The 142,039-nt window shown below is 48.3% G+C and overlaps 4 protein-coding genes across 12 annotated transcripts; all 4 read right to left on the bottom strand.

Moving 5' to 3' along the window:
- Positions 1 to 15: 15 nt before the first annotated feature.
- LOC138848169 (zinc transporter ZIP10-like) lies at positions 16 to 4,374 on the bottom strand. The gene is made up of 3 exons (XM_070067737.1): positions 3,387 to 4,374; positions 1,744 to 1,857; positions 16 to 215 (listed from the first exon to the last, which is right to left on the bottom strand). Exons 1-3 carry the CDS (start codon positions 3,625 to 3,627, stop codon positions 55 to 57), a joined length of 516 nt encoding a protein of 171 aa, XP_069923838.1. The 5' UTR covers positions 3,628 to 4,374; the 3' UTR covers positions 16 to 54.
- Positions 4,375 to 4,768: 394 nt separating this feature from the next.
- On the bottom strand, positions 4,769 to 9,271 carry LOC138848170 (zinc transporter ZIP10-like). The gene is made up of 3 exons (XM_070067738.1): positions 8,286 to 9,271; positions 6,655 to 6,756; positions 4,769 to 5,125 (listed from the first exon to the last, which is right to left on the bottom strand). Exons 1-3 carry the CDS (start codon positions 8,530 to 8,532, stop codon positions 4,965 to 4,967), a joined length of 510 nt encoding a protein of 169 aa, XP_069923839.1. The 5' UTR covers positions 8,533 to 9,271; the 3' UTR covers positions 4,769 to 4,964.
- A 5,327-nt stretch (positions 9,272 to 14,598) lies between these two features.
- On the bottom strand, positions 14,599 to 16,791 carry LOC138848172 (zinc transporter ZIP10-like). The gene is made up of 2 exons (XM_070067748.1): positions 16,469 to 16,791; positions 14,599 to 14,939 (listed from the first exon to the last, which is right to left on the bottom strand). Exons 1-2 carry the CDS (start codon positions 16,713 to 16,715, stop codon positions 14,773 to 14,775), a joined length of 414 nt encoding a protein of 137 aa, XP_069923849.1. The 5' UTR covers positions 16,716 to 16,791; the 3' UTR covers positions 14,599 to 14,772.
- Positions 16,792 to 30,963: 14,172 nt separating this feature from the next.
- On the bottom strand, positions 30,964 to 90,940 carry LOC138848171 (rho GTPase-activating protein 20-like). Of its 9 annotated transcripts, none has more exons than XM_070067744.1 (21): positions 87,109 to 90,940; positions 85,770 to 85,922; positions 83,827 to 84,021; positions 81,733 to 81,825; positions 79,470 to 79,518; positions 77,641 to 77,739; positions 73,601 to 73,765; positions 69,758 to 69,901; positions 67,256 to 67,297; positions 65,992 to 66,076; positions 59,494 to 59,571; positions 57,283 to 57,349; positions 51,886 to 52,065; positions 47,953 to 48,089; positions 46,569 to 46,730; positions 42,714 to 42,820; positions 41,728 to 41,923; positions 41,237 to 41,387; positions 34,422 to 34,505; positions 32,779 to 32,892; positions 30,964 to 31,249 (listed from the first exon to the last, which is right to left on the bottom strand). In XM_070067744.1, exons 8-21 carry the CDS (start codon positions 69,781 to 69,783, stop codon positions 31,089 to 31,091), a joined length of 1,590 nt encoding a protein of 529 aa, XP_069923845.1. In that variant the 5' UTR covers positions 69,784 to 69,901; positions 73,601 to 73,765; positions 77,641 to 77,739; positions 79,470 to 79,518; positions 81,733 to 81,825; positions 83,827 to 84,021; positions 85,770 to 85,922; positions 87,109 to 90,940; the 3' UTR covers positions 30,964 to 31,088. The 9 variants fall into 9 exon arrangements, with proteins under 9 accessions (XP_069923845.1, XP_069923847.1, XP_069923846.1 ...); XM_070067746.1 differs by lacking the exon at positions 77,641 to 77,739 and adding an exon at positions 76,494 to 76,544; XM_070067745.1 differs by lacking the exon at positions 77,641 to 77,739 and having other exon boundaries at positions 79,414 to 79,518.
- Between the last annotated feature and the right edge of the window lie 51,099 nt (positions 90,941 to 142,039).

Raw genomic sequence — 142,039 nt, 5'->3', positions numbered from 1 at the left:
ATCGCATGGCGACACCTTCCCGGTCCCGGAGGCAATAGGAAAGCCCGTTCTCGCTCAAGGAGCCCCGGCAGCCCAGCGGGCTCCCAGGGGCAGAGGACACAAGGCACACGGGCCCCTACCGTGGTCGTGGTCGTGGTCGTGGTCAGCCTCGGTGCTGGGAGTCATGGTTGGGAGCGGCACGTCCGGAACAGGTTCCCGGGTGCCGGGCTCGGCGTCTGCGGAAGAAGAAGAGACATCACACACTTGGCCTGAGTGAGGGTCTTTGCCGACAACACACCTGCCTCCGCCTAGGAAACCAGGCAGAGAAATGTTCTCCCGGCCCCACACCTCCCGACGCCTCATGTGGGTGGGTGCCTAGGTCAGTGCGGAGACAGCATGGGCGCCTGCCTGCCTAGGCCACAAAGAATCCCGACCAAGGGAAACTGGTGGCACCGGGGCCAGGGCGAGGGCCCGCAGTCCCCCCTTGTGCGTTGGGCCGCGCAAGGCCTTGGTGCCACCCCACCCTCCAAGTGGGTTCCCCTCCTTGGCCAGGGCTGGCGGGCTAAGAGCGGCCCTTCCCTTCCACACGGCAAAGCGACGAGGAAGGGGAAGTGAAAGGATCCAGGAACCAGGCAAGGGCCACCTCCGGGTTCCAGGGGCAGCCAAGAAAGAGCCTGACAGCACCCAGCCAGCCCCCTGTCTAGGGGAGGGGCCTGGTGGGCACACCTCGAGCAATCCTCTGGGCCCTCCAGGACGGCAACTGAGCACCGTGTCCGGCACGGGCTCAGTCCAGCCAGGCCCCGCTGGACGGCTCCCCGCACGGGGGCGAGAGGGGAGAAAAGCGGACGGAGCAACCGCGCCCTCTCTCATCTGCGCCCACTCAGGGCACGGAGGACAGACGGGCCCGCGTGGCTGGCTCCACACACCAGCCCGGGTCCGGTCTGGGCCACGAGCGCACGACTGGGAACTGGCCCATCCAGGACACTGGGTCAGATTCTCCTGGTGGCCCGCCGGACTACACGGCAGACAACTCCCCAGCTGCCTGGGGGCACGGCACGGGTCCAGAACACGCTCGTGCCAGCGTCAGAGGGCACATCGAGGACTTGTCCTCAGGCAGCGGCCACGCCTCCTGGACGCTGTCCCGGGAGCTCGGAGACCAGCCAACGCCAAGAGGAAGGCAAGGACGTCTCAGGAGAGGCAGAGGCACAGAGCACCACCCTCGCGGAGCCCAGCGTGCCCGCGCCTAAGTCCGCTGCGCACACTGGGCCACCAGGGGCAGTGGGGCACTCCACGCCGGGTCCCATGAGGCTTCTGCACTCGCAGCCTCCGTGGCAACGCCAGGCATGCGGGCTGGGCGTGCTGCACCAGACCCCCGGGGTCATGGCGGGAGCAGACGTGGGGGGCGGGGAAGCCTACGCCCCTCCCGCACGGCTTAGCAGACCACCACGCAGAGAAACGGACAACCTGCGCACAGGCCCAGGCAGCGTGCAGCCAACCAGAGCACCCGGGAGGACACACGGCCCCGTCTCGGAGCGCCTGACTCGCACCGCGGCCCCTCTCTCCCCAGGGAGCACATCCTTCCCGGGCAGAGCCCCGAGGACGTCCCCGCAGCTCCAGAGCACAGGCCAGCGTTTCGGGACAAGGAATCGCATGGCGACACCTTCCCGGTCCCGGAGGCAATAGGAAAGCCCGTTCTCGCTCAAGGAGCCCCGGCAGCCCAGCGGGCTCCCAGGGGCAGAGGACACAAGGCACACGGGCCCCTACCGTGGTCGTGGTCGTGGTCGTGGTCGTGGTCGTGGTCGTGGTCAGCCTCGGTGCTGGGAGTCATGGTTGGGAGCGGCACGTCCGGAACAGGTTCCCGGGTGCCGGGCTCGGCGTCTGCGGAAGAAGAAGAGACATCACACACTTGGCCTGAGTGAGGGTCTTTGCCGACAACACACCTGCCTCCGCCTAGGAAACCAGGCAGAGAAATGTTCTCCCGGCCCCACACCTCCCGACGCCTCATGTGGGTGGGTGCCTAGGTCAGTGCGGAGACAGCATGGGCGCCTGCCTGCCTAGGCCACAAAGAATCCCGACCAAGGGAAACTGGTGGCACCGGGGCCAGGGCGAGGGCCCGCAGTCCCCCCTTGTGCGTTGGGCCGCGCAAGGCCTTGGTGCCACCCCACCCTCCAAGTGGGTTCCCCTCCTTGGCCAGGGCTGGCGGGCTAAGAGCGGCCCTTCCCTTCCACACGGCAAGGCGACGAGGAAGGGGAAGTGAAAGGATCCAGGAACCAGGCAAGGGCCACCTCCGGGTTCCAGGGGCAGCCAAGAAAGAGCCTGACGGCACCCAGCCAGCCCCCTGTCTCAGGGGAGGGGCCTGGTGGGCACACCTCGAGCAATCCTCTGGGCCCTCCAGGACGTCAACTGAGCACCATTTCCGGCACGGGCTCAGTCCAGCCAGGCCCCGCTGGACGGCTCCCCGCACGGGGGCGAGAGGGGAGAAAAGCGGACGGAGCAACCGCGCCCTCTCTCATCTGCGCCCACTCAGGGCACGGAGGACAGACGGGCCCGCGTGGCTGGCTCCACACACCAGCCCGGGTCCGGTCTGGGCCACGAGCGCACGACTGGGAACTGGCCCATCCAGGACACTGGGTCAGATTCTCCTGGTGGCCCGCCGGACTACACGGCAGACAACTCCCCAGCTGCCTGGGGGCACGGCACGGGTCCAGAACACGCTCGTGCCAGCGTCAGAGGGCACATCGAGGACTTGTCCTCAGGCAGCGGCCACGCCTCCTGGACGCTGTCCCGGGAGCTCGGAGACCAGCCAACGCCAAGAGGAAGGCAAGGACGTCTCAGGAGAGGCAGAGGCACAGAGCACCACCCTCGCGGAGCCCAGCGTGCCCGCGCCTAAGTCCGCTGCGCACACTGGGCCACCAGGGGCAGTGGGGCACTCCACGCCGGGTCCCATGAGGCTTCTGCACTCGCAGCCTCCGTGGCAACGCCAGGCATGCGGGCTGGGCGTGCTGCACCAGACCCCCGGGGTCATGGCGGGAGCAGACGTGGGGGGCGGGGAAGCCTACGCCCCTCCCGCACGGCTTAGCAGACCACCACGCAGAGAAACGGACAACCTGCGGACAGGCCCAGGCAGCGTGCAGCCAACCAGAGCACCCGGGAGGACACACGGCCCCGTCTCGGAGCGCCTGACTCGCACCGCGGCCCCTCTCTCCCCAGGGAGCACATCCTTCCCGGGCAGAGCCCCGAGGACGTCCCCGCAGCTCCAGAGCACAGGCCAGCGTTTCGGGACAAGGAATCGCATGGCGACACCTTCCCGGTCCCGGAGGCAATAGGAAAGCCCGTTCTCGCTCAAGGAGCCCCGGCAGCCCAGCGGGCTCCCAGGGGCAGAGGACACAAGGCACACGGGCCCCTACCGTGGTCGTGGTCGTGGTCGTGGTCGTGGTCGTGGTCGTGGTCAGCCTCGGTGCTGGGAGTCATGGTTGGGAGCGGCACGTCCGGAACAGGTTCCCGGGTGCCGGGCTCGGCGTCTGCGGAAGAAGAAGAGACATCACACACTTGGCCTGAGTGAGGGTCTTTGCCGACAACACACCTGCCTCCGCCTAGGAAACCAGGCAGAGAAATGTTCTCCCGGCCCCACACCTCCCGACGCCTCATGTGGGTGGGTGCCTAGGTCAGTGCGGAGACAGCATGGGCGCCTGCCTGCCTAGGCCACAAAGAATCCCGACCAAGGGAAACTGGTGGCACCGGGGCCAGGGCGAGGCCGCGCCGTCCCCCCTTGTGCGTTGGGCCGCGCAAGGCCTTGGTGCCACCCCACCCTCCAAGTGGGTTCCCCTCCTTGGCCAGGGCTGGCGGGCTAAGAGCGGCCCTTCCCTTCCACACGGCAAGGCGACGAGGAAGGGGAAGTGAAAGGATCCAGGAACCAGGCAAGGGCCACCTCCGGGTTCCAGGGGCAGCCAAGAAAGAGCCTGACGGCACCCAGCCAGCCCCCTGTCTCAGGGGAGGGGCCTGGTGGGCACACCTCGAGCAATCCTCTGGGCCCTCCAGGACGGCAACTGAGCACCGTGTCCGGCACGGGCTCAGTCCAGCCAGGCCCCGCTGGACGGCTCCCCGCACGGGGGCGAGAGGGGAGAAAAGCGGACGGAGCAACCGCGCCCTCTCTCATCTGCGCCCACTCAGGGCACGGAGGACAGACGGGCCCGCGTGGCTGGCTCCACACACCAGCCCGGGTCTGGTCTGGGCCACGAGCGCACGACTGGGAACTGGCCCATCCAGGACACTGGGTCAGATTCTCCTGGTGGCCCGCCGGACTACACGGCAGACAACTCCCCAGCTGCCTGGGGGCACGGCACGGGTCCAGAACACGCTCGTGCCAGCGTCAGAGGGCACATCGAGGACTTGTCCTCAGGCAGCGGCCACGCCTCCTGGACGCTGTCCCGGGAGCTCGGAGACCAGCCAACGCCAAGAGGAAGGCAAGGACGTCTCAGGAGAGGCAGAGGCACAGAGCACCACCCTCGCGGAGCCCAGCGTGCCCGCGCCTAAGTCCGCTGCGCACACTGGGCCACCAGGGGCAGTGGGGCACTCCACGCCGGGTCCCATGAGGCTTCTGCACTCGCAGCCTCCGTGGCAACGCCAGGCATGCGGGCTGGGCGTGCTGCACCAGACCCCCGGGGTCATGGCGGGAGCAGACGTGGGGGGCGGGGAAGCCTACGCCCCTCCCGCACAGCTTAGCAGACCACCACGCAGAGAAACGGACAACCTGCGCACAGGCCCAGGCAGCGTGCAGCCAACCAGAGCACCCGGGAGGACACACGGCCCCGTCTCGGAGCGCCTGACTCGCACCGCGGCCCCTCTCTCCCCAGGGAGCACATCCTTCCCGGGCAGAGCCCCGAGGACGTCCCCGCAGCTCCAGAGCACAGGCCAGCGTTTCGGGACAAGGAATCGCATGGCGACACCTTCCCGGTCCCGGAGGCAATAGGAAAGCCCGTTCTCGCTCAAGGAGCCCCGGCAGCCCAGCGGGCTCCCAGGGGCAGAGGACACAAGGCACACGGGCCCCTACCGTGGTCGTGGTCGTGGTCGTGGTCAGCCTCGGTGCTGGGAGTCATGGTTGGGAGCGGCACGTCCGGAACAGGTTCCCGGGTGCCGGGCTCGGCGTCTGCGGAAGAAGAAGAGACATCACACACTTGGCCTGAGTGAGGGTCTTTGCCGACAACACACCTGCCTCCGCCTAGGAAACCAGGCAGAGAAATGTTCTCCCGGCCCCACACCTCCCGACGCCTCATGTGGGTGGGTGCCTAGGTCAGTGCGGAGACAGCATGGGCGCCTGCCTGCCTAGGCCACAAAGAATCCCGACCAAGGGAAACTGGTGGCACCGGGGCCAGGGCGAGGGCGCGCCGTCCCCCCTTGTGCGTTGGGCCGCGCAAGGCCTTGGTGCCACCCCACCCTCCAAGTGGGTTCCCCTCCTTGGCCAGGGCTGGCGGGCTAAGAGCGGCCCTTCCCTTCCACACGGCAAGGCGACGAGGAAGGGGAAGTGAAAGGATCCAGGAACCAGGCAAGGGCCACCTCCGGGTTCCAGGGGCAGCCAAGAAAGACCCTGACGGCACCCAGCCAGGCCCCTGTCTCAGGGGAGGGGCCTGGTGGGCACACCTCGAGCAATCCTCTGGGCCCTCCAGGACGGCAACTGAGCACCGTGTCCGGCACGGGCTCAGTCCAGCCAGGCCCCGCTGGACGGCTCCCCGCACGGGGGCGAGAGGGGAGAAAAGCGGACGGAGCAACCGCGCCCTCTCTCATCTGCGCCCACTCAGGGCACGGAGGACAGACGGGCCCGCGTGGCTGGCTCCACACACCAGCCCGGGTCCGGTCTGGGCCACGAGCGCACGACTGGGAACTGGCCCATCCAGGACACTGGGTCAGATTCTCCTGGTGGCCCGCCGGACTACACGGCAGACAACTCCCCAGCTGCCTGGGGGCACGGCACGGGTCCAGAACACGCTCGTGCCAGCGTCAGAGGGCACATCGAGGACTTGTCCTCAGGCAGCGGCCACGCCTCCTGGACGCTGTCCCGGGAGCTCGGAGACCAGCCAACGCCAAGAGGAAGGCAAGGACGTCTCAGGAGAGGCAGAGGCACAGAGCACCACCCTCGCGGAGCCCAGCGTGCCCGCGCCTAAGTCCGCTGCGCACACTGGGCCACCAGGGGCAGTGGGGCACTCCACGCCGGGTCCCATGAGGCTTCTGCACTCGCAGCCTCCGTGGCAACGCCAGGCATGCGGGCTGGGCGTGCTGCACCAGACCCCCGGGGTCATGGCGGGAGCAGACGTGGGGGGCGGGGAAGCCTACGCCCCTCCCGCACGGCTTAGCAGACCACCACGCAGAGAAACGGACAACCTGCGCACAGGCCCAGGCAGCGTGCAGCCAACCAGAGAACCCGGGAGGACACACGGCCCCGTCTCGGAGCGCCTGACTCGCACCGCGGCCCCTCTCTCCCCAGGGAGCACATCCTTCCCGGGCAGAGCCCCGAGGACGTCCCCGCAGCTCCAGAGCACAGGCCAGCGTTTCGGGACAAGGAATCGCATGGCGACACCTTCCCGGTCCCGGAGGCAATAGGAAAGCCCGTTCTCGCTCAAGGAGCCCCGGCAGCCCAGCGGGCTCCCAGGGGCAGAGGACACAAGGCACACGGGCCCCTACCGTGGTCGTGGTCGTGGTCGTGGTCGTGGTCAGCCTCGGTGCTGGGAGTCATGGTTGGGAGCGGCACGTCCGGAACAGGTTCCCGGGTGCCGGGCTCGGCGTCTGCGGAAGAAGAAGAGACATCACACACTTGGCCTGAGTGAGGGTCTTTGCCGACAACACACCTGCCTCCGCCTAGGAAACCAGGCAGAGAAATGTTCTCCCGGCCCCACACCTCCCGACGCCTCATGTGGGTGGGTGCCTAGGTCAGTGCGGAGACAGCATGGGCGCCTGCCTGCCTAGGCCACAAAGAATCCCGACCAAGGGAAACGGGTGGCACCGGGGCCAGGGCGAGGGCCCGCCGTCCCCCCTTGTGCGTTGGGCCGCGCAAGGCCTTGGTGCCACCCCACCCTCCAAGTGGGTTCCCCTCCTTGGCCAGGGCTGGCGGGCTAAGAGCGGCCCTTCCCTTCCACACGGCAAGGCGACGAGGAAGGGGAAGTGAAAGGATCCAGGAACCAGGCAAGGGCCACCTCCGGGTTCCAGGGGCAGCCAAGAAAGAGCCTGACGGCACCCAGCCAGCCCCCTGTCTCAGGGGAGGGGCCTGGTGGGCACACCTCGAGCAATCCTCTGGGCCCTCCAGGACGGCAACTGAGCACCGTGTCCGGCACGGGCTCAGTCCAGCCAGGCCCCGCTGGACGGCTCCCCGCACGGGGGCGAGAGGGGAGAAAAGCGGACGGAGCAACCGCGCCCTCTCTCATCTGCGCCCACTCAGGGCACGGAGGACAGACGGGCCCGCGTGGCTGGCTCCACACACCAGCCCGGGTCTGGTCTGGGCCACGAGCGCACGACTGGGAACTGGCCCATCCAGGACACTGGGTCAGATTCTCCTGGTGGCCCGCCGGACTACACGGCAGACAACTCCCCAGCTGCCTGGGGGCACGGCACGGGTCCAGAACACGCTCGTGCCAGCGTCAGAGGGCACATCGAGGACTTGTCCTCAGGCAGCGGCCACGCCTCCTGGACGCTGTCCCGGGAGCTCGGAGACCAGCCAACGCCAAGAGGAAGGCAAGGACGTCTCAGGAGAGGCAGAGGCACAGAGCACCACCCTCGCGGAGCCCAGCGTGCCCGCGCCTAAGTCCGCTGCGCACACTGGGCCACCAGGGGCAGTGGGGCACTCCACGCCGGGTCCCATGAGGCTTCTGCACTCGCAGCCTCCGTGGCAACGCCAGGCATGCGGGCTGGGCGTGCTGCACCAGACCCCCGGGGTCATGGCGGGAGCAGACGTGGGGGGCGGGGAAGCCTACGCCCCTCCCGCACGGCTTAGCAGACCACCACGCAGAGAAACGGACAACCTGCGCACAGGCCCAGGCAGCGTGCAGCCAACCAGAGAACCCGGGAGGACACACGGCCCCGTCTCGGAGCGCCTGACTCGCACCGCGGCCCCTCTCTCCCCAGGGAGCACATCCTTCCCGGGCAGAGCCCCGAGGACGTCCCCGCAGCTCCAGAGCACAGGCCAGCGTTTCGGGACAAGGAATCGCATGGCGACACCTTCCCGGTCCCGGAGGCAATAGGAAAGCCCGTTCTCGCTCAAGGAGCCCCGGCAGCCCAGCGGGCTCCCAGGGGCAGAGGACACAAGGCACACGGGCCCCTACCGTGGTCGTGGTCGTGGTCGTGGTCGTGGTCGTGGTCGTGGTCGTGGTCAGCCTCGGTGCTGGGAGTCATGGTTGGGAGCGGCACGTCCGGAACAGGTTCCCGGGTGCCGGGCTCGGCGTCTGCGGAAGAAGAAGAGACATCACACACTTGGCCTGAGTGAGGGTCTTTGCCGACAACACACCTGCCTCCGCCTAGGAAACCAGGCAGAGAAATGTTCTCCCGGCCCCACACCTCCCGACGCCTCATGTGGGTGGGTGCCTAGGTCAGTGCGGAGACAGCATGGGCGCCTGCCTGCCTAGGCCACAAAGAATCCCGACCAAGGGAAACGGGTGGCACCGGGGCCAGGGCGAGGGCCCGCCGTCCCCCCTTGTGCGTTGGGCCGCGCAAGGCCTTGGTGCCACCCCACCCTCCAAGTGGGTTCCCCTCCTTGGCCAGGGCTGGCGGGCTAAGAGCGGCCCTTCCCTTCCACACGGCAAGGCGACGAGGAAGGGGAAGTGAAAGGATCCAGGAACCAGGCAAGGGCCACCTCCGGGTTCCAGGGGCAGCCAAGAAAGAGCCTGACGGCACCCAGCCAGCCCCCTGTCTCAGGGGAGGGGCCTGGTGGGCACACCTCGAGCAATCCTCTGGGCCCTCCAGGACGGCAACTGAGCACCGTGTCCGGCACGGGCTCAGTCCAGCCAGGCCCCGCTGGACGGCTCCCCGCACGGGGGCGAGAGGGGAGAAAAGCGGACGGAGCAACCGCGCCCTCTCTCATCTGCGCCCACTCAGGGCACGGAGGACAGACGGGCCCGCGTGGCTGGCTCCACACACCAGCCCGGGTCTGGTCTGGGCCACGAGCGCACGACTGGGAACTGGCCCATCCAGGACACTGGGTCAGATTCTCCTGGTGGCCCGCCGGACTACACGGCAGACAACTCCCCAGCTGCCTGGGGGCACGGCACGGGTCCAGAACACGCTCGTGCCAGCGTCAGAGGGCACATCGAGGACTTGTCCTCAGGCAGCGGCCACGCCTCCTGGACGCTGTCCCGGGAGCTCGGAGACCAGCCAACGCCAAGAGGAAGGCAAGGACGTCTCAGGAGAGGCAGAGGCACAGAGCACCACCCTCGCGGAGCCCAGCGTGCCCGCGCCTAAGTCCGCTGCGCACACTGGGCCACCAGGGGCAGTGGGGCACTCCACGCCGGGTCCCATGAGGCTTCTGCACTCGCAGCCTCCGTGGCAACGCCAGGCATGCGGGCTGGGCGTGCTGCACCAGACCCCCGGGGTCATGGCGGGAGCAGACGTGGGGGGCGGGGAAGCCTACGCCCCTCCCGCACGGCTTAGCAGACCACCACGCAGAGAAACGGACAACCTGCGCACAGGCCCAGGCAGCGTGCAGCCAACCAGAGAACCCGGGAGGACACACGGCCCCGTCTCAGAGCGCCTGACTCGCACCGCGGCCCCTCTCTCCCCAGGGAGCACATCCTTCCCGGGCAGAGCCCCGAGGACGTCCCCGCAGCTCCAGAGCACAGGCCAGCGTTTCGGGACAAGGAATCGCATGGCGACACCTTCCCGGTCCCGGAGGCAATAGGAAAGCCCGTTCTCGCTCAAGGAGCCCCGGCAGCCCAGCGGGCTCCCAGGGGCAGAGGACACAAGGCACACGGGCCCCTACCGTGGTCGTGGTCGTGGTCGTGGTCAGCCTCGGTGCTGGGAGTCATGGTTGGGAGCGGCACGTCCGGAACAGGTTCCCGGGTGCCGGGCTCGGCGTCTGCGGAAGAAGAAGAGACATCACACACTTGGCCTGAGTGAGGGTCTTTGCCGACAACACACCTGCCTCCGCCTAGGAAACCAGGCAGAGAAATGTTCTCCCGGCCCCACACCTCCCGACGCCTCATGTGGGTGGGTGCCTAGGTCAGTGCGGAGACAGCATGGGCGCCTGCCTGCCTAGGCCACAAAGAATCCCGACCAAGGGAAACGGGTGGCACCGGGGCCAGGGCGAGGGCCCGCAGTCCCCCCTTGTGCGTTGGGCCGCGCAAGGCCTTGGTGCCACCCCACCCTCCAAGTGGGTTCCCCTCCTTGGCCAGGGCTGGCGGGCTAAGAGCGGCCCTTCCCTTCCACACGGCAAGGCGACGAGGAAGGGGAAGTGAAAGGATCCAGGAACCAGGCAAGGGCCACCTCCGGGTTCCAGGGGCAGCCAAGAAAGAGCCTGACGGCACCCAGCCAGCCCCCTGTCTCAGGGGAGGGGCCTGGTGGGCACACCTCGAGCAATCCTCTGGGCCCTCCAGGACGGCAACTGAGCACCGTGTCCGGCACGGGCTCAGTCCAGCCAGGCCCCGCTGGACGGCTCCCCGCACGGGGGCGAGAGGGGAGAAAAGCGGACGGAGCAACCGCGCCCTCTCTCATCTGCGCCCACTCAGGGCACAGAGGACAGACGGGCCCGCGTGGCTGGCTCCACACACCAGCCCGGGTCCGGTCTGGGCCACGAGCGCACGACTGGGAACTGGCCCATCCAGGACACTGGGTCAGATTCTCCTGGTGGCCCGCCGGACTACACGGCAGACAACTCCCCAGCTGCCTGGGGGCACGGCACGGGTCCAGAACACGCTCGTGCCAGCGTCAGAGGGCACATCGAGGACTTGTCCTCAGGCAGCGGCCACGCCTCCTGGACGCTGTCCCGGGAGCTCGGAGACCAGCCAACGCCAAGAGGAAGGCAAGGACGTCTCAGGAGAGGCAGAGGCACAGAGCACCACCCTCGCGGAGCCCAGCGTGCCCGCGCCTAAGTCCGCTGCGCACACTGGGCCACCAGGGGCAGTGGGGCACTCCACGCCGGGTCCCATGAGGCTTCTGCACTCGCAGCCTCCGTGGCAACGCCAGGCATGCGGGCTGGGCGTGCTGCACCAGACCCCCGGGGTCATGGCGGGAGCAGACGTGGGGGGCGGGGAAGCCTACGCCCCTCCCGCACGGCTTAGCAGACCACCACGCAGAGAAACGGACAACCTGCGCACAGGCCCAGGCAGCGTGCAGCCAACCAGAGAACCCGGGAGGACACACGGCCCCGTCTCGGAGCGCCTGACTCGCACCGCGGCCCCTCTCTCCCCAGGGAGCACATCCTTCCCGGGCAGAGCCCCGAGGACGTCCCCGCAGCTCCAGAGCACAGGCCAGCGTTTCGGGACAAGGAATCGCATGGCGACACCTTCCCGGTCCCGGAGGCAATAGGAAAGCCCGTTCTCGCTCAAGGAGCCCCGGCAGCCCAGCGGGCTCCCAGGGGCAGAGGACACAAGGCACACGGGCCCCTACCGTGGTCGTGGTCGTGGTCGTGGTCGTGGTCGTGGTCGTGGTCAGCCTCGGTGCTGGGAGTCATGGTTGGGAGCGGCACGTCCGGAACAGGTTCCCGGGTGCCGGGCTCGGCGTCTGCGGAAGAAGAAGAGACATCACACACTTGGCCTGAGTGAGGGTCTTTGCCGACAACACACCTGCCTCCGCCTAGGAAACCAGGCAGAGAAATGTTCTCCCGGCCCCACACCTCCCGACGCCTCATGTGGGTGGGTGCCTAGGTCAGTGTGGAGACAGCACGGGCGCCTGCCTGCCTAGGCCACAAAGAATCCCGACCAAGGGAAACTGGTGGCACCGGGGCCAGGGCGAGGGCCCGCCGTCCCCCCTTGTGCGTTGGGCCGCGCAAGGCCTTGGTGCCACCCCACCCTCCAAGTGGGTTCCCCTCCTTGGCCAGGGCTGGCGGGCTAAGAGCGGCCCTTCCCTTCCACACGGCAAGGCGACGAGGAAGGGGAAGTGAAAGGATCCAGGAACCAGGCAAGGGCCACCTCCGGGTTCCAGGGGGAGCCAAGAAAGAACCTGACGGCACCCAGCCAGGCCCCTGTCTCAGGGGAGGGGCCTGGTGGGCACACCTCGAGCAATCCTCTGGGCCCTCCAGGACGGCAACTGAGCACCGTGTCCGGCACGGGCTCAGTCCAGCCAGGCCCCGCTGGACGGCTCCCCGCACGGGGGCGAGAGGGGAGAAAAGCGGACGGAGCAACCGCGCCCTCTCTCATCTGCGCCCACTCAGGGCACGGAGGACAGACGGGCCCGCGTGGCTGGCTCCACACACCAGCCCGGGTCTGGTCTGGGCCACGAGCGCACGACTGGGAACTGGCCCATCCAGGACACTGGGTCAGATTCTCCTGGTGGCCCGCCGGACTACACGGCAGACAACTCCCCAGCTGCCTGGGGGCACGGCACGGGTCCAGAACACGCTCGTGCCAGCGTCAGAGGGCACATCGAGGACTTGTCCTCAGGCAGCGGCCACGCCTCCTGGACGCTGTCCCGGGAGCTCGGAGACCAGCCAACGCCAAGAGGAAGGCAAGGACGTCTCAGGAGAGGCAGAGGCACAGAGCACCATCCTCGCGGAGCCCAGCGTGCCCGCGCCTAAGTCCGCTGCGCACACTGGGCCACCAGGGGCAGTGGGGCACTCCACGCCGGGTCCCATGAGGCTTCTGCACTCGCAGCCTCCGTGGCAACGCCAGGCATGCGGGCTGGGCGTGCTGCACCAGACCCCCGGGGTCATGGCGGGAGCAGACGTGGGGGGCGGGGAAGCCTACGCCCCTCCCGCACGGCTTAGCAGACCACCACGCAGAGAAACGGACAACCTGCGCACAGGCCCAGGCAGCGTGCAGCCAACCAGAGAACCCGGGAGGACACACGGCCCCGTCTCGGAGCGCCTGACTCGCACCGCGGCCCCTCTCTCCCCAGGGAGCACATCCTTCCCGGGCAGAGCCCCGAGGACGTCCCCGCAGCTCCAGAGCACAGGCCAGCGTTTCGGGACAAGGAATCGCATGGCGACACCTTCCCGGTCCCGGAGGCAATAGGAAAGCCCGTTCTCGCTCAAGGAGCCCCGGCAGCCCAGCGGGCTCCCAGGGGCAGAGGACACAAGGCACACGGGCCCCTACCGTGGTCGTGGTCGTGGTCGTGGTCGTGGTCAGCCTCGGTGCTGGGAGTCATGGTTGGGAGCGGCACGTCCGGAACAGGTTCCCGGGTGCCGGGCTCGGCGTCTGCGGAAGAAGAAGAGACATCACACACTTGGCCTGAGTGAGGGTCTTTGCCGACAACACACCTGCCTCCGCCTAGGAAACCAGGCAGAGAAATGTTCTCCCGGCCCCACACCTCCCGACGCCTCATGTGGGTGGGTGCCTAGGTCAGTGCGGAGACAGCATGGGCGCCTGCCTGCCTAGGCCACAAAGAATCCCGACCAAGGGAAACTGGTGGCACCGGGGCCAGGGCGAGGCCGCGCCGTCCCCCCTTGTGCGTTGGGCCGCGCAAGGCCTTGGTGCCACCCCACCCTCCAAGTGGGTTCCCCTCCTTGGCCAGGGCTGGCGGGCTAAGAGCGGCCCTTCCCTTCCACACGGCAAGGCGACGAGGAAGGGGAAGTGAAAGGATCCAGGAACCAGGCAAGGGCCACCTCCGGGTTCCAGGGGGAGCCAAGAAAGAGCCTGACGGCACCCAGCCAGGCCCCTGTCTCAGGGGAGGGGCCTGGTGGGCACACCTCGAGCAATCCTCTGGGCCCTCCAGGACGGCAACTGAGCACCGTGTCCGGCACGGGCTCAGTCCAGCCAGGCCCCGCTGGACGGCTCCCCGCACGGGGGCGAGAGGGGAGAAAAGCGGACGGAGCAACCGCGCCCTCTCTCATCTGCGCCCACTCAGGGCACGGAGGACAGACGGGCCCGCGTGGCTGGCTCCACACACCAGCCCGGGTCTGGTCTGGGCCACGAGCGCACGACTGGGAACTGGCCCATCCAGGACACTGGGTCAGATTCTCCTGGTGGCCCGCCGGACTACACGGCAGACAACTCCCCAGCTGCCTGGGGGCACGGCACGGGTCCAGAACACGCTCGTGCCAGCGTCAGAGGGCACATCGAGGACTTGTCCTCAGGCAGCGGCCACGCCTCCTGGACGCTGTCCCGGGAGCTCGGAGACCAGCCAACGCCAAGAGGAAGGCAAGGACGTCTCAGGAGAGGCAGAGGCACAGAGCACCACCCTCGCGGAGCCCAGCGTGCCCGCGCCTAAGTCCGCTGCGCACACTGGGCCACCAGGGGCAGTGGGGCACTCCACGCTGGGTCCCATGAGGCTTCTGCACTCGCAGCCTCCGTGGCAACGCCAGGCATGCGGGCTGGGAGTGCTGCACCAGACCCCCGGGGTGGGTCATGGCGGGAGCAGACGTGGGGGGCGGGGAAGCCTACGCCCCTCCCGCACGGGTTAGCAGACCACCACGCAGAGAAACGGATAACCTGCGGGCAGGCCCAGGCAGCGTGCAGCCAACCAGAGCACCCGGGAGGACACACGGCCCCGTCTCGGAGCGCCTGACTCGCACCGCGGCCCCTCTCTCCCCAGGGAGCACATCCTTCCCGGGCAGAGCCCCGAGGACGTCCCCGCAGCTCCAGAGCACAGGCCAGCGTTTCGGGACAAGGAATCGCATGGCGACACCTTCCCGGTCCCGGAGGCAATAGGAAAGCCCGTTCTCGCTCAAGGAGCCCCGGCAGCCCAGCGGGCTCCCAGGGGCAGAGGACACAAGGCACACGGGCCCCTACCGTGGTCGTGGTCGTGGTCGTGGTCGTGGTCAGCCTCGGTGCTGGGAGTCATGGTTGGGAGCGGCACGTCCGGAACAGGTTCCCGGGTGCCGGGCTCGGCGTCTGCGGAAGAAGAAGAGACATCACACACTTGGCCTGAGTGAGGGTCTTTGCCGACAACACACCTGCCTCCGCCTAGGAAACCAGGCAGAGAAATGTTCTCCCGGCCCCACACCTCCCGACGCCTCATGTGGGTGGGTGCCTAGGTCAGTGCGGAGACAGCATGGGCGCCTGCCTGCCTAGGCCACAAAGAATCCCGACCAAGGGAAACTGGTGGCACCGGGGCCAGGGCGAGGGCCCGCAGTCCCCCCTTGTGCGTTGGGCCGCGCAAGGCCTTGGTGCCACCCCACCCTCCAAGTGGGTTCCCCTCCTTGGCCAGGGCTGGCGGGCTAAGAGCGGCCCTTCCCTTCCACACGGCAAGGCGACGAGGAAGGGGAAGTGAAAGGATCCAGGAACCAGGCAAGGGCCACCTCCGGGTTCCAGGGGGAGCCAAGAAAGAGCCTGACGGCACCCAGCCAGGCCCCTGTCTCAGGGGAGGGGCCTGGTGGGCACACCTCGAGCAATCCTCTGGGCCCTCCAGGACGGCAACTGAGCACCGTGTCCGGCACGGGCTCAGTCCAGCCAGGCCCCGCTGGACGGCTCCCCGCACGGGGGCGAGAGGGGAGAAAAGCGGACGGAGCAACCGCGCCCTCTCTCATCTGCGCCCACTCAGGGCACGGAGGACAGACGGGCCCGCGTGGCTGGCTCCACACACCAGCCCGGGTCTGGTCTGGGCCACGAGCGCACGACTGGGAACTGGCCCATCCAGGACACTGGGTCAGATTCTCCTGGTGGCCCGCCGGACTACACGGCAGACAACTCCCCAGCTGCCTGGGGGCACGGCACGGGTCCAGAACACGCTCGTGCCAGCGTCAGAGGGCACATCGAGGACTTGTCCTCAGGCAGCGGCCACGCCTCCTGGACGCTGTCCCGGGAGCTCGGAGACCAGCCAACGCCAAGAGGAAGGCAAGGACGTCTCAGGAGAGGCAGAGGCACAGAGCACCATCCTCGCGGAGCCCAGCGTGCCCGCGCCTAAGTCCGCTGCGCACACTGGGCCACCAGGGGCAGTGGGGCACTCCACGCCGGGTCCCATGAGGCTTCTGCACTCGCAGCCTCCGTGGCAACGCCAGGCATGCGGGCTGGGCGTGCTGCACCAGACCCCCGGGGTCATGGCGGGAGCAGACGTGGGGGGCGGGGAAGCCTACGCCCCTCCCGCACGGCTTAGCAGACCACCACGCAGAGAAACGGACAACCTGCGCACAGGCCCAGGCAGCGTGCAGCCAACCAGAGAACCCGGGAGGACACACGGCCCCGTCTCGGAGCGCCTGACTCGCACCGCGGCCCCTCTCTCCCCAGGGAGCACATCCTTCCCGGGCAGAGCCCCGAGGACGTCCCCGCAGCTCCAGAGCACAGGCCAGCGTTTCGGGACAAGGAATCGCATGGCGACACCTTCCCGGTCCCGGAGGCAATAGGAAAGCCCGTTCTCGCTCAAGGAGCCCCGGCAGCCCAGCGGGCTCCCAGGGGCAGAGGACACAAGGCACACGGGCCCCTACCGTGGTCGTGGTCGTGGTCGTGGTCGTGGTCGTGGTCGTGGTCGTGGTCAGCCTCGGTGCTGGGAGTCATGGTTGGGAGCGGCACGTCCGGAACAGGTTCCCGGGTGCCGGGCTCGGCGTCTGCGGAAGAAGAAGAGACATCACACACTTGGCCTGAGTGAGGGTCTTTGCCGACAACACACCTGCCTCCGCCTAGGAAACCAGGCAGAGAAATGTTCTCCCGGCCCCACACCTCCCGACGCCTCATGTGGGTGGGTGCCTAGGTCAGTGCGGAGACAGCATGGGCGCCTGCCTGCCTAGGCCACAAAGAATCCCGACCAAGGGAAACTGGTGGCACCGGGGCCAGGGCGAGGGCCCGCAGTCCCCCCTTGTGCGTTGGGCCGCGCAAGGCCTTGGTGCCACCCCACCCTCCAAGTGGGTTCCCCTCCTTGGCCAGGGCTGGCGGGCTAAGAGCGGCCCTTCCCTTCCACACGGCAAGGCGACGAGGAAGGGGAAGTGAAAGGATCCAGGAACCAGGCAAGGGCCACCTCCGGGTTCCAGGGGGAGCCAAGAAAGAGCCTGACGGCACCCAGCCAGGCCCCTGTCTCAGGGGAGGGGCCTGGTGGGCACACCTCGAGCAATCCTCTGGGCCCTCCAGGACGGCAACTGAGCACCGTGTCCGGCACGGGCTCAGTCCAGCCAGGCCCCGCTGGACGGCTCCCCGCACGGGGGCGAGAGGGGAGAAAAGCGGACGGAGCAACCGCGCCCTCTCTCATCTGCGCCCACTCAGGGCACGGAGGACAGACGGGCCCGCGTGGCTGGCTCCACACACCAGCCCGGGTCTGGTCTGGGCCACGAGCGCACGACTGGGAACTGGCCCATCCAGGACACTGGGTCAGATTCTCCTGGTGGCCCGCCGGACTACACGGCAGACAACTCCCCAGCTGCCTGGGGGCACGGCACGGGTCCAGAACACGCTCGTGCCAGCGTCAGAGGGCACATCGAGGACTTGTCCTCAGGCAGCGGCCACGCCTCCTGGACGCTGTCCCGGGAGCTCGGAGACCAGCCAACGCCAAGAGGAAGGCAAGGACGTCTCAGGAGAGGCAGAGGCACAGAGCACCATCCTCGCGGAGCCCAGCGTGCCCGCGCCTAAGTCCGCTGCGCACACTGGGCCACCAGGGGCAGTGGGGCACTCCACGCCGGGTCCCATGAGGCTTCTGCACTCGCAGCCTCCGTGGCAACGCCAGGCATGCGGGCTGGGCGTGCTGCACCAGACCCCCGGGGTCATGGCGGGAGCAGACGTGGGGGGCGGGGAAGCCTACGCCCCTCCCGCACGGCTTAGCAGACCACCACGCAGAGAAACGGACAACCTGCGCACAGGCCCAGGCAGCGTGCAGCCAACCAGAGAACCCGGGAGGACACACGGCCCCGTCTCGGAGCGCCTGACTCGCACCGCGGCCCCTCTCTCCCCAGGGAGCACATCCTTCCCGGGCAGAGCCCCGAGGACGTCCCCGCAGCTCCAGAGCACAGGCCAGCGTTTCGGGACAAGGAATCGCATGGCGACACCTTCCCGGTCCCGGAGGCAATAGGAAAGCCCGTTCTCGCTCAAGGAGCCCCGGCAGCCCAGCGGGCTCCCAGGGGCAGAGGACACAAGGCACACGGGCCCCTACCGTGGTCGTGGTCGTGGTCGTGGTCAGCCTCGGTGCTGGGAGTCATGGTTGGGAGCGGCACGTCCGGAACAGGTTCCCGGGTGCCGGGCTCGGCGTCTGCGGAAGAAGAAGAGACATCACACACTTGGCCTGAGTGAGGGTCTTTGCCGACAACACACCTGCCTCCGCCTAGGAAACCAGGCAGAGAAATGTTCTCCCGGCCCCACACCTCCCGACGCCTCATGTGGGTGGGTGCCTAGGTCAGTGCGGAGACAGCATGGGCGCCTGCCTGCCTAGGCCACAAAGAATCCCGACCAAGGGAAACTGGTGGCACCGGGGCCAGGGCGAGGGCGCGCCGTCCCCCCTTGTGCGTTGGGCCGCGCAAGGCCTTGGTGCCACCCCACCCTCCAAGTGGGTTCCCCTCCTTGGCCAGGGCTGGCGGGCTAAGAGCGGCCCTTCCCTTCCACACGGCAAGGCGACGAGGAAGGGGAAGTGAAAGGATCCAGGAACCAGGCAAGGGCCACCTCCGGGTTCCAGGGGCAGCCAAGAAAGAACTTGACGGCACCCAGCCAGCCCCCTGTCTCAGGGGAGGGGCCTGGTGGGCACACCTCGAGCAATCCTCTGGGCCCTCCAGGACGGCAACTGAGCACCGTGTCCGGCACGGGCTCAGTCCAGCCAGGCCCCGCTGGACGGCTCCCCGCACGGGGGCGAGAGGGGAGAAAAGCGGACGGAGCAACCGCGCCCTCTCTCATCTGCGCCCACTCAGGGCACGGAGGACAGACGGGCCCGCGTGGCTGGCTCCACACACCAGCCCGGGTCTGGTCTGGGCCACGAGCGCACGACTGGGAACTGGCCCATCCAGGACACTGGGTCAGATTCTCCTGGTGGCCCGCCGGACTACACGGCAGACAACTCCCCAGCTGCCTGGGGGCACGGCACGGGTCCAGAACACGCTCGTGCCAGCGTCAGAGGGCACATCGAGGACTTGTCCTCAGGCAGCGGCCACGCCTCCTGGACGCTGTCCCGGGAGCTCGGAGACCAGCCAACGCCAAGAGGAAGGCAAGGACGTCTCAGGAGAGGCAGAGGCACAGAGCACCATCCTCGCGGAGCCCAGCGTGCCCGCGCCTAAGTCCGCTGCGCACACTGGGCCACCAGGGGCAGTGGGGCACTCCACGCCGGGTCCCATGAGGCTTCTGCACTCGCAGCCTCCGTGGCAACGCCAGGCATGCGGGCTGGGCGTGCTGCACCAGACCCCCGGGGTCATGGCGGGAGCAGACGTGGGGGGCGGGGAAGCCTACGCCCCTCCCGCACGGCTTAGCAGACCACCACGCAGAGAAACGGACAACCTGCGCACAGGCCCAGGCAGCGTGCAGCCAACCAGAGAACCCGGGAGGACACACGGCCCCGTCTCGGAGCGCCTGACTCGCACCGCGGCCCCTCTCTCCCCAGGGAGCACATCCTTCCCGGGCAGAGCCCCGAGGACGTCCCCGCAGCTCCAGAGCACAGGCCAGCGTTTCGGGACAAGGAATCGCATGGCGACACCTTCCCGGTCCCGGAGGCAATAGGAAAGCCCGTTCTCGCTCAAGGAGCCCCGGCAGCCCAGCGGGCTCCCAGGGGCAGAGGACACAAGGCACACGGGCCCCTACCGTGGTCATGGTCGTGGTCGTGGTCGTGGTCGTGGTCAGCCTCGGTGCTGGGAGTCATGGTTGGGAGCGGCACGTCCGGAACAGGTTCCCGGGTGCCGGGCTCGGCGTCTGCGGAAGAAGAAGAGACATCACACACTTGGCCTGAGTGAGGGTCTTTGCCGACAACACACCTGCCTCCGCCTAGGAAACCAGGCAGAGAAATGTTCTCCCGGCCCCACACCTCCCGACGCCTCATGTGGGTGGGTGCCTAGGTCAGTGCGGAGACAGCATGGGCGCCTGCCTGCCTAGGCCACAAAGAATCCCGACCAAGGGAAACTGGTGGCACCGGGGCCAGGGCGAGGGCCCGCCGTCCCCCCTTGTGCGTTGGGCCGCGCAAGGCCTTGGTGCCACCCCACCCTCCAAGTGGGTTCCCCTCCTTGGCCAGGGCTGGCGGGCTAAGAGCGGCCCTTCCCTTCCACACGGCAAGGCGACGAGGAAGGGGAAGTGAAAGGATCCAGGAACCAGGCAAGGGCCACCTCCGGGTTCCAGGGGCAGCCAAGAAAGAACTTGACGGCACCCAGCCAGCCCCCTGTCTCAGGGGAGGGGCCTGGTGGGCACACCTCGAGCAATCCTCTGGGCCCTCCAGGACGGCAACTGAGCACCGTGTCCGGCACGGGCTCAGTCCAGCCAGGCCCCGCTGGACGGCTCCCCGCACGGGGGCGAGAGGGGAGAAAAGCGGACGGAGCAACCGCGCCCTCTCTCATCTGCGCCCACTCAGGGCACGGAGGACAGACGGGCCCGCGTGGCTGGCTCCACACACCAGCCCGGGTCTGGTCTGGGCCACGAGCGCACGACTGGGAACTGGCCCATCCAGGACACTGGGTCAGATTCTCCTGGTGGCCTGCCGGACTACACGGCAGACAACTCCCCAGCTGCCTGGGGGCACGGCACGGGTCCAGAACACGCTCGTGCCAGCGTCAGAGGGCACATCGAGGACTTGTCCTCAGGCAGCGGCCACGCCTCCTGGACGCTGTCCCGGGAGCTCGGAGACCAGCCAACGCCAAGAGGAAGGCAAGGACGTCTCAGGAGAGGCAGAGGCACAGAGCACCATCCTCGCGGAGCCCAGCGTGCCCGCGCCTAAGTCCGCTGCGCACACTGGGCCACCAGGGGCAGTGGGGCACTCCACGCCGGGTCCCATGAGGCTTCTGCACTCGCAGCCTCCGTGGCAACGCCAGGCATGCGGGCTGGGCGTGCTGCACCAGACCCCCGGGGTCATGGCGGGAGCAGACGTGGGGGGCGGGGAAGCCTACGCCCCTCCCGCACGGCTTAGCAGACCACCACGCAGAGAAACGGACAACCTGCGGACAGGCCCAGGCAGCGTGCAGCCAACCAGAGAACCCGGGAGGACACACGGCCCCGTCTCGGAGCGCCTGACTCGCACCGCGGCCCCTCTCTCCCCAGGGAGCACATCCTTCCCGGGCAGAGCCCCGAGGACGTCCCCGCAGCTCCAGAGCACAGGCCAGCGTTTCGGGACAAGGAATCGCATGGCGACACCTTCCCGGTCCCGGAGGCAATAGGAAAGCCCGTTCTCGCTCAAGGAGCCCCGGCAGCCCAGCGGGCTCCCAGGGGCAGAGGACACAAGGCACACGGGCCCCTACCGTGGTCGTGGTCGTGGTCGTGGTCAGCCTCGGTGCTGGGAGTCATGGTTGGGAGCGGCACGTCCGGAACAGGTTCCCGGGTGCCGGGCTCGGCGTCTGCGGAAGAAGAAGAGACATCACACACTTGGCCTGAGTGAGGGTCTTTGCCGACAACACACCTGCCTCCGCCTAGGAAACCAGGCAGAGAAATGTTCTCCCGGCCCCACACCTCCCGACGCCTCATGTGGGTGGGTGCCTAGGTCAGTGCGGAGACAGCATGGGCGCCTGCCTGCCTAGGCCACAAAGAATCCCGACCAAGGGAAACTGGTGGCACCGGGGCCAGGGCGAGGGCCCGCAGTCCCCCCTTGTGCGTTGGGCCGCGCAAGGCCTTGGTGCCACCCCACCCTCCAAGTGGGTTCCCCTCCTTGGCCAGGGCTGGCGGGCTAAGAGCGGCCCTTCCCTTCCACACGGCAAGGCGACGAGGAAGGGGAAGTGAAAAGATCCAGGAACCAGGAAAGGGCCACCTCCGGGTTCCAGGGGGAGCCAAGAAAGAGCCTGACGGCACCCAGCCAGCCCCCTGTCTCAGGGGAGGGGCCTGGTGGGCACACCTCGAGCAATCCTCTGGGCCCTCCAGGACGGCAACTGAGCACCGTGTCCGGCACGGGCTCAGTCCAGCCAGGCCCCGCTGGACGGCTCCCCGCACGGGGGCGAGAGGGGAGAAAAGCGGACGGAGCAACCGCGCCCTCTCTCATCTGCGCCCACTCAGGGCACGGAGGACAGACGGGCCCGCGTGGCTGGCTCCACACACCAGCCCGGGTCTGGTCTGGGCCACGAGCGCACGACTGGGAACTGGCCCATCCAGGACACTGGGTCAGATTCTCCTGGTGGCCCGCCGGACTACACGGCAGACAACTCCCCAGCTGCCTGGGGGCACGGCACGGGTCCAGAACACGCTCGTGCCAGCGTCAGAGGGCACATCGAGGACTTGTCCTCAGGCAGCGGCCACGCCTCCTGGACGCTGTCCCGGGAGCTCGGAGACCAGCCAACGCCAAGAGGAAGGCAAGGACGTCTCAGGAGAGGCAGAGGCACAGAGCACCATCCTCGCGGAGCCCAGCGTGCCCGCGCCTAAGTCCGCTGCGCACACTGGGCCACCAGGGGCAGTGGGGCACTCCACGCCGGGTCCCATGAGGCTTCTGCACTCGCAGCCTCCGTGGCAACGCCAGGCATGCGGGCTGGGCGTGCTGCACCAGACCCCCGGGGTCATGGCGGGAGCAGACGTGGGGGGCGGGGAAGCCTACGCCCCTCCCGCACGGCTTAGCAGACCACCACGCAGAGAAACGGACAACCTGCGCACAGGCCCAGGCAGCGTGCAGCCAACCAGAGAACCCGGGAGGACACACGGCCCCGTCTCGGAGCGCCTGACTCGCACCGCGGCCCCTCTCTCCCCAGGGAGCACATCCTTCCCGGGCAGAGCCCCGAGGACGTCCCCGCAGCTCCAGAGCACAGGCCAGCGTTTCGGGACAAGGAATCGCATGGCGACACCTTCCCGGTCCCGGAGGCAATAGGAAAGCCCGTTCTCGCTCAAGGAGCCCCGGCAGCCCAGCGGGCTCCCAGGGGCAGAGGACACAAGGCACACGGGCCCCTACCGTGGTCGTGGTCGTGGTCGTGGTCAGCCTCGGTGCTGGGAGTCATGGTTGGGAGCGGCACGTCCGGAACAGGTTCCCGGGTGCCGGGCTCGGCGTCTGCGGAAGAAGAAGAGACATCACACACTTGGCCTGAGTGAGGGTCTTTGCCGACAACACACCTGCCTCCGCCTAGGAAACCAGGCAGAGAAATGTTCTCCCGGCCCCACACCTCCCGACGCCTCATGTGGGTGGGTGCCTAGGTCAGTGCGGAGACAGCATGGGCGCCTGCCTGCCTAGGCCACAAAGAATCCCGACCAAGGGAAACTGGTGGCACCGGGGCCAGGGCGAGGGCCCGCAGTCCCCCCTTGTGCGTTGGGCCGCGCAAGGCCTTGGTGCCACCCCACCCTCCAAGTGGGTTCCCCTCCTTGGCCAGGGCTGGCGGGCTAAGAGCGGCCCTTCCCTTCCACACGGCAAGGCGACGAGGAAGGGGAAGTGAAAGGATCCAGGAACCAGGAAAGGGCCACCTCCGGGTTCCAGGGGGAGCCAAGAAAGAGCCTGACGGCACCCAGCCAGCCCCCTGTCTCAGGGGAGGGGCCTGGTGGGCACACCTCGAGCAATCCTCTGGGCCCTCCAGGACGGCAACTGAGCACCGTGTCCGGCACGGGCTCAGTCCAGCCAGGCCCCGCTGGACGGCTCCCCGCACGGGGGCGAGAGGGGAGAAAAGCGGACGGAGCAACCGCGCCCTCTCTCATCTGCGCCCACTCAGGGCACGGAGGACAGACGGGCCCGCGTGGCTGGCTCCACACACCAGCCCGGGTCTGGTCTGGGCCACGAGCGCACGACTGGGAACTGGCCCATCCAGGACACTGGGTCAGATTCTCCTGGTGGCCCGCCGGACTACACGGCAGACAACTCCCCAGCTGCCTGGGGGCACGGCACGGGTCCAGAACACGCTCGTGCCAGCGTCAGAGGGCACATCGAGGACTTGTCCTCAGGCAGCGGCCACGCCTCCTGGACGCTGTCCCGGGAGCTCGGAGACCAGCCAACGCCAAGAGGAAGGCAAGGACGTCTCAGGAGAGGCAGAGGCACAGAGCACCATCCTCGCGGAGCCCAGCGTGCCCGCGCCTAAGTCCGCTGCGCACACTGGGCCACCAGGGGCAGTGGGGCACTCCACGCCGGGTCCCATGAGGCTTCTGCACTCGCAGCCTCCGTGGCAACGCCAGGCATGCGGGCTGGGCGTGCTGCACCAGACCCCCGGGGTCATGGCGGGAGCAGACGTGGGGGGCGGGGAAGCCTACGCCCCTCCCGCACGGCTTAGCAGACCACCACGCAGAGAAACGGACAACCTGCGCACAGGCCCAGGCAGCGTGCAGCCAACCAGAGAACCCGGGAGGACACACGGCCCCGTCTCGGAGCGCCTGACTCGCACCGCGGCCCCTCTCTCCCCAGGGAGCACATCCTTCCCGGGCAGAGCCCCGAGGACGTCCCCGCAGCTCCAGAGCACAGGCCAGCGTTTCGGGACAAGGAATCGCATGGCGACACCTTCCCGGTCCCGGAGGCAATAGGAAAGCCCGTTCTCGCTCAAGGAGCCCCGGCAGCCCAGCGGGCTCCCAGGGGCAGAGGACACAAGGCACACGGGCCCCTACCGTGGTCGTGGTCGTGGTCGTGGTCGTGGTCGTGGTCGTGGTCAGCCTCGGTGCTGGGAGTCATGGTTGGGAGCGGCACGTCCGGAACAGGTTCCCGGGTGCCGGGCTCGGCGTCTGCGGAAGAAGAAGAGACATCACACACTTGGCCTGAGTGAGGGTCTTTGCCGACAACACACCTGCCTCCGCCTAGGAAACCTGGCAGAGAAATGTTCTCCCGGCCCCACACCTCCCGACGCCTCATGTGGGTGGGTGCCTAGGTCAGTGCGGAGACAGCATGGGCGCCTGCCTGCCTAGGCCACAAAGAATCCCGACCAAGGGAAACTGGTGGCACCGGGGCCAGGGCGAGGGCCCGCAGTCCCCCCTTGTGCGTTGGGCCGCGCAAGGCCTTGGTGCCACCCCACCCTCCAAGTGGGTTCCCCTCCTTGGCCAGGGCTGGCGGGCTAAGAGCGGCCCTTCCCTTCCACACGGCAAGGCGACGAGGAAGGGGAAGTGAAAGGATCCAGGAACCAGGCAAGGGCCACCTCCGGGTTCCAGGGGGAGCCAAGAAAGAGCCTGACGGCACCCAGCCAGGCCCCTGTCTCAGGGGAGGGGCCTGGTGGGCACACCTCGAGCAATCCTCTGGGCCCTCCAGGACGGCAACTGAGCACCGTGTCCGGCACGGGCTCAGTCCAGCCAGGCCCCGCTGGACGGCTCCCCGCACGGGGGCGAGAGGGGAGAAAAGCGGACGGAGCAACCGCGCCCTCTCTCATCTGCGCCCACTCAGGGCACGGAGGACAGACGGGCCCGCGTGGCTGGCTCCACACACCAGCCCGGGTCCGGTCTGGGCCACGAGCGCACGACTGGGAACTGGCCCATCCAGGACACTGGGTCAGATTCTCCTGGTGGCCCGCCGGACTACACGGCAGACAACTCCCCAGCTGCCTGGGGGCACGGCACGGGTCCAGAACACGCTCGTGCCAGCGTCAGAGGGCACATCGAGGACTTGTCCTCAGGCAGCGGCCACGCCTCCTGGACGCTGTCCCGGGAGCTCGGAGACCAGCCAACGCCAAGAGGAAGGCAAGGACGTCTCAGGAGAGGCAGAGGCACAGAGCACCATCCTCGCGGAGCCCAGCGTGCCCGCGCCTAAGTCCGCTGCGCACACTGGGCCACCAGGGGCAGTGGGGCACTCCACGCCGGGTCCCATGAGGCTTCTGCACTCGCAGCCTCCGTGGCAACGCCAGGCATGCGGGCTGGGCGTGCTGCACCAGACCCCCGGGGTCATGGCGGGAGCAGACGTGGGGGGCGGGGAAGCCTACGCCCCTCCCGCACGGCTTAGCAGACCACCACGCAGAGAAACGGACAACCTGCGCACAGGCCCAGGCAGCGTGCAGCCAACCAGAGAACCCGGGAGGACACACGGCCCCGTCTCGGAGCGCCTGACTCGCACCGCGGCCCCTCTCTCCCCAGGGAGCACATCCTTCCCGGGCAGAGCCCCGAGGACGTCCCCGCAGCTCCAGAGCACAGGCCAGCGTTTCGGGACAAGGAATCGCATGGCGACACCTTCCCGGTCCCGGAGGCAATAGGAAAGCCCGTTCTCGCTCAAGGAGCCCCGGCAGCCCAGCGGGCTCCCAGGGGCAGAGGACACAAGGCACACGGGCCCCTACCGTGGTCGTGGTCAGCCTCGGTGCTGGGAGTCATGGTTGGGAGCGGCACGTCCGGAACAGGTTCCCGGGTGCCGGGCTCGGCGTCTGCGGAAGAAGAAGAGACATCACACACTTGGCCTGAGTGAGGGTCTTTGCCGACAACACACCTGCCTCCGCCTAGGAAACCAGGCAGAGAAATGTTCTCCCGGCCCCACACCTCCCGACGCCTCATGTGGGTGGGTGCCTAGGTCAGTGCGGAGACAGCATGGGCGCCTGCCTGCCTAGGCCACAAAGAATCCCGACCAAGGGAAACTGGTGGCACCGGGGCCAGGGCGAGGGCCCGCAGTCCCCCCTTGTGCGTTGGGCCGCGCAAGGCCTTGGTGCCACCCCACCCTCCAAGTGGGTTCCCCTCCTTGGCCAGGGCTGGCGGGCTAAGAGCGGCCCTTCCCTTCCACACGGCAAGGCGACGAGGAAGGGGAAGTGAAAGGATCCAGGAACCAGGCAAGGGCCACCTCCGGGTTCCAGGGGGAGCCAAGAAAGAGCCTGACGGCACCCAGCCAGGCCCCTGTCTCAGGGGAGGGGCCTGGTGGGCACACCTCGAGCAATCCTCTGGGCCCTCCAGGACGGCAACTGAGCACCGTGTCCGGCACGGGCTCAGTCCAGCCAGGCCCCGCTGGACGGCTCCCCGCACGGGGGCGAGAGGGGAGAAAAGCGGACGGAGCAACCGCGCCCTCTCTCATCTGCGCCCACTCAGGGCACGGAGGACAGACGGGCCCGCGTGGCTGGCTCCACACACCAGCCCGGGTCTGGTCTGGGCCACGAGCGCACGACTGGGAACTGGCCCATCCAGGACACTGGGTCAGATTCTCCTGGTGGCCCGCCGGACTACACGGCAGACAACTCCCCAGCTGCCTGGGGGCACGGCACGGGTCCAGAACACGCTCGTGCCAGCGTCAGAGGGCACATCGAGGACTTGTCCTCAGGCAGCGGCCACGCCTCCTGGACGCTGTCCCGGGAGCTCGGAGACCAGCCAACGCCAAGAGGAAGGCAAGGACGTCTCAGGAGAGGCAGAGGCACAGAGCACCATCCTCGCGGAGCCCAGCGTGCCCGCGCCTAAGTCCGCTGCGCACACTGGGCCACCAGGGGCAGTGGGGCACTCCACGCCGGGTCCCATGAGGCTTCTGCACTCGCAGCCTCCGTGGCAACGCCAGGCATGCGGGCTGGGCGTGCTGCACCAGACCCCCGGGGTCATGGCGGGAGCAGACGTGGGGGGCGGGGAAGCCTACGCCCCTCCCGCACGGCTTAGCAGACCACCACGCAGAGAAACGGACAACCTGCGCACAGGCCCAGGCAGCGTGCAGCCAACCAGAGAACCCGGGAGGACACACGGCCCCGTCTCGGAGCGCCTGACTCGCACCGCGGCCCCTCTCTCCCCAGGGAGCACATCCTTCCCGGGCAGAGCCCCGAGGACGTCCCCGCAGCTCCAGAGCACAGGCCAGCGTTTCGGGACAAGGAATCGCATGGCGACACCTTCCCGGTCCCGGAGGCGATAGGAAAGCCCGTTCTCGCTCAAGGAGCCCCGGCAGCCCAGCGGGCTCCCAGGGGCAGAGGACACAAGGCACACGGGCCCCTACCGTGGTCGTGGTCGTGGTCGTGGTCGTGGTCGTGGTCGTGGTCAGCCTCGGTGCTGGGAGTCATGGTTGGGAGCGGCACGTCCGGAACAGGTTCCCGGGTGCCGGGCTCGGCGTCTGCGGAAGAAGAAGAGACATCACACACTTGGCCTGAGTGAGGGTCTTTGCCGACAACACACCTGCCTCCGCCTAGGAAACCAGGCAGAGAAATGTTCTCCCGGCCCCACACCTCCCGACGCCTCATGTGGGTGGGTGCCTAGGTCAGTGCGGAGACAGCATGGGCGCCTGCCTGCCTAGGCCACAAAGAATCCCGACCAAGGGAAACTGGTGGCACCGGGGCCAGGGCGAGGGCCCGCAGTCCCCCCTTGTGCGTTGGGCCGCGCAAGGCCTTGGTGCCACCCCACCCTCCAAGTGGGTTCCCCTCCTTGGCCAGGGCTGGCGGGCTAAGAGCGGCCCTTCCCTTCCACACGGCAAGGCGACGAGGAAGGGGAAGTGAAAGGATCCAGGAACCAGGCAAGGGCCACCTCCGGGTTCCAGGGGGAGCCAAGAAAGAGCCTGACGGCACCCAGCCAGGCCCCTGTCTCAGGGGAGGGGCCTGGTGGGCACACCTCGAGCAATCCTCTGGGCCCTCCAGGACGGCAACTGAGCACCGTGTCCGGCACGGGCTCAGTCCAGCCAGGCCCCGCTGGACGGCTCCCCGCACGGGGGCGAGAGGGGAGAAAAGCGGACGGAGCAACCGCGCCCTCTCTCATCTGCGCCCACTCAGGGCACGGAGGACAGACGGGCCCGCGTGGCTGGCTCCACACACCAGCCCGGGTCTGGTCTGGGCCACGAGCGCACGACTGGGAACTGGCCCATCCAGGACACTGGGTCAGATTCTCCTGGTGGCCCGCCGGACTACACGGCAGACAACTCCCCAGCTGCCTGGGGGCACGGCACGGGTCCAGAACACGCTCGTGCCAGCGTCAGAGGGCACATCGAGGACTTGTCCTCAGGCAGCGGCCACGCCTCCTGGACGCTGTCCCGGGAGCTCGGAGACCAGCCAACGCCAAGAGGAAGGCAAGGACGTCTCAGGAGAGGCAGAGGCACAGAGCACCATCCTCGCGGAGCCCAGCGTGCCCGCGCCTAAGTCCGCTGCGCACACTGGGCCACCAGGGGCAGTGGGGCACTCCACGCCGGGTCCCATGAGGCTTCTGCACTCGCAGCCTCCGTGGCAACGCCAGGCATGCGGGCTGGGCGTGCTGCACCAGACCCCCGGGGTCATGGCGGGAGCAGACGTGGGGGGCGGGGAAGCCTACGCCCCTCCCGCACGGCTTAGCAGACCACCACGCAGAGAAACGGACAACCTGCGCACAGGCCCAGGCAGCGTGCAGCCAACCAGAGAACCCGGGAGGACACACGGCCCCGTCTCGGAGCGCCTGACTCGCACCGCGGCCCCTCTCTCCCCAGGGAGCACATCCTTCCCGGGCAGAGCCCCGAGGACGTCCCCGCAGCTCCAGAGCACAGGCCAGCGTTTCGGGACAAGGAATCGCATGGCGACACCTTCCCGGTCCCGGAGGCAATAGGAAAGCCCGTTCTCGCTCAAGGAGCCCCGGCAGCCCAGCGGGCTCCCAGGGGCAGAGGACACAAGGCACACGGGCCCCTACCGTGGTCGTGGTCGTGGTCGTGGTCAGCCTCGGTGCTGGGAGTCATGGTTGGGAGCGGCACGTCCGGAACAGGTTCCCGGGTGCCGGGCTCGGCGTCTGCGGAAGAAGAAGAGACATCACACACTTGGCCTGAGTGAGGGTCTTTGCCGACAACACACCTGCCTCCGCCTAGGAAACCAGGCAGAGAAATGTTCTCCCGGCCCCACACCTCCCGACGCCTCATGTGGGTGGGTGCCTAGGTCAGTGCGGAGACAGCATGGGCGCCTGCCTGCCTAGGCCACAAAGAATCCCGACCAAGGGAAACTGGTGGCACCGGGGCCAGGGCGAGGGCCCGCCATCCCCCCTTGTGCGTTGGGCCGCGCAAGGCCTTGGTGCCACCCCACCCTCCAAGTGGGTTCCCCTCCTTGGCCAGGGCTGGCGGGCTAAGAGCGGCCCTTCCCTTCCACACGGCAAGGCGACGAGGAAGGGGAAGTGAAAGGATCCAGGAACCAGGCAAGGGCCACCTCCGGGTTCCAGGGGCAGCCAAGAAAGAACTTGACGGCACCCAGCCAGCCCCCTGTCTCAGGGGAGGGGCCTGGTGGGCACACCTCGAGCAATCCTCTGGGCCCTCCAGGACGGCAACTGAGCACCGTGTCCGGCACGGGCTCAGTCCAGCCAGGCCCCGCTGGACGGCTCCCCGCACGGGGGCGAGAGGGGAGAAAAGCGGACGGAGCAACCGCGCCCTCTCTCATCTGCGCCCACTCAGGGCACGGAGGACAGACGGGCCCGCGTGGCTGGCTCCACACACCAGCCCGGGTCTGGTCTGGGCCACGAGCGCACGACTGGGAACTGGCCCATCCAGGACACTGGGTCAGATTCTCCTGGTGGCCCGCCGGACTACATGGCAGACAACTCCCCAGCTGCCTGGGGGCACGGCACGGGTCCAGAACACGCTCGTGCCAGCGTCAGAGGGCACATCGAGGACTTGTCCTCAGGCAGCGGCCACGCCTCCTGGACGCTGTCCCGGGAGCTCGGAGACCAGCCAACGCCAAGAGGAAGGCAAGGACGTCTCAGGAGAGGCAGAGGCACAGAGCACCATCCTCGCGGAGCCCAGCGTGCCCGCGCCTAAGTCCGCTGCGCACACTGGGCCACCAGGGGCAGTGGGGCACTCCACGCCGGGTCCCATGAGGCTTCTGCACTCGCAGCCTCCGTGGCAACGCCAGGCATGCGGGCTGGGCGTGCTGCACCAGACCCCCGGGGTCATGGCGGGAGCAGACGTGGGGGGCGGGGAAGCCTACGCCCCTCCCGCACGGCTTAGCAGACCACCACGCAGAGAAACGGACAACCTGCGCACAGGCCCAGGCAGCGTGCAGCCAACCAGAGAACCCGGGAGGACACACGGCCCCGTCTCGGAGCGCCTGACTCGCACCGCGGCCCCTCTCTCCCCAGGGAGCACATCCTTCCCGGGCAGAGCCCCGAGGACGTCCCCGCAGCTCCAGAGCACAGGCCAGCGTTTCGGGACAAGGAATCGCATGGCGACACCTTCCCGGTCCCGGAGGCAATAGGAAAGCCCGTTCTCGCTCAAGGAGCCCCGGCAGCCCAGCGGGCTCCCAGGGGCAGAGGACACAAGGCACACGGGCCCCTACCGTGGTCGTGGTCGTGGTCGTGGTCAGCCTCGGTGCTGGGAGTCATGGTTGGGAGCGGCACGTCCGGAACAGGTTCCCGGGTGCCGGGCTCGGCGTCTGCGGAAGAAGAAGAGACATCACACACTTGGCCTGAGTGAGGGTCTTTGCCGACAACACACCTGCCTCCGCCTAGGAAACCAGGCAGAGAAATGTTCTCCCGGCCCCACACCTCCCGACGCCTCATGTGGGTGGGTGCCTAGGTCAGTGCGGAGACAGCATGGGCGCCTGCCTGCCTAGGCCACAAAGAATCCCGACCAAGGGAAACTGGTGGCACCGGGGCCAGGGCGAGGGCCCGCAGTCCCCCCTTCTGCGTTGGGCCGCGCAAGGCCTTGGTGCCACCCCACCCTCCAAGTGGGTTCCCCTCCTTGGCCAGGGCTGGCGGGCTAAGAGCGGCCCTTCCCTTCCACACGGCAAGGCGACGAGGAAGGGGAAGTGAAAGGATCCAGGAACCAGGAAAGGGCCACCTCCGGGTTCCAGGGGGAGCCAAGAAAGAGCCTGACGGCACCCAGCCAGCCCCCTGTCTCAGGGGAGGGGCCTGGTGGGCACACCTCGAGCAATCCTCTGGGCCCTCCAGGACGGCAACTGAGCACCGTGTCCGGCACGGGCTCAGTCCAGCCAGGCCCCGCTGGACGGCTCCCCGCACGGGGGCGAGAGGGGAGAAAAGCGGACGGAGCAACCGCGCCCTCTCTCATCTGCGCCCACTCAGGGCACGGAGGACAGACGGGCCCGCGTGGCTGGCTCCACACACCAGCCCGGGTCTGGTCTGGGCCACGAGCGCACGACTGGGAACTGGCCCATCCAGGACACTGGGTCAGATTCTCCTGGTGGCCCGCCGGACTACACGGCAGACAACTCCCCAGCTGCCTGGGGGCACGGCACGGGTCCAGAACACGCTCAAGCCAGCGACAGAGGGCACATCGAGGACTTGTCCTCAGGCAGCGGCCACGCCTCCTGGACGCTGTCCCGGGAGCTCGGAGACCAGCCAACGCCAAGAGGAAGGCAAGGACGTCTCAGGAGAGGCAGAGGCACAGAGCACCATCCTCGCGGAGCCCAGCGTGCCCGCGCCTAAGTCCGCTGCGCACACTGGGCCACCAGGGGCAGTGGGGCACTCCACGCCAGGTCCCATGAGGCTTCTGCACTCGCAGCCTCCGTGGCAACGCCAGGCATGCGGGCTGGGCGTGCTGCACCAGACCCCCGGGGTCATGGCGGGAGCAGACGTGGGGGGCGGGGAAGCCTACGCCCCTCCCGCACGGCTTAGCAGACCACCACGCAGAGAAACGGACAACCTGCGCACAGGCCCAGGCAGCGTGCAGCCAACCAGAGAACCCGGGAGGACACACGGCCCCGTCTCGGAGCGCCTGACTCGCACCGCGGCCCCTCTCTCCCCAGGGAGCACATCCTTCCCGGGCAGAGCCCCGAGGACGTCCCCGCAGCTCCAGAGCACAGGCCAGCGTTTCGGGACAAGGAATCGCATGGCGACACCTTCCCGGTCCCGGAGGCAATAGGAAAGCCCGTTCTCGCTCAAGGAGCCCCGGCAGCCCAGCGGGCTCCCAGGGGCAGAGGACACAAGGCACACGGGCCCCTACCGTGGTCGTGGTCGTGGTCGTGGTCGTGGTCGTGGTCGTGGTCAGCCTCGGTGCTGGGAGTCATGGTTGGGAGCGGCACGTCCGGAACAGGTTCCCGGGTGCCGGGCTCGGCGTCTGCGGAAGAAGAAGAGACATCACACACTTGGCCTGAGTGAGGGTCTTTGCCGACAACACACCTGCCTCCGCCTAGGAAACCTGGCAGAGAAATGTTCTCCCGGCCCCACACCTCCCGACGCCTCATGTGGGTGGGTGCCTAGGTCAGTGCGGAGACAGCATGGGCGCCTGCCTGCCTAGGCCACAAAGAATCCCGACCAAGGGAAACTGGTGGCACCGGGGCCAGGGCGAGGGCCCGCAGTCCCCCCTTGTGCGTTGGGCCGCGCAAGGCCTTGGTGCCACCCCACCCTCCAAGTGGGTTCCCCTCCTTGGCCAGGGCTGGCGGGCTAAGAGCGGCCCTTCCCTTCCACACGGCAAGGCGACGAGGAAGGGGAAGTGAAAGGATCCAGGAACCAGGCAAGGGCCACCTCCGGGTTCCAGGGGGAGCCAAGAAAGAGCCTGACGGCACCCAGCCAGGCCCCTGTCTCAGGGGAGGGGCCTGGTGGGCACACCTCGAGCAATCCTCTGGGCCCTCCAGGACGGCAACTGAGCACCGTGTCCGGCACGGGCTCAGTCCAGCCAGGCCCCGCTGGACGGCTCCCCGCACGGGGGCGAGAGGGGAGAAAAGCGGACGGAGCAACCGCGCCCTCTCTCATCTGCGCCCACTCAGGGCACGGAGGACAGACGGGCCCGCGTGGCTGGCTCCACACACCAGCCCGGGTCCGGTCTGGGCCACGAGCGCACGACTGGGAACTGGCCCATCCAGGACACTGGGTCAGATTCTCCTGGTGGCCCGCCGGACTACACGGCAGACAACTCCCCAGCTGCCTGGGGGCACGGCACGGGTCCAGAACACGCTCGTGCCAGCGTCAGAGGGCACATCGAGGACTTGTCCTCAGGCAGCGGCCACGCCTCCTGGACGCTGTCCCGGGAGCTCGGAGACCAGCCAACGCCAAGAGGAAGGCAAGGACGTCTCAGGAGAGGCAGAGGCACAGAGCACCATCCTCGCGGAGCCCAGCGTGCCCGCGCCTAAGTCCGCTGCGCACACTGGGCCACCAGGGGCAGTGGGGCACTCCACGCCGGGTCCCATGAGGCTTCTGCACTCGCAGCCTCCGTGGCAACGCCAGGCATGCGGGCTGGGCGTGCTGCACCAGACCCCCGGGGTCATGGCGGGAGCAGACGTGGGGGGCGGGGAAGCCTACGCCCCTCCCGCACGGCTTAGCAGACCACCACGCAGAGAAACGGACAACCTGCGCACAGGCCCAGGCAGCGTGCAGCCAACCAGAGAACCCGGGAGGACACACGGCCCCGTCTCGGAGCGCCTGACTCGCACCGCGGCCCCTCTCTCCCCAGGGAGCACATCCTTCCCGGGCAGAGCCCCGAGGACGTCCCCGCAGCTCCAGAGCACAGGCCAGCGTTTCGGGACAAGGAATCGCATGGCGACACCTTCCCGGTCCCGGAGGCAATAGGAAAGCCCGTTCTCGCTCAAGGAGCCCCGGCAGCCCAGCGGGCTCCCAGGGGCAGAGGACACAAGGCACACGGGCCCCTACCGTGGTCGTGGTCAGCCTCGGTGCTGGGAGTCATGGTTGGGAGCGGCACGTCCGGAACAGGTTCCCGGGTGCCGGGCTCGGCGTCTGCGGAAGAAGAGGAGACATCACACACTTGGCCTGAGTGAGGGTCTTTGCCGACAACACACCTGCCTCCGCCTAGGAAACCAGGCAGAGCAATCCTCTGGGCCCTCCAGGATGGCAACTGAGCACCATGTCCTGCACGGGCTCAGTCCAGCCATGGCCTGCTGGACGGTTCTCTTCCCAGGGAAACTAGCGGGATTGGGGGTGGGTTTGGGCCTGTGTCAGGGTCGAGTAGTTGGTTCGCTGATGGTTTGATTTCACCCTACTCTCCATTTTGTTTGGCCACCTGTACAGTGTCTAAAGGGCTCAAGCCATGTGGAGACCCTCATGCACCAGTGGTGTATGTACGCTCTGGGTGTAATGGGAAGTATAATTTGTAATCTCAGTTAACCTGACTAGCATTCTGGCACTCTTTTCCCAGAAGACACGTCCTTCCTGGGCACATATCCAAGGTTCCTTTACAGCTTGAGAGCAGAGGCACTTATTTCTTGAGAAGGAATCACTTTGCAACAAATCGGAACGTTAAAGAGCATGTGAAGTGAAAGGATGCAGGAACTTGCAAGTGCCACCTTGGTGTTCCAGTGGGAGCAAAGAACCTTATTTCACCCAGACCACAGTCCCCTCTGAGGGGCTACGTGAGTATACCTCTAGGAATTCTCTGGTCCCTGCAGGACACTACTGCCAACCCCAGTTCTCATGAACCATGTTCAGCACATGCTTAGTCATGTCACTCCCTCGTTGACGCTCCCGCCATGTGGGAGAAATTCTTATGCAGCTGCACAATCTCCTCTGTGTTCACTCACAGGGCAGAAGGCAAGCGTGGCCGCACCGCTGTTTGGTCCGGTCTTTTTCCCTAGTGGAGGATTGGGGCCTGTCCCATTCAGGGCACTCTTTGAGGCTCATGTTGGGTTCATGTACTCCATGTCAGACAAATCTCAGAGTGTTTAGGCATGCTTTAAGAACACACTCATTCCAGCAGCAGAGATCAAATCCATGACTTCACGTCAGGCAACAGCCATGCTTCGTGGACACGTTTCCCGGGGTTCCGAGACCAGCCGAAGCAAAAAAAAAAATGATTGTCATGTTGGGTTTCAAACTCCATAGAAAACAAATATAAATGTCTTAGGCAGGATTGGGGAACCCACTCGTTCCATGTTTCAATTAGTGCATCTCTTTTCAGGCGGTAACACTGTAAGTCACAGATGTAATGAAATTTCTTTTAACTATCATTAGTCTATTTGTTGTGCTAGGGAGCCAACAAAGTACAATATGATGCCCAGTTCACTTTCTTAGTAGGGATCCTGGTGACAGTCTCTGTGAATTAATCTTTTCCCTCCTTCACTGCAACTGAAAACCTCAAGTGCCATTAGCCTTGCCCTCATATAATTGGTAAATTCAGTATTTGGTGGATGGCTCCAAGCATTTAGGGATGAAAGGTGAAAATGCAAAACCACCATGCCATCTCTCTAATTCAGTATCTCAGTTGTCAGAGAAAAGCAGCATGTCTGGGCATAGAAATGTTTCTTCATTTCTCCTCTTTATGAATTAGTTTTTATTGAAAAGAGTTCATGGTTTAGCCAAATGCAGGGTTAGCACTTGGATTTTTGCTTTGTGTTGGAGTGAAGCTGCTCTAGGAGTCTAGGCTCTCAGCGTTCATCAACGTTCATCAATGGTAACTGTGTCTATGAGTGTTGCAGTGGTATAGTCTGCTGCAGTTCATAAGGATAGAAGTTGGGCTTGAGCTGAATATGGGTTTCTTTATCTGTATATCTTTGGTGCACCGAGAGTTCAATTTCAGTCTTGCCAGAGAGTGTGACAGCCAGGACCTTGTTCTTGGTGCTGAGAGAGACAAAGTTGACCTCCCCCTTGTCCTACTGGCAAGCCTTGATGATTCCAGTGATTATGGAACCAATTCCTGTGACTCTATACAGATGGGCCCTTCCTCAGGTCATTTCTGTGCTAAGAATTGCCCTTCCCCTTTCAGAAAAATAAGAGGATAGGCATAGATGAAATGAAAAGATCCAGTAATTAGGGAAATGGCCAGTATCCCGGTGAGAGCCAAGGAAAATGTGCCACTTTGCTAACCCACTGTCTTGGCATAGAGACAACAAGGGTGACTCACTCTCTAGGCATTTTATCCCTCCTGCACAGCAAAAGACGACTTCAATCCAAGTTAGGAAAGTTGCTCAACCATTTCGGCAAGTTAGTTCTTGAGGAGGTTTCAAGGAATTTTAGGAAAGATGGGATAAAATCCTCAAAAACCCTGACAACTGTTATTTTCAGTAACTCAGAAGACAGAGGACAAATGACATAGGTGGGCTCATTCCATGCTTAGTCTTGGTCTCCTTGCCCAGTGAAGGAAGTGTTTATGCCAGTCACACTCCCAGACACTGGGTCCAATTCTCAGGTAGATTTTATTTAATCCATTGAAGAAAAATCTACAGTTGTCTTGGGATAACTTTGGAAAACAGACCCTATGAGAGGTCAAGGCAACGATTTAACACCCCAGCATCAGGCAATCATCATGGAGATTTCCTTGAGGTTTCTGAGACCTCGTGAAGGAAAGGAGAGGGAAATACATATCATGAGTACAAGATGCAAAGACGGAATTCTTTTGGAGCTAAACAAAAGATTTTCTAAATTCATTGCAGATATATTATTTTTATTTGAGTAGCACTAGTCTACCAAACTTTGGAGTTACGATTTGAGGTAGCAAACGTGTGAGGATACAGAAAATGAAAGTCTCGGCAAATTGAGTGCTGATTTGGTGTACGATTGTGAAGCAGTCATGATTCCAGCAGAAGCAAATGGTTGTCTCAGTGTTTGTGCCTCATCAGCAATTTTCTTTCAAGGGAATCTGCCCTTCCAAGGCAGAAACTGAAGATGTCAAGCTAGTTAGGAAACACACATTCAAACATTTGTGAAAAAGAAGCTCTTAATGTCACATTAAAAGATGGGCAGAGAACATAAAATGAAATCCTAAGTAATTCTGCTAACTGAACACATCCAGTGTTCAGAATGCAGAGGTCAAAAGACAGATGTGGGCCCTGGCCAGCTCGGGCTTGGCATTATTTGCCAGTAGACGATTTTGTTCAGTCACCACATCTTACACTGTGCCACACTCCAAGTGAAGTGTGAACTTTCATGTTGAAGGAAAAACAAAACCTATCATAGTACATTTTCCAACAGCAGACCCTTCTCAACATCAGATAACTGGTAATGAAGTTATTCTGAATCCAAATACGATACAAGCACATGAAAGGAGATACATGCAAACATGCATTATGGGAAAATGCTGTGTGAACTTCCTTTTGCTCAAGAAAAAAAGATTCCTATTCTAAATTCTCTTACATGTTTCCTGTTTGTCCTTGGATATCATTTTGAACTGTAATTTTCCTTCCAGAAAATATAAGCACAAGAAAAATAAAGGCAAACGGCATAGTCAGTGTTCCCGTGGAAGCCAAGTCAAGAAAAATATGAAGTCAAAACCATTGCCTTAGTTTGGTAGTCACACTGGTCATTCTCTAGCAAGAGAGTTATTAATGGAGGAGTTCAATTCCAGTTAGGAAAATTATACATTTTGGCAAGTTGGTTTGTAGCAGGCGTTCAAGGCAGTGCAAGGAAGATTCAAGTACATGCTTAGGAACCACACCAATTGTTCTCTTCAGTAACTCAGAAGACAAGGTTCAGAAGGCACGCACAGGCCAATCTGAAACTCGGGCCTAGCCTTTTTGCCAAGTGGAGGGTTTGGGTCAGTCACATTCTTTGACATTGGATCCGATTCTCGTGTTGGTTTTATTGATTCCACTGTGGAAAAATCTAAAGCTGTCTTAGAATATGTTCAGAAAACAGACTCATCTCAGTGTAAGGTACAAGTAAAATCAACTCTGAAATCTCAACTTCATGTACTCATAAAGGGGATTTTCCTGAGGTTTCAGAGACCTCATGAAGAAAAGAAAAAGAAAACGTACTGGGGGCAGCCAAAATAGCTCAGTTGGGAGAGTGTTAGACTGAAGAAAAGGAAAATAGATACGATGAGAACCCACTGCACAAATTGAATCATTTTTTAGAATTGTTACTAATATAAAGAGAACAGATTTCGTGTATTTCACAGCTACAGTTCTAAGAAGAGAATCATAATTCCCCCCTCCCCCTCTCACTCTCTCAACCCCCTCTTTTCTTCCCTACTTTTCCTTTAAGTTTTACAAAGAAAAGCTTTCAGTCCACTCTATAGTCACAGGCTTAATTTATCACTAACCATATATTCAACAAGTAACAAAGTCGGAAGACTACAGTTCCACACAAGTATACACAAGGCCTAAGAAGAGCAATCATATCACAAAGTATCCATTTTATTCCTAAGTATTTTTTGTATTCTACATCACCTGCCACATAGCAGAGAAAATAAATATATTTGTCTTTTAGGGACTGGCTTGTATCATTAGGCTTAATGGTCCCCACTTGTATCCATTTCTATACAAAAGACAGGATTTCATTCTTTTCTTTTTATGGCTGAGGAGTATTCCACAGTGTGTATATACCACATTTTCTTAATTCCATTATCAGTTGATGGATATCTGGGTTGACTCCACATCTTAGTTGTTGTGAATTCAGCTGCAATAAACATGGGGGTACAGATGACACTTCACATGCTGATTTCATTTTCTTTGGGTTCATTCCCAGGAGTGGAATGGATCAGTCATATGGTAGATCTATTTTCAGATTTCTGAGGAATCTCCATACTGTCTTCCATAATGGTTCTACTAGTTTACATTCCCACAAGCAGTGGGTTAGGGTACCTTTTCCCCACATCATCACCAGCATTGATTGCTTTTTGAGTTTTGGATGATAGCCATCTAACTGGGCTGAAGTGAAAAATCATTGTGGCTTTGATTTGCATCTCCCTGCAGACTAGTGATCCTGAGCATCTGTTCACCTGTCTATTGGCCATTTCAATATTTTGAGCAGGAAAATTCCTTTCTAAATTCATTTCAGGTGTTTTATTTTTATTTAAATTCCACTTATATACAAAACATGAGAATTACTTTAAGAGGCGCAAAAAGGATAAGGACAGAAATACTGAAAATCTATCTTGAAAATCAATGATTGAATTTTGCAACTGTGAGACAGTTACAGAATAACTGGATTCAAAACGTTTGTCTTAGGGTAGGTGCCTCGTGGGCAATTTTCTACCAAGGAATTCTATCCTTCCAGGAAAGAAACTGAAGATTTCAAGCACATCGATAACAAGGCGCAAACCTTTTATAAACTATCCTTTGGCGTTAGGTGAAAGGAATTTTAGGGACATTTAAAGGAAGCACGCTCTTGGTACTCTTCAGTAACTCAGATTGCGAGGACAGAAGACGCAGGTGGTCCCTTTACAAGCTCAAGCTTGACTTCTTTTTCCTTTGGAAAGTTCTGGCCAGACACCATACCTTTAATGGGTTCAGACTCCGGTGACAGTGTCATCTTTTCCATTGACGAGAAAACAAAAGTAGTGTTAGTCTATTTTCAGTCACTTTTCAGTATCTGATTGCAGGAGAAGAATTTGTTTGGAATGTAAATATCATTTGCTCCCAATGTGGGTTTCTTTAAGTTCTGAGACATCATCAAACTAAGTATATCAAAGTATGTCTCTGAGAAAATGATGCCCAAGTTGAATACTCATTGTGAATCAAACCAATTCTTGTTTTGAATTGAAAGTTTGAGGTTTAATCCTTGAAATCATTTAAATGAAGAATCTTGTACTTTGGAAAAGTACCCATTAGTTTTCCACAGGGAGCCAAGGATAGAATAACATCATTGACTCATATTGGAGATTGTCTTGCAGTTTCTGAGACATCATGAAGACAAGTTTATGAAAGAACAATTAATGAAAAAATGATTTATAGATGTACTACTTTCTTGAGCAAAACAAATCCCTATCTTTCATTTATTCTAAGGTTTTTATTTTTAACTTTGAGTACTATTTATGTACACAACATACAAAGGTGACACGTTGGTACATGAAGGCACCAAATTTGGAACACTGGCAAGAAGCCTCTATGACATGAGGTCTTTTCTGTTCATCCCTAACACTATTCCCTTTCAAAGGGTTTCAAAGAGCACTGGGACTTGGGATGTGTCAGCTACCACAGAGTACCAAGCCTCGCCGATGCTTCAACAGGAACACACTGATTATATGGGAGAGAGTAATTCAGAAGTGTATGTGGAAATGCATTTCAAAGAATGAACTTGTCTATGCACACACTGTTTCTAGTTGTATCATAAATACCTATAATGAAAAAGTGTGCATTCATCTGAATATGTTTAGCAGCGAAGTCACATACTACTTTAAGTCCACGTTTCCTCAGCACATGAGGCACTCTCATTTGTAAGGGCTACACTTACATTTGGTTAGAAAATGGTTCCATAGACTAGATCAACACACGATCTCTCTGATGCACACATCATTTGCAAGAGTGGCGTGGTAAGTCAAGTACATCATCTTATCTGTGCTTTGGTCTCAGGACACCATAAAACCTCCTGATCTGTGCTACCCTTGTGAAGACAGAGCAGGTGGAGTCATGGGAGGGGTGGCATTACTCTTGGGGTTAGCCCTGAGCTACAGGACATCACTCAAGCTTCTCCTGTGACACCTGGCAGGCTTGCGGTCTGGTTCTTAGCAAAGGAGTGAAATTCTCCCAGAGAACCTGGCACGCTGGCCCTAAGATCCCACCTCAGGGAACTCTCACCTGGGCTGGCAGCACTCTGCCCCGCAGTGGCGATGACTTGCCGGGTACTCTCTCCAATGTTTCTTTTGGATTTCATACAGCTCTTCTTAGACTTCTGGTCAACTGCAAATATTCTGGGATAACTTGCAATCAGAAACTCCACCAGGGAAAGCTGTGACACAAAAGGATGAACATGGGGTGCTCTTTTCCACTTGGCCTATTTAGGAGTCACAAGTCCTATGTGAACCGTGAACATCACAAAAATGTGAAATTCTGGATTCTAACAAAAATTTGCACTTGACAGTAACACATACGAACCAGTTTTATCTCATAAATGACAGTTACACTTCCAAGAATACTATGTAACTTGTCCAAAAACATTTCTCATTAGAAGACCAACATATTTTGTGGCCTAGTTGAATGGCTAATATTTTGATATCACTCGCTTCTTTGGCAAGAATGCAAATCCTGACTTTCACTTTTCCAACACAAACAAACAGGGTACTCATTACCTTTCTCCTTATTTCATCTTCGAGGGCTGGGCTTCTTGAAGTAGATCGCCAGACACACAGAAGGCTCGGGGTGATGCACAAAGCTAACTTTGATGTAGTCATCTGATTGTATGATGCATTACATGAGATTGCATATAATGATGAAAACAAGTGTCTTATGAGAGCTGTGTTAGTTCTGGGCAGATGGGCTAAAAGCCTAAACACAAAAAAATGCAGTCTTATAGCAAGTCATTTTCCTCAGGAATTTGTAGATAAAAAAAAGGAAATACAGTAGTTTTAATGCCATTGACATAATCCAATGAAAATACAGACAAAAGGAGCTGTAAGTCTTAAAAAAAATTCCTATGATTTTTTTGCTGAAATCACAATGTGTTTTCATTTGGGATAACTTTGTAAATATCTAATTGAACACAGGTATATTAAAAACAGATGTTGTGTTACAGAATGTTCTCAGGTGAGAGCTTACTGAGGAAATTCAACAGCAATTAATTGAAAGCATTGCCCTTCTTTGAAAGGTAATAGTACAAGAATGCTGCCTCAAGACAAGAGTCTAAAGCAGTGATGGAACAAACACATCCCGGGCATGAATACATACAAAAGCGCTTGACTGACTTCAATTCTATAAGCACACACAGAGATCTGCACTTAGTTGCTTCTGACAATATGACGGTCAGACCAGTGGTCAACTGTTCTTGTAGCATGTCTCTGACACCAGCGGACTTCCTCCCCACCGATGTCATACATTCAGAATGTGTACAATATCAACAACTCCATAATAACATTTGGGGAGAAATAAGAACTCAATGACAATGGTAGAGTCTACATGTCTTCTGATTCTGGCTGTGGTGTGTGGGACTACAAGAACCCTCTTCACAATGTGCACTCTTCTAGTGGTTCATGCTCGAGAGCAGAAAATCTTTTTCTCAGACTATGTCGGTTGCCTTCTGAGGCATGTCTGGAATGCAGTACCAATTATATAGAATCACCTCTGGATGTCTCTGGCCTCCTCGTCATTCCCTTTATCAAGAACATCCAGCCACTGATCATAGAGGTCGGTTGAAAAGAGAGTGCCAGGAAAGGCTCGAAGACACTCCTTATAGAGATTAAAAAAGAAGTTATATCAATTTGTTGGCAAATATAGACTTGAGAAATTACAAAGAAAACATTTAATTGCAATATTTCATTTAATCTCCGCTTTTTCTCTAGACGTTCAAACTGTGACCTCCATAGAGTTTGGCCTCTAATTCCCACCATTGTGTACATGCAGAAACGGGTGCTTCCATTTCTTCTGACTTACTCTAGAGGTGTACACAGTCTGAGAAGTTTTGGAAGGGAAGAAAAACCTCATCTTATTGTCTCAATCATCTTTTGGAGGGTAGTTATTATGGCATAGTGGATTAATCTGCTGCCAGGGATGCCATCAACTCTTATCAGAGGGTCACTTCAATTCCTGGCTGCTCTACTTCTGATCCAGCACATTGCTAAAGTGCCTGAGAAAGCAGTGGGTAACTGCCCAAGTACTTGGGGCTCTGCCCTACTTCAGAGACCTGAAACAAGTTTTCGGTTCTGGCTTCAGGTTGGCCCAGCCCAACCTGGGCCACTCAGAAAACATGTGGAAGATTGACATCTCTGTATGAGCATGTGTGTGTGTTTGTGTCATTGTAAGCTTATTTATTTATGTAAAAGATGGAGTTGAAACACACACACACAGAGGGAGAGAGGGAGAGAGGAGAGAGAGAAAGAAACAGAGAGACAGTGAGGGAAACAGAGACAGAGAGGAATCTTCCATACACGAATTTACTCTGCAAATGTCCACATTGAATCCGGAAGCCAGGAACTCCACCCAGCTCTGCTATGTGAGTGGCAGGGACCACAGTATTTGGGCCATCTTTGGCTGCCTTCCCATGTCCATTCGTGGTAAGTTCATCCAGAACCAAGCAGCTGGGACTCAAATCAGTGCACATACAGGTTGTCTGTGTTGCAGGTAGTAGGTAAATGCACTGCGCTACATTGCCAGACCCATACGTGTCTCTCTCTTTCACTCTGCCATTCAAATATATAAAACAAATCTATATAGTCTTCTTTGCCTATATTTTAGCAAAATAGTACAAACTGACAAATCTGCTTATGGGTCATCCTAAATCATATTATGCACTGTGGACATGTAAACATACATACTTCACATTTTGATTTCAGACTAATCCTTTTAAGTCTTAGCAGCAAAGGTTCCGAACCAAATGAACTAAATATACACACATGTACTCACAGAAAATAGGAAGTAAGGACTGGACATTTTGACTATGTCTGTTCCCTGGGGCAAAATACTCTCCTAATAGCCTCATTCTACTTTCCTTTTCACTAGCTCATTGATCAACTCTTTACAAATATAACCAGAAGATGGTGGGATTTATATTTCCAGTTCATATCCCCTTGCTAGCTTTCTTTCCACTGGTCTCACTATATGGCCCATGACACTTTTCAATAGCAGTGAGTGTAGGAAATGCCTCTCAGTAAGTGTTGTGTTCATAATCCAGACATTGCTCACTCATTCTAGTAGTTCTTGAGTAGTCATTTATGTCATATCCAGTTTGGACTACTGGGGATAGAACAGTGAAGAAAACGGACAAAATCCAAGCCCTCTTATACCCTGACTATGTCACTGGCGTCCAATACTCTCCCACTGTAGTTACAGCCTTTGACTGTTTCCCAAGGAGTATGTCCAGTATGTGTGGAGCTCTGAATGATGGGGAAGTCTGGGATGGCTCAGGAGCAGCTTTGTCTGCTGGGTACTTACTTCCATGCACGTGGGGTATGTGTCCTCTCTTGGCTTTCCCTGTGCTGCAGGATGACTAGACGGGGCATGTTGTGGAAGTCACACTGTGAGCCAAGGAGATCATGTGAAGACGATTTGCTGTTGCACCTCTGCTTCTAGGGAGCTCAATGGCAAATCCAACTCCATGACTGTATTTATGTTTAGCCTGGACCAACTCTCCAGGTGATTCCCATGGTATTTATCAAAAATCAGACTCCAAAGTCCTCAGAGGGGTAACCACTATATCTTGTTGAAAAATGACATCAACTTCATGTACAACAGAAACAACACAAACATGTGACTGTCTAACCTAGTGTATATTTTTATGATCTGAGTGATGTACGTGTGGGCCCGGAAGTCATTACAGAAGTGTAACCATTTAACATGTGGCCAAGCATTGATGGAGGGTAAGGAAAGAGCAAGTGTACTGAGCGTTTCAAAGAATGTAAGGATATTTTTTGTAGTGATTACGGCATTGCCAGATTTTTGTTTCACAGCTGCTGAAATGACCAACAATTCAATTTTCCCTTACAGAAATGTACCTGGATACTTGTGATTTTACCATGCAATTTTGAAATACATGTGTATTTTGCATCACCTTGGATTTTAGAATTCTTTGCTCAGGGATGGCACTGTTTCGCAGCAGGTTAACGCCTTGGCCTGAAGTGCCAGAATCCCATATGGTATGGGTGCCGGTTCAAGGCCCGGCTGCTCCTCTTCCGGCCAGGTTCTCTGCTATGGCCTGGGAAAGCAGTGGAAGATGGCCCAAGTCCTTGGGCCCCTGCACCCACGTGGGAGACCCAGAGGAGGCTCCTGGCTCCTGGCTTCAGATCGCTGCAGCTCTGGCCATTGCGGCCAATTGGGGAGTGAACCATCGCATGGAGGACTTCTCTCTCTCTCTCTCTCTCTCTCTGCCTCTCCTCTCTCTGTAATTCTGACTTTCAAATAAATAAAAAAAGAGAATTCTGTGCTCAATGGGCAGAGGCACAGAGAGCGAGACACACATGCACATACACGCACACTGTTCATGAATGAGGAAGAGAGACAGAGAGAGATCCTACATAAATGAATGGCTGCAATATCCAGTTCAGACCCTGGTTGAAGCCAAGAGCATCATCCTTGCCTCTCACATGGGAGGCAAGAACCTCAGTACCTTGGCCATCTTCCACTGCCTTCCCAGATGCATTAACAGGATGCTGGATCAGCAGCACAGCAGCCAGGACTTGAATTGGGGCTCTGATATACGACGCCAGCATTCCAACCCCCAGCATACCCTGCTATGCCAAACACAGGCCCAACATTTTAAAACTTCTAACCTAGCTTTGCCTGCTGCAACACTTTCAAAGTCAGATTCACAAGCTGAGCTTTGTGCTGGGGCTCGTTACTATGTAACTATAACTAGGAGTATTGGCTTAAGTACAATGGAAATGAACATAAGATGCCAACAGTAGTCAAAATGAAGGCAGCTCCAAATAGCAGAGTCCTGACACCACGTGTGAAGCAAAGGCATAAGAGACAGGGGAAAGAATGGCAATGAAAAGAATGGAATTTTCTTGGCATTTGTATGTATTTTTAATTCATTTTAAGAGCAATGTTTGCTTATTGTGGAAAACACCTAGAATGGTTTTCAAAATTTCAAATAAAGTTTCTTTGGGAAACTCTGATGTCATTAGGAAGACACTGTCAAATCTGGCAAATGCAGGAGATTTGTACTGGCCAAAATTCTATATGAATAACCAGGGTTTATTTGGAAGATGCTTGGGCAATTATAACTATGCTAGCATAATTCTACATGGAGCATTCAGATGAGGACAGCAAGCATGGAGTCTGAAGACTGGGAAAGCTATCTAACAAGCAGAGTCTGTCCAATGAAGGGAGTAGCTGCCTACAACCTGGAGTTTCTGATGTGTTTTTCAGTTTCTCAGACGCTTAACTGATTAGGCCTACTGCTCTTCTTGAGATGTCACGAGGAATGAAACCCATCACACAGCTTCCATATTGTGCATAGATGATGCCAGAATCCCCCTACCTTTAACAGTGTTGCTAACACAAGTGGCGATTCATTGCCCCAGTCGCCTCTATCTCCTGTGTTAAATCTTTCCTTTAGGGCTATAAATGACTTTATGTCACCAACTTTTTGAAAAATATTCTCTGTCTTTGGCCCTTTCTGCTTGATAATACGAATCACTTCCTGTGGAAAAGAAAAAGGAAAACTAATTAAAGGACATTTCATATCCACAAGCCCAGAACAAAAGCTAGCCCCCTGTAGAGAAGAGTATGGGAACTGACACAGCAGCAGCTGAAGTGAGGGAAGAAAATTTTGTTCAGTGTCTCTAAATATATGTTCAACCCATCCATCTGATCTGTGTCCACCCACTAAATTGTTTTGAATGCTGGCTTTAACCTAGTTTCCTTTTCAAGGAATGAAACTTGTACACCAAACTTCTCTGCTTCAAGCTTTTAGTGAATCACTCTCTCCTGTTTTACCATGCTGTTCTCATTATTTCCTAGTACTGATGGCCTTTCCCAACTAGGAAAATCTCGTTGCCACACTTGTTGCCAAACTTGTTGACTTTCATGTCCTTCTGCCTCATCTTCATGCCAAGAGGGGAACAGGAGTGTCACAGGTATCTCCAGGAATCTGTCATCTATTAGGTCCCTTACTTTTCATGAGACCTTGGGCATAGGACATCACCTTACTCATGCTTTCCTTTTATCCATGAATGATGTCACAGTGATGAGGATCCTAGCAACTCCTTCAACTTGTGAATGCTGCAAGGGCTGGGGCACCATCTAGCATGGAACTAACTTGATACATTCCTCCCCACCTCGCAAAAAATGCCCTACATCTAGCATAGTGTATGTAGATGTGCTGGACAATCAATGTGCCAACTCTGAAATGCCCTCCTGGGAAATAACATAGGCCACGTTCTGTGGCTTTCCTCTGACACATTCTCTTATGATAGAAGGATACATAAATGGCAGGTGATCCATCTAATCATCTGAAATACAAACCACGCCCACAGTGAGGGACGTTGAGTTCTAAGTTTGAGTCATCTAGACAAAAAGGAAATGAAGGAACACTTCAAGGAAGAGGCTAAAAGGGGAACATGGGGGGATGTCGACTCCAAGAGATTCAGAAACATTCCTTTTGCTGTGTGTGAGCAGGTGACTGGGTAACATCGCTGAAACCAGCAGAATAAACGGAACGGTTCTTTCTCCTGTTGCCTTTGAAGTAAGACCACGATAACTGAGCTGACTGTTCTTCTTTGAGGTCACATTAAGAAGGCATGTCAGCCAAAGCCAGGGACTGACAAATGATGGCCTCATTTGAAACACTTTTGGATGATGACACCAAGCCCTCAGAACGCTCACTCCTGAGGAGGGCTTCAGAAGATCAAAATGATACCTACCCAGAGTGTGAGGGTCAGGTCCTCAACACCGGACACTCTCAGGAGTGTTGGCACCGAAATAGCAGGAGGGGAGTCCTGGGGCAGGTCATTATGGCTTCTGGTAATGCCCCAGCAAGACAGACAGTTTGTGGGAAAGCCTGAGGAGAAAGTGAGACCATTAGCTGTAGAGGATCATTGACAGATTCTGTTTCCACCCTTTCCATTTGACAGGTGACTGTTTCCAGCCTTAGAAAAGACAGAAACTGATCCATTTGTGGTGTACAAGAGCTTACGATCTGAAATTGGCTAGTACCATCCACGTGACGTTCATGAACTTTTCTTCCCAATTTCCTATAAGCTGGCAGTTAGAATCAGGTGTTTAGCCTAATTGTTAAGATGCCCTAGGCTCATATCAGAGCATCTGGACCTGATGTCCATCTTTGGCTCCCAATTCCAGCTTCTTGCAAATGCAGGCCCTCTGAGGCAGTATGCATGGCTAACAAATTTGGGTTCCTACCTCTCACAAGCACAACATGGAATAAGTTCCCAAATTCCAGCTCTAGTCCTGCCTGTCACAAAGGAGACATGATGTAAATACCAGATTCCAGTTCTGTCCCTGGCCCATGGCCACGGCTGACATTTAGGGAGTGAATCAGAGGATAGGAAACTCAACTCAACTCTTCTCTTCTTTTCTCTCTCTCTCTCTCCTTCTCTTGTGCATGTGTGTGATGGTCTCTCAAATCAAACAATCAATTCATCAACCAGAAATGAAATATAAAGACTTGAGGAAGCTGCTCAGGTTCAATTCTGGCAGTGCTACCTACAGTTTTTGCTTTTTATTTTTTTGCATAATGAGACACCTCACATTGAGTTATACACATCCTCTTAAGTTTACCCAGTGGAGTCAGGTGTCAGAACTCATTTGAAAAGCAAAAAAATACAGTTGACATTCAAACTAAGTGGAGTCTCATAATCTACTTCATGCTAAGTCACCTTTCCCTATGAGATTTCCTGTTTGGTAGTCTGAATGCCCAACCACCAGCAACTCACTCCCATCAAAGAGATCTGCACTTCATGACACAAGCTCCCTGATATCACTCAACCAGCCTCTACCTCCCTCACTCTTCAGGGTTACAAAGCTTAACCTGTTCCCCAGGTGATTTGATTTCACCTTCTTCACTTGGTTCCCAAATGAGTGGCAGGATCCCGTGGGGCCTTGTTCCTTGTGCCACCCTGCCAAGCTATACAGCCTATATTTTAGCTACCCATCAAGCTCTGCCAACTGAACGCTGAAGAGGAATTTTCCACAGAAAAGAGGATCACCAAGGAAAACATGAGTTTGGAGTATCTACTGCTCAGCTGTGCACGTTTTCTTAAGAAGGCACCTAAACTTTTCTTCTTAAATGACCGATTTATGCTGAATATCATAAAAGGCACCAGAGGAGTCAAGGTGCAGTGTGATAGACAGATGGGTGAAGTTGCCAAAAACAATCTGTTTTTGTTTTTTTGTTTTTTTGTTTTTTTTAAGATTAATTTTGACAGAATTACAGAGAGAGGTAGAGACAGAGAAAGGACTTCCATCCACTGGTTCACTCCCCAGATGGCCACAACGGCTAGAGCTATGCTGACCCGAAGCCAGGAGCCAGGAGCTTTTTCTGGGTCTCCCACATGGGTGCAGGGGCCCAAGGACTTGGGTCATCTTCTTCTGCTTTCCCAGGCCATAGCACAGAGCTGGATCGGAAGAGGAGCAGCCGGGACAAGAACTGGTGCCCATATGGGACAGCTGCGCTTCAGGCCAGGGCTTTAACCCGCTGTGCCACAGCACCGGCCCCCTCCCCAAATATCATTCATCAGCCATCTTCTTGGCATTTCTGGGCCCCTGAATGCATCACCATCAGACAAACAAGGGAGGGCAATCCTCATGGTGCTATATCACTGAGGAAGCCAGGATAGGCTCCAAGATGTGCCACTTCATCAGCCAGTCCAGTTACTCAATTCTTTGGACTTTCCTTTGACTCAACTTGTTTAAGAATGATGCTATCTACACCTCATTGCACTAATATAATGTATTACTCAGCATGGCACACAACTCATCACAACCGTGAAGAGAATTACTTTCTTCTGTAATCATTTACAATCAAATGGTGTAAGGGATCCCACACATCAGTTTCCTCACCCTAAAGTAAACTTTATCTCCATTCTCTTTCTGGTTAGTTAGTACTCTCCAGATAGCATGCAGTCACAAAGTAATCCAACACCAAGCATTCAAAATTCCACCTTTTAAAAGGAGACAAGAAAAAAGCAAATGCCATCTCAAATGCAGGAGGCTGCTCATACATACTACCATATCCAACTCTTTCTTTAAAACAGGCAAGAATACATGGTTTAACTCGTGCGCAACCTGGTACACCTAGGACTCACCTGATTTCATTATTTAAAAATCTATTGGGACATAATCCACTACTTAGTTGTCACACAGCTAAGCAATGAAGCATCATGCTCCATACCTTGATATGAATCTATACATCCAGAACATATGGGAACAGAGAGAGATGAGTGCCATTACAATCTTTCTCAAACAAAAATACTTTCGGTGCTTAGCTGAGGCTTTCATAAGGTACATTATTTACTGAGAGCGCATGCTGCTTCTGTGACCAATGGAAACAGCAGCCATTTTCCATGAGACACGTTGCATAATTCAACAAGCTCACTTCAAAAACACTGAGCCTTTCTGACACTCCTGGTGATACTTCTGGTGGTGGCATTCTCTTGCCCAAATGGGGGTTGTGGATGTTTACAAAGTTCAGATTCACAATCTTGCATAGGAGCAACATTTATAGAATATTGCTATATGCTCAAAATTACAACCAAAAACACATTTATAAGCTATATAAATCACAGAATATCCTCACAAGAAAAGTACGAACACCATTCACAGTGGAAATCATTATATTCTTGCCACAATATTTCCCACCTTACTAAAAACTGTTCTTCAGAGAAAGGTCTCTCAAAAGAATATTGACAAGTAGGGAGAGACTGGAAAGCAAAAAGCTGAAACATCCCTGATCGTAACTGTTCAGTCCATGTCTGGTCTAGATATGCATCTGAAGCCTGGAGGAAGTCAGCATGCCGTGGGCATAATGAAGAGATCAATTCAGGAAGCAACCCCCTAGCCACTTCAGCCCAAGCCAGAAGAGATCCAAATTCAATGCCACAGTTTCTCACCATCCTGGAGATCTTCCATATAAGGTAAGTCTAAGGCATGCAGTACATTGATTACTTCCTGCTCTCACTCCAGGTTCAGGGTTACCCTCTGGAATGCTTAGTCTTCATTTCCAGGCCTTCACACATGATGCTCTTCATTGTAAAGATTTATTTGTAATACAGAATAACACACAGAGAAAGACATCTTTCATCACTGTTTTTTTCTCAAATGGCCACAACAACCAGGGACAGGGCTGGAGATTAGAACTCCACCTGGGTCTCCCACATGCGAGACAAAGGACCCAGGTATTTGGGTCATTTTCTGCTTCCTTCCCAGGCACATTCTGATAAAGCCAGCGAGCTTCATCCGAACTGGGAGAGCCAGGACTCAAGCCAATGCTCTGATGTGGATTGCAGGATGCAGCTTAACCCACTGTACCATGATGCCAGGCCACAAGAAACTTCTCTCTACAGACACATAAGTTTGTGCATGCATTATTTTATGGAGCAAATGCTCAGGGTATCCAGAGGAGACAAAAGTTCTAATGTAGAAGAACCACCACAATCCTCCTGGAAGTGAGATGGGTTCTGACTTTGAACAGTTTCTCTAAGCCTGGTTCTTGGTGAGTACTGGGTCCCTGTACTTATGCACACCTCCTCCCTCATGGAGAACAGCTCTCTGTCATGAATTTTTTTCTCAGGAATGCATGGATGAGCAGAGAGCAGAACCCTGCTGGAAATTAGACTTACCGCACCGGCGCTGCCTTTTAGCCGTGTGCCTGGGCTTCAACACGAACTGGATCCCTCCATCAGACAAGATCTCCAGAACGGGATCCTCCATGCTCAGGGCGGAGGTGGACTTCCCCGGTTCCTGATTATGAAAGGCAGCTCGATGGTAGCTTGCTTGGATAGCATATGGACACTCATGCCCTAGGCAGAGAAAAATCTCAATACACATCAGGCTGATGGTGACAGGTATGATCAAACATGCCTTGTTGTCAGTGTGGGTACAGCACCGGGGACAGCTCAAGTTCTCCTGGGGCTTCTGCAAGGAAGAGAGCTGTGTCTTGGGAGTGAGCATCAGGTGTGCTCTCTCTGGGGAGGCACTGCATAAAGCAGGCACCCAGGCAGAGGACCTTTCCAACGCAAACAGAAGTAGTAGCCCATTGCCTAGCTTAGAAGACCAAGATCCCTCAGTGCACTGCACACTGATGACTTGTTATTTCCGTTGTAAAGTAGAAGGCCTGCTAAAATCTGCCTTGACTCCAACTAGATTTTTAACGTCCTCATATGAGTAAACATGAGTAAACATCAGTGGTCTGCATTTTTTAAATGATTGGGCCATATATGTCATGAGTTGCTGTAACCTAGAATCTCTCTCCCACGATGTTAGATCATGAAAAGAGACTTCATTTCTCTGTCAGTTTTATAGCCTGTGATTCTCAAGAGCACTGGGGCCATGGTCTGCTGTTACACTTCCCTCCTACTTTGGCCCTCTCGGGAGCCCCTCACAGCTCACTAGCTGAGGGAGTGCTGCAGAGTGTTAGAGACCCAGAGCCATCCTACCAACTGATGTTCACGGAGTACATGTAATGTCATTGCTTTCCTCTCTCATTTTTAAATTGCTGGCAACCCAAGAAATTCTCAAGATCCTCTGCTCCTGGTGGGTATTAGCAATTGGGATGTCCATGAAGACACCTCTGTCCCACATTGGACCACCTGGTTTGGTCCTTGATCATGGATCCTGACTGAAGCTCTCTGCAAATGCAGATCAGACCCTAAGATGCAGAGCTGTTGTCTTGAACACTGATGTTCCTGCCACTCACGTGCAAGACTGGACTGATGACCTGCCTTCTGGCTCCTGGCCCTTGCCCTAGGACACCTCCAATCTTCGTGGACCTTTAAGGATAGAACTAGCAATTTAACATTCTGTGTCTATTTTTGCCTCTCAAAAACTAAACTTCGAACATGTTTTCACGATTCTGTGCTGTCAAAGGGATTTTCTTTTCAACAACAAAGTGAAAGCTCCCTTTATTCAATTTCTGACATATTAGTTAAATTTTCCATTTCATGGGACATTAATACCCTGTTCAGAGCAAGAATTATAGCAACTTGTCTCTTTCATGGTAAAAGAAGCTTCTACAACTGCAATATTAACAAAACCAAACCATCGGCATAACCAGGACAGAAAAAGATGATCAGGAACTGAGAGCATATTAAACACACATCCATAAGGACCGCTAGGAGTCACCAACGACAGATACACTCTTAGGATTTCTTGGAGCCAGTCACAGTGCATGCCATTGTTCGGGTCCAAATCATCCTCCAGAAAAAACATTTTACATAAACAAATGCCATCTACTCAATAAATTCATTTACAGTATTTGATTTGCACACTAACTCTACTGCTATCTTTATTTTAATTTTTTTTTATTTTTTGACAGACGGAGTGGACAGTGAGAGAGAGAGAGAGACAGAGAGGAAGGTCTTCCTTTTTGCCATTGGTTCACCCTCCAATGGCCGCCGTGGCCAGCGCGCTGCGGCTGGCGCAACGCACTGATCCGATGGCAGGAGCCAGGTACTTATCCTGGTCTCCCATGGGGTGCGGGGCCCAAGAACTTGGGCCATCCTCCACTGCACTCCCTGGCCACAGCAGAGAGCTGGCCTGGAAGAGGGGCAACCGGGACAGAATCCGGCGCCCTGACCAGGACTAGAACCCGCTGTGCCGGCACCGCAAGGCGGAGGATTAGCCTAGTGAGCCATGGCGCCGGCCTCTATTGCTATCTTGTTACAAAGATGTCAAAATTAAGGAGAAACATCATAAAATCGGTGGTTGGCTTTTGTCCTCAGATGTATTTAGCAATTCCTGAATTTTGAGACTGACAAAGTACATTCAGAAAGAACAGAAACTTTATTTTCAAATTTTGTAAGTGACTTGAAAACATTATAAATTACACATTAGTTCCTTTACATGACTGTTGAAAGAAGAATAGGAAGATTGCCCAGGTAAGTAATACTGTTTGATTTTCATAGAAATCACCAGCATTATATTACAAAGTCTATGACAAATAGTATGCCTCCCTTCCTTTCCAGGGCTTGTTTCTGTGAGAGACACTGAAACACATGATGATTCATGAATGGTCTCTTCTTTATATAGGTTAATTCAACAACTATTTTAGGAGAAGTATAATGTTTTTATCAACAACCTCAAGATCAAGTGCTAGAAAATTCAACAAAAAGAATGGCTGAACTGTACATGTTTGTTAATCAAAAAACCTTTTAGGAGTTTGAATGTGATTATCTTAATTTTTAATCATGCTCAAATAACTTCTTGACATAATTTCACAATAAATATATATGTGTTTGCAGATGACATGCATGCATGTATACACACACACACACACACACACACATACATTCATAAACACAGGGGAACCAGAAACTCCACTAAAAGACTACTGGAACTCATAAGAGAGCTTGGTAAAGTTGCAGGATATAAAATCAATGCAAAAAAGTAATAGACTTTGTGTACCCAGACAATGCCAAGCCTGACAAAGAACTGGTAAGATCAGTCCCATTCACAATAGCTACAAAAATGTCAACACCTTGAAATAAACTGAACCAAGAAGGTGAAAGATCTCTACAATGAAAATTATTGAGCATTAAAGAAATAGAAAACAGAGAAAAATGGAAAAATCTTCCATGTTCATGGATCAGAAGACTTATCATCATAATGTCCATATGAAAGAAAGAAATTTACAGATTCAATGTGATCCAATGAAAATACCAAAGGCATTCTCCTCAGATCTAGAGACTATGATGCTAAAATTCATACAGAAAAACAAGAGAGCCCAACAAGCTCAAACAATACTAAACAACAAAAGCAAAACTGGGAGCATTACAATACTAGATTTAAAAGCATACTACAGGGGCCAGCACTGTGGTGCAGTGGGTTAACACCCTGGCCTAAAGTGCCGGAATCCCATATGGATGCCGGTTCAAGACCCCGCTGCTGCACTTCCAATCCAGCTCTCTGCTATGGCCTGGAGAAGCAGCAGAAGATGGCCCAAGTCCTTGGGCTCCTGCACCCACGTAGGAGACCTGGAAGAAGCTACTGGCTCCTGGCTTTGGATCAGCACAGCGCCGGCCGTTGTGGCCAACTGGGGAGTGAACCATCGGATGGAAGATCTCTCTCTTTCTCTGCCCCTCCTCTCTCTGTGAAACTCTGACTTTCAAATAAGTAAATAAATAAATAAATCTTTTTTTAAAAAAGCATACTACTATAATCAAAACAGCTTGGATCTGACACTAAAATAAATACATAGATCAATGAAACAGAATAGAATCTTCATAAACCAATCCAACATGTACAACCAACTAATCTTTGGACAAATGAGCTAAAATCAATACCTACAGAATGGTCAATATCTTCAACAAATGGTGCTGGAAAGTTGTATATACATGTGCAGAAGTATGAGGTAAGAACCCTACCTATATACCTATATACCCTATACAAAAGTCCACTCAAAATGGATCAAGAATCTCAATCTATGACATAATACCATCAAACTGCTAGAGAACATTGGAGAACCTCTGCAAGACACTGGCATAGGCAAACACCTCTTGAAAAAGACCCTGGAAGCAAGGAGATCAAAGCAAAAATACACAAATGGGATTACATCAAAGTAAGAAGCTTCTACAAAGGAAACACTCAACAAAGTGAAGAAGCAACCGACAGAATGGAATAAAACACTGGCAAACTATACAACAGATAAAGGATTAAGATCCAGAATCTATAAAGAGCTCAAGAAACTCAACAACAACAAAACAAGCAACCCAGCTACAAAATGCTCAAAGGACTTGAACAGGCATTTTTCAAAAGAGGACATTCACGTGGCCAAGAGACACAAGAAAAATCCTCAGGATCACTAGCTACCAGAGACATGCAAACAAAACCACCATGAGGTTTCACCTTACCTTAATTAAATTGGCTTTCATGCAGAAATCAACAAACAATAAATGTTGGTGAGGACGTAGGAAAAAGGTACCCTAATACACATCTGTGGAAATGTAGATTAATACAGCCATTATGGAACACAGTATGAAGATTCCTCAAAAACAGGAAAATAGACCTATCATGTGACCCAGCCATCCCACACCTGGGAATTTACCAAGGGAAAGGAAATCAGTGCATGAAAGAGTTATCTGTACCCCCATGTTTATTGTCGCTCAATTGCACAATAGCTAGGATATAAAATCAACCCAACTGTCCATCAACCAATGACTGGATAAAGAAAATGTGCTATATACATACTATTCAACCACAAAAAAGAACAACATTCTGTCTTTTGCAAGAAAATGGATGCATCGGAAAACCATTATATTTAGTTAAATAAGCCAGTCCCAAAAAGACAAATATCATATGCTTTCCTTGATCTGTGGTACCAAATAGAGTACAAAAATTTAATGTATATGAGTAAAATTCACATTTTGAGATGTGATTATTGTTTAAAGCCCTTGTCTGTAAATAATAACCTGTTCCTCTACTATTTAGAACAGTGTTGTTGTTCTTTCTTACTACTGGTAAATTTTTTACTTAGTGGAGGGTTAAGCATATGATTTTAAAGTAAACTGAAAGTATGTTATTATAAAACTTAAAAGAAAGAATAAGAAAGGAAGGAGGAGGGAGAGTGGTATACTTGGACATAGACCTGACAGATTTTGCAAGACTTAAAAATAGAGATTACCTATGAGACTAGAAATGGAAAGGGGAATACAAACCAGTATATGGGCATCAATCAAATGTTTGGAGAGATGAAATTCGACCCCATTTTCATTTCATTACAAAAAAAGAAAAAAAAAAGGACTATTCCAAGACAGTTGTGCTATCCACATGGAAAAGCAGAGAATAAAACTTCAGTTTCTTTTCCAACTACAACTTAAATTGCTGTATGAAGATATGTTGTCAGGCACCCAGGGTAGAGTATACACTTGGCAATTCCTTTTATAAATGAGTACCGACTACATGAGGTTGTTTTCTCCCTTGTAAAGATATTTAAGCTTAAGAACAAACAATGCATAGTCTGGAAATTAATAGTTACCATTTTGAAGCAATACATTTCATTTTTTATTTTGCTGGACACTTACCAATGAGCGGGTAAGAGGTCTTTCTCTGGTTTGAATAGACCCACAATTGGTAGTCCATTTCTGAGCCCTTAGAGACAAAAAGAACTAAGTATCACAAGTCTTTGTCAGGGCATACTTCAAGGATGTATTTCTTTTGTTTTTTAGAAAACTTTAATAAATATAAATTTTGAAAGCATTTTCCCCCCATAACCACCCTCCCACTCGCAAACCATCCCATCTCCTACTCCCTCTCCCAACCAACTCTTCAGTAAGATTCATTTTTAATTCTCTTTATATACAGAAGATCAACTTAGTATATACTAAGTAAAGATTTCAACACTTTGTACCCACACAGACATACAAAGCATAAAGTACTGTTTGAAGATAAGTCTTACCATTCATTCACATAGTACAACACATTAAAAACACAGATCCTACATGGGCAGCAAGTGCACAGTGACTCCTATTATTGATTTAACAGTTGACACTCTTATTTATGACGTCAGTAATCACCCGAGGCTCTTGTCATGAGCTGCCAAGGCTATGGAAACCTCTTGGGTTCACAAACTCCGGCCTTATTAGACAAGGCCAGAGTCAAAGTGAAAGTTCTCTCCTCCCTTCAGAGAAAGGTGCCTCCTTCTTTGATGGCCTGTTCTTTCCACTGGGATCTCACTCACAGAGATCTTCCATTTAGGTCATTTTTTTTGCCACAGTGTCTTGGCTTTCCATGCCTGAGAAACTCTCATGGGCTTTTTAGCCAGATCAAGGATGTATTTCTTTAGCATTTCTACATTTCCAAACAAGAAAATAATTGGGACCAGTGCCAATGCTATTCGAGTTAACAGGACTGACCGAAATAACTTCGGTCCCTTTCTGAGCCTCCAAGACTACACCCCAGATTCATGCCATATGACTTTTGACAAGGATCACAATGCTATTATCCCAAGTGACCTAAGGAATAAAGAATCATATTTATGCCACTTCACTAGTAAAGGTAAGTCTAATCCTGATCATTCCACTCTCAGCTATCTCCAGTCTCTTTGAAGAATGCTGTGTTTTACTGGATTTAGCTGGCTTTCTATCATCTACACAAGAGACCTGGATTAAGTTCTCAGCTCCAGGCATCAGCTCTACTGCTGCTGTAGGCACTTGTCGAGTGAAACCATAGACATAAACTCTTCTGTCTGTCTATGTCTCTCAAATAAAACAAGTTTTTAAAAAAGACATGTATGTGGTGTGCACACACATTCCCCGAAGAGCAAGCTTTCATTCAACTCTTATCTTGCTCTTTAATAATTTATTAGAGGCACCAGATATATCATTCCCTGAATCAGCATCTAAGGCATACAGCTTTTATGCAGGTGTTCTTCATGTCCAAATTTATAAGGAGTGAGATTTTAGCATGGTGGTTTGAAGATGCCTGAGACTCACGCCACAATAGCTGGGTTCCAATCCAAGTTCTAGGTCCTGATTCCAGCTCCCTGCTAATGTGCATTCTGGGAAGCAGCTATGAATTCTCAAGTAACTGGGTTCCTGCCACCCACGTGGGGTACCTGAATCGTACTCCTGCATCCAGACCTTAGTTTCAGACCACCCTTAGGTGCTGTGGGCATCCAGAGATTGAACCAACAGAGGCGAGCACCCTCTCTATGTATTTCTGTGTCTTCCTCTCTCTGTGTCTGTCTTCATCCCTCTTGCTATCTCTGTCCTCTCCGACCCTCAAAAATTAAAAAAAAAATTCAACTAGACATGTCTATTAGGTTTGTGTACACTGAGATGATAGGTGTGGGATTGGAGAAACCAGAATATACAGAAATAGCAATCCAACAGACAAGGTTATTAGGAAGCATGTAAGATATTTTTGTGTGTATATATATATATACATTTATATATATACACACAAAAAAAATAAAATACATGACAATAGCAATCTGAAATTATACTCCAATTTCATTAAATTATGGCTTTCAGTTCACATGAAATTTAAAATCGGAACAGAAGAGCAATACCCATACATAGACAAATACATCTCCGACGTTTTCCATTCCCACATGTGCACATGGTTCTGGGGACAAAATATATTGCTGCCTACAATTGGTCTCTTTGCCCGGAACTGTATTTTACAAATATACACTGTAAGCATGTGTGCATGTATCTGGATCAAAGGGAAAATACATTCATCTCAAAAACCAAAGTTGTTATTTAACTCAAAGTATCTTTCAGATTACTTACACTTAATCCTAGCACTGGTAGTGCCATATGGATAACGTCACTCACTGTGTCTAAATTGGTAACTGTTATAATTCCAGACTGTAAAAGGGAAAAGAAGAAAAAACTGCTGATACAGGAGAATGTTAAAGTATATGGTTACATAATTATGAAACTCTTGGTTTCAGGGTAAAGTTTGAGTAATGACAAAGCAAAATACATATGAAGCACCAAACCTTAATGATAACTGATTTTTATTACTTTACGTAACACAAAGCCAGAAGAAAGAATTTCAATTAATTAACATGTTTCTAATAGAGGAGTTATGATACTAAAAATATAACTGCTTAGGCCCAAACAGAAAGAACCTCAATTCAGAAAGAGCCCAACACCCAAAGACTATTTCCATCATGCAGGGAATAGTTCAACAAGGAGTCAGTCTCTCTCCTTCTCTTGATGAGTTGTGTTTTTATGTTTAGATTGATTTCTTTGCATACCATATATTCAGTCCTCGTCAAATGAGAGTAAGAACTGGCTCTCACAGGCATTCTTGCTCCATAAACCACTATGTAGGGAATACCTTCTCCTAGTCAGATCACCCTTTTTAGATTTTCATTGTCAAAATGTATTGAGACCATGAACCCAGAATTCAAGGCTGAAAATTCTAGACATCTGAGTTCTTTTTTGAGATACCCATAGAATTTTAAAACTGTACATGAACACTTTCACAGAATTTTTTAAGGAAAAAAACTCTTTTGAAGGATTACTCATCTTTTTCCAATTTATCTGGTTTGTAACATAATGGATTTTCATGGTATATGGAAATCATTAAATTCAAAATAAGCAGTACAAGGGTATGGGCCTTCTTTTCTGGTCCTGTTCTCTCTATGAACACATAGATGGAGCTGCTTATAAGCATGTAACTTAAACTATTCAATAATTAGAAAATATGGAAATGAGTTTCATTTCTTTTCCATATGAGATGTTACTCCATATATAACGGCCAGGGAAATGTGACCAGATCTCTAAGAGTTTCATATGAAAATTATGCAACAAAAGCAGCTATGTGCTCCAAGACATTAAAACAAATGTGCTGAAAATGAAAAAAAAAAAAATTAAAAAAAGTAGAGGCTGTCCCAGCACAAAAACAGAAGATATTTCAAAATGGGAACTTTAGCTGTGAAAAATATCTGAAAGAACAATGCAGTGGGTGGACTAAAAAGCACAAGTGAGATGGCAAATTGAAGACAATGAATTTGAAAATACATCAATTGGAAACAGTCAGTCTGAAAAAGGAAGAAAGGTATGATTGAAAAAATTAGAGCTTACTGCCCTAGTCCAGGAGAAGATAGTTTTTAAAAAGTGGAAAGAGTGTAGTCTCAGGGAAGAGTTGGGGAGAAAATGCCAGAGGAAACTCTACCAAAATTAGAGGGACATGGTGGACCTCCTGTGGATGGCACGGATGCCCACAACTTGGGACTCCAATAGCCGAGAGCCTGCCCAGCAGCCAAGAGCCTACGCACTGGCATTGGAAAGTGAGGTGAGACCAGACAGTACTAGCAGTAGTCCAAGGCACTGGTGATTAAGCTGCAAAGAGAGCCTAGAGAAAACTTGGCTTGCAGCCCCAATGAGGAAAGTGTACTTTCCAAACTAGAAGAGAAAAAAAAGTATGGACACAATTTCTCTTTCCCCAATCACTTTACAATGCCATTCTGTAACAAGCCAATAGAGCAGGTGCCATTTTGGACATATGTAACAGCTGTGCCAGCTCGTGTCCATGCCCAGCAACTAGTTGAGTGGAGACCCCTGACTAGTGGGAAGAACTAACAGGGGGATAGGAGCCTGTGACTTTGTGAGGCTTCTCTACTGGGACTGTGAAAAAAACTGAGGGTGTGAGGCAGGATCCACGGTGAGGCTGGGACTTTGGGCACTCACACTGGGAGACTCAGGGCTTCCTGGTTACCTGGTGAGAGACATCGCTGGAGAATCTAAACTTACACTGAGGACTGCACAGATCCTTTGTGTGCTCCCTGCGACAGAGTGGATGAATATTATAGCCACTGGGGCTAGCGCTAAGGCACTGGTCTCCATTAAGGAGAGGAGCTCAGCTGAGCAGAAAAAATTTCCCTTCTGATAAAAAACAGAGAGAGAGATTTACTGTGCCAAACCTGGGTGTATCACCTCAGACATGCCCTTAACCCTGGAGAACTGAACAGAGCTCCCTGATCACACCCACTACAAGCTAGATATTCACTTAAAGTAGACATTCCACTTATCTACAGAGCCACAGTACACAGATAAAATCCACTAGACCAAAAAAAAAAAAAAAAAAAAAAAAAAAAGAAGAAGAAGAAGAAGAAGAAAAGGAAGAAACCAACAAGTATCTCCACACATGCCAAACAACAAACCCACCAATTCAAGAAACAAGAATAAGGAACACGACATGACACCCTGAAAAGAGTAAAACCCTTCAACAGTAGATTGTGAATACATTGAGGCAGAAGAAATGTAGGAAATGGAAGTTTAAAAATTGATCGTAAGATTACACAGAAGTTATCGGACACAAATGCACAAACTACTGAAATCTGTACAGGACATGAAATAAAATTTCCTCCATGAAATTGAGACCTTAAAGGGAAATCAAAATGAAATGAAGAATATAATAAAATGAATTAAAAATGCAGTGGGGAGCCTTAACAACATAATCAGTGAAGAAGAAAGAATATGGGCCGGCACCACGGCTCAATAGGATAATCCTCCACCTAGCGGCGCCAGCACACCAGGTTCTAGTCCTGGTCGGGGCACCGGATTCTGTCCCGGTTGCCCCTCTTCCAGGCCAGCTCTCTGCTGTGGCCTGGGAGTGCAGTAGAGGATGGCCCAAGTTCTTGGGCCCTGCACCCCAAGGGAGACCAGGAGAAGCACCTGGCTCCAGCCTTCGGATCGGCGCGGTGCGCTGGCTGCAGCGTGCCGGCCGCAACGGCCATTGGAGGGTGAACCAATGGCAAAGGAAGACCTTTCTCTCTGTCTGTCTCACTGCCCACTCTGCCTGTAGAAAAAAAAAAAAAAAGAAGAAAGAATATAAGACTTAGGAGACAAAGCACAGGAAAGAATACAGTCAAACCAAACACAAGAAGAGGAAATTAGAAACCTAAAAAACACTGTTGGAAATCTACAAGATACTATAAAGTGACCCAACATACAGGTTCTAGAAGTTCCTGAAGGCATGGAAAGAGAGAAAAGATTAGAAGGCCTTTTGAATGAAATAGTAACGGAAAACTTTCCTAATTTGGAGAAAGAAAGGGACATCCAAGTAAGGAAGCACATGAAACTCCTAATAGACATAACCAGAAAATATCCTCATCATGCCACATTGTAATCAAACTCACCACAGTAAAACAGAAGGAGAAGATTCTAAAATGTGCATGTGAGAAATGTCATGGTACTTTTAGAGGATCTCCAGTTAGACTCACAGCAGACATCTCATCAGAAACCCTACAAGCTAGGAGAGAATGGCCAGATATACTCCAAGGCTTAAAAGAAAAAAAATGTCATCCAACAATATCATACCTGCAAAGATCTCATTTATGAACGAAGGTGAAATAAAGACCTTCCATAACAAAGAGAAATTCAAAGAATTTATCACCACCCGTCCAGCCCCACAAAAGATGCTTAAGGATTTGTTGCACACAGAAACATGGTCATCACTACAAAAGAAGGTAAAGGAAGAAAATCCCTCAGTAAAAGTTCAAAGGAAATTCAACGTAAAAAACAGGAATATTTTTGGGAAAATGGCAGGGAAAAGTAGTTACTTATTAATAGTCATCTTCAATCTAAATGCCTTCAAATCCCCCGTTAAAAGACACAGACTGGCTGAATGGATTAACAAACAAAACCCATCTATTTGCTGCCTACAGGAAGGAAAAAATGTTTGCAGTCACTGTGAAATTTCCCCAAATTTGACAAAAATAAAAAGTTACAAATTAGCGGCTGGTGCTGTGGCATAGCGGGTAAGGTCGCTGCCTGTATGCCGGCATCCCATATGGGTGCCAGTTCAAGTCCTGGCTGCTCCACTTCCCATCCAGCTCTCTGCTGTGGCCTGGGAAAGCAGTAGAAGATGGCCCAAGTCCTTGGGCCCCTGTACCCACGTGGGAGACCCGGAGGAAGCTCCTGGCTCCTGGCTTCGGATTGCAGTGCCTCCAGGCGTTGCGGCCATCTGGGGAGTGAACCAGTGGATGGAAGACCTCTCTCTCTCTCTGCGCCTCTCCTTCTCCCTCTGTGTAATTTGACTTTCAAGTAAATAAATAAATCTTTTTTAAAAAGTTACAAATTAAAGGAACTCAGAAAATATCAAACAAAATAGATTCAAAGAAAGCCATGTTTTGGCACATTGTGGTCATATTACTGTAAGTCAGAGAAGGAGCACAGATCCTGAAAGCAGGGACACAAAAATAGGCAAATAAGACAGTCACCATGGATCACTCAAGCTATCAGAAAGCATCGTGACCAGAACACAGTGGAATATCTGCAAGGCGTAGAGAGAGAAATATTAGCTAGGATATTCTTTCCAGGTTCAGCAAAAGTGCCTTTCAAGAGTGAAGCTGAGGGGCTGGCGCTGTGGTGCAGTGGGTGAATGCCCTGGCCTGAAGTACTGGCATCCCATATGGGCGCTGGTTCAAGACTTGGCTGCTCCGCTTCCAGTCCAGCTCTCCTCTGTGGCCTGGGAAAGCAGTGGGATGGCCCAAGTCCCTAGGCCCCTGCACCTGTGTGGGAGACCTGGAAAAAGTTCCTGGCTCCTGGCTTCGGATCCGTGCAGCTCTGGCCATTGCAGCCAATTGGGGGGTGAACCATCGGATGTAAGACCCCTCTCTCTCTCTCTCTCTCTCTCTCTCTCTCTCTCTCTCTCTGCATTTCCTCTCTCTGTGTAAGTCTGATTTTCAAATAAATAAAATAAATAAATCTTTTTTTTTTTAAAGTGAAGCTGAAATCTACACATTTTTGGATGAAAGCAAATTAGAAAATTGGTTGGCACCAGAACTTTACTACAGGAAATGGCAAGTTTCCGTAAGATAAAATCAAGAGAAAATTAGAGAAAACTCAGATTTTCAAGTGTGAATGAATAGCATTAGGTATGATTATTTTATGAAAACCATACATAAATGAAATTGATTTTGAAAAATTCCAGGATGAGCAACCATTTGCCATAACTAAAACCAAAGCAGCTTGAGACAAGGGTGCTCCTCCCTACAGGAGAACTCCACTTCAACTTCTTCAAGCAATTCCTCTGGTTATGGAAAACAGCTCATAAAAGATGCCTGGCTCTGATTAGCTGCTGGGAAATGGCTGTGCTGGACTAGGCTTTTTCCACTGCGAATACCATGTTTTGTGATCTGAAGCTGCTGTAAAGAAAAAAGTCAAATAGCGTATCAGTGTTATCATGGTCACCGTTATGAAGATCTGCGCTAGTGTGTCATGATTTTAGAAATCAAATGTGATCCAACTGAAGATATTCTTCCCTACAACATACAAAAATGAGGAAGACACACACCGATCTCTCCAAAGGTTCACCCCTCCAAGTTTAATTCAATCCTGACAGACTTTGGTGTGGGACGTAACCAGCTCAATGCAACACCTAACTCAGAGAGTGGATTCTGTTCCACAAAGGGAGCATTACTAGAGCAAACAATCAATTGGAACATGAAATGAACAACAGGTGGCAATAGTATTTATACCAATGTTCCATTTCCAGGTGAGGACTGTATGGTGTTTATCTAAACTATATCTTGATCTTGGGAATACACAGGTATTCGAAGATAAAGGCATGCAGCATATGTAACTGCCTTCAGAAAGAAGCATATCCAGACACACATCAAGAGACAGACAGAGAAAATAAATTATGGAACAAAAATAGGACAAGATGTCATCAAATCAGCACATTTGGATGTGATAGTCCTATCACTCTTTCACACATTTCAGGGTTTTAAAATTCCTTCCAAATAAATAAAAATATTTTAACATGAAATAAATATTGAAAAACTGGGAACAAACAAAAACACTGTTTGAAAGTAGTGACAAATGAACAGAAATATTTAATTCCCAGAATACTGGCTTGGGAAAAACACTTTATGAAAATGTGAAACTCTGTGGATATTTAACACGAAATAGTCTTTCTAAGCATAAGCACTGAGTTATCGTGGATTCCCAATGCTTCATATAACCTAACATTTACTTTTTTATGTACACAAAAAAATTGCATGTGTAGGTGAAGATATATTTCTCCATGTTCCCTTCGGAATACTCTCACTCTCCCATCTCTCTCTGTCACTCCAATCTCACTCTCTCCTCCCTCTTCTTCTCATCCCCTCCTCTCTCCTCTCCTCTGTTCCATTATATTGTTCCTCTTCCCATACTTCTTGATCTCTATCTGTTTCTCTACCTAAAACCTCTATCCCCATTGTCTCTACCTCTCTTTCAGTCAAAGTCAGGAAATTGGAATTTAAAATGTTGAGTCCAAAACACACTTACATAAGGAACGTTGCTAACGGTATCTGACTCTATCTGTAGAACTGTCGTCTGCTTTTGATCTTTCTCTTTCGACTCAGTTATACACCTAATCAAAATCATTAAGAAACAAAAATTAATGAATTAGCTAATGTTTCTCTTCAAATCAATTCATGTGGCAAAATGTTCTATATATTTCTCATCATTGATATGTACCTATATATATACACACACACACACACGAAACTCTTGTTTGAGGTAGCTAATACATATACTGATACAGAGACATACATATGCATTTCTGTGCACAGATATCTATAGCATACTTACAGGATATAAATATTTATATTCATCTATAAATAACTTTTATATTATTTAGATTTAGATTTGTAGAACTTCTCAGCAAGGTCAAAAGATGAGGAGTGGCATCGCTGTGGCATACGAGGTAACATCACCGCCTGTGGCACCGGCAGCCCATATGGGCACCGGTTCCAGGCCCGGCTGCTCCTCTTCCAATCCAGCTCCTGGCTATGGCCTGCGAAAGCAGTAGAAGATGGCCCAAGGCCTGGGCCCCTGTAGCTCCACAGTAGACCAGGAAAAAGCTCCTGGCTCCTAGCTTCAGATCAGCCCAGCTCTAGCCATTGCGGCCACTTGGGGAGTGAACCAGTGGATGGAAGAGCTTACCCTCCACCTTTCCTTCTTTCTGTAACTCTACCTCTCAAACAGATAAATAAATAAATCTTTAAAAAGCCAAAACAAGAACAACAACAAAACCAGATGAGTAGGAAAATAATTCTGGGAAAGACGGCATGGCCTGGAAAATAACAGGGAGTGTCTTGATGTGTGGTTTGGGCAGCAGATCCACCCCTCAACGTTTTCCTATCTGGACCGCCTTCATGGCTTCAAGTGTAGGAAGCAACAGGTGCTTTCAGACTCACTCAATAGAGCACTGAGTAGATCCACTCAGCTACTGAGTAGCTCAGTACTAGCTACATTTATAGACATTTAATACATATTGGGAATATTGTTAGCTCTGATCCATAGGCTGTATGGAGGGAAAGATGAAAGATACATCTTGAACTTCTTCAACAGTGAACAGAACATTCATGTGAATGAGGGAACATGACTTACAGCACATGTAGAGAAACCAAGGATTGCAAGATCATCTAAGAGTATTTTCAAGTGGGAAGAGCATTTTTAAGTGGGAATCATGTAGGGGCACTGCTTGCAGAGATTTATGCCTCCTATCACAAACGAAAGATTCAAAATCTGTATGCTAGAGAAATACCTGTCCAGCAGACGTTCCCATTTTTCCATAAATGTCTTCGAACTGCAAGCAGAGAAGTCAGAGAAAATAGTAAGCTACATAAAAGACTAATTCCATCTGATTAAGACTACCATTGCAGACAAACACAGCAGCAGGCAAGTGTGGGTGATGGGGACTCAGGCGTAAGTAGTGCCCTCTCACACAAGGGCTCTGGGTGGAGTCTGCTCTTGTACAGCAACATTACAGCGATGGGAAAGAGTTCTTCAAGGGAAGGAGAAGCTGACTTGAAATGAAACCCTGGATTGCAACTATGGGATGCTAGCTCAGTGATCACAGGAGTCACTGAACTGACAGGAGTCTCAGTATCCACCATCGAAAGTGGAGGTCATTAAACCTCAGAGTGCTCCTGTAGCTTGAAGTGCTATTCAAATGGAAAAAGCATTATGATCAGATTATGTCACACTGAAGAGACTGGGCATGTGAATGGAATGCTCTGGGCTCACTTTAGGGGGGAAATCCATACCACTGTACTTCACAGAGGCTGCAGAATTGTCAGATGTCAAATAAATACCTAGAAAATTATTTTAGTGCTATGATGTGCTGAAGGATGTCAAAGCACCTAGTGTTTGGTGACTAATGTTTTATATCCTTTCTGCTACATCATTAATGTATTTGAAATCCAAAGTGAAAAAGATCTGCAGTCGCAAACATACATGGGCTTATAATTTACTAGCATTCAAAACAGCTGGGGAGTGATTGACTACATGGAAAATAAAACTGACCATTTATATGACTGGGTCCTGTGCCGGCAGCACCTGTAATACCTTGCTCATGAATATTTTCATTATCCCAAGAGTAAACCCTAATCTCTAGTAAGCAGCCACACGCTATTCTCCACCACCCCCAGATCCTACACCATGTCATAACTATCCATTCATCAGGTCATGAACATGTAATTTGTTGCTAACTTCTGGCTCTAATGAACAACACTGCTAGGAACATTTGTGCCCAAAAGTCAGAGTTAGGAACAAACAGAGTGTATGTATGTTTACACTTTTCTTGGACCTATATTCCACAGTGGAATTGCTCAGTCCTGCTCAGTCGTCCTACATTGAACTCACGGAAGCAACAGGTTTTTCTGCAGGGGCTGCCACATTTCCTATTTCTACCAGCGAGAGCTCACCCACGCGGCATTTCTATGCCTTCTCAGGACATGCTTCCACAGCAAAGTGGACATTTCCTTGGCTTTCCACCTTCATATGGACTTGAACACCACGGGTTACTTATGCCAATTTGCATAAGAGTGATAACAGCCAACAGCAAATGTACTCGGTGCTGGGCATTGTTGTAAATGTGTTGTATGTGTTTACATAGCTTCACAGCCAATATAGCCTATGTCCACCTCGTGCCCACGCTTCTCCCTCATTCAAAAAACTGTCTAGTGGAACTCCTCATCAAAGGCACCACAAATAGGCAGCTTCCTATCACCTGCAAGATTAAGAAGACATTAAGCAATAGAATCTGAGAACCTAGGGAGAAAATTTGTCATGGCAAAGAAGACATGCAGACAGTGGTACAAGCATGGCTTTGTTCTCAGTAATATTTGCAAGCAGTTCCATCACAGAACTGAGTTGATTAACAGTTTGGATATATCTCCATTGTATCAACTTCAATATGACCTGACAGACCTGGAGGGAGTGAGGAGAGGAGGAGAGCAAAAAAGAGCACCAAGCACCTGGAATGAACTGTCTATGTGGAAAACACACAGGACAATTGGGTTTGTGCCTGTTCAGAGCAGCAGGCAGAGGTTGCAAGGTACCTGCGTACACAAAAACAGACACACAAGATGTCTAGGAAATGGAGCCCCATTTCCTTTCCTCATACCAGCCTCAAAGTGGGCCTTGGAAAACTCACCCACATCGCATGAATCAAATCTTTGTTTCAGGTGGCCGTATCACTGAAGACACCAAATAGCAATTCTAGCAACCCAGGATATAATTTAATTTGTATATCAAGTATTATTTCTTTAGGTCATTACTTTGGGAGAATAAAAGGACTTTTTCAAGCTGAATTGATCTACTCTACTAGTTGAAACACACAAAAGCCTAGACCTAGAGGCTGGAGGATATTGGAGAGGGGCCCCAGAGCCTTGCTCTCTCAAATCTATTTTTATTAATCCAAAATACCCACTCCCCAAGTAGCTCATGGAGCCCTTGGAAAACCATTGCTTCAGACCAAAGCAAATCATTCCAACAGTTCCCATTTCATTCTCTCCACACATATTGGCACATAAAAACCTCTTGGGGAAAATATGTGTCATACAAGTGCCATGGCTGGAAGTCAAAGCATGAGGCAGCAGATTATTATAGGGTCAAATTAAAATGCTTACCAATCCCCCCCCCCAAAAAAAAACAAGTTTGGAAGAAAATTTAGGTGCATTTCTCTATCTTTGCTAGAAAAGGCAATAAGGGTTATATCCTTCTATATCAAAGTAAAATTACAAGACTCAGCAGTGATACTTACAAGAACTTGGCCCTATAATTCGCCATGGGCCAGCCAATATTCAGGCACCTGGAGGCACTGGTATCACCTTCCTCAACAATGCATTTGGAAATCCATATTTCATTGACAGGGATGACATATTTGTAGTAAATATTTTTGCTGTACCTAAAAAGATCATCAAGCAAGATGTTTTTTTCTTAAATGTAATGAGAGCACATCCTCTCCTGAGCAAACCCCAATCCTCCATGTTCCATAACCAAGAAAAGCTCACATCCATCTATTCCCTCTCAGTGCACAGCACAGGCAAGAGTCAGGTGGACCTGGACAAAATCATGTGCTCAGTGAAGGCTGGCCCACAAGGGGCCCACACACACAAGATTAACGGCAGCCAGTGGCAACAGGTGGACTGGTCTGTTTCTGAATGCTGACTATGGACTTGAGGCCATACTCTGTATTTTAAAGGTGTTACATCTTAAGAGAATCACTCACTCTCTGGTCATGCACATCTGATTGACTTCAACAGAGTGGCTGAGGGGTTGAACAAAGATTAAATCATGGATGAATTATTTATAAAATTTTCTTCTTCACAGAGATAGACTATACATACATAATCTCGGAATAACCTTAGTTTCAGATATTACAAATACCTTTGAATCTTAATTCTTATACAAATTTTGCATCTTGAAAGCTGGGATGGTGAATGTCTGGTCCCTGGGCTGTACAAAGCCTGTGAAGTCACTGAGGCTGGCACTGCCAAGGCAACTAACTGCAAGCTGGATTCAAAATTCAATAAATCCGTAACAGGCTAAATTTTTAAGTTGATGATTTTCTCCAGCCCGTGAAAGGTGCTATAAATATTCAAAATGATCCTGGCGGGGTGGGGGGACCCTCTCCACTCCTTCTTTAAAGACAGCTTCTTTCAAATTTCCTTTTTTTTTTTTTTTTTTTTTTTTTAAAGGCAGAGTTAGACAGTGAGAGAGAGAAAAAGGTCTTCCTTCCGTTGGTTCATCCCCAAAATGGCTGCTATGGCCGGTGCTCTGCCAATCCGAAGCCAGGAGCAGGTGCTTCTTCCTGGTCTCCCATGCGGGTGCAGGGCCCAAGCACCCGGGCCGTCCTCCACTGCCTTCCCGGGCCACAGCAGAGAGCTGGACTGGAAGAGGAGCAACCAGGACAGAATTGGGTGCCCCAACCGGGACTAGAACCCGGGGTGCCGGCGCCGCCGGCGGAGGATTAGCCAGATGAGCCATGACACCAGCTCAAATTTCCTTCTTAAGATTTGGTTCAGATCATCTGCCCCACAGATTCTGGCTTAAAAAAATACTGTGTCCTACAGACTGCAGCCAAAATAAAAGCACAAAACAAAATGTACCTTAGTCCAAGTGCTCAACGTCTTATCCATAAGGGAAGAAAACACCTCCCATTTTTTTCTGCAGAGAGCACAAGGTGACAATATCGCAGCTTCAGCAGTGATATTGCTCAGTACTGGTTTGGTCCACCCCACTTTCGCCCTCCGGCATGCTGCCTTGTTCATTTACAAATCTAACTCTCAGGTGAGTGGTAGACGTGAAGAGCTCTAAGCCTTAAGGAGGATGTTCAGGGATTTGGCCACAGGGCTCCCTATGATTTAAAGCGATTGAAATGAAACTGTCATAAAATCTGCCATGGGATCCAAAAGAATACAAAGTGTTGAGGCAGCTGGGTGAGAGCCGGTACTATAATAAAGAGATCTAGTTTTAAATATGGGCTCACAGGACCAGCGCTGTGGCACAGTGGGTAAAGCCCTGGCCTGCTGAAGCACCGGAATCCCATATGGACGCCAGTTCTACTTCCGGCTGCTACTCTTCCAATCCAGCTCTCTGCTATGGCCTGAGATAGCAGTAGAAGATGGCCCAAGTCCTTGGGCCCCTGCACCCATGTGGGAGACCCGGAAGAAGCTCCTGGCTCCTGGCTTCAGATCGGCACAACTCTGGTTGTTGCGGCCATCTACGGAGTGAACCAATGGAGGGAAGACCTCTCTCTCTGTCTCTACATCTCTCTCTAACTGACTTTCAAATAAATAAAATAAATCTTAAAAAAAAAAAAATCATGGACCCACGACTACTGTGGTGACCTTGAGGCAGCCACTGGGGCTCTCTTAGCATCAGAGCCTGTTGGAAAACAAGAATACAGACCCATCTCAGATAGTGAAAGCAAGGATTAGGCAAGAGGAGGTACAAGATATCCTGAACACACAGATTGCGCTTAACACACCCCTGATCCAACATACCTCATATGATTGTCACTAAGATGAGACTGCATTTTATAAAACTGGGCCTGAGTCTTGCTTCTCTGCTCTAGGACAGGGCAGAACTGGAAGCCAAGGGGAGGGCAGCACTGGCAACTTTTATTTTTCTTTACTCACTTCCTGGTGAGATTTTGTTTGTGGAACTAGTCTTTGTCTTATATAATATTTCATAAATTATGAAAACACAGGTGGAGCAGATAAGCAGATGTCCAGATCAATCTATTCCTGCCTACTCCTTCCCTGCACACGTGTATTAAGCAGTTGCCTTATTCCAGGCTGTGTACTGGTTGCATTTGTGTTCAAGGCTGACAGTGGGAGTGACCACTTGTGTCTATCTCCAACCGGCACACCAAATCTGCCTCCTGTACCTTTTGCTTTCACTGTCCCTCCCAAGTTGGGGCCCTTGGTATCAGTGATCTGGGTTATCATCTCCAGGACATAGTCTCCCTCCTATATTGCTGCCAGCTCTCCAATCCATTATCTCCCAGCAGCCACAATGATATACTACAATATTTACCTGATATGGCCATTTCCATAAGGAAACCCCTTCAAAGGCATTTCTCAACCCCTTACTGGGATCTGTCAAGATCCTCTGTGACCAGAACCCTGAGCACTTATTCAGTCTCACCTCTGACCTGGTCAATTACAATGAGCTCCAGAAACATCAGCCTTGCTGAAGCCCTGCTCCCAAAGGGTCAAGCTGCATACACGATGGCCTGCAGTCCCCTCAGCCAGGCAAATCGGGACACCCAGTCTATAGAACAGGTGGCTGCTTCTCACACCAGAGGAATGGTTTCAATGTTGCATCTCACAGAGGCACCCTAGTGGGACTCTTCTCTGACACTCTCCACATGGCACTGTTTATTTCCTACTATCAGATGCACATTATTACAATCTTCAATTGTCTCTTTCTTAGTTTGATCATCTCTAGGCAAGACTCAAGAAAGAAGAATCCTGGGACCAGCACTGTGGCGTAGCAGGTAGAGCCACTGCCTGCAGTGCCAGCATGCCATGTGGGTGCCAGTTCAAGTCCCGGCTGCTCAACATCCAATACAGCTCTCTGCTATGGCCTGGGAAAGCATTAGAAGATGGCCCAAGTCCTTGGGCGCCTGTACCCATGTGGAAGATCTGGAAGAAGCTCCTGGATCCTGCATCCTGGATCCTGGATCCTGGCTTCCAACTGGTGCAGCTTCGGCATTTGCTGCCATCTGGAGAGTGAACCAGCGGATGGAAGACTGTCTCTGTCTCTCTCTGTGTCTCTTTCTCCCCCGCCCTTCTCTTTCTCTCACTGCCTCTACCTCTCTCTAACTCTTCCTTTAAAATAAATAAATAAATGTTCAAAGAGAGAGAGAGAGAGAGAGAGAGGAACCCTGTCTCTCCCATTCTTGATTCCACTGTCTACAGGGGCACAATACAGAATAAAACTTCCATGACTACTTGTTTAATAAGTGAAGAATGAAATCACTGGCAAAAACAAAGTAAAAACATGCTACTTGCTGAGAAAGAGTGCATGAAAATGAATTTTGTTAGAGACAATATATTTCACGATGATCAGGACAGCATGCAGCATATGCACCTACCGAATGTTCGAGATTTTCAGTACGTCCTTGTACAAAAAAGCCTGATGCTTTGTTTTCTTATTACCCGTTCTTAACTTTATCGGACCGTGCACCAGTAGTCTTCGTTCACGTCCCTTTGAAGCACTTGCATCCTCTGAAGTCCCAGCCTCTTGAAAATCATCGTCCCTGCTCAACAGCAAACACCAAAGAGTAGCTAGTCAATGGTCACAGACTAGTTTGATGCCGGTCATTAGGAGTGACACATGATAAAACTGTCATCTCAATTCCTCAGACAAGGCTCTCCAACTACAGATGCCAATGGGGTTTCAGGTTTTACAGGTCTCAAAGAGCAGGTGGCACTGAGAGAGTTGGACAGGGAACACATCCAAGGGAGAATCTAGGGCAAGTATCGTCTTACAGGCGTGCCAAAGAAGACAGCCACTCAGACCAAGAGGTGTCAGGTAAGTGGAGAACTGAGAGGATAACAAGAAGGGAGCCATCGCTCCCATCAAACGCTATGGAAGGTAAGGCAGGTGGTTACTGAGGACTCATCATTGGACTTACTAACACGGAGGTCTTGGTAACCATGGACAACTGCTGGTGGAATGATGGAAGGGATGTTTTCCACAAAGTCTGTGGTACACAGAGGGTTCTAAAACAACCCATCCAAAAGCCGCACACCCTAATGATTGCAGCCTATGACTGTGCTATCTGCAAAAAGAGACTGTGAAGACAGAATGAATGTGATGAACCTTCAAATAGGGAGAGTACATTCCCTAGTTTAGGAGGCCTAAACTAACCCCCAAGAGGTCCCCAAATCAGAGATTATCATCTACACTGACTCAGGACATGGCACAGAAGGGGAAGCCAGAAAGAGTTGAAGGGCAAGGGAGAATGAATCTGTCATATGGGCAGGAGCTACACAGAAACATGAGACTAGATGTAGTCAGCCCCCAGGTGACAGCTGGAGGAGGAAGGTACCTCAACTACAAGTAAGGGGATTCAAACAATGTTCTGAATTAGCTCAGAAGCAGATCCTAGCCCAGAGCAATCTCCCAACATGTGGACCAAGCTTAGAGGACCCTATGAAGTGGACCCAGAGAATCCCAAATAAACCTGTGCCCTACAGGTCCGTAACAAGGAATTCCTGTGGTTTTCAATCTCTCCGTTTCTGGTCATTGTTGTACCTCTATTATTTTAACAAAAAGAATGTTGCTTCCTGAGACTAGGTGCCATTGCCATAAGCATCTAAAAATTGGAATGCGGATTTGCAATCAGCAATAACACGTCTGAGGAGCATGAGAAAGAAAAAGCTGAAATTCTGTGGAATACACAGTTAGCAGAAATGTGCATACGAAAGATTCTGCTGGTGTGCACTTGGCAGTATTGAGGATCAAAAGTCTGTGAGAGCATTTCAGGCATGGAAAGCCAAGACACTGTGGCAAAAACATAGTCTACACGAACGATCTCTGTAGACCCCAGTGGAAAAAAGTGGCAATCAAAGAAGAGTGCACTTATCTCTAAAGGGAAGAGAGAACTTCCACTTTGCTTATGGCCTTGTCCATAGGGGAAAAAACCGCTATAATCCAAAAGTTTTCCTTTTGAAATCTGTATTTATGAAATAAACGTTTTCTATTAAAAAAGGCTTCCATAGCCTAGACAGCTCATTTCAAGAGCCTCGGGTGGTCACTGACGTCATCCATGAGAGTGTTCATTGTTAAATTAACAGCAGAATTGGAATCCCCTGGTACGAGTACTCAAACAATATATTTCACTTTGTGTTTTTATGGGGGTGCAAACTGTTGAAATCTTTACTTAATGTATACTAAACTGATCCTCTGTAAAAAAAAAAAAAAAAAAAATTATCAACTCCCAACTTGACTCTCACTGGGATTAAACATGACAATAGGTCTGATCTGATTTCATCATCATTTAAAAAATATCATCTATTATTTTTCACTTTATGTTTCTGTGTGAGAGCAAACTGTTGAAATCCTTACTTAATGTATACTAAGCTGATCTTCTGTATATTAAGATAATCGAAAATGAATCTTGATGTGAATGGAAGGGGAGAGGGAGTGGGAAAGGGGAGGGTAGTGGGTGGGAGGGACGGTATGTGGGGGAAGCCATTGTAATCCATAAATCGTACTTTGGAAATTTATATTCATTAAATAAAAGTTAAAAAAAAAATTAACAGCAGAAGTCACTGTGCACTGACTCCCCATGCAGGACCTCTGTCCTCAATGAGTTGTATTGAGAGTTAACTGTAAAACCAGTTTTCAAACAGTTTGTGTATGTGCATATGTGTGCGTGTGTGTATGTGTGAAAATTGTTGACATCTTTCCTTAATATAGAGTTGGTCTTCTATGTACAAAGTCAATTGAAAATGAATCTTAATGGAGAATAGAACTGGGAAGGGGAGACTGAGGGGGATGAGGCATGGGAGTGTGGGTGGGAGGACTGATATAGTGAGAAGAATAACTATACTCCTAAAGTTGCACTTATGAAAATTTGTATCCCTTAATAGATAGATTTTAAGAATAAAAAAAGAAAGTACTGAAGATTATTGAAAATTTCAGAGTCTGACTGTTTCTAACTGGCTGTGTATGAAAGGGAGCATGTATCATAAAAGAGAACATGTAATCTGGAACAATAGTATCAATCTGCCTGGTTTTAGTGCAAGTTAAAGTAAAATATCGAAAGCAATCTTCAACTGTGAAGTTCTCCATACATATCTGCTGCTAATTCATTCTAAGTAAAAGCAACAGGCATGTCTTCTGCCTTTTCAAAGGAAAATTAAATCACATACCCCTGATATTCTAAAGCAGTTTACATCTCTAAAGAGTATTTCCATTCAACTACCACACTGCCCTCTGTAAAGAACACTAAGATGGACACCACAGCTGTCACTCACCAAGCTCTTACAACATGGTTTCAGAAGAGGGAACACAAGGCAATTTTCAGCCTATCACATGTAAAACAAAATGACACAGCGATTGGTAAAGAAGTCATTGTAACGTGGTCCCCTGTTAGCATGACAATTTACATAATAGGGATACATTGATTCCCACTTAGTAAAATGCTTCCTATCTTATCTAAATTAGTGTTCAAATTGGGAGGCGAGGGGAGAGAAGTGCTAGACAACATGAAATAATGCTGGACACATCCACAAACATTTCTTAACATCACCCAGGCTTAGATATAACTGGTTGAGTTGGGACCATGTACCAATGGGGCTCTGTGGCCATAATAGGTAAAACCAGTTAGACTGAGCAGAACACAAAACTCTTTCATAAACAGGACAGCCTCTTTCGAGATCTTTTCAGAGAAAACTCTTTGCCATGAAGCCAAGGAAGTGTCTCCCCTGACAGTACAAAGCCTGCTCTTTTGAGCTCAGTAGCACTAAACCAAAGAACAAAAGTAGCTTCTCATGAAACCAGCACCAAAGTCAGGAATTACTTCCTCTGTTTTAAGGAAAACAGGACAGAACTCCTCCTGGGGTGACCAGTCTGCTTAAATGATCACAAGTAGTACAGGAAAAGGCTACCTTGCGCTGGGGACTGGCGGATGACTTCCAGAAGCTCTGACAACATTACTTTCCATGTGTTACAACTCTAGACTCTGTCGACACTATTCAACAGAGACCATGAACAAGTCCCTGAAGACTGTGGGTTCCGCAGTAGTCAAGATCACCCATCATTGTGATGTCAAGGTTCTAAGGCTCATGCCATAACTGACAAACTCTCAAACTGATATAGTGGTTTTCTAGATTTTGGCACCATCATTCAATTCTTCAAAATTAAACTGAGATGATGGTTCATTTGCATGCAGTTGTAAGAAACACAGAGAGATTTCAGCAACCTTCCCTCCAGTTTGCCCAAGCGGCAATATATTTCAAAGCTATAGTGCAATATTATTTCTTTGCATATTTTAGTATAATTATATAATATTTTATACAAAAATAATATGTACAACATTAAAATGAATACATGATTCACCCATTTTCTGTTCTTGTAGCAAAACCCCTTAGGCTAGGTAATGTGTCAAAGAAAGAAGTTTACTTGTCTGACGGTTTTGGAGGTTGAAAAGTCCAAGAGCATGGGGCCCCACTGACTCAGCCTCTTTTCCTGGCTTATAGACAACCATCTTCACACTGTGTCCTTGCATGGCACACAAAGAGAAGGAGGTAAGGGCTTCAACAGGAGAACTGGGTGGGTGGGGGAAGAACTCTGACCATAGCAGTCTATTTTCACTTCTGTCATTGAACACTGACCTTTCGGCCCTACATACCAAATGGAGAGATAGTATCAATGTGATGCTGTGTCAATTATAAGGTTATTTTAACATATCACAAACACAAAATTCTTTTATTCAATTTCCCCCCTTAAGTGTTTAAATGGGTGATCTCTCACATCACACATAAGGGTGTTAATTGTGAAATTAACAACAGGAGTCACTGTGCATTAACTTCCCATGCAGGACCTCTGTCCTCAAATTGTTGGATTATGAGAGTTAATAGTAAAACTTGTTTGCAAAGATTTACTTCATTTTAATGTATTAAGTGGAGGATGTTATCTATGTCTCATAAGCTATAGTAATGTCTAAGTGCTCACAAAGGATGCACTATGCTTGGGTTCTTCAAAGTTGATTTTCTCAAATATATATACATACATACATACATATATAAATTAAACCTCTAAAAAAGTAAATGGTGATGAACTATCTACACAGGAAAGAAGGTTTTGTAGCAACACTGGCAGGAGGGCTGCAACCAAACTAAGTAGTTTTTGAACCCCCCCTCCTTCAGCATTCGCCATGTAGAGGGTGCTGGTAAAAGGAGTTATTCTAGAAGAGTCTCAGTGTCTCCACCTGCACAACAGAGATGATAGTGCACCTCAAAGGATTGCTGCAACTATAAAATGGGATAACAGTATAGAAAATTTAGCAAGCTAACTCACAGAATAATTCTTGCTTAATACCAAGGCTGCTTAGAAAAGACAGGGAGACATTATTTTCCAAAATAGTGAACACTATCATGGATGTTTGTCCATGGCCAAAGAGAAAGGAGGGAGAATATGTCACGCAATCAAATCCACTGAGCAACGACAAAACGTCAAGCTTCTTGCAAGGTAGTTTATATATAGCCTCCCCTTGCCTCAACATCAGCTTCTGGGGTAAAAATTAGTAATTCCATTTGACAGGTGGAGAAACTGAAGCTCAGTGAAGTTGTGTGACTGGGGGCCAGATACCTAACAGTTGGTAAAGTGAGAACTCTCTAAGTCCTAAATCACACAGTGTTTCCATAGCTAAGCAGTGCCCCCCACCCCCAAGACAAGGGGAAAATATCCTTGGTATTATATACATATGCATGTATATATATTTTGCAGAATCATCTTCCTGGCATGTACCCGGGGCCTCAGTATCTTCTGCAGCTGGATTTGGTGAGCCCTCACACCCATTCATCCTTCACCCTCACAGGGCTGCTTCTGGACCCCTCGGCCTCTGTGGGCAGCTTGTTGATAACTCACAGGCAGACAGTCTGTATTAGTGCCCAGATATGCTTTTAGTTGCCTGTTACCTTAGGCAGCCAGCCACACCTTGGCATCAGACAGGCTGGGAATAGCAGTCAATACCAAGAAAAGGTTATAATCAATGACTCTCCAGATGTCTACTTGTGCTGGCAGTTATGAGCCCTTGGGAGAACCCTTACACTCCCCAAATGTTCTGGTCTCCCTCCTGAATCCCTGTAATTATCCTTTCTCATGTTGGTCCTCTGAACACCCTCATCTTTGCCTCCACCAAGGGAAACATCCTCAGTAGCTGATATCAAGCACCTGCTCCAGTGTTCCTTGCTGCCCTCTGCTGGCAAGAATAGGAAGTCATATTTTACCTCTCAGGACCATGGCACAGGGCAGGTACTTCATTGAGATGAGTCAATTCTGGAACACCAAATTGGAAGTGCTGTCACAAAACTAAGTCCATAAAATGAATACTATTTGAGAACATTTTTGAACAAATCAAAACCATTGTAAAATATCTAAGTGCACCCTGAAATGCTGCTTCTAGCTGCATCTGTCCTCTATCTTTTCATTCAAGGCAGAGTTCCAACATCACAGTGGAAAATCAGGCTCCCAATATTAATCATCATTCCCATAGTTTATAGAAATGAGCAAAAGAAATCACAAAATGGAGGATAAAGCGATAAAGCATATCCTACTCAGCCTTCCTAAAGAAACGATTAATGGTGATGATAATATACACATTAAATCAGATCTCCTAGTTCCCATGTCTGTTTCTCAAGTTGATTGAAACAGAGTAGAGGGGGATAGGATAATACGGTAAACACAAATTAAACACACAATTTGGCTACAAAAATGCATAAAGGAATGAGAGAAGAAAATCATGATGGAAGAAATGTAGTGATGCTATGACTATAATACCCTGGGCTCATAAACTACTCAAGGCAACGTCTCACGAAAAAGATTTTCTCACAATACTGCCTATTGAAACAGTGCTGAGGGAGCAGGGTGTTAGTTACTCCATTCCTTATGTCTTCATAGAGTAGACTGGCAATTGGATACACAAATATTGTAACTGCCTGGTCTTCACTTCTCCAACTTGGAATGAGATGTACATAGCATTCTATTCTTCTTGCAGCTAAGCTTGTGTGCTGATGCAGGGGACCCTCTCCTGTCACCTCACCTCTGGGAGGCAAGGGCAGATGGTAAAATAGTAGGGTCTTTGGAATTGGGACTGGAGATAGATTATGGATGTTTGAGTTTTGGCAAACTACTTCATATTTCCGCATCTCAGTTCTTATATCTGTAAAAAGAAGATAATGACTTTCAAAGTGTTGTGATGAAGTGTGAGATAAAGCATGGAATAAGATAATTCAATCCCTGATGCCTGCCTGACCCACAAACAGCACTCCAGAAACCCTGGAAGTATTCTCTCAGTGTCTAGATAGGGTTTCTCTGCCGCTCTGCTGGATGGTTCCCCCTCTGGGGCTCGCTGGGTATCAGAAGAGCTGCTTTATCACAAAGAAATACACACCTACCTCTTGGCTTCCAGCAAGTATATCCATATGCAGACAGTTTTCAAGGGTGTTTGAGATAGTATTCTTGCATGGACTTAGATTAGGGGTTGTCCAGTTTATACTTGCAGGGTTTTGGGTACACAGATAATATTCTAAGACAACATAGATTCAGAACGGGTGTTTGGCTCAGCAGTTAAGATGCCAGCATCTTCTACCACAGTGCCAGTATCAAGTCCCAGATCAACTGCCCATTCCACCTTACTACATATACTCCTTCTAGGAGGCAGGACTGCTGGCTCAAGTGCCTGGATCCCTGCCACCAATGTGGGACACCTGAGCTGAGTTCTTTAAACCTGGCATCAGCCTGATCTACCCCCTCACTACTCCAGGAACTTGAGCAAAGAACCAGCAAATGGAAGAACTCTACTTGTTACCCTCTCTGTCTTTCAAACACAGAACATGAATGACAACTGAAAAAAAAGATTTTGATCTGGTTAAGTCCCTTTGTGGAGACAAGTTGCATAGCAAAGGGCACAAATAAACATAGATGAAAATGTATTTCATACAAATAACTGAAAATACACCATGTTTCTCTTATTTAAAAATAGATCCAATGATAGAGGACAAAAATAGGTAACATGGTAACAAAAGTTGACTTGGGTTATCAGAAGGTCAACTCATTTTCCTACCTAGATGGTTTATTATGATCTTATTGCTGGGTCACAAGGTTTTGGCCAGACTGGAACACAATTGTCAACACTCATAGACACAAGGTAGCTTTTCTATGTACACTTTAAAAACAGGCACCAGCAAATACTGCTGGCTTTCAATGATGCAGAATGGAAGGATCCCTACTGTTCCAATTTTACAAAATATAAATAAAAAATCTGAAAGAGAGAGGAGAGTATCCATTCTACAGTTATTCCAACATAAATGCTTATTATGGTGATAGTGAACAAAATTACTTGAAATACAATTTCAGATATTTCACAGATTATTTACAAGTAATCAAAACAGAATTCCTCAAATTCCTCAAGGACTCTCTGGATCTGATGCTCATTTGAATACTTTTCTGAGTAGATAGAAAATTCAGTTTCACACCAGTCACAGATCTTACCTGATGGATTCTTTAAGCAAAGAAAGATTAAGATAAAGGCTTCTGTCTTCTGTTTCCTTCCAATCTTTAGTCAATCATCTAATAGTGGAACACCTGAGGAAAGTGTAAATAGAAATCACACAATCAGACATGGGTAAATTTTGAAAGCATGTGAAGGGAATCTCCTGTGTCCTGGACACTCAATTGCTCAAAGGATGCAAAAGGTGAAAAGAAAATGGTTCAGAAACACTTTATTGGATGTGCTGTTGGGAAGCCACAGGATGAACTTCCTTGGCTGGGGAATGAAGGGAGGGACCATGGAAATGTCAAACTACAGCACAACTGGGACACCCATCGAGCCCACAGTTCAGCTTCCTCAGTAATGCATGACATTAAATGAAATTACTCAAATAAAGAACCTAGAAACAACAAAGCAGTGTGTTACTCAGTGTGTTAATATTCTTGAATTGAGAAATCCCCCATGTGAACTTCCTACTCGAAAAGCTGAATATCACAGTCTTAGTGAGCTTGAAGAAATTCATCTTAATTTAAACCTGGCAGCATTAGTCACACCTGGTTGGGAATTTAGGCGTTACAGCGTAGCATTCTACCACCATTCTGTTCTTTCACATACAAGACATGGGGAAAATATTAAACACTACAATTGAAATGAAATTGCAAATGGAAGCAGAAGGGAAAAATGTCTCTGTGGGAATATGTACCCTATGATGCTAATGGTCTCTGAGCCTATATTTTAAAACAGGGTCGTGATAATGATCAGAAGAAGCTTCACTGCATTCTAATTATAAAGGCAGCTTCCGTTCAGCACGTATGTTTATATAGTGAGAAAATGATTAACAAGACAGGTGTGGAACCCTTGTTCTACTATGAGCCTTTTTATACACTCTAAGCAAAATACTACATTTTTAAAAACCTTCCTGCCCAAGTTTTCAGATCAAAATTCTCCCAGATAATACCTCAAAGAAATGGCAAGCTGTGGTTTAGAAAAATATGGAATTGACATAAATTTGGAGAAATCTCCAACGTGAGATGGTATGGATGAAAACAAATCATGATATTTTTCAAGAGAGCTTAAACTTGAAAGAAATCAACAACTCTCTGAGCTGGGGGAGTCTTCAATAGTGGTGCCCAAGAGTAAATTGTGATCTGTTACAAGGCTGGCAAATGACAACTACTGGGTCAAAAACAGGTCAAATACTTAACGTTACCCATGGTCATTCACTCACACAATATTGTCTCTGACAGTTTCAGGCTACAAGGTAAAGTTTCGGCCTACCCAAGTAAAGTGAAAGATAACAACATGTAAAGATTCTTTTTCTTGTCAGTCCTCCCCCCAAAATAGTTAACGATTTACACTGTACTAGATATTATAATGTCATCCAGAGTTGGTCTAGAGTATGCAGGAATATATGACCAGATGAAATGGAAGTAATATACCATTATACATAAGGAATGTGAGTATCTTTGGAATTTATTATCCACAGGTGAGTGCAACCGATCCTCAAGGACCAGAGAGACAACTGTACTCTCTGGCTTGGCCATGAGACATGGCAAATATGGAAACGTTGGCGAAAGGTAGTGTGAATGATTCTGAGTTAATCTTAAGAGTCCAGGGTAGCCACTAGCCCTCCAATGGCAGAATGAGAACTGTGAAAGAGACCCACTCTAGCTATCTACAAATTTGCATGAGAAACAAAACACTCATTGAGTCAGCCTGGTGTCACAGTGGGTTAAGCCACCATTTGTGATGCCCAAGTCAAAATGGTGGTACAAGTCCCAGCTGCTCTGCTTCCAATCCAGCTCCCTGCAAACGTACCTGTGAGACTGATGGATCATGCCCCAAGCTCTTGGGCTCATTGCTACCCATGTGGGAGACCCGGGGGTAGATCCATGATCCTTTTTTTCAGCCTGGCCCAGACCTAGCTGTTGCAGGCATTTGGAGGAGGGAACAGATTTTTGATATCTCTATCTATCTACCTATCTACCTACCTCTCTTTCTCTATCCCCTCCGTGTGTGCATATATGTGTATATGTATGCATATGTGCATCACTCGGACTTTCAAAAAGTAAACAGACAGAACAAAAAATACTTACTGTTGATATTCTCTGTTTGAATGTAGCAAAATCCAAATTTCATGGGTGAGTATACTCTGCTTAAGCTTTCCCATAGAGGCTGGCTTCTCAGATTGACAACACTAGGAAAAGCATCTCACTCAAAGTTCAGGTGTGGTTTAAGTCTCAACTTCTGATGTTGATGGGCTCAACTGCAACAGGTGTTCATTCCTCTACCTATGATAAGAAAAACTGAGTGATAGCTAATCCAGACCAGCGGCCCACCACACTCTTAGAATGCTGCATTTTCTGTGTAGAGCAATGTGTGGATGTCAGCCGTGACTCCTCAGCGTTTGGTTTAAATGTCTTCTACATAAGGGAAGCCTCCCAGCACAGGAGGTTGAGACAAGTTTGCTTGATGTTGCAGTGGATTAGTCCACCACCACTTGTGATGCCACACTCCATATTGGAATGCTGATTTGAGATCCAGCTGCCCTTCTATCTAGCCCCTTACTAGAGAACCTAGAAAAGCAATGGACTATGGTCCAAGGACTTGGGCCCCTAGCTACTTACGTGGGAAGCCCTGCCGTAGTTCTAGGATCTTGATCTGACTTGGTCCAGTGCTGTCTATTGTAGATATTTGGGTAGTGAACCACTGGTTTTGAGGTATACATATCTCTCTCTCTCTCTCTCTCTCTCTCTCTCTCTCCATCCCTCTCTCTCCCTCTGTCCTTAGTCATTCTAAATTTCAACTAAATAAATAAAATAGGACATTGAAAACCCCACAAGAGTGTACAGCAACACATAGATGATATAAAGCTCTAAGAATTTGTGCTAAAGATGCTAGCTGACAGGGAATGAACAAAATGCATGTCAACCTTTAAAAATGTCATTTCACAGAATGCCTAGTGAAACACCTCATGATGTGAAAAGGCATACAGAGCTTTCATTGCCACTTTTCCTGAAATGATCAAGCTCACTAACGTCAATAGCTCCCTTACTTCATAACGATTTTCAGGGTCCACACATTTGCAATGAGAACCCAGAAGCTGCCCTTGCTCTCAGGTTTTCAGCCTTTCCTGTCATTCCTTTTGCTACCTTTCTGAACCCAGTTTGGGCTGTTTTAAAGGTGAATGGCTCAGCTAAAGCAAAACCGGTGCTACAGAAGGAGCTGGAAACAACAGACTGGTTGCCATCTCCGACTACTGAGACCAACATTTCATTCTAGGGCATTACTTTCTGGACTTCACTTCTAGATGCACTACTATAATTAATCAGATATGTAGTAATAATAAGATCATTGCTTTGCCAAATATAGACAGGAAAGACTGACATTTAAAGTGTCATGGAGTGTTTTGGGGAAGATCTCATTATTGCCATTGTTTACCAAATTGACATATAATGTTTCAGGCAGTCTCTGCTTTCTAGAAGAATTTTTTAACATATTTCATAAAAAGACTACCAGAATTTTTATCTCCATGTTTTACTAAAACACCATGCCTGCTTTCCTTCTGAATCCACGTTTCAAGTGTTAGAGGTACTGAACAGCCCTAGAGTTCAACTGAATGTTTCAGTCTTAACAGAGCTCACTGAGGCTATTTGGAAACCTAGATGTCTGACTGCTCCTAATCAACGCTACTTCCATTTGTGTATGAGTAATTCCCTTATCAGCAAACTCCATTTGTTGGGTGATCTGTTCTAGCCCCCTGAAATCCCACTAGGTAATTCCAACAACTCTCAGGTTATGGTGTTTCATAAAAGCATTCCTGTAACCATCATTACATATTGATATCTATTTGTTTAGCACTATGAGATGAAGGAATGAATGCAAGAGATTCCCCTCTATTCTTAAAAAGCACACAATTGGATTAGAACCGTAATCTTGGTTAATACCATAATTATTTGGCTATAATTACGGTTAAACCACAATCTTGCATAATTACAAACAGAAAAAGATGCATAATTAAATGAACCAGTTTGCTTACTGCATGATCCTCAGTCACGTATTTTCCTCTTTTCAGATCTCAAGTTCCAGAGAGGCCAGGACCTTGCTGAATTCGTCCTGGCACTTGGCACACAGTATTCTGCACACTCACAGATGCTCAATAAGTCATTTTTGATGAATGGATGTGCATTTGCTTAATAAAGGCGAAGATTAAATGAGTTACATACATGAAGACCTTAGGACAACATCTATTATTAAGACATTAATATAGTAAAATATTGGCCGGCGCTGTGGCTCAAAAGGCTAATCCTCCGCCTGCGGTGCCGGCACACCAGGTTCTAGTCCCAGTCTGGGCGCTGGATTCTGTCCCGGTTGCTCCTCTTCCAGGCCAGCTCTCTGCTGTGGCCCAGGAAGGCAGTGGAGGATGGCCCGGGTGCTTGGGCCCTGCACCCGCATGGGAGACCAGGAGAAGCACCTGGCTCCTGGCTTCGGATCAGCGCAGTGCAGCGGCCGCAGCAGCCACTGGAGGGTGAACCAACAGTAAAGGAAAACCCTTCTCTCTCTCTCTCTCTCTCCCTCTCACTGTCCACTCTGCCTGTTAAAAAAAAATTGAAAAAATAAAATATAAAAAAAATTATAGTAAAATATTATCAAATGGATAAGATTTACAATAGAGATTAGAATAGACATTCTAAAATTTATTTTAAAGTGACCTTGGAAAAAATAGGTGATAACAGAAAGAATACACCTTATGACACTATTGATGAAGGCAATGTATTAAGCATGGTGTTTAAATACATAAAGACTAAAGGTGTATAATAGCACTGCAATCCAACATTTGTTAAGCAAAACCCAAATAACATTTTTTATTTCAAAATAATGCATACTTTAAAACTGTTGTTAGGAGAGGAAGGGGGATGTAAATTAACACTTATCTAATCAACTGAAAGTATCTTCGGAGTTATTCAAAGACTCCCGAAGTAACTAAGAGGAATGCTCTGATTTCATAGCAAAGTATGTCTAGAATGATGCTCAACAGTATAATGTTCATAGAAGCATGAGCATTCTCCACCCAGGGTGACTGAGACCTTCAGAAGTTTACACAATATATTGGGAATTTCATACATTTAAATGAAGTATGAGTATCATAACGATACATGTCAATCTAGGAAAGCATCTGCAATCATCCTTTATAGGTAAAAATGTGTCTGAACAATTGATTAAATGGGCCATCTAGTATACCACGCGTATATGAATAGTTAAGTTCAAAATCCAATGCTATAGACTAAAAGCAATTATGTTAAAAGTATCCTACCTAGATAAATAAATGACAGACTCACTAGCCTTTCTAGCCATGATGACTCTCCAGGTGAACTCACCTCAAGCAAAGGAGCTCCTCCATCTCTCTACAGAAATGAACAGGAAATGCAAGAAGCAGCACCTGCTGCAGAGACCCAATTCCCACTTCACGGATGTCAAGTGCCCAGGATGCTGTAAGATAACCACGGACTTTAGCCATGTGCAAATTGTAGTTTTGTGTGTTGGCTGCTGCACTGTCCTCTGCCAGTCTAAAGGAGACAAAGCAATGTTTACAGAAGAAAATTCATATCTCATAAAACATACCTGAGAAACAAATGGTACTTCATATGAATCTAATTCCAAATAATTAGGACTCGTGTGGTAATAAAAGGAAATTTAGGAGGAAATTACCAAAGTAGGATACTCTTATTCCTGCCAAACCGTTCATCATCACAGTCTGATCACACTCAATATCAAAGTGCCATCTTTCAAGGACCCCAACCACTTTTTTTTTGGACAGGCAGAGTTAAACAGTCAAAGAGACACAGAGAAAGGTCTTCCTTTACTGTTGGTTCACCCCCCAAATGGCTGCTACGGCTGGTGCGCCGCGTCGATCCGAAGCCAGGATCAGGTGCTTCCTCCTGGTCTCCCACGTGGGTGCAGGGCCCAAGCACTTGGGCCATCCTCCACTGCCTTCCCGGGCCACAGCAGAGAGCTGGACTGGACTGGCGCCCCAACCAGGACTAGAACCCGGGTGCTGGTGCTGCAGGCAGAGGATTAGATAGTGAGCCATGGCACCAGCCTGACCCCAACCACTTTTAATATATGAGGTGACTCCCACCAGTTCCTGAGCCGAATACTTTGATAACCAATCCATAACACACAGCAACATATTCCTTTACATTGTTCAATTATCTCTAATTTTTGAAATCTATAGGGAAAGAAAGTGGTTTTCCATCTGCAGGATCACTCTCCAAATGCCCACAGCAGCTGTGGCTACACTTGGCCAAGTTCAGAAGCCTGGATCTCCAGCCAAGTCTCCTGGGAGGGTGGCAGAGTCCAAGTATTTGAATCAACAATGGATGCCTCTCAGAATGCGCATTAGCAGCAAACTGCATTAGAAGCAGAGGCAGAGGCAGGACTGAACACAGGTACTCTGTGTTCACTCTTCTCATGCCCCACATTCCACCATCAGCACATTTCCACCACTGTTATTTTGTATCTCCTTTCAAAAGCAAGAGAACTTGCCCCATACATGGTCAAGCTCTGGTTTTCACATTCACAGTACTTGGTCTTGGGTTCCAAGATGGCGGAGTAGCCCAGGAGAAGATGGCTTTAAAAAAAGTGGACAGAGTATAGTCTCAGAGACGAGTTAGGGAGAAAACAGCAAAGGAAACACTACCAAAATTAAAGGGACATGGTGGACATACATAGATGGTGTGGGTGCCCAGGCTCAGGTCTCCAGCAGCAGAGCCTACACACCAGCATTGGAAAGGGGGTGGGGGTGAGACCAGACTGCAGCAGCCCAAGCCAGTGGCAAAAATAGCTGCAAGAAGAACCTAGAGGGAACCCAGCTTGGAACCCCATGGGGGATAGTGTACCGGCTAAACTAGAGGAGGGAAATGAAAAAGGACAATCACTTTACAATGGCATCCTGTAACAAGCTAATAGAGCAGGTGCCATTAGGGACATTTATAACAGCTGTGCCAGCTTGTGTCCATGCCCAGCAACTAGTTGAGTGCAGACCCTGACTGGTGGGGAGAACTAACAGGGGGATAGGAGCCTGTGACTATGTGAGGCTTCTGTACTGGGACTGTGAAAAAAACTGAGGGAGTGTGGGAGGGAGCATGGCTGGGACTCTGGGCACTCACACTGGGAGACTCCACACGCTCAGGGCTTCCTGGTTACCTGGAGAGAGACATCGCTGGAGAATCTGAACTTACACTGAGGACTGCACAGATCCTTTGTGTGCTCCTTGGGACAGAGTGGATGAATATTATAGCCACTGGGGCTAGCGCTGAGGTACTGGACTCCATTAAGGAGAGGAGCTCAGCTGAGCAGAAAAACTTTCCCTTCTGATAAAAAAGAGAGAGCAAGATTTATCATGCCCAACCTGGGTGTGTCAACATAGGCATGCCCTCAACCCTGGAGAACTGAACAGAGCTCTCCGGCCACATCCACTACAAGCCTCTATAGAGATTCAAAAGCAGACATTCCACTTATCTACACAGTCACAGTACAAATATAAAACACACCAGAGCAAAAAAGGAAAAAAAAAAAAAAGAACAATGAGTATCTCCACAAATGCCAAACAACAAATGCAGCAATTCAAGAAACAAGAAGGAGGAAGACAACATGAAGTCCCCAAAAGAACACAATGCTTCCATGCTAGATTGTGAAGATGATGAGATGGAAGAAATGCAAGAAACGGAGCTCAAAAAATTGATCATAAGATTACACAGAAATAATCAGAAGCAAACGCACAAACTACTGAAATCCATACAGCATATGAAAGGAAATTTCTCCCATGAAATTGAGATCAGAAGGAGAAATCCAAACGAAATGAAGAATTCAACAGAACAAATACAAAAATGCAACTGAGAGCCTTAACAATAGAATTGGTGAAGCAGAAGAAAGACTATAAGACTTAGAAGACAAAGCACAGGAAAGAATACAGTCAAACCAAAGACAAGAAGAGGAAATTAGAAACCTAAAAAACACGGTTGGGAATATACAGGATACTATAAACACACACACACACACACACACATTTGGGTTCTAGGAGTTCCTGAAGGCATGGAGAGAGAGAAAGGATTAGAAAGCCTTTTTAGGGAAATATTAACAGAAACCTCCCTAGTCTGGAGAGATAAAAAGACATCCAAGTACAGGGAACACACAGGAAATCTAATAGACATGGCCAAAAAATACCCTCACCACAACACACTGTAATCAAACTCACCACAGTAAAACCTAAAGAGAAGATTCTAAAACATGCATGAGAGAAACGCCAGATTACTTTCAGAGAATCTCCAGTTAGACTCACAGCAGACATCTCATCAGAAACCCTACAAGCTAGGAGAGAATGGTGAAACTTAGTCCAAGTCTTAAGAGAAAAAAACTGTCATCCCAGAATATTATACCCTGCAAAAAGATCTCATTTATGAATGAAAATGAAATAAAGACCTTCCCTAACAAAGAGAAATTAAAACAATCTGTTGCCACCTGTCCAGCCCAACAAAAAATGCTTAAGGATGAGTCGCACACAGAAACACTGTCATCACTATGGAAGAAGGTGAAGGAAGAAAATCAATCAGTGAAAGCTCAAAGAAAATTCAAACTAAAAAATGGGAATGTTTTTGGAAAAACGGCAGGAAAATGTGATTACATATCAATAGTCACCTTGAATATAAATGGCCTCAACTCCCCCATTAAAAGGCACAGACTGGCTGAATGGATTTAAAAAAACATCTATTTGCTGCCTACAAGATTCACATCTCATCAAGAAAGATGCATGCAGACTGAAAGTGTAAGGGTGGAAAAAGATATGCCATGCCAACAGAATCCAAAAGGAGGTAGTGTAGCCATCCTAATATTAGACAAAATAGACTTTAACACAAAAACTGTTGAAAGAGACAAAGGATAGGCTTGGTGCTGTGGCACAGTGGGTTAACACCCTGGTCTGAAGCGCCAGCATCCCATATGGACACCGGTTTGAAACCTCGCTGCTCCACTTCCAATCCAGCTCTCTGCTATGGCCTGGGAAAGCAGGAGAAAGGTGGCCCAAGTCCATCAGCGCAGCTCCAGTCATTGTAGCCAATTGGGGAGTGAACCAGCAGATGGAAGACTGACTGACCGCTCTCTCCCGATCTCTCTCTCTCTCTCTCTCCCGATCTCTCTCTCTCTGCCTCTGCCATCTCTATGTAACTCTTTCAAATAAATCAATCTTTTTTCTTTTTTAAAAACTTTTATTTTTAAATATAAATATAAATTCTGAAAGCACAACTTTTGGATTATAGCGGCTTTCCCCCCCATAACCTTCCTCCCATCTCCCACTCCCTCTCCTATCCCATTCTTCATCAAGATTCATTTTCAATTATTTTTATGTACAGAAGGTCAACTTGGTATATACTAAGATTTCAACAGTTTGCACCTACACAGATACACAATGTATATAGTACTGTTTGAAGATTAGTTTTACCATTAATTTGCATAGTACAACATATTAGGGACAGAGATCCTACATGGGGAGCAAGTGTACAGTGACTCCTGTTGTTGATATAACAATTGACACTCTTATTTATGACACTAGTCTTGTTTATGTGGTCCCTTTGACATTTAATCCTATCTTTTTGATCAATTATGAACTGCAACTGATCACTTTGGCTAGTAAGATGGCATTGGTACATGCCACCTTGATGGGACTGATTTGGAATCCCATGGAACATTTCTAGCTCTACCATTGGGGTAAGTCCGAGAGAACATGTGCCAAACTATACATCTCTTCCCTCTCTTATTCCCACTCTTATATTTAACAGGGATCACTTTTCAGTTAAATTTAAACACCTAAGAATATTCGTGTGTAAATGAAAGAGTTCAACCAATAGTATTAAGTAGAAAAAAAATACTAAAGGGAATAAAACAGTAAGTTTTTCCTTGACAGTCAGGACAAGCACTGATCGAGTCATTGTTTCTCATAGTGTCCATTTCACTTCTACAGATTTCCTTTTAGATGCTAAGTTAGTTGTCACTGCTCAGGGAGAACATATGATATTTGTCCCTTTGGGACTGGCTTATTTCACTATGTATGGTGTTTTCCAGATTCCTCCATTCTGTTTCAAATGACCAAATTTCATTTTTTACTGCTGTATAGTATTCTATAGAGTACATATTCCATATTTCTTTAGCCAGTCTACTGTTGATGGGCATTTAGGATGATTCCATGTTTTAGCTATTGTGAATTGAGCTGCAATAAACACTGAAGTGCAGACAGATCTTTTATCAAATAAATAAATCTTTAAGGGGGGGGCACTGTGTAATGATTAGGGGAATCAATTCAACAGGAACATGTAACTACTATAAATATATATGCACCTAATCACAGGGCAACTGGCTATTTAAAAGAAATGTTAAAGGATTTAAAGGGAGACTTAGACTCCAGTGCAATAGTAATGGGGAACTTCACTACTCCACTTTAAGCAATGGACAGATCAACCAGAAAGAACATCAACAGGAGAAGAGCAGATTTAATCGACGCTATACACCAAATGGACCTAACAGAGATCTAGAAAACTTTTCGCCCTACAGTCGCAGAATACACATTCTTATCAGCAGTGCATGAAACTTTCTCTAGGACTGACCACAAATGAGGCCATAAAGGAAGTTTTAGCAAATTCCAAAAAAATCAAAATCATACCATGCGTCTTCTAAGACCACAATGGAATGAAGCTGGAAATCAGCAACTCAGGAATCTCTAGAGCATATACAAACATGGAGACTGAACAACATGCTCCTGAATGAACAGTGGGTCAAACAACAAGTCAACAGAGAAATCAAAAAATTTCTGGAAACAAAGGAAGACAACAACATAACATATCAAAACTTATGGGATATAGCAAAACAGTGTTAAAAACAAAGTTTATAGCAATAGCTGCCGAAATCACAAAACTGGAAAAGCACCAAATAAATGAGCTACGTGCATCTCAAGGATCTGGAAAAAACAACAGTAAACCAAACCCAAAACTAGTAGGAAACAAGAAAAAAATTAGAGGAGAAATCAACAAAATTGAATTAAAAAATATAAAAGATCAGCAAAACGAAGAGCTAATTTCTTTAAAAAAAAAAATAAACAAAACTGACACACCATTGCCCAACTAACCAAAAAAAAAAAGACCCAATTCAATAAAATTAGAGATGAAAAAGGAAATGGACAACACACACCACAGAAATAAAACAAAATCCTCAGAAATGACTACAAAGAGCTGTATACCAACAAACTGGGAAATGTAGAAGAAATTCCTAGACACATATAAGCTACCTAAATTGAGGCATGAAGACATAGGAAACTTAAACAGACTCGTAACCAAGACAGAAGTTGAATCATTAATAAAGGCCCTCCCCACAAAGAAAAGCCCAGGACTGGATGGCTGCACTGCTGAATAAAACTACCAGACATTTAAAGAAGAATTCACTGCAATTCTTCTGAAGCTATTCAAAACAGTTGAGAGGGAATCCTCCCAAATTCATTCTACAAAACCAGCACCACCTTAATTCCTAAACCTGAAAAAGATGCAACAGAGAAAGAGAATTACAGGCCAACTTCCCTGAAAAACATACATGCAAAAATCCTCAACAACTTCCAGCCAATTGAATCCAACATCAGAAAGATCACTCACCCAGAACAACTGGGATTTATCCCTGGTATGCAGGGATGGCTTAACATTCACAAATCAATCCATGTGATACATCACATTAGAAAAATGCTGACAAAAACCGTATGACTATCTCAATAGATGCAGAGAAAGCATCTCATAAAATACAACAGCCATTCATGATGAAAACTCTAAGCAAATTGGGCAAAACTTGGAAGCATTCCCACTGAGATACAGTACCAGACAGGGATGGCCACTCTCACCACTGCTACTCAATATAGTCCTGGAAGTTTCAGCCAGAGCCTTAAGGCAAGAAAAAGAAATCAAACGGATACCAATTAGAAAAGAGGAAATCAAAATTTCCTAGCTACAGATGACATGATTCTATACGTAGGGGATTCAAAAAAATGCCACCAAGACTCTACTGGAACTTATAGGAGAGTTTGGTAAAGTAGCAGGATATAAATTCAACACACAAAAATCAACAGCCTTTGTATACACAAACAATGCCAGCTGAGAAAGAACTTCTAAGATCGAACCCATTCATAATAGCTACAAAAAGTCAAATACTTTGGAATAAATATAAGCAAGGATGTCACAGATCTCTCCAATGAGAATAACAAAACATTACAGAAAGAAATAGAAGAAGATACCAAAAAATGGAAAAACCTTCCATGTTCATGGTTTGGTGGAGGCAATATCATCAAAATGTCCATTCTTCTGAAATCAATTTAAAAATTCAGTGCAATTCTGATCAAAACACCAAAGACAATCTTCTCAGATCTAGAAAAATGATGCTGAAATGCATATGAAGACACAGGAGACCTCGAATAGCTCAAGTCAGCTTATACAACAAAAATAAAGCCAGAGGCAGCACGATACCAGTTTTCCAGACATACTCCAAGGCAGTTATAATCAAAATAGTCTGGTACTGGTACAAAAACAGATGGATAGAACAATGAAACACACAGACTAGACACACCAGAAATCAATCTGCACATCTACAACCAATTTATATTTGATTAAGGAGCCAAAAAACTGATCCCAGGAGCAAGGACAGTCTCTTCCTGAAATGGTGCTGGAAAAACTCGACTTCCATACACAGAAGTTTGAAGCAAGGCCCCTACCTTATCCCCTTACACAAAAATCCACTCAACATGGATTGGAGACGTAAATCTATGACCCAACACCATCAAATTATTAGAGAACAGTGGAAAAACCCTGCAAGACATTGGCACAAGCAAAGAGTACTTGGAAAATACCCCAGAGGTGCATGCAGTCAAAGCCAAAATTAAACATAAGATTACTTCAAATTGAGAACTTTCTGTATGGCGAAAGAAACAGTCAGGAAAGTGTAGAGGCAACCAAAGGAATGGGAGAAATTATTTGCAAACTATATAACTTAAGAAGGATTAATAACCAGAATCTACAAAGAGGTCAAGAAACTCCATAACAACAAAAAACAACCCAGTTAAGAGATGGGCCAAGGACTTAAACAAACATTTTGCAAAAGAGGAAATCCAAATGGCTAACAGACACATGAAAAAATGTTTAGGATCACTAACCATCAGGGAACTGCAAATCAAAACCACAATGAGGTTTCGCCTCACCCCGGTTAGAATGGCTCACATAAAGAAATCAGCAAACAACAAATGCTGGTGAGGATGTGGGGGAAAAGGTACCCTAATCCACTGTTGGTGGGAATGCAAACTGGTGAAAACCACTATAGAAGACACTTTGGAGAAACCTCAGAAGTCTGAATATATTCCTACCATATGACCCAGCCATCCCACTCCTTGTAAGTTACCAAAGAGAAATGAAATCATCACACAAAAGAGCTATCTGTATCTCCATGTTTATTGCAGCTCAATTCACAATAGCTAAGACATGGAATTAACCTAAATGCCAATCAATGGAAAACTGCATAGAGAAATTAAGGGATATGTACTCTATGGAATACTACATTGCAGTAAAAAAAAAAAAAAATCCCATCATTTGAAACAAAATGGAGGAATCTTGAAAACACCATACTTAGTGAAATAAGCCAGTCCCAAAGGGACAAATATCACTTTCTCCCTGATCTGTGACACCTAAAAGGAAACCTCTAGAAGTGAAATTGACACTAAGAGAAGCAATGACTTGAACAGCCCTTGTCTTGACTGTCGAGAAACAGTTTATGCTTTTATTGTTTTCACTATGCTCTTTTTCTACTTAATGCCACTGGTTGAGCTCTTTACTTAACATAGAATTAATCATAGATGTTTAAATCCATTTGAAAATAGATCCCAGTTAAAAAAAATAAGAAATGGAATAAGAAAGAGAAGAGATGTACAGTTCAGCAAAAAGTTCCCATGGACTTACCCCTGAGGGTAAAGCTAAAAACTTGCCATGGGACACCAAATCACATGAAGCTGGGTGGTACTAATGCCACCTTACTAATCAAAGTGATCATATTAGGTGTGTAACTGATCATATAGATAGGATGAAGTGTCAAAGGAATCACATAAACAAGACCAAGTGTCTGCTAATGACAATAGAGAGAATTAAAAAGGAGAGAATGATCCAACATGGAAAGTAGTCCACACAGCAGACTCACATAATGACAAATGCCCTAAACAGCACTCTGACCTCAGAATCAGCCCTTAAGGCATTTGGATCTGACTGAAAGGCCCATGAGAGCATTTCAGGCATGGAAAACCAAGATACTGTGGCAAAAAAAAAAAAAAAAAAATCACCATGAAGGATGTCTGTGAATGAGGTTCCAGGGTAAAGAAGAGGCCATCAAAGAAGGATGAGCTTTTCTTTGAAGGGAGGAGAGAACTTCCACTTTGCTTATGGCCTTGTCTAAATACTGCCAGAGTTTGTGGACTCAAAATGCCTCCATAGCCTTGGCAGCTCATGTCAAGAGCCTCGGGTGATTACTGATGTCATCAATACGAGTGTCAACTGTTAAATCAACATTACAGGAGTCACTGTGCACTTACTCCCCATGTAGGACCTCTGTCCTTAATGAGTTGTACTATGAGAATTAACTGTAAAACTTGTCTTCAAACAGTACTTTATACTTCGTGTGTGTGCATTAGGGTAAACTGTTGAAATCTTTACTTAATATAGAGTTGGGCTTCTGTATATAAAGATAAGTAAAAGTTAGTATTAATGAAGAACGGCATGGGCGAAGGAGCAGGAGGTGGGATGAGACTGGGGGGGGGTGGGAGGGTGGGTATGGGGGCAAGAACTGCTATATTCCTAAAGATGTACCTATGAAATTTGTATTCATTAAACAAAATCTTTCTTAAAAAACTCACAGTGTTCATACCACACAAAATACTGGATGACGGGTGCATTATGAACACCCTGATGCTAGAGAAGAGCACCGGAGATGGTTATTCATGCAATCACCCCACTAAAAATGTAAAATTCTAACTGTGACAGCTGCTATGAAAGGGGAACTGGGCCTGGCTTTGTGGTGTAGGGAGTTAAGCTGCCACTTGCAGCACTGGCACCCCATATGAATGCTGGTTCGAGTAGCAGTTGTTCCACTTCTGATCCAGCTCCTTCCTAATGTGCCTTGGAAAGCAGAAAAGAATGGCCCAGGTTTTTTGGCCCCTATGCCCACCATGTGGGAGACCAGGAAGAAACATTACTATGCTCCTAAGTCTGCATATATATTAAATACATGACATTTGTTCACTTAACATTTTCATTAGATTTCATTTAAGGTAAACAAAATTCATGTATTTCACACATACAAATTTAGGAACATAGTGATACCTCCCACCCTACCCTTCTTCCCATCCACTCTCCCACCCATTCTCCTCCTTCCTCTATTATTCCCAAGAACTGTATCTATGAACTATATTGAATCTGTTAAGACTAACTGAAAATAAAATAAAACCCTTAAAATAAAAAAAGGAAAGGTCAGCTGAATCACAAGAAGGATTTCAAAAACAAAAAGGGGACCCAGCTTATAAACAAAAAAACTACAATGGCTGTTCTGTTGTTCAGTGATGATTTGTTTTCCTTCTTTGACGTTCAGTTCCTAGTTAAACCTAATTTTATTTTCCTGAGGTAAACATACTTTTTTTAATTTCTGGAGCACCTAGTGTGTACATCATGGTATTATACTTTAAATTACTTCCACCTTAAAAAAAAAAACACTTAAAAATAATTCTACAGATGAGACATCTGAAATTCAGAGAGATAGAGAATCTCCCCTGAGTCCTATGCTATTTATCATCTCAATGATCTGGGGAGTGTAAATAGAAAGAGAAGTCAGAGAAGAGAAGGATGGGTACCCGCCCGAAGGATTCCAGAATCCAGGTGCAGAGGGGCAGTCTCCAGCATCCAAGGAAGTCCATTGACAGGCTGAAATTTATATGAGACTGTATTCATTTGACTTAAATTCCCAATTTATGAATTTTTAATGGTTCAGTTTGAAATATATGAAGAAACATTTATTGAATGAATACAAAACTAGACCATGCAACTTATTCTTATCCATACAGAAGGAATTTCACATTGTTCTATCTATACAGAAAGCTTTACTGCCATTGGAAGCAGTTTTTTTTTTTTTTTTTTGGTGGGGGGGAAGATTTATGTAGTTAATTGAGAGAGTTATAGACAAAGAGTGGGAAAGACAGAGAGAAAGGTTTTAAATCCACTGCTTCCCTCCACAAATGGCCATAACTGCCAAAGGTGGGCCGAATTGAATCCAGGATCCAGGAGCTTCCTCCGGGTCTCCCACATGGGTGCAGGGGCTCAAGCACTTGGGCCATCTTCTACTGCTTTCCCAGGCCATAGCAGAGAGCTCGAATGGAACAGGAGTAGGAAGGACATGCACTAGTACCCATATGGGATGTCAGTGCTGCACGTGGAGGTTTAGCCTACTACACCACGGTGCCAGTCCCTGGAATTAGGTTTTGAATATTTTCTTTAGTATAGTCTGTCACTCTGTGGCCTAGGGAAAATGTTTTGGATTTTCTGGGATTGAAAAAGCATGGGTAGTGATTTCAAGCTTTCTTATTTCAACCACTTTCTAGGCTGTGAGTCTTTGCAAACGTGATGAATGCAACAATGCATCAAAAAGATACCATATATATACACACACACACACACACACACACGCATGATATATATATACACATATGTATGATATATACATATATACACATATGTATGATATATGCATATATACAAACACACACACAACATGTAATGTGACGAAGTATGTTTTATCACAGGAATGCAAGTGTGGTTCAGCATCTATAAAAAAAAATCAATGAAATCACATCAGCAGAACGAACAACAAAAAATAAATGAACATCTCAACAAATTAAGGGAATGCTCCCGTCAAAATCCCTTAATGATAAAAAAAAATTCTACTAACAAGGTACAGGAGAAATATAGCTCAAAATTATCAAAGCTAAATGATAAACAATAGCCAATATCATACTGAATGGGAAAAAGCTGAAAATATTTCACCAGAGTTTTGGAGCAAGATAAGAACTCCACATAGACCATTCTTAGTCAATACAGTATCTCAAGTACTCACCAGAGTACTCAGGTAAAGTAAAGAAATAAAGGATGAAAATTGGGAAGGAGGAAATCAAAATACCTGTTTTTTCAGAAGACCTGATTTTAGACGGAAAAACTTAAAACACCGCAGTCAAAATATGTTGGAAGTGATAAACCAATAAGTCACAGGATACCAAATCAATGTTAAAAAAAAAAAAGTTGCATTCTTACACACCAATAATGATCCTCTGAAAAGGTTAGTTTAAGATCTTTGTAAAAAGTAAGCATGGGAAGAGGAGAGGGAAAAGGAAGGAGGGTGGAGGTGGGATGGAGAGTTGAATGGAAAGTATCACCATCTTCCTGAACCTCTATATATGAAGTATATGAAATTTGTATATTTTAAATAAAAAGTAGGAAACAGGAAAAAAGAAACCTAAATTTATAATAGCTACAAAAATTAAATATTTAGTAATAAATACAACCAAATAAGTGAAAGATCACAATAAAATTATAAAGCACTGCTGAAATAAATCGTCAGACACATGAAAATGTGAAGACATCCCCTGTTCATGAATTAGAAGAATTAACATTTAAATCTTCATATTCCCTAGGAAATCTACAGATTCAATGCAAGTCCTATCCAAATACCAATGACATTCTTTAAACCGTCAGAAAAAAAGCTTCTAACATTCATATGGAACCAGAGAAGGCCCAGAGAAGTCAAAGTGATCCTATACACACCTGGGGGCGTAACAATACTTGATTTCACAAAGTTATAGTAACTAAAATAGGATGAAACTGGCATGAAAATAGATACAAAGATCAATGAAAAGAGAAAAAAATATATAAATACAAACATACATACATAACAGCTACCTGATTTTTTGATGAAAATCCCGAAGTCTTTTCAATAAGTGGTGCTGACAATACTAGATAGACATATATAGAAGAATGAAATTAAATGCCTGTCTTTCACAACATATAAAAATCAACTCAGATGGATCAAAGACCCGAAAATACGAAATTGCTGGAATACAACATAGGGAGACACCTCTTAAAAGAGGCAGAGGCAATGACTTTTTGTTTAAAACCCCAGAAGTTCAGGTAGCAAAAGTAAAACTAGATCAAACTCTGAAGCTTCTGTACAGCAAAGAAAACAGTAACAGAGTGAATAAACCACCAATGGAAAGGGATAAAATACTTGCAAACTACTTACTTATCCAACAAAGGATTAATAGCCAGAATATCAGGAACTCGACAAATTCAAAATCAAGCATCCAATACAGTTAAGAAATGGGCACAAGGGGCCTAAAAAGACAATTCTCAAAAGAAAAAAAAAAAAGGAAATGACCAACAAATATATGAAAAAAACTATTACGAGCCATCAGAGAAATGAAAATAGGGGCCCACACTGCAGCATTCTAGGCTAAGCCTACGCCCACAGGGCTGGCGTTCCATGTGGGCACTGGTTCATGTCCTGGCTGTTCTTCTGATCCAGCTCTCTGCATATGGCCTGGGAAAGCAGTGGAAGATGGCCAAAGTGCTTGGGTCCCTGCAACCACCTGGGAAGAAGCTCCTGGCTCCTGGTTTTGGATGGGCTCAGCTCTCACCAATGTGGCCATCTGGGGACTGAACCAGTGTATGGAAGACCTTTGTGTGCCTATCTCTCTGTCTGTAACTCTGCCTCTCAAGTAAATCTTTTTTTTTTTAAAAGAAGAAATGCAAATCAAAACCCCAAAAAGATATCACCTCATAACGCTAGAATGCCTATCAAAAAGAAAAAGTAAAAAATTCTAGCAAGGATATGGAGAAAGGAGAACTCTCCTATACTGAGTGTGGGAATCCAAATGAGTACAAGCACTGAGGAAAACACCGTGGAGATCTCTTAAAAACTAAGAATAGCACTGCCATATGACTCGACAATCTCAATACTCTGTATACATCCAAAAGACATGAAATCACTGGATCTAAGAGACACCTGCTCCACCATGATTACTGCAGCACTGTTAACAACGGCCAAATTATGGAATCAACCAACGAATTCATCATCTGATAAAGAGATCAAGAATTTGTTGTGTATCTACCAAATGGAATACTATTCAGCCATTTAAAAATGAAATCCTGTCCTTTGCAGCAAAATGTATGCAACTGGAGGATATCATGTTAAGTGAAAAAGGCCAGACACAGAAAGACAAATAACACATGCACGGCTTCACATACGCAAGCTAAGAACCTGACTGCATAATGATGAATAAAGGATGGCAGGCACTGCGGCGGATGAAGGGAGTTTCGACGAGGGGCACAATATCAGAGTCGGATCAATGGAATAAGTTCCTATCGTTACACAGCACAGTGAGGAGACTAGCTCACAATAACCTAGTATATGTTACATGAACACACAGAAGAAATTCCAGGCCTTCTGTCATAAAATAGTGACAAAGAAAGGGAAATGCTGATTATCCCATTTTTCAACAGGACACAGTGCAGACATGCACCGAGACATCATCCTGTAGACCCTAGGTATGTGAAATTATTGCTAATGTCAAAATTTTCAGAAAACAGAACCATACCGTGCACCAGCAACACCACCACTGGGTACATGTCCCACAGAAAGGAACTAAGTGTAAGTAGTTCTGTGTATCTATAGCTCCGTGTCTGAAGCACCAGGGAGCAGTTCATACATCTACAGTCCCATGTCTGAAGCACATTTTCAGCCATGAAGGAAAAAGCAAGGAGCATCTGGTGTGCCCATCAACAACGATAATCACTTGCCTCTTGAAACAGCAGACCAATAAAACCCACCTGCCAAACGGCATGTGAGAGTAACCACTTCTCCAAATGCCACCGTGGGAGAAAAAGGAATGATTTAAGTTTTGTCTGCAAAGCAGACATTCCTGGGGGACTTTTCCAACTGGGTTGGATGGAATAGGAAAACCACAATCAGAAATCCAAATTGACAGGCAGAAGATGTCCCCAAATCAGATATGCTCGGGAGCAGAAACTCATTCTCATACCACAGTCCCCACTAGGAGGGCAAGGATGCAGATAAAGTAGACTGCATTTCTGTCTCACTAAAAGGGAATAGTATCTTGGCAAACAAAATGAGCGGAGAGTTCATCAGACTAAGTGGTCAGGAGTTTGTTGTATATATGCAAAATGGAATACTATCCAGCCCATTTGAAAAGAATGAAGTCCTGTCACTTGAAGCAAGAAGTATGGAACTGGAAGTAAGTGAAAACAATCCAGACACAGAAAGACAAATACTGTACCCACTCCCTCACAAACACAAGCTAAAAACAATCGGGGGCCAGTGCTGTGGCATGGTAGGTTAAGGCTCTGCCTGTGGTGCCAGAATCCCATGTGGGCACCGGTTCTTACCCCTGCTGCTCCTCTTCTGAACCAGCTCTCTGGTTATGGGTTGAGAAAGCAATGGAAGGTGGTCCTAGTGCTTGGGCCCCTACATCCACTTTGGGAGACCCACAAAAAGCTCCTGGCTCCTGGCTTTGAATTTGCTCTGCTGCAGCTGTTGCAGCCATTTGGGTAGTGAAGGAGCAGAAGGAAAACATCTCTCTGTCTCTCCCTCTCTCTGCAGCTCTGCCTTTCAAATAAAAATAAATAAATCTTTAAAATACATCAATCTGAATATATAATAATTAATAAAGGATGTAAGAGGTTGGAGGGAAAATGCAAGGAGTTTGGATGATGGGTACCAAGTCAGAGTAAGATCAAAGAAATAACTTCCTAATGTTACACAGAATAATGGAGACGATAGCTCACGATAACGGAGTATGTGTTGTATGAACATACAGAAGAAATCCCAAGACTTCAATCATAAGTACTGACAAACAAAGGGAAATACTGATCACCCCATTTTTAATCAGGACACATTACAGACATGTACCAAAACATCATACAGCAGCCCTTAAGTAGGTACAATTATTGTTAACTTCAAAATTAAAAAAAAAAAAAACATAACCTTCACATGAACTAGAAACTCCATCGCTGTGTATACACCAAATGGACAGGAACTAAGTATTTCAGATACTTTTGGTCCCATGTGTAATGCACCAGGGATGACGTACTTAGACTCTGATGACATTTTCAGCCATGAAGAAAGAAGCAAGGAGAAGTCTGGTGTTGGCTTACATAACAGGAAGCACGTGCCATTTGCTACAGCAGGTCAATAAAATCCACTTGCCAGGTAGCATGTGAATAATCACCACTCCAAGTGCAACCGTGCAACAAAGAGGAATGACAGTTTTGTCTACACAGCAGGCATTCCTTGGGGACTTCCACAACTGACTTGGATACAATAGGAAAGCTACAAGCTGAAATCCAAGTCGACAGGCCTATGATGTCCCAAATAATATAAGGCAGGGAGACTCCACTATGAAAGCAAGGATGCAGATAATACATAGTGCGGTTTTGCTACATTAAAAGGCAGTAGAATTTTGGCAATCAAAATAGCTGAGAGTTGGTCAGTGAGGTTAGGCCCGTAGCACAGATATCAACAGTGTCCCACCAAAGGGGGTACTCCAATGTAAGGGTATGGACTATCCAGTTTGAGGCCACACAAAGGCCACTAGCAATTGGTGATGTCCCAAGAATTGGTGGACATGTGAATTTCAAGATGGCCTTGAGTAAGGGTGGGCTGCTCAAGGACCAGTAGGATGATCACACGTTCTGCCCACTTCCATCTAACTTGAGATTCCCAGTGGCTGGAGGCCAGGACACAGCTCATGATGCTGAGTGAGGTAGTCCAAACTCTCTGTGAGTCAAACAGTAGTGTCACTAAAAGCTCACAGCTAAGTTCAAGTCCTTTACCCATGTGAGCCTCAGAACCACAAACTATCCGCCAAGGTGCAGCCTTGTGGGTGACTGGTGAGATAGGTGGGTCTTAGGGTTCACCAGAGGTGAGGATGTTGGTGTTATCACAAAGTGAAAATGTGCTGGGCTTCCTTGGTTGAAACGGAGTCACTGAGGAGAAGGAGTTATATGGGAATTTGCTGAGGAATTTTTCTGAATTCCTTTTTCAAAACGTACACCAAAAATTTGAGGTTGCAAGCTCTCACCTCCTATGGGACTAAGGTCCACACTGACTGGCACAAGTCGTCAGATGCTGATGTTTGAGGCCCATTTTTCCTCCTCCTCTTGATTATCAGTTGAAACAATGTCCTCAACATGGATGCTAGATGACAACTGAAGGCCAGCCAGAGCCTGTTAACACAGACCACGAGCCCTGGGGGACCAGAGGCAGCCCACAGAAGTCTCAGAAAGGTGCAGTGTTGGCCTTCAAGTTAAAAAGTAAATGGCCCCAAATCTCCACCGGACACAATAAAATGCTTGCCACACCAATAATGGCAAAATTCTCAGGGGCAGCCTGGTAATGTCAAGTAAGGCAAATTCAAAGCGAGGCATGACCTTCTTGAGGTCGTGGTAATCTGCAGGATGCCTCCAATCCCATCCACCAGCTTTGAGAAGGTGCTTGATGAGTGGGTTAATAGGTGACTCAGTGTATTTCAGACAATACTTCTAGACGTCAGGGACAGCTATGTCAATTCCCCACTTGTCTTGCCTGAGTGGCTATTTTAGGGTGCTGACAATATAGGGAGGTGTGTGGTAAATGTCCAGGCTCTAGGCAAGCATGCCACATCAGTACAAAAGACTTGGGCTTGATCTAGGTGAAGAACAGAAGTGTTAGGCTGTCCATACCAAGGAACAGAAATGACAGCTGAGCAGTGGGCAGAAGCAACACAAGGACTCATGGGAAGAGGTTGGGTCCTGTCTTAATGATGGCCATGGCAGTCGACCCAAGGGCATGTCCTCTCCATAGTCTGTCAATGAATATTGCTGGGCAGATGCACTCTACTGGGAAAGATCACAATGCCGTAGGAGTTAGTGCCCAATGATCCACAAGGCTCTATAATATGACCCTGCTACACGGTGGTTGCCATCCATAAAGTTGCCTGGTGATGACAGCTTACCTTCGTGTGCAGAAGAAGCCTACCATTGTTGAATCTCTGGTGGTCTTCTGTCTAGAAGGCATCCGTGGTGTCCAGAGGGTCTGGAGAAACTCATGAGACTTGCCTGAAGTGAGCCAGTAGGCAGCAGTGCAGCCTGCAAAGCCATTGGCTTTGTTGTTGATGCTCAGAATAGGTCCCATCATGTACACAATGGATCAGAGCAAGTCAGAGAGCACCACATTCGATTACATAGCACTGGACTGCAGGGAGATGTTGAACGAAACTCTGGCTGTGAACACTCTACGTGTCCACCTTGCTATTTCCCAGGGTGCGTAGCGTTTGCATAGCTTGATTAACTTCTGAAGTGGACGCCAACAGGGCCAGAAATTTTGCTTGGTCCTGTGGTGGGACCGCTCTTACAAATACCGACGGGAATGCTGACGTTGTGGAACTGCAGGTAAGGTGTCAGCTAACAAAGCTTCCATTTCATATTGTAGTGCTGGGTCATGCCCCAGCTGCTATGCTTCCACTCCAGCTTCCTCCTAAGGTGCAAGGAAAGACAGTGGATCCTGTCTGAAGATCTCAGGCCTCTGCAACCCATGTAGGAGAAGAAGATGGAGTTCCTGCTCCTGGCTTCACCTTGGCTAATCTGTAGCTGACGCAGCCATTTGGAGAGCGAGGTAGTGGATTGGACAATATCCCGATATCTCTCCCTCCGTAATGTTTTTTTTTTTTCCCAAATAAAAAATCATTACAATATAACAATAGCCAAGGAACTGAGACAGAGTTGTTAAGATGCCATTTGGGTTATCAACGCCCCATATCAGAGTGCCTGGTTTCCGTACAATCTTCTTGCAGTCCAGTTTCCTGCTAATGTACACTCTGATGGGTAGCAGGCATTGGGTCAGATACTTAGGTCTCTTCCACCCCCGTGAGAGAAGTGGATGGAGCTCTTGGCTTCCGACTTTGGCCTAGCCCTTCCATAATGTTTGCAGGCTCCGGGGTTGAGGCCAACAGATGGAAACATTTTTCTCTATCTCACACTGCCATTCTAATAAATTAGAATATAAACGCATCAATACATTGTATTTGGCATGGCAATTAAAGACATCATCTTTGGTGCCAGCATCCCATTACAGAGTAATTACAGAGGATCAACCCCTGGTCGTGCATTCAAATCCAGGTTCCTGCTTATGCATACCCTGGGAAACAACAGAGGATGGCTCAGATATTTGGGCCCTTGCCACTCAAGTGGAGTGATTCAGCCAATGGGAAATTTGTCTTCTTGTCTTTCAATGAAACAATGAATAACGCTTAAGTAAGTGAATAAATAATTCCACTGGGTCCAAGGTACCTTGTATGGGACTGTCCTACGGGCAGCTTTGCCATTCAGGAGTGGGGGCTGCACATAGTCGCTGAAGAATGCCTAACAGCCTCAGTAGCTCTCTTTTTTTCTTAATTGTACGCCATACACGGAAATATAGAGGCTCCTTCTGTAGTGTGGTGTTTAACATGCTCTGGACACCCACTGCAGTAGAAAAAGGGACAGTTTATGGTCACCCTCTGTGCAAACATGACGCCATCTGTTTGTGCTTTCCAGACAAGTCGGACAGGATCTTGATGTAGTTCCGTGAGAGCTGCCAGCTGCCAACTCTGTTGCCCGGTGATTTATAGACTACTTCCTGTCAGGAACACGGCAAGGTTGCCCTTCTCAATGCGTCCCTGTCCAGTCTTTGAGCAGGCTTTGTGTCTCCATCCACAGCAAGGTGTGTACCTCTATGTGGACTTCCTTGGTGTCTGAGATACGGCACTTCACCATCTGAGACAGTTGCAGAGGAGGCAACTACTTTCTTACATGTCCTGGGTGGTGCCTGGCAGCATGTGAGGGGCAGCCGGCAGTCATCTGGTGCAGCCAGACTCACCATCTCACAGCACACAAGACTCTGCATCACCCAGGTGCAGGTACAAATGTCTGAAATGATCCCATGAGATCATGTTACTTATATGCTGCGGACAGCAACACTCAGCACACAACCTTGTAAGAAGCCTCACTGTCTCACCGGGAGTCGGGGGGGGGCACAGAAAGCAGTGATAAACCAATGGGTGAACCCATGCACTTCATCAGCAATGTCAGTCCACAAGTCTGCCAGGTACTACTCTAATTCCCCCATGGAAAACAACAGAGAAATTTTCCACAGGTAAACTTTTAAGCCTCTATGACATGCTCTTATATTCATAACATGAAATATTCCTCAACACAACTATTAACAATAACTGAATTCAACAACATTGTAGAATACATGATGTTGTGCATGGAAAAATCTAAACACTCCACCAAAAAATGCTTCAAGATGAAAAACCAATTCAGTAAAGTCACAGGTTACATAATCAACATACAAAATACAGTAGCTTCTTTATATTCTAATAACCAACTTGCCAAAAATGAAATTTAAACATTAATCCCATACATAATAGGGACAAAAATAAAACATTTAGGAATAAATGTACCCAAATAAGTAAAAAGATATCTACAATGAAAATTCTAAAACATTGAAGAAATAAATCATCAAGGACTCCCAAAATGGAAAAAAATAGAACTTGCTCATGGATTGCAAGAATTAGTATAATTAAAATACCTATAAAGCAACCTACAAGTTAAATGAAATTCCTATCAAACACCAATGACATTTTTTTTACAGAATGAGAAAATAATCCTAAATTCCATAAGAAATCACAAAATATCAATAACAGCCAAAATGATCCTTAGCAAAATAAAAAAATCAAATTGGACACATCAGAATACCACACTTCAAAGCTTACTACAAAGCTATAGCAATCAAAGCAGCATGATCATGGAAAATTAATTAATTAATTAATCCACACAGGGAGAGCCAACTGATTTTTCATGAAAGTGCCCAGACTATACATTGGAAAAAAGTACAATCTATTCAGTAAATGGTGCTGGCAAAACTGGATGCATATATGTAGAACTGAATATTACAGAACCATAAAAAAATTAAAACGCTGTTATTTCTATCAAAATCGTTGCAACTGAAGGACTTCACGCTCAGTGAAATTATCCAGACACAGAAAGACAAATATTAGATGTTCTCCTTTATATATGGGAGCTAAAATTTTCTTTTAAAAAATGAGAAAACAACAAAAAATACAAAAAAGAAAATAATGCCTGTGTGTATCAGTATTGCTGCAAATACAGTTTTGTCACACTTTCTTTTATATCTTTGTCAAACAAATTCTTAAGAATGATATGCTGGCCGGTGCCGTGGCTCAATAGGCTAATCCTCCACCTGAGGCGCCAGCACACCATGGGTTCTAGTCCCAGTCCAGGCGCCAGATTCTGTCCCGGTTGCCCCTCTTCCAGGCCAGCTCTCTGCTATGGCCCAGGAGTGCAGTGGAGGATGGCCTGGGTGCTTGGGCCCTGCACCCGCATGGGAGACCAGGAGAAGCACCTGGCTCCTGGCTTCGGATCAGGATCAGCGTGATGCACCGGCCACAGCGTGACGGCCCTGGCGGCCACTGGAGGGTGAACCAACAGCAAAAAGAAAGACCTTTCTCTCTCCTCTCTCTCTATCCACTCTGCCTGTCAAAAAAAAAAAAAAAAAAAAAAAAGAGAGAGAGAGAAAAGAATGATATGCTACTATAATTTTAATAATTCATGATCGTTTTAAAATTTACTGTGTATGAGCGTAGCTGACATTTTTATACAAACCTCTGATTTAATAAATATAAATCTCGTAAGCACACCTTTTGGATTATAGTCATTCTTCCCCCCATACCCTCCCTCCCACCCACAAACCATCCCAACTCCTACTCCCTCTTCCATCCCATTCTTCATTGAGATTCATTTTTAATTATCTTTACATACAGAAGATCAACTCTATACAAAGTAAAGATTTCAACAGACTGCACCCACACAGACACACAAAGTTGAAAGTACTGTTTGAGGACTAGTTTTACCATTAATTCTCATAGTACAACACTTTAAGGACACAGGTCCTACATGGGGAGCACGTGCACAGCGACACCTGTTGTTGATGTAACAACTGACACTCTTATATTTGACATCAGTGAGCACCCTAGGCTCTTGGTCATGAGCTGCCAAGGCTATGGAAGCCTCTTGAGTCCACAAACTCCAACATGATTTAGACAAGGCCATAATCAAAGTGCAAGTTCTCTCCTTCCTTCAGAGATAGGTACTGACCTCTCTGACAGCCCTTCCTTTCCCCTGGGATCTTACTCCCAGAGATCTTTCATGTGGGTGACTTTTTGCCACAGTGTCTCAGCTTTCCATGCCTGGAATGCTCTCATGGGCTTTTTAGCCAGATCCGAATGCCTTAACGGCTGACTCTGAGCTAGAGTGCTGTTCAGGGTATTTGTCATTCTATGAGTCTGCTGTGTGGCCTGCTTCCCATGTTGGATCATTCTCTCCTTTTTAATTCTATTACTATTAGCAGACACTTGGTCTTATTTATGTGATCCCTTTGACACTTAATGCCATCTTACTAGTAAAAGTGATCAATTCGAGTATACAACTGATCCTAAAGATGGGACTTCGTTTGTTTGATAATTTTTATGGCCCTTGCCTATATTCTTCCTTACTAGCTGAACTCTTTATGAGTGAAATATAAAGCTCTTAGGAGGCAAGTTAAAAAAAATACACTATTTCAAAAATAATAAAAGATTTAAAGAGAATGACAAGCCCTTACTTTCTAAATTTTTGGTTTGTTAAGAATAGTATACAAACTGAAATGTCTCTGTAGTGATTCTCAAAATCCAATAAAATCTCAATTATGAAAAAAAGCTTATCTCGTATTCATTGTATTGCTCTGATGCTATTCAATTTCACATACACGTGAAAACATACTACCATTTTCTTAATTAAAGGAAACAATCTAAAATAAATATTCATCACCAACTTAAAATGCAGCATAATAGCCTTTTGACTGAGCACATCAAGAAAGAACCATTCAGTCATTTACAGGCTATGTTTTTGTATTGATTAACCTTTTTCAAATACCATAATATTAGTTGTGACATTAATCATTTAAAACCCCTTAACCTTATACACCAAGTAACATGTTGGTATTTTTACTTACATTTAATCCACAAGAGTTGTACATATGTATGGGCTAGTGTGACATTTCAATACTTATATAAAATTTGTACTGATCAAATCTACATTTCTCTTTGGACATTATTTTACGCTTAGAGCCTTGAGCTCGTGTACTTGGTTTGCTAATAAAAGATCTAACAGAGATTACTGTGAGCTACACACAGCCCACTGTGTGACTTTAGGAAATGACTCAATGATCTACTGCCACTAGGATACAGCATCATCCGTAAACCCTTTTTTCCACCTCGTTTTAATATCGCAACTGGTTTCAAAAGCAAAACACAGAGAAACAATAAAGGGGAGAGGGGGAGAGACAAAGAGAGAAAGATACCCACCCGTCTAGCAGTTCATTACCCAAATGCCCACAAGGGCTGATCTGACCCAGGCTGAGCTGGGAGATGGTCTCCAAGGTGGTAGCAAGAATCCCACTACTTAAACCATCATTGCTGCCACTGGTATCCTGAGCATTGTCTTTCCCACTAGGCCAAACATCCATCCTTCAAAAAACTCTGACATAGCCTCATATAGCCCTGGCTTCCAGAGGAGGAGGCCACAGTCCCCTGTCTTGACCCCATCACTGCATGGTCTCCTACTCCCCAATCACCACACATGCCCCCATGTGTGCCTCCCACAACCTCCCTACTTCAACCAGCCCACTGTCTTCTCTGGCATAAGGGCCACATCATAATACAGCTTCAGATATCTGTATGTGGATACTCAGTTTGGTTCTGCCTGAGATATGGGTACCCGGGTCTGCTGAGTGTACACTTAACAACCCCAGTGTGCAATGAGGCCCAGTGTCACCTGGGGACCTAGTACCACAGATAGAACAGAACATCAGAGCACTGAAGCTAGGACGGCGGCACGGGACTCAGACCACGAGCCAGCAGTAAGGGCCAACCTGGCTTCTGCCAGCTTCTGCCAAGCTCCTGCTCAACTCCAGCCACAGCATCTGGTTAAACGGATCCAACGGAAGACACTGGGAACCCTGGCCCACCAGGGCTGCCAAACATGCAGTCACTGGACGTAAGGGCCCACATCTGAGGCAGAAGCAACCTAGCTATCCACATGTCCAAAACTGAAACTGTGGCACGGCACTGTCACACCACATATTAAAATCAACTCAAAATGAACTGAGAGTCCACACAGAAGATCTGAACCCTTACAACTTATAAAATAGAAAAATCCTTGACATTAGCCTCAAGAGTGGTTGCTCATGTGTTAACAATTAAGCACATGAGCAAATATAAGGAAATGAAACTACAACAAACTAGTAAAGCAAGGATCAATGAAATGAAAAGGCAAACCAATGAATAGGAGAGAATGTTAGCAAACCAGATGTGCGATCAAGGGAGTAATACAAGGAATGTGCACCACTAAGAAGCAAAGAATACAATTAAAAAGGGACAAAGGACTGAATCAATGTTTTCCAGCAAAGACATACAATGTACCCAGTGGGTATGTGAAAAAGTTCTGAACATTGCTAACATCAGCAAAATGCAAACCAAGATGACAATGGTTATTATCTCCTATCTGTTAAATGGCTACTGTTAAAAAGCTAAAAGATAACAAGTATTGGGCACAACATAGAGAAAACGAACACACATTATTGGAGGGAAGGTACACTGTACCGTCCATTATGAAAAACAATATGGAAGTTCCTCAAATACAATTTAAAAAGGAACAACCTTTATTGACCATGAATCCAAAAGAAAATCACCATCTCAATGAACTGTCCGCATCCCCACATCACTTCAGCATCATTCACAATTCCACGATATGGAAATAATCCAAATGTTTGCTGATGGACCCATAAGGAAAAATGGGATACACACACAGTGGCATCCTCGCCAAACCTTAAAAAGAAAGGAAATATTACTACTTGTCACAGATGGATCTAAAAGTATGGAACTATAGGACATGACCATGAGGGAAACAAGACACACAGAAATAAGCACTACGACACGATCACACTTCCATGTGGAATATACAAAGTCCAACTAACACAGTCAGAGAGCAGGATGGTGTCTGTGATGAACTGGGAGCATGAAACTGAAGAGAGGGCAGTCAAACGATACAAACATATGGTGATGGGGCTGGAGCTGGGGTGTAAAAAAAAGCCTGAGCCTCCACCGGCACTGCCAGCATCGCGTGTAAGCACCAGACCAGGTCCCAAGTGCTCCACTTACCATTCCCCTCCCCGCTAACATGCCTGGGAAAGCACTAGAAGATGACCCAAGGACGTGGGCCCCAGTGCCAAAGTGGGAGACCTGGGGCAGAGCCCTGCCACTGAGGACATCTGAGGAGGGAAATAATGCATGAGATGAGATATCCCTCATCCTCTCGCTCACCCTGTCTGTCTCTGCCTTACTCTCTTTATCCCTCTCTCCCCTTTTCTCTGTTTCCTGCCTTTCAAAAGAAATGTACAGGGGTCGGCACCGTGGCTCACTAGGTTAATCCTCCACCTGCGACGCCCGGCATCCCATATGGGCACCGGTTCTAGTCCCGGTTGCCCCTCTTCCAGTCCAGCTCTCTGCTGTGGCCAGGGAGTGCAGTGGAGGATGGCCCAAGTGCTTGGGCCCTGCACCCCACGGGAGACCAGGAGAAGTACCTGGCTCCTGCCATTGGATCAGCGCAGCACGCCAGCCGCGGCGGCCATTGGAGGGTGAACCAACGGCAAAAGGAAGACCTTTCTCTCTCTCTCTCTCTCTCTGTCACTGTCCACTCTGCCTGTCAAAAAAAAAAAAAAAAGCATAGGAGTGTCAATGAGAGGGCAGGTACGGTAGAAGAATTACTGCTACCAATAAATACAGCTGCTAAAGCTGCAATTATTGAATGCATAAAGTATGTATACCTTAAATAAAAGTTGTCTGGGAAAATACATAAAGAAATAAAATTTGAAAAAGTTACAAAACACGGTAAAAGTGATAAATTTGTTAAGTGGCCTCATTGTACTAATCCTTTCATAGTGTACTGTAAGTACCAGGAGAGTCGAACGGTTTGTGTGAAAATGCAATATGCAGATCAGACTCACATCGAAACACAGAGAACGTGCCTTGAACAGATAGAATTTTTGTTTCTCAGTTACACTGTGAAAAGGCTGGAAAAAATAAAGCATTCAAAAATAGGTTCCTATACTTAAAATGCATCATAAAAGTTAAGGAACTTAGGTTAATATTGTGGGGTTTTGGTAGGCTTCATGGGACAGAAATGATGCTAAAACATTCATGATTGGGGCTGGCACTGTGGCATAGCGGGTGAGGCCACCAAATGCAGTGCTGGCATCCTACACGGGCACCAGTTCAAGTCCCGGCTGCTCCACTTCCAATCCAGCTCTCTGCTATGGCCTGGGAAAGCAGTGAAAGACGGCCCAAGTCCTTGGGCCCCTGAACCCACGTGGGAGACCCAGAAGAGGTTCCTGGCTCCTGGCTTCACACTGGCACAGTTCCGGCCCTTGCAGCCAACTGGGGAGTGAACCAGCAGGTGGAAGACCTCTCTCTCTCTCTGCCTCTCCTTCTATCTCTGTGGAAGTCTGACTTTCAAATACATAAATCCTTAAAAAGAACATTCACAACTTGACTAAACTAAATTTCAGGAGATTTATATCTTGAAAATAAAGATTCGGGAATTCCATCAAGAGAATATTTAAGACAATATCCAAGTAACATAATGCATTGTCGCCCCACCCCACCTCCCTCAAACTGAAAACTCAGAAATACAACATGAAAGGAAATGTATCTGAAGGAAACCAGGAAAGTGAAAAGTGAAACGAGAATCCTAAATTACTATGTGCTATTCTCCCACCAATGTGTGCACATTCCTATGTGCATTTAACATAGCTACTATTATAGGCAGGTTGTGAATTAGCCCAATTAAACTATGGAATGGAAAATGCAGGGCCTGCTTCATCAGTAGGCGACCAGTGACACTGCAAGAAAATGTTAACATAATTTAAATGTCTTTAAAGTAGCACTCTGAAAACCACAGATATACCAATTCATTGAAGGATTTCCTGGACTCCATGCCTGTTCTCTCACTACAGAACTCCCAAATATTTGCAACATTGAACTGCAAGTCAGTTTTAGTTTTCCCATTCATAATTACTGAGGTATACATAACTCACAAACAAAACAAAGGCATTGTGTGAGGTGAACACTCCATCTAGTTTCCCCCCCCCCATAGATACGATTCTAGTCAAACACAGGGAAAGCATCTTAAGACGTTTGGCGTAAACCACTTTAATTTTGGAACTTCCCCAGAAAGTTTCTAAATTTTAACTTCCTGTTAGTAGTACACTAGTAGTTGCTAGCCTAGGGAGAGGCTAGGCTTATGGGAGATGATAAAGTTTTATGGTGGTCACAGGAGCAGAGGTGTGGAAAAGGTGACGGAATTGAGACACAAAAGCGAAAAGCCAAAGAATCACATATTCATGTGGCTTCCAGAAGGGTGTGGGGACCAGCCAGCCTTTGAGATGCCTGGTGAATGTTATCAGAGAACATGTGTGGACTGGGAGCATGAGAAAACAAGAGAACAGATTTTTCCTGGTTTGTTGTGTGTGAGGGAAAAGAATTATGGAATCAAGGAATCAAGTTTGAAAATAGCCAAAATGAGAAAACCGTGGGCAACATAAACAGGTCTAGCTAATGATGGGAGAAAAAGCCAAGACCCTCCTGAAACACGGTACAGAGATGAGGCTGTCTAGGATGAGAAGACCAGTGAGAACAAACACTTAGACTGAACATGGGGTCATTTCAACATCTGGATTTGAATAATCAGGACTAAGAGGAACACCAAGAGTGGATAATGAGGAAACTGGAACATCCATGATGACTCGCCTCAAGGGGTTGTTACCGATTAGTCCCTGCTCAGCATCTCCTAAAATGAAAATCAAGGAATGATCCTTGGATGTCAACACTAGTGAATGCTAACCAGCAGGAAGGAAGACTCGATTCTCCACATACTATAAGAACCAAACCACAAAACACAATACCTAGGGATTCTGAAATTCTGTGTTGTTTAAACACATGGACTAACAGGGATTTCATTTCGTCAACCAAAGTTTCACAACCAATGGCATGGCAACCATTGTGGATACTGTGCAGAAACAATACCCCTCTCCTCTCCGACCGAAAAATATCATAATCCAAGTGATTTCAATATTTCAAAATCTAACTTAGAAATAAAAAGAACCTGTATTGAGTTATTCAGAACCTTATAGTTTTATACCTGCAACAAATATACTTAGGGAATAATGCTTCCTTCTCAAATTTTCGGTGCCATCCTCTGATCTACTTGCCTCTGATGATAAACAGAGTCCCCATAGTCCTAGCTAATGTAATAATATGACTGGGATATGTGAAGTTTACATCGTATGTCTCCCCATATAGCCACATTCGTTAAGACAATCTAACAATATCTTCCTAAAGAACTTTTTCATAAAATTAGGGCAACACTGGATATCACAGAGGCAGAATTAGAATTCAGTGGGGCAATGACATCGATATACAACCATTTTGGGGGGTTTCCCAGTCAATGCTATCACTGCTGTGTTGCAGAACCTTCCATGTAAACTGAGATAAACTAGCTTAGCAAATTAGGAAAAACAGGAGTCAAAGCCTGTGAGCAGGAACTTCCTTTCTGGATGACTAGATCCATTTTCTCAGTTCCTATCCACCAAGCAGAACTATAAATCCAGAAAATAACACAAGAAACCTGGAAATTAACGCAGTCGCTGGGCATCGTAAGTGCCCACCCGACAGAAGATGACTCACCTGCTGGTTCACCCATCCTGGCATGACAATTCAGCCAGGTAGGCCCATTCCTTCTGGAACCGTATGTGATACCTCCGAGCACATACACATTTTACGATATACAATGTAAAGCCTATTTAGAACATGTGACATGAAATTTATAATATATAATACAAATTGAATATACAGCATTCAATTTACAACATACAATATAATACACAATTTATCCTTCCTTTCCCCTGGCTCCTGAAGGCCCGAGTGTCCCCTGCCTGTGGCCAGGGCCGGCATATGATACGCACAAACATTTTGAGAAGACTCACCAGGCGAGGAGGGACAAACCTGAGGGTCCTGTTGAACCTACTGCCACTCCTCCGACACCAGCAGCCCAGCCCTTCCTGCAGGTGTTGCTCTTGGCTGCTCACCTCCTTGTTCGAAGGCTTAGCGCCAGTGCTCAGTACATGTTCCAACAAAGAACTCCACGACGCTGGATGCTAAGAAGAGAAAAGGGAAACAGCAACACTGAGCACCCTTTTTATAAACTCGGTATTCGACAGCATGCGTCAATTCTGATTGGATTCCCTTCAGGCACCAACCAATCAGAAAACAAAGACCAAGCCCACACAGGCTTGCACACGGGATGTGGCTCCAGGCTTCTCCGGAGCTCCTGCTGTCTGTACCAAGTAGACAGCGAGGCCAGGCTCCAGTGCGGTGGGGCCGCGGGTCAGCTGTTTGCTTCACTTTTGCCATGGAATTTATTCCACCATTCGATTTAAAATTTGACAGTTTTTCTCTTTAGGTACAGTACATACTCCTCTGATTTTCTCCCTAGAGTGTTCAAATAAAGTGAAACTGCTTTTATAGGACTCATGCATTGGGAGTGGTTTTGTTTTTCAACGACTGGATTACAGAAAGAAAACAAGTATGGGATGCTGGCATTACGGGTGGTGGCTTGACCCACTGCACAACACTAGCCCCTACCCACAGGAATTTAGAAGCCCAATGATTTAGAAAAAGACTGTCTCACATGTGGAAGGAATGCAAATGTATAGTTTCGGTAAGTCTGAATGACTTTTATTGCAGAAAACAAGAAAACACAAAGATATTTCAACTAGGTGATGAGGAGTCTGATATACAACAAATAATTCATTTAGCAGTACCATTACCACTGCGGGATCTTTTCCTCTAACTACTGGTTTAGACACTTGATTTGAATTTGTGGCCAGCCTTGGAAAGCTGGAAATCTTGATGCCAAGCAGAAGCGAGATGAAATTTGAAACAGAGGCATACCAGCTAGAACCACAGCCTAGACCTAATTCTAGTGTTTACCCTTGGCAAGAGTTGGAAATCACAAACTCTGAAGTAAGAAAACACCATCTCCACCTCCAGATTCCACGTTAAGCACCATGTGCGCTGACCAACAATGCTTTCCTCCCTCCTACTTAATAAAAATATAATAAAAATAAGTCTATGATTGCTGCACTAATTTAAGATACCTCTACTTAAAGATACACCATGAAATAAAATATTTCAAGGATTTATAATAACTCTAAGAGGTTTCTAACTCAGAGAAAGTTCCAGGAGGCAAGGGTAGGTCTGTTCTAGTCTCTAGAACAGTGGGCAATCAATCCCCCAGGGCCCCAACTGTTCCCCTCCGAGGTGACTCAAAAACGCGTGCTTGAGCAATTTTGAAAAGTCACAAGTTGAGGGGCTGTGTACTAACAGAACCCTACCAGCCATCCAAATGAGGGAGAACCATCATGCAGACATTGTGCAGACACCACACCACCTGTGGGTAAGGCCTCCCCAGTGTGCACAGCACTAGCCCTGGAAATGCCAGTCACAGGGCGTAACGATGCCCACGGGGGCTGTGCAGTGTGACGACTCTGCCAGTAATAACATCTCTACCCAACAGCTCTCGAGTAGCTCAGGAGCGTAGCAGTTACATCTTGTAAAACTAGCAGACGTGACTTTTACACAGGCCAAGAATATCTACTAGCTCACTTCACACAAGTCAGTATGTGTCATTTCTGATGATCATCAGAAATTATAATCATCAGAAATTATAAATATCAGCAAACTTCAACAAGAATTTCAGGCAAGATTTTAGGTCAGTGAGTACTGTGGGTCTGCAAGATTCTTCTTCTTTCTACTTGAGGCTTTCTTTGAATGGTTAAAGGTTCTTTTTTAAAAAAAAAAAAACATTTTATTTATTTTAAAGGCACAGTTACAGAAAGAGAGGGAGAGAAAGAGAAAGAGAAAGAGAAAAGAGAAAGAGAGAGGTCTTCCATACACTAGTTCACTCCCCAGATGGCCACAATGGCCAGGAGCCTCTTCTGGCTTTCCCACGTGGGTGCAGGAGCCCAAGCACTGGGGCTATCTTGTGCTGCCCTGCCAAGTGCATTAGCAGAGAGCTGGATTGGAAGTGGATCTGGGAATCTGAATCAGCGTCCATATGGGACGCTGGTATCATGGGGGGTGTCTTTACCAGCTAAGCCAAAACACTGGCAGCAAAAGTTCTTATCTTCTACTTTAAGATTTACAAAACCCCTCAGAAATCTAGAAATTTTATGACACAGCTAACAACTCGGAAAGGACAAGAGTTATTAATGGGTGGAGTAGGGCATCTGGTACAGTGCTTAAGGAGAAACAACCCGGGCCTGGTGAGTGGACAGTGCTGTCTGTGACTGTCCACCAACCTACTTTATTTTCAGCTGTGAGTCCTAGTGGTTTGAGAGCACATTTAATAATGTACAAAGCAAAGAGGCAGAAAGAAGGGCAGTCAGGCACAAGAGGGCACTGCTCTAGTCTTTTCCACACTGCAGGTGCGGAGATCTGTTCAACACCTGTGTAAATTTCAACGCGGTTAGCCTTGTGCTAGGGAGAGAGCTGGCCTGCAATGCCATTGCCTACTGCAGAATGCTAGCAAAGACCTAGTGATTCTGAACTAACACAAGTCATCAAAACAGTTCCAGGAATGCTCTGGTATGGATAATCCACGTTGCTCCCTGCAGCATTGCTTTAATGGTGAAATATCAGAATTATCATACAAAATAGCAACCGCTTATGTTGGAATACAATGTAATCTTATACAGTCACAGCCAATGGGTTATACTCAGCAGCCAAGGCCAACCTCACGAGCGCAGCCTACGTGGTCACAAAGGAGCCATCACACAGCGCTGGTACTCAGAAGGGCCTTCACTGGGTGTAAACCTCTGCTGGTGGTGACTCAAAATCCTCGGTTTGTAAGCGAGTCCAAAGAACATGAGGCTGAGCCAAGGAGGTATGCGGGAGAAAGGAAAGAGCTTTATGACTTAGTACCGTTAGTGGCACTTTATCCCTGCCTTAGGAACAAGGCGCTCACAAAATTATGCAGCAGGCCCTGTTAGCAGTGGTGATGCAAACCCCTCCCAAGCAGCCAGCCACCCTGTGAAGGAGGGAACGGAAGACTAATCAAGGAATGGCTTCTGGTATAGTGGCTAAGCCACTGCTGGAATCCCCACAGCCCATGTTAGAGTGCCCAGGATCAAGTCCTGGCTGAAGTCCTGATTCCAGCTTCCTGCTAATCCACCCTGGGAGGCAGCAGGTGAAGGCTCAAGTACTTCCATCCCTGCCACTCACATAGGAGACTTGGATTGAGTTCCCAGGCCCTGGCTTCAGATACAGTTCCAGCTGTTGTGGGCACTAGGGAAGGAAACTAAGGGATGAAATATTTCTCTCTTCCTTTGAAATAAAGAAATAAGAAACAAAGACTAATCGCCAGGGACCTTGTGGACCCCTCAAACCCTCTGGTCTTAACCCTACCAGCAAATCTCCTTTCATACCTAAGGGTCCCTCTCAAAAGTCAGTTCCAGTCCCCGGGTGGCAAGATGCCCACCTCAGACTCCTCCGATAGCTCAAAGAAAGATGACCACTGGTGGGAACCAGGACACAGGACCTATATTAACAAATCACAGCATGAGGCCACAGAGTTATTAAGAAGGGTCCTTAGTAACATAGGACAAGTCCCTGTGGTTCTGCTCCATACAAAGACAAGCCCAAAAGAAAAGTACCACTGGTTTTTATGAGCTACACCTCTCTGATACGCCACCTCTAGAACTACTGGAACCTGGGGTTCCAACACCAGGAGGGACACAGCAGAGCAGGTTTTAAACTGGGGCTTTACTGTTTTCGATATATGGCCTAGGGCAGGTCCCCACCTCCTTTAGCCTCCTATTTCAAAGGGGATCAGCAGTGCCTTCCTCACAGAGCTTTGAAGAGGATTAAACAGTACAATGTGGTATAATTAAATAAAACTCTTGCTTTCCCTCCTTGTGCTGTTATTTAGAAATGAGACGATGGTACACTAAGAACCCTGACAAGTGAAAGTGCTTCAAGAATGCTGATTCTGTTGCTGTCCCCTTCCTTGGCCCTCGTGCCCTTGTTCTTGAGACCAGACCCTTCATAAACCATCAGTTCCTGTCCCAACACCCACCAGTGAGTGTATTGTTAGTTCTGCATAGGCTGAATACCAACTGTGTACCAGGGACTATAGGAATGAAAGCAGAGAGAAAAGGCCTGCCCTGGACAAGCTCACAGTCTTCTATGAGATACAGGTATTTAGCAAATACATGCTGATAAAATGGGTTAAGCGCTTTACGAAGATAAGCAGTGTGTTATGCAAGTTCTGGAAACGTATCCCTGCCTGGGAGGATGAGAGAAAAGTATCACAGAGAAGGAAGACCCTTGAGTTGGATATTTTGAAACATGGCTACGACTTTCTCAAGCTGAAAACACTGAGGAACATCAAGTAGTGGCTGCCTATCTGCAGAGCAGTGGCAAGTCTGGCATGACAGAAGCAGGGGCTGTGCAGCTTGGAAAAGGAAGCTGTGAACAGACCTGAGAACAAGGCCTTGGAATGCCCCCCTAAGGGATTAGGGCTTTTGAAAGTATGCAAGAGGAGATGAGAAAAGATCAGACAGTCCCCTGTGCTTTCTAGGGAAATGCAGGTGGTATGCAGGCCTGAAGCAGAAAAGCCTGGAAGAAAGAATCCGGAGAGCAATGAGACTTGGCAGCAGGCAGCCTCGGCCTGAGGGCTTGTGTAGGACCTGAGCCACCACTGACATAGATTCGGTGACTACTAGGAGACAGATGCTGGTAAAGAGGGTGCTGCCAAGCTTGCCAACTTGGAAGGCAAGTCAGATGGAGCCGCCAATACAGAGATCAGTGCAATGTGTGGAGCAGGTTTGAATGGAACAGGAAGTCTGCGGTACCTGCAGGACACTCAAGTGTGTGTCTAAGAGGCAATGCAAACAGAGATGTAGATCCCATGGTAGAGGCTGAGGATGGAGACACTGCTTTGGCAGGTAGTCTCATAGAGACGTCGGTTCAAGCCACAGCAGTACGATCACCTCGAGTTGATTCGAGTGCCCCAGGCCAGTGTTCCCGCACACACATTACGGTTCAGAACCACCCAGAGAAGAGAGGCCAGGAGTCAAGGCCGCTTCTCACGGACGCGGCCAAGACTGATTCCGGCCAGGGCCAGGAAACCCCCAAAACGGAACCCGGGCCGTGGGAAAAGTTCTTCCTCTCCCAACCCCCGCCTCCACCCGCCCACCAGCACTCCTGTCACACTCGCCCTCCCTTGACGCTGCCCCAGACGCCTTCCTTCCCCTTCCTTCCACGCCACCCCACCTTCACGCCACCTTTTCCTTCTCCCCCCTTCCTCTCTCCTCCCGAATCTCCCTTGGCCGCCTCTCTCCTCCTCCTCTCCCCTCCACCCCTCACATGCACACCCCTTGCCCGCTATCTGCACCCCAGGCCCCACCTACCCCGCGACGACGGAAGGTCATCGCGCCCAACTCACCAAACAAAGAGCGTTTCTGCTCCTCTGGAACAGGAGCCGAGGCCCGAGGGGTAGACTTCCGGAAGCTGCCCAAGAAGAGGACCGCGCCTACACATTTCCACAAGGGCAAAGTAACTGATGCGGCTGTCTCAGGCTGCAGTGTCTCTGATTCAGGCCTGATCCCGGAGGCACTGGGTCTCACTCAGGCTCCACCAGCAGCATCGAGGACGGCTCCTCAAGACTTGAACAGGCTTTTGGGCAGGAACAGATGAGGAGCAGACTTCCATCTGAGGATGGCTGAGCAGGAGATGTACCTACGGGTACAATTCCTGGTCACAGCGCAGGGCGCAAATTCACTCCCCACAGGCAGCTGCCATGGCGCCATGGGACACATCTGCATGCTGCTACGTCCAGTGTGGGGCGCCCAAGAGCCGATTCCAGTCCCGCTACTCCAGGTTGGGAACCAGGGAGGCAGCCGCTGATGGCCCAGGTACTTGGATCCTGCCTCCTTCCCTCCTGGGAGTCCTGAATGGAGTCCTTGCCTCCTGGCTTCTGCCTGGCCCAGCGCTGGCCTTTGAAGCCGCCTGGGGAGAGAAGCAGTGCATGGGGCATCACAAGCACTCTTGTTCTCTCTCAGTGATTGCCCATCTGGTGGTTCGCCCCCCTCCCAGGAGGCTACAAAGGCCAAGGCTGGGCCAGGCTGAAACAGAAGCCAGGGACTTTATCTGGTGCCCCATTCTGAGAACCTGCCACCGGGCCCCTGGCTCCTGAATACTGGCTCCAGATCTGCTCAGCTCCCATCATTGAGCCAATTTGCAGAGGACCAGCAGATGGAAGACTTACTTTCTCTTTCTCTCTCTCTCTCTCTGCATATAACTCTGAATTTCAAATAAACAAATAAGAACTTTATATAAAAAAAAAGGGGGGGAAGACATAGCTATAAATAAAATACTACATCACGGCCAACTACTAGAGTTTATATCAAACTTGATACTATATGCATCACCTGGCCTATTAACACAGAACTCCTGTGGGAAGGATAGTTAAAACCCGTGATTTGCAAACCCTTCCAAAAAGGAGATGAAGGGGAAAAATCTTCCATCTCATCCCTTCGGACCAACATTTTCCCAACATCCAAAACAAATGCATCATAAAGAAAACGGCACATACGTATCTGTCATGACTGCGCTGTCACATTCCTCAACAAAATATTACCAAACGCACTCCTGAAGCACAACCAAAGCTTAGCATACTGGGTGCAACTCCAGGAATGCAAGGATGGCTACCATACACAATCAATATATCACAGAACAGAATAAACATGGGGAAAGCCCACAAAGTATCCCTATAGACACAGAAAACCTATTTCACAAAAATTCCCACCGCTTTGGCGATATCAAAATAAAAAGGAATCATCAAATCAGGAACAGAAGCTAAACCTCGGCTTGACAATGGCCTCTCACTGAAAACCCACAGAGCGCTAACATCACACCAAATGCCAGTTAACCGGAAACTGTCCTCCTAGACCAGGAAACAGACGAGCGTTTTCGCTCTTATTCCTCCCCGTCAGCAGTCTCGGGGGTCTCGAGCAGGGCGGCTGGGCCATCAAAACGCAAACAGACGGAAACGCGGGGCCGCTCTGGGAGGAGACGGAGGCCCCTCTGCTCTGGCACAGCTGCTCGCACACTGGGGAAAGTTCCAGACCGACCGTCCGCACAGCAAGAACGCGACTCCACCCGCGCCTTCGGGACCCGAGAGCAACAGGCACGCCGGCAGCGAAGACTCGCAGCGGGAAACCCCAACAGCCCCCGCATCACTCACCGCCAAGGGGGCCCGGTCTGCTGGCGGCACAGGGGCCCGCGAAGGCCGCTGCTTCCACGAAGGGCCGAAGAAGAGAACCGCGCCCGGGAAACGGCGCAGCAGCCTCGGGCCGCAGCCTCTCTGAGCCCGGCCTGACCCCGGGGGCGCTGGGTCTCCCGCAGGCTCCGCCGGCAGCGTCCAGGACGGCTCCCGACGGCTCGCGCGGGCTCTCCGGCAGCAGCGGACGGGACCCGCGAGGACTCCTACCTGAGCACAGCGGGCCACAAGGGGCCACTTCCGGGGCACAAGGGGCCACTTCCGGGTCACAGCGCCGGGCGCAGGCCAGGGCTGCAGGCGGGGCGGCCTCTCCAGCCTGTGACCCAGGGACCACGCCTCCCGGCCTCCTGGGCGCCCTGAATGGAGGTCAAGCCTCCTGGCTTCTGCCTGGCCCGGCGCTGGCCGTTGGAGCCGCTTGGGGAGAGAAGCAGAGCACCGGGCATCGCGAGCCCTCTTGCCTCTTGCTCTCTCTCACGGATCGTCCCTCTGGGGGTTCAACCCCCAGGTGGCTACTAAGGCCGGGACCGGGCCAGGCCGAAGCAGAAGCCCGGGACTGTATCCGGTGCTCCACTCTGGGTTCAGGGGCCTGAGTCCTTGGGCCGTCTCCCTCTGCTTTCCCAGGCATGGCAGCAGATAGCTAGATCCCACGGGGAAAGGCTCCCAGGAGGGGCCGGCGCTGTGGGGGAGCGGGTAAAGCCACCGCCCGCAGCGCCTGCATCCACATGGGCGCCGGTTCGATTCCCGGCTGCTCCACTTCCGCAGCGCAGCTCTCTGCAGAAGAGGGACAAATCCTTGGGCCCCTGCACCCAGGCGGTACACCCCGGGAAGGCTCTTGGCTCCTGGCTTCAGATCCGCTCAGCCCCGCCCATTGCAGCCAATTGGGTAGCAGACCAGCAGATGGAAGACCTCTCGATAGCGATTCTCTCTCTCTCTCTCTCTCTCTCCCCCTCTCTCTCCCTCCCTCCAGCCCTCCCTGAATTTCATATAAATAAGATCTTCAAAAAAAATAAAAAATTAAGAAAAGGAAGACATAGCTTTAAATAAAATACTACATCAAGGCCAACTATTACAGTTCATTACAATTTGATATTATATATATTATATATATATTATATATATATTCACTAAGTGTGATGTTTTCCAGTTTCATTCATTTTCTTGCAAATAACTGAACTTCAGGTTTTTTTTTCTGCTGTGTAGTATTCCATGGTGTAAATAGCCCATAATTTCTTGAGTTGATGGGTATTTGGTTTGATTCCATGTCTTTGTTATTGTGAACTGAACTGCAATAAACATTGTGGTACAGATAGCTCTTTTATATGCTGATTTAATTTCCCTTGGGTAGATTCCCAGGAGTGGGATGACTGGGTCATGTGGAAGGTCTATATTCAGATCTCTGAGATATCTCCACTCTGTATTCCATAATGGCTTGACCAGTTTACATTCCCACCAACAGTGGGTTAGGGTACCTTTTCTTCCACATCCTCACAAGCATTTGTTGTTTGTTGATTTCTGTATGAAAGCCACTTTAACTGGAGTGAGGTGAAACTTCATTATGGTTTTGACTTGCATTTCCCTGATGGCTAGTGATCCTGAACATTTTTTCATGTATCTGTTGGCCATTTGGATTTCCTCTTTTGAAAAATGTCTGTTTAAGTCCTTTTCCCATTTCTTTCTTTTCTTTCTTTCTTTTTTTTTTTTTTTTTTTTTTTTTTTTTTTTTTTTTTTTGACAGGCAGAGTGGACAGTGAGAGAGAGAGACAGGGAGAAAGGTCTTCCTTTGCCGTTAGTTCACCCTCCAATGGCTGCCACAGCCGGTGCACTGCAGCCAGTGCACCACGCTGATCCAAAGGCAGGAGCCAGGTACTTCTCCTGGGCTCCCATGGGGTGTAGGGCCCAAGTACTTGGGCCGTCCTCCACTGCACTCCCTGGCCACAGCAGAGAGCTGGCCTGGAAGAGGGGCAACCAGGACAGAATCCAGTGCCCCGACCGGGACTAGAATCCGGTGTGCCGGCGCCGCAAGGCAGAAGATTAGCCCAGTAAGCTGCGGCACCGGCCTTGCCCATTTCTTAATTGGGCTGTTTGTTTAATTGTTGCTGAGTATCTTGATCTCTTTGTATATTCTGGTTATTAAACCTTTATCAATTTTACAGTTTGCAAATATTTTCTCCCATTCTGTCGGCTGTCTCTTCACTTGCTGATTGTTTCTTTTGCAGTGCAGAAGCTTTTCAGTTTGATATAATCCCACTTGTTGACTCTGGCTTTGATGTCTGTGCCTCTGGAGTCTTTACAAGAACTCTTTGTCTATGCCAATGTCTTGTAGGGTTTCCCCAATGTTCTCTAATAATTTGATGGTGTCAGGTCATAGATTTAGGTAGTCAATCCATTTTGAATGGATTTTGGTGAAAGGTGTAAGGTAGGGGTCTTGCTTCATGCTTCTGCATACGGCAATACAGTTTTCCCCGCACCATTTGTTGAAGAGTCTGTCCTTGCCCAGGGGTTGATTTTAGTTCCTTTGTCAAAGATAAGTAATTTGTAGATGCTTGGATTGATTTCAGGTGTTTCTATTCTGTTCCATTCTTCTACCCTTCTATTTTTGTACCAATACCAGGCTAATTTGATTATAACTGCTGTGTAGTATGTCTTGAAATCTGGTAGTGTGCTGTCTCTGGCTTTGTTTTTGTTGTATAAGATTGCTTTAGCTATTTGGGGGTCTCCTGTGTTTCCATACGTATTTCAACAAAGTTTTTTCTATACCTGAGAAGAATGCCCTTGGTATTTTGTTTGGTATCACATTGAATCTGTAAATTGCTTTCTGTAGCATGGACATCTGATTATATTGATTCTTCCAATCCATCAACATGGAAGATTTTTCCATTTTTTTGTATCTTCCTCTATTTTCTGCCAGTTCATTCCTAAAATGGCTGCAGTGATCAGAGCAGGGCTGATCTGAAGCCAGGAGCTGGGAGCTTCTTTTGGGTCTCCCACACGGGTACAGGGGCCCAAGGACTTGGGCCATCTTCCGTTTTCCCAGGCCAGAGCAGAGAGCTGGATTGGGAGTGGAGCAGCCAGGACTTGAATCCGAGAGCCCGTATGGCATGCTGGCACTGCAGGTGGCATCTTTACCTGCTATGTCACAGTGCTGCCCCCTTAACCCTTTTTAAACATTAATTTTGCCCCTTGTGATTCAGACAGTCCAGTTGCTATTCCGCCATCTTGGAAACCCCCCATGTTTGACTCTTCTCACCTCAAATATTCCAAGATTAGAACAATAGAAGTGCAAATAACACAGTTACACAGTTAATAACCACAAAAACATTTCAATTTTCAATTAATATGGTTATTACAAAATATGAATCACAAAAAGTACATGAGATATTTTGGAACCATTTCTTTTGGTACCTATCATTGATAAGAAGCATTTTAGATAAATATTATCATTTCTTGTTGTGCAATGCCTTCTTAGGAGGCCAAAAGCATTTCCTTATTGATTTTTTTTTCTTCAGTGTAAATGAAGCAGAAATTAACATGGCTAGTTTTGTCCTACAACTTCTTGAGCCTTATCCTCTCTGTTGTATTATGCCAAATCTTTCTCTTTAATATCAGCAGCATCGATTGGTGCCAGAAACACTGATCTAGACATAGTGTTAATTATCTGCAGCTGCACAGCCTGCAAGGGAGCATAAAACACTGGGCTTCTTGCTCACAACATGAAGAAACAATGAGGAGAAAAAACCCCTCAGCTCGCAGCATCTACAGAACTTTTTCTCATGGTGGGAATATAAAAAAGTGCACCATATTCAAAGCTTGGAAACTCATTCTATACTTTATATTAAGCCATCTAAATAATTCATTATTTTACCACACTGGAAAAACACAGTGAAGTTTCAGTTCTTTCTTAGTATTTATAAAATGGTTTGGTTCTCACTAATAATGATAATGATAGCAGAAATTTGGCACAAGAACACAGTTATAACGCAAGCTTGAAGCCAATTCTGCATAGACAAGTTTGAATAGCTGACACCACCATTTTCTACACTGGCAGTGGTGGAGGTGGTCGAGGCTAGTGTACAACACATAATGAGCCACCTAATCAAGAAAATGGATTGGGGCCAGCACTATGGTGTAGCAGGTAAAGCTGCCCCTAAGATGCCAGCATCCCATATGGGTGTCAGTTTGAGTCCCAGCTGCTCCACTTTTCTTTCAGCTCCCTGCTAATGCACCTGGGAAAGCAGTGGAAGATGGCCAAGTCCTTGGGTCCCTGCACCCATGTGGGAGATCCAGAAGAAGCTCCTGGCTCCTGCCTTCAGATCAGCCCTGCTCCAGCCATTGCAACCATTTGAGGAATGAATTGGTGGATGGAAGATCTCTCTCTTTTTCTGTGTCTCTACCTATTTCTGTAACTCTTTCAAATAAATAAAATAAATCTTTACAAATATATGATTATAAATAAATATTTTTAAAAAATATTAGTTAAGCTATTACAAATATGGTGAGCACTATAAGATCAAGATTCTAAGGTAATGTAGATGTGTATGAGATATAGATTAGGGGAGAGGACTCAGCATGGCCTGTTTTCTAAATGTAGGGGCTCTGCCTGCAGACACAAGCAACAGACTACATTTCCCTTCTCTTTCATGAGATAAAGTGAAGAAAACATAAATTGTTTCTTTTCATCAACAAAAAAGGAGCAATTTCTAATCTGAACTGTGTAAATAGTCAAAATTGATTAATGAAGCCATCTTTCTCTGATTTCTCTACCCAACCCCCAAAATACACACACACACCCATACACCCATACACACACACACATCTGCAAATCTATGATCTAGGTTATTTATATTAGCTGTCTTTATTGATCAGACTTCCTGGCAAAGTTCTTCCCCAAGGATTATATAAACATTCACTATGTACTGACATTCTCAAAGCAAATATAGCATATTAAACATCCATCTCAATATCAATTCTTTGCAAACTAGCTTTTAGAGAACACAATGTGCACTGAGTTTTTAAACAGTCCCTGTCAGTATCAGAACAGCAGTAAGTACTAGGTACACAACACACTGAAGTCCACTCCCTAGCCTCTTGGTTTCACCTACTCCTCAACTCCCCTCCTACACCAAAGCAAAGCTACACACAGTTTTGTATCCAGCCAGGACTACTGTGCCTATCAGTTTCTGAGAGTCTTTATTACATCAAGACAGAAGTTTCTCTTTGTATGTACTTCAGTCTTTGTGCAATCATAAGTTAGTGAAACAGCAGGATGGCACAGACCCTGCTCTCACTAAGTACAGTAAAGCTATGGATTGAAGCTTGGAAAATCTGAGCTCTGTGACCTCCAATCAAGGACTCTAACGTCTCCTGGCTTCTGTTGTTCAACAGGTGTTCTCCCAGGCAGGAACGATATTAACTGCGAGGGCCTCAGTTGCTTGTGGATTTGGGTCAATGCCATTTAAAAGTTGCTAAATCAGTGCAGATGGAAGCTTTCACTATATTTTCTTGAACTTGTGATATAGCAGTTTTTTTGCTTTTAAATGAAACTAATCGATTAAGCCTCCAACTTAGGGGAGGGATCAACCACAAATTCATTTGACATTGCCCTCATTTATTTTCCATGAATAAATCTTAACAAACTTTTAAAAAGTTAGTAAAAATTGAAGTAAAATATAAGTTGAAATTCATGCCTATGGGAAGTCTCCCAGAAATTAATGAAAAATAAGTATTATGAAAAAAACAGGACATGGATTTCTAATGGAAACACATCATTTAATTCCATTCTTCCAGAGCTTTTTGAAGTCTCCCATTTTTATAGAATTTATATGCAAGTACGCTAAATCCAAAAATCCAATTATTTTCTGACCATATCCAAATAGCAAAATTCCTTGATTCATTGACTTAAAAGCAATACATGAATTCAGTCGACCATCATAGGAAATAGTAAGAGAATTCCTTAAAAAGTATTAAAAGCAGTAAATACACCTGTTTCCTTTAATTACTCCATGACTTTACTTGGCTGCGGTATATTCCAACCTTTACAACTCAGCACCAAATAACACAGGTGATTTCTTAAATTTCTGATCCTTCTCAAAACACAGCCCACCCACTCTGTAGAAGTGAAATTGACACTCTGAGAAGCAATGACTTGTCTTGACAGTTGAGGAACAGTTTTGGTTTTTTTTCTTTTTTAATACTATTTGTTGAATACTTCCATCAACATAGAGTTAAACATGTGTGTAGAAAGTCAACTAAAAATAGATCTCCGTAAAATATAAGAGTTAAAATAAGAGGGGGAGGAGGAAACAAGGTTGGGAGTATGAGTGGGAAAGTAGGCATGGTGGGAAGAATCACCATGTTCCTGTAAATATGAAGTATATGAAGTTTGTAACTGTAAAGCTGTATAGTTCTGCATTAATTCCTACAGAGCTACTTCTAAGAATACAGTTTAAAAACTTGCCCCTTAAGCTTTAAACACTTTAAAGTAAGTCCCCTTAAGCTGGGTGGTAAAAATACCATCTTAAGTGTTAAGGGTCTGGTATTAATAATAGATAGAATTAAAAAGGAGGGAATGTTCCAACATGGGAAGCAGTCCACACAACAGACTCATGGAATGACAATTACTTTAAATAGCACTCTGATCTCAGAATCAGCCCTTACAGCATTCTGGTCTGGCTTGAAAAGCCCACGAGAGCATTTCAGGAATGGAAAGCCAAGATACTGTGGCAAAAAATGTCCTACATGAAGGATTACAGTGCATGAGACCCCAGTGGAAAGAAGTGGCCATCAAATAAAGATGTACTTTTCTCTGAAGGGAGGAGAAAACTTCCACTTTGCTTATGGCCCTGTCTAAATAGTGATGGAGTCTGTGGACTCAAAAGGCTTCCAGAGCCTAGGCTGTTCATGTCAAGATCCTCAGGTGATCACTGACCTCACACATAAGAATGTTAATTATTAAATTTACAACAGGAGTCACTGTGCACTTACTTCCCATGCAGGACCTCTGTCCTCAAAGAGTTGCATTATCACCATGTTTAAGTGTTCCCAAAAGAGGTATAATTCTTGGGTGCTTTGTTAAAGTTAATTAAATTAATAAAAAAAGGAAAAGTGGAATTAACTTCAAGATGCAATGACTTTGAGTAGCCCTTATCTTGATTGTTTTCTGTTTGCTTTGCTTTTTTGTTTTTTGGTTTTTTTTTTTTTTCACCATGCAAATTGTTGAACTCTTTACTTAGTACAGAGTTGATATTCTGTGTATAAAATTAATCATAAATGGAACTTAGTGGAGAATGGGCCTGGGAAAGGCAGAGGAGGGAGAAGAAGGAGTGGGAAAGTGAGTGGGAGGGTAGATATGGTAGGAAGAATCACTATATTCCTAAAATTGTACTTATAAATTCATAAAGTCTGTATTCCTTAAATAAAAGGTTTCTTTGTGGAGAAAAATAAAAAAAAAAAAACCACACAGCCTACCTTACAGGAACACTACTGATTGTTAGAACACACATTTGAAATCCTTTCTTTCCCCTTTTTTGTCAGCCCCCAAAGAACAATATTTGTGCTTCCTAAGGAAGATATCCCAAAGAATGCCAGCCCCAAATCTCTATAATGCAATTGCTAGCTTATTTCTTTTACAAACATCAGTCAATTTATTTCTACCCTTTAAATTTGTTTCTAACCCTTTCCTGTGGGAAAGAGTAGCCACAAAAAATATTGAGAGGGTCCCAGAACTATAATTATTCTTTAAACCTTAAAAAACACAAATATATAGAAAAATATTTTAATACAATATTTGAAAAATTTCCTTTAGTCAACAGTAAATGCATGCCTTAAATTCTGTAATCCACAGTGATTCTGATTTATAGCAGTGTTTAATCCAGGTGAATCAGAATTGGTTTAGTCAAGCTTCTGAAACTGTTTCAGTAAAACTCTGTACACAAGATTAGCAGACACTACCAAATATTTATGTTTCACATTTGTTTGTGCTAAGGAGTACTGTTCTATCAGCGGCATTTAATTTAGCCATGTTTACCTGTGTGTAAGCCTCCGGTGACTAACACAGAGTGCCATCTGAGGATCCTGGGCAATGCATACTTTATGGCGACTGCACTTCATCTTTAAGCATGGATCTTTAGCTGGATCTAAAGCTGAAAATAAGAAAGACAGAAATTGCGCAGAAAATGTTAAAACCAATTTCTGTTCAGGGGAGGTATCTACTCTAGTCAAACACAGTGGTCGCAAGTAACTTCCACAACATTGACGTGTAACTGTTCTTCACCTTCTTCCTCTGGTAAGAGATGCTTTTTCTAGGCCCCGGACTCAGTGTTTGCAGTTAATCTCCTTCATTCTATGCAGAAGCTAAAATGCATGGAGTCCTATGATCAAATAAAGTATAATCAAAACAGACTTTAAGACCACAACTCTCTGTAGTTGCTACCAATGTCGTAACACTTGAAGTGGAGATATAAAGTGGGGATGTGCAACTACAGTATTTTATATCAGTGAAGAACTACAATCCGTTTTTCCCTTCCCTATAGTTAGATGTCGGTGGACAGAGAAAAATGATAAAAACCCAAACGGATATCACTGGGGATTAATGAGTGTCTGGATGTCCAAGAAAAGTGGATAACAGAATTTTGGGGTCTGACAGCATCACAGCAACAACTAGGATGACGCATCTTCATTTTTAGATTATTTGTGCCTAATAATTGAACTCCATTTCTTCAAGTAAACCTCTTCTAGGTCTCTGCCAACACAAATACTATGTAACACATTGATAATTTTTTTTTTTTTTTGACAGGCAGAGTGGACAGTGAGAGAGAGACAGAGAGAAAGGTCTTCCTTTTGCCGTTGGTTCACCCTCCAATGGCCGCCGCTGCCAGCGCGCTGCGGCCGGCGCACCGCGCTGATCCGATGGCAGGAGCCAGGAGCCAGGTGCTTTTCCTGGTCTCCCATGGGGTGCAGGGCCCAAGCACCTGGGCCATCCTCCACTGCACTCCCTGGCCACAGCAGAGAGCTGGCCTGGAAGAGGGGCAACCGGGACAGAATCCGGCGCCCCGACCGGGACTAGAACCCGGTGTGCCGGCGCCGCTAGGCGGAGGATTAGCCTAGTGAGCCACGGCGCCGGCTCACATTGATAATTTTTGTCATCGTTTTATAGAGATGAAGTTAAGATATTCTACAATTCATTCATATAACATTTATAATCAATGGTTTTAGTTATATTTGCAATTGTGAAACTAACATTGGGGCCAGCACTGTGGTAAAGCCACTGCCTGCAGTGCCAGCATCCCATATGGGCTGGGTTTGAGTTCTGGCTGTTCCACTTCTGATCCAGCTCTCTGCTATGGTCTGGGAAAGCAGTAGAAGATGGCGCAAGTGCTTGAGCCCCTGCACCTGTGTGGGAGACCTGGAAGAAGCTCCTGGATCCTGGCTTCAGACTGGCTCAGCTTCAGCCACTATGGCCATTTGGAGAGTGAACCAGCAGATGGAAGACACACATACTCTCCCTCTCTCTCTCTCTCTTTCTCTGCCTCTGCCTTTCAAATAAATAAATAAGCCTTTAAAAGTAAATTAAAAAAGAAACTAACATTACAATCAATTTAAACTATTTTCACCAGCAGAAAACTCAAATGTATCTTCTAGTTATCACCTCTCACTCTCTTCCCTCTTATTACTAAACAGACATTAGTCTAATTTGTGTCTCTATCGATTTGCTTATTCTGGACATTTCCTATAAATCAAATCATAAAGCAAGTGGTCTGTTGTGTCCATCATCTTTCACTCTGCACACTCTATCCTCTTGGTTTTGCTAAATAATGTTATTGTATGGATATTCTACATTTTACCTATCTATAGATTAGTGAATGATAAGTTTGAGTGTTAAAGATTTCTGGGTATTATGAATAATACTGCTATGGGTAATCCATGTTGGTTATGGTCAGTGATGTTTCGTTGAGACTGATTGTTAAGGGACTGTTGGAAGGGGAGTTGGTATAAATAAGGGAAAGGAATTGAGAGTACAGTTGGGTCCATGCCAAAATTGAGAGAAGAAATGAAAGATGGAAAACTGAAAACATTCTAGGGCATGAGTAAAAATAGAGCCAGGATGACCAGAAAAATATGCATTTGGAATATGCAGAAACAGTGGTATTTAGAAGGGCTCTGGGTTGTCCCAGGAGCATAAAAGGTGGATCTGAGTCAAATTCCTTCAGACATTAAACCTTGCGTAAACTCAAACTGACATCTGTTATGCACAAACCATTTTTAGCTTTAAATGAGTTAAATCTTACTTAAATAAGGTGAATATAATTTGATTATTGATGAACTTAATAAAATATGGATAGCAATATATGTAAAATTAACGCATTTTTGTTTAAAAGATACAAAGTAATTGCATGCAAAACTCTTGTTTAAGCTTTTAAATAAGCATGAGATTTAAAATAACAAATAGCACAGCAGGTGTTACGCGCAGTGGGTTAAGCCACGTCTTGGGACAGCTGCATGCCATATTAGAGTTCTGGTTGGAGTCCCGGCTGCTCTTCTTCCAATTCACTTGGAGAGGCCATGGATGATCACTCCAGTGCTTGGGCCGCTGCCACCCAGATAGGAGGCCTCCACGGAGTTCCAGGCTCCTGAATTCAGCCTGTTCTAGCCCTGGCTGCTGCAAGCATTTGGGAAGTAAACCACCAGATTCAAGAACTAACTAACTCACTCTCTCTTTTTCCCTGTCACTTTTCATTTGAAGTAAATAAATCTTTTAAAAAGGAATATTAACACTGATAGTTGATGAAATATTATCTAATCAATATCATGTTTTACCACAATAAAATGGTCAAGACATTAAATGTATCCATTTGTAACATACACATTTCAATCTCCTCCATACTAAAGAAAGGTTTGGATTTTTGGCCATTTGCTAAAATAAACAATGATCTGATAAATTAGCTTCTTGTAGCTGCAAAGTAGCTTCAAAAATTAAAATAAGCTATATTAAATGTTATTTTCTAAAAATGTTGAATATACTTTGATCACTATGCAAATGCAAAAGGCTAGAACATTTTCATTATCCTATGTTAGTTTAAACCACCAATAATTTAGAAATTCTCATCAACCCACTGCAGCTAAAAATCATAGAATCTCACTGACGGACAACATAGAAAAGTACAAAACAGCTTAGAAGGCGTTAAGCATGTTTAAGGCACTTCCTGATCTTCATTTTGAGATCTAATTATTGAGATTGATTCAAAAAATTAACTAAACTTGGATTTTTCTAACAAATAATGGCTGACAAACTCTGTACTATACACAAATATATGTAATATACTCACCTTGATTATATTTAAGATAGGATATTTTATTTTGAAAATGAAAAGAAATATTTTCATTTTAAAACACAAACATTGCATGTAAAACATCATTGTTAAACAAATGCTATGATATCTTGAATGGAGACTATTAGTATCTTGGTTATTTCTCCTTGTTCACATAATCTATATTGGGTGGTTGTCAAAATCCTATTACACCCCTGGGCCGGCTCTGTGGCTCACTTGGTTAATCCTCCGCCTGCGGCACTAGCATCCCATATGGGTGCCGGGTTCTAGTCCAGGTTGCTTCTCTTCCAGTCCAGCTCTCTGATGTGGCCCGAGAGTGCAGTGGAGGATAGCCCAAGTGCTTGGGCCCCTACACCCACATGGGAGACCAGGAAGAAGCACCTGGCTCCTGGCTTCAGATCGGTGTGACACCATCTGTGGCGGCCATTTTTGGGGTGAACCAACGGAAGGAAGACCTTTCTCTCTGTCTTTCTCTCTCACTGTCTATAACTCTACCTGTCAAATAAATTTTAAAAATCCTATTACACCACTAATGTTATATCTCAGAATAGAAACTGGGGACTCAAAAATGTGTATATGTTAAAAAGAGAAAGATTATACTAAATCTCATACATGAAAAAGACTTTCATGAGAATGTTTTACACAAAATTCTGCATAAATAACAAATAAGTGGAGAATTATTTGTAAGAAGGTAAAAACACAATAGAAAAACAGCAGCAGGAACAATCAGACCTATTGTTAGGATCTACAATGAGCGTGCATGTAATTTTAGCCATCTGTATTTTTTAGTAGAACTCTCACTATTGACAACTTAAAAACTACAAAACACCACACACTGTAAATACAGATGCTCAAAATTTTATTCTTGAAATCATAACAATAACACAACCAATTTCCTCTTGGCTGAAGCCCATAGGTTAGAATCAATCCTGTGTCTTAAAGAGGCCTGGAATATACTTATCACCTCACTCTGTTGCTATCTCTTCTTTCCAGATTTCTCAACATAACATCTCTTACTTATTCTGCATCATTTACTTAGATTTTTTTCAAGCATCCAATAAAACTACCTCTGGAAATGTTTCACCTGCACTGGAGTTCACTTGTTCATATTCTCTTTATCCCAGTCTTTATACTCTTTCTGATCGAGGTACACTAACCTGGAGACCTAACAAATACTATGGCATTGGTTTTGCTTCAGAAAAATACAGCCTGTATTTCAAACAACTGACTTATAATTTAACTTTTGAGCTTCATTCAATTTATGATGTGGAGTTTCCCACATTCTTGAATCAAAATGCTTTGTTTTAGTCTAGAGTTCTTCACTGACTGCCAGACCATGATGAGTTAGCAAGGATAGAGCCTGACTCAGCTGCTAATGGACAAAATGTCTGAGTCGGCAAAGTTGTGTAGGGGTTGGGCAGGACAGAAAATGAATGTGAATGAAAACTGAATACTGTAAGAAAAGACCTATGTCATGAGGAGAAGATCCAGAAGACTAAGGACTGAAGATGCAAACAGCAGGTCAAGAATGCAAACTTGGATAGCAAAAGGAGTTGGGGGCCGGCACTGTGGCATAGCAGGTTAAAGCCCTGGCATCCATATGAGTGCTGATTCTAGTCTCAGCTGTTCCTCTTCCGATCCAGCTCTCTGCTATGGCCTGGGAAAGCAATGGAAGATGGGGCAACTCCTTGGGCCCCTGTACCCACGTGGGAGACCCAGAAGAAGCTCCTGGCTCCTGGCTTAGGATAGGCATGGCTCTGGCCGTTGCAGCCACTGGGGAGTGAACCACTGGATGGAAGACCTCTCTCTCTGTCTCTACCTCTCTCTCTAACTCTTTCAAATAAATAAATAAATAAAATCTTTAAAAAGAAAGATAATAAATGGAGTTTGGCAGTGCATTCTCAACACACCAAATGAATTATCAGTTTGTATAGGTGGCGTTAAGAGCAGGAAAGGCAATACTTGGCATCACTAAGGTGTAAAAGTAGGATTAATATCAGTCTCAAGAACTCAGAGAAACTTTAACGGTGTAGTCTGGAATTCCTAAAAAGCACAATGTCATTTCTGGATAGTTGCAGTGCTTGACCACAAGCCTGAATTTTAAAAGATCAAATACTAGTGATTCTAAGCTACAGTGATCTTAAATCACACTAGGTAAAGTGCATGGTGGAGTTAACTAGAGACATTATCCTAGCTCAGCTGATTCCAGAGAAACAATTCTCAGTTACTTGACAAACTTAATTCTAATATCTTTGATTCAGGGTTTTGAAAGACCAAATGGTGCTAACCAGTAATCTCTAAATTGTAAGAATCGGCAACAAAATGAAAATTTAGACTAAATTATGTCACATGCTGTTGTGAAAGTTGATTATTGCATTTTAGCATACGGTTTTGGCACCAGATGTCCTACATGGAATGGACTCTGTCATCTACAGTCAACATTTTTATTGAAAGAGAAATGTATAAATATGGAATCAGGATAGACTGCTAACGGGCAGATAATTGAATTTTATAAAAATATTTATTTGTTTGAAAGAGAGAGAGAGAAAGAAAGAAAGAGACATATCTTCCATCCACTGGTTCACTTTCCAAATGACCATGACACCCAGGTACATACTAGGGGCCAGGAACTCCATCCAGGTCTCCCACGTGGGTGGCAGAAAATCAAGTACTGGATCCGTAACCTGCAGGTTCTCAAAACCATCAGTAGGTGTTGGATCAGAAGCAGAGCAGCTGGGACTCAAATCAGCGCTCTGATTAGGGATGTGAGCATCCCAGTGAGCAGCTTAAATGGCTGTGCCGAGTCTTCCCCAAGGGGCAGGTATTTGGCTTCAGTTAAGATGCCATTTGGGATGCCCACATCCCATCTGGGAGTTACTGGGTTAGAGTCCCGGTTCTGCTTCTGATTCCAGCTTCTTGGTAATGCAGGTGATCACTCAAGTAATTGTGTCCTATGGGGGAGACCCAGATTAGGCTCATGGCTTGGCTCCTAGGTTCAGTCTGACCCAGCCATGGAATTGCGGACATTGTGGAGTGAACCAGTGGATAGATGACTTCTCTCTTTCTCTTTCTATAAATGCATTACTTTTGGAAAAGAATGCCCTATTCAGGCCAACAGAACACAAAATGCATATGTTGTCGGTATTGTGAAACACTTTAAAAGGCAGATGGAAGCTTGTTACTTTTTGGAATTTTACTTTATAGTGATTGCCATGCCACTGCATTATTTTAGGTAGGAGTCAGACACTATCAGGTCCGCATGGTGGCAAGATCACATACAAGAGTTTGGAGATACTCTGGGTGGACGTGATAAGAAAGGGAAATGAATCAAATGTCCAGGACAGAAAGGATAGGAATCTGGTCCGAGGAAGTTTGGTGTTAAGACAGAGAGGAGAGGACACATTCTAAAATTAGAATGGAGACAGATTCACCAGGGCCTAATCAATGAATATGAGGAAATTGGTCAGAAAAAGAAATGGTGATTGAGAGTGATTCTAAACAAGAAGTAGGAGATTTCAGTGGCAAGGAAAAAGTGAATACAGAGAGTTTGGTTGTGAATACACTAATGAAAGCGCATTGCAACCTCTTAACAGTATAAACAGAGGTCGCCTGTGTACCTGAATCTAGTGCTCCAAGGACAGGTTGGGTGAAAGAGGTGCTTTTGGTGGACACCATTAAAGATTATACACTAAAAACAAAATCTTACAAACTGATGACATTATTAGAGTGCTTACTTAGTTTGATAGCATACTCTAAGATGGAAAACCTATTTTTAAAGCCAGCTGTCCTATCCTCTCCCACAACCCAAGTTTGGATGGGAAAAGAGAATTTTAGCATCATCTCCTAGGTTTTGCTCATACTAGGCACGTAATAATGAAGAGCAGTTTTCTTGGAATCATCACCCTCTTTCCCATCTCCTTGAAATTCTAAGAGCTTGGGTGCTTAAATCATAATGAATCTTTTTCTCAGAGTCTCCACATGGACTGTATGTGCATCCTCTACACTGGACTGGAGATGGCCCCAAAGTCCTTAGGTCTCAGAGTTTCAATCTCTTAAAATTCTAAAATATAATCACAAATAGAGAAAGCTCTGGCAAATCAAAGTTTCTGTTTTTGTTTTCTTGTGCAGAGAAGTGTGTGCACTTTTGAAAATCTATGGTAGAAAAATAATGCCTTAACACAAAATATGATGCTTAACGTAGTTTGTGTTTTGCTTCCAAAGGATGACTATCTTATTGCAGGGTGATGTGCTGCAGCATTAGAATTTGTTTTTACAGTACATGCATTGGGTATCATATACAGACGCTCCCTGAGTTAGGATAGGGTATGTCTAGGTAAACTCACAGTAAATTGAAACTGTTAAGTCCAAAATGCATTCAACATGCACAGCCTATCAAATATCGCAGCTTAGCACCAGAGTAGCATACAGGGAATCAGCCACTTCCCTTCATGACTCCATGTTGCAGAGTGGGAGCTGCAGCCTCTCCCTGAATGCAAGGGAGGATCAATACCTCATGATGTGAGGCCAGTAGAAGGTCCACATTCAAAGTAGAGTCTCTACTGCATGCATATCACTTTTATACCATCTTAAGTTAAAAACAGTAACAAGTCATTTTCAGATGACAACCATTTAAATTATAATATACATAAATCATATTGCCTTTTGACAACACAAAGTTTCAAAGTTCTAAAACACATCTGTTCTAAGGATTTGAATGCGATATAATATGAGCAGGTGACAATCTCAATTCATGCAGTGTTTGCTGTGTCCTGGTAGAGCTCTTTTCTGTTTATATGTAAAATATTCCTGCAGCCATTCTCTGAAATAGGTGTTACATCAGTTTTGGAGACAAGGAAACTGTAGCCCAAGTGCCATGTCCTAGTTTGTACCAATAGTGACTAGTGGAATAAGCACTCAAACCCCAAAACTTGGAATTACAAAGTCTATATAATTTGCCACTGAAGAACCCAGTTTGCTGTGCTTTAGGTGAAACTGAGAGTAGCTGTAATGATGTCATATGATCAATTGACCTTTATATTATCCATAACACAGAACACATAGATTCCAAAAACTGATGAAATAGTATTGATATATGATGAAATAGTATTGATATATGCAATATAATAAAACAAGCAGATAAAGCAAAAAGAATTTTGTCACAGCCTCTTTGGTTTTCATTCTGAGCGTTCATTCTCATAGTTTCCTAGGCTTCTTCCTCTTCTCTGAATAGCTCAGTTGTTGCACTGTTAGTTAGGGCCTAACAGAATTTTGATACCTCTTCAGTTGAGAAAACCATTCCACAGAACCTCCACACCATCTGTTTAATCTGACTGACATCTTACACTTCACATTAAAGCACTACTACCACTTTCATGCAGAACATACATTCTGGAAAACCCTTTAATTATTCTTTCTGTCCATTCATGTTTAGGCCTTTAAAACATAGCTCTCTGTGCTGTCTTAGGTCTGCCTCTTCGCTTGGCTGCCTCCCTGGTTTCCCACAATGCAACAGGCCCATGCTCCACTGCACTCTTTCAACTGCTCACAGCCATTTCTCGGGATCCTTGGGGTGTGTGTCTTTGTTACTCCTCCCCATCGATACATGCATAAAGTGATGCTTCAGATTATTTTTGCTAGAAATCACACACATGTTCTCCATCAGCAGAGCTTTCTTCCAAGTAGTCTGCACACTCCTGCATGCGGTCTTGTTTTTCAACTGTTTATGAAGTCAGTGTTCACGGACACATGACAGCCCGCTTTGGGCTCTATTTGTGTATGACTAATACAATACACATAATGTCACTTGAGCCTCAGTTCAGTCCCTATGGTAATCATGGTAAACGCTTAAAATAACTGCCTGCTGAGAGGTCAGTTACATGGTTTACAAAACCAGGACCCTGTCCTATGGAAACCTAAAATGTCCATATTATTGCTTTCAAAATTACAATAGAAAACTAAGAGTAGACTGCATGAGGTTAAAATAGAAATGCTTAACTTTCCGAGAAGCACACCTGTGTCAAGAGCATACTGATGTTGCTCCAGTCAACAGCATATCCCCACTTTGTGGGTGCAGGTGAGAGGGCTGCATATGGAATAGAACATTAGCATTGTTGGAGGTCCATTAGCTGTAAGGCCTTAAACCATCTAAATACCAATTTAATTTATTTTAGGAGGGTCTGTGAAAGAAGTACATTGCTTGCACATAAACTTAGTACTGAAGGGGCAAAGTAAAGAGAAAGCTTTGAGTGATTGAAGCAGAAGTCACCAGTATTAACACGTATCAGGCTGAGGCAAACAGGGAAGGTGAAATTGAGAAGCTGCTTAGTGAACGTAAGCATTTGAAATACAGACAGACGAGAGAACTCCAAACAGCTATGGAAGTATTAAATGAAAAGTGAGTTTATTTTGGTGCAAAGTATTTTGAAATCCATGCATATCTTATCCCTAACGTGCAATTTCCACGAAGTTTCTGAAGACACCTCTTACTTATTTTTTGAGCTTGAGCACCGGCAATAGTCCAGCACTATGACTGATTTACATCCTAAAGTGATTTACTGCAGCCAGCTTTGATGCATACATGGTTAAGACACCACCTGCATGCAACACCTATATGGGCACCAGTTTGAGTTTTGGCTGTTCCACTTCTGATCCCGCTCCCTGCTAATGCACTTGGGAAAGCAGCAGAAGATGGCCCAAGCACTTGGGCCACTGCACCCATGTGGTTCTCACTCATGAAGCTCCTAGCTCCTGGTTTCAACCTGGCTCATTCCTGGGTATTGTGGCCATTTGGGGAGTGATCCAGTGAATGGAAGAACTCTCTCTCTCTCTCTCTCTCTTACTCTAGCTTTCGAATAAATAAATAAATCTTAAAAAAAGAATAAGGGAAATGAGCATAACAAAATCTGGCTTGAACACTGGAAAAATTTATAGAAACAAAATAAAAGTAATTTATATATATACAATTCGTAGGCTTAAAATACACATTCTTGCAATTTCTAATGTTATATATGTGGTAGTGCATAGACAATTTCACAATCTCACTATGTACTGCAATGTGTTACAAGAAATTACTGGGGCATTTCAATTTTATTGTAAGTAAAAACACATACTTCTTCAATACCCTTTTTATTCCTCAAACATGAGGAAGATTAAGTAATTTTGGGACATCTATATTTCCTACTAGCAACATTTTAAATTGCTTTTTGAGGAAATATTAGCATGAATCCATAAAAATTGTAGCATAAAAGAGTATGATAGACGACTTGAAGACATAAGTCTCAC

The sequence above is a fragment of the Oryctolagus cuniculus genome, unplaced genomic scaffold (genome assembly GCF_964237555.1).
Source record: "Oryctolagus cuniculus unplaced genomic scaffold, mOryCun1.1 SCAFFOLD_141, whole genome shotgun sequence".
In the NCBI taxonomy this organism is placed as follows: Eukaryota; Metazoa; Chordata; class Mammalia; order Lagomorpha; family Leporidae; genus Oryctolagus; species Oryctolagus cuniculus.
The sequence above is the reverse complement of the archived record's forward strand: the minus strand, read 5'-3'. Positions and strand labels throughout refer to the sequence as shown.

What these genes read in the sequence shown, in the direction of transcription:
- LOC138848170 (XM_070067738.1), bottom strand. Translation starts at nt 8,532, where the DNA reads ATGAGGCGTCGGGAGGTGTGGGGCCGGGAGAACATTTCTCTGCCTGGT. An exon ending in CGACCACGACCACGACCACG is followed by an intron (nt 6,757 to 8,285) that starts GTAGGGGCCCGT and finishes CTTCTTCCGCAG; the next exon opens with ACGCCGAGCCCGGCACCCGG. An exon ending in CGACCACGACCACGACCACG is followed by an intron (nt 5,126 to 6,654) that starts GTAGGGGCCCGT and finishes CTTCTTCCGCAG; the next exon opens with ACGCCGAGCCCGGCACCCGG.
- LOC138848172 (XM_070067748.1), bottom strand. Translation starts at nt 16,715, where the DNA reads ATGAGGCGTCGGGAGGTGTGGGGCCGGGAGAACATTTCTCTGCCTGGT. An exon ending in CGACCACGACCACGACCACG is followed by an intron (nt 14,940 to 16,468) that starts GTAGGGGCCCGT and finishes CTTCTTCCGCAG; the next exon opens with ACGCCGAGCCCGGCACCCGG.
- LOC138848169 (XM_070067737.1), bottom strand. Translation starts at nt 3,627, where the DNA reads ATGAGGCGTCGGGAGGTGTGGGGCCGGGAGAACATTTCTCTGCCTGGT. An exon ending in CGACCACGACCACGACCACG is followed by an intron (nt 1,858 to 3,386) that starts GTAGGGGCCCGT and finishes CTTCTTCCGCAG; the next exon opens with ACGCCGAGCCCGGCACCCGG. An exon ending in CGACCACGACCACGACCACG is followed by an intron (nt 216 to 1,743) that starts GTAGGGGCCCGT and finishes CTTCTTCCGCAG; the next exon opens with ACGCCGAGCCCGGCACCCGG.
- LOC138848171 (XM_070067739.1), bottom strand. Translation starts at nt 80,387, where the DNA reads ATGCGGAAATATGAAGTAGTTTGCCAAAACTCAAACATCCATAATCTA. An exon ending in TCTGCCCTTGCCTCCCAGAG is followed by an intron (nt 79,519 to 80,281) that starts GTGAGGTGACAG and finishes TTGGTGTTCCAG; the next exon opens with AATTGACTCATCTCAATGAA. An exon ending in CTGAAAATCTCGAACATTCG is followed by an intron (nt 69,902 to 73,600) that starts GTAGGTGCATAT and finishes TGATCTTTTTAG; the next exon opens with GTACAGCAAAAATATTTACT.